Below are 144,179 nucleotides of genomic sequence, written 5' to 3'. Positions count from 1 at the left end.
CCCCTGAAATACACGTACCCTGCTGAAATCGCGTGTGGAACTTCCCACGCACCCCTGAAATACACGTACCCTGCTGAAATCGCGTGTGGAACTTCCCGCGCACCCCTGAAATACACGTACCCTGCTGAAATCGCGTGTGGAACTTCCCGCGCACCCCTGAAATACACTACCCTGCTCGCACTGGGCCAATCGCGTGTGGAACTTCCCGCGCACCCCTGAAATCCACGTACCCTGCTGAAATTGCGTGTGGTACTTCCCGCGCACCCCTGAAATGCACGTACCCTGCTGAAATCGCGTGTGGGACTTCCTGCGCACCCCTGAAATGCACGTACCCTGCTCTAATCGCGTGTGGTACTTCCCGCGCACCCCTGAAATACACGTACCCTGCTGAAATCGCGTGTGGAACTTCCCACGCACCCCTGAAATACACGTACCCTGCTCGCACTGGGCCAATCGTGTGTGGAACTTCCCGCGCACCCCTGAAATCCACGTACCCTGCTGAAATCGCGTGTGGAACTTCCCGCGCACCCCTGGAATTCACATACCCTGCTGAAATCGCGTGTGGTACTTCCCGCGCACCCCTGAAATGCACGTACCCTGCTGAAATCGCGTGTGGAACTTCCCGCACACCCCTAAAATACACGTACCCTGCTGAAATCGCGTGTGGAACTTCCCACGCACCCCTGAAATACACGTACCCTGCTCGCACTGGGCCAATCGCGTGTGGAACTTCCCGCACACCCCTGAAATCCACGTACCCTGCTGAAATCGTGTGGAACTTCCCGCGCACCCCTGGAATTCACATACCCTGCTGAAATCACGTGTGGTACTTCCCGCGCACCCCTGAAATGCACGTACCCTGCTGAAATCGCGTGTGGAACTTCCCGCGCACCCCTGAAATACACGTACCCTGCTGAAATCGCGTGTGGAACTTCCCGCGCACCCCTGAAATCCACTTACCCTGCTGAAATCGCGTGTGGAATTTCCCGCGCACCCCTGGAATTCACATACCCTGCTGAAATCGCGTGTGGTACTTCCCGCGCACCCCTGAAATGCACGTACCCTGCTGAAATCGCGTGTGGAACTTCCCGCGCACCCATGTAATACACGTACCCTGCCGAAATCGCGTGTGAGACTTCCCGCGCACCCTGGTATACACGCACACGTAATTTTTTGTCAGCGGCTGTCCGTGTTTGTGGGTACCTCTTTGCAAGTCATTTGTCCTGGAGGGCCACAGTATAGGACATTCTTCATGGCTGTATATAGGTGCTATTTGTTTGCGCACCTTTTGGCGCACATTTCTTCCAGGCGCAGAGACGCTACCGCCTGCTTTCTTGTGGCGGTCGTGTTTGTGCCTGTGCGCTGGTTTGAGCGTGCGCTTTTTTGCCCTATTCTATTCCATGAATTCGTGTTGTAGGCGAGCGTGTGGGCGTTCCGCGCACTTGTACCCTGTACTTCCCCCGTGACGCCCACGTTTTGGCAAGTTGTTCCCCATTCCGAGTGTTACGGCCCGTGTTCCGCCTACTTTTGTTGCGTGCGCCACGCTATGTGCGATTTTCGCTGTGGCCTGTGCGATTTTCGCTGTGACCTGGCGCACGCTGTTAGATGGCCTGTGCGCCAACGTGCGCCGCGCACTTTTTTTCGCACATCCGATAGTTTTCTCGCGCACGGCCTTCCATGAATCGATGTGCGCTGCTTTTCGTGCGATTTTCGCACTTGCACTGCGATTTTCGCTATTCCACTGCGATTCGCACGTTTTTGCCCACTTGCGCCGCGCTAATTATTCCATGAATCGGCCTGCAAATCTTTCAAGAAAAGAAAGACAAAAAACACTGCCCATCCAAACCCATTACTCCTTAACTCATAAATCAGTAAACCCAAAAACAAGTCTGGTGGAAGAGGGTGGGCAGAAACTAAGCAGCACCCCTTGACCAAAGTCAACTCTTGTAGTGACACTTAATCATCCAGTGTCATTTTCCCATCAGTGAACCACAGAGGGAGCCTGAAAAGTTCAGTCTCAACCCCCCAGCCCACCAGTGAACTACAGAGGGAGCAGGGCCCATGTAGGATAACAGTGGATACCAAGGCCCACTCATGACTCATGACTCCTGCACATCTACATATCATATTCCAGTATACAGTAACAGCCCCCCAGATTAGAAATTCAGAGGGTGGGCTCTCAGCTTACTTCTACTCCAGGAATGCGTTTGCAGAATCTAATGCTGTAAATATGTATGTCTTGCCTCCATGATGACCTCCACAGTTCGTAGATTGCCACGCCGTAGATTGAATGTAAAGGTCAAGCAGCACTGTCCTGATTGCTTCTAGCTCCCTACTCTTACCCTTGCTTGCAGGGCTGAGGTTGGAAATGAGAAGGTTCAAGGATTCCTGTCTGCTAGCTTGTGCAGAGTCATCAACACAGTTTCACCTACACTTATGCCCACTGGATTGCTTGAAAAATGCAAGGAATGAGGAGTTATGGAAATGCTTTGCCAGCCAAGCCTTATGCCAGGAAGGGGACTGGTTTCAATAGGCCTGCAACTTTAAGGGTAGACACAAAGTAGTTTCGGAACATTCCGAGTTCTTGTCATCACTACTAAGCATCTCTTCAGTAGAACTTAGGTCGTACACTTCCTTGATTACAAAATCATGTAACCTGTGCAAATATGCATTACGCAATCAAGGAAGTGAAGGGCAGTGGAGGAGGAGGAGTAAGTGGGGAGAGTTGTATCAAGGAGGGGGGCAAAAAAGACAGTGGAGTTTAAGCCTGTGGAGTGTACGAGGTGGGGGTAGTAGCTGGGGCTTCGGGGTGTCCCCTGGTTAAAGACAGAGGAGAGAGAGGGCAGGGTTGAGAATTAGTGATGGGGAAGGAACAGATTCCCATTCCCGGTGGTGTCTCCTAGAAAGTGAGGAGAGGGAAGTGGAAGTAGGCAGGATACAGGGAGTGAGAGAGATCATTTTCAGAAATCCTGTTGCACGTGCAATGGGAAATTAGAAAATGATCTCTACAAAATAAATGCATACAGCCCTTAAGTCATTGGCAAGGTCAGAAAAGGACATACCAGTCCCAATCAAGTCCCTCAACGAAGTTGGCATCGTATCCATTGTAACGGGATCCGTGGGTGGCGTGGCTGAGTAAGTGTCTTTGTGATGATGCAGTCTTGACGGTTTCAGAATCCCTGGAGCAGCACTGATACTTCTTTTGAAGATAACTGTTTGTTTGCCAACAGGAATGGTCTGGTAAAACTGGGATAAAAAGTAATCACTGAGATTTAACAGGTCTCATGAATGAGCTGGTTCCTTTGTGAACAATGCACCCGCAAGTTACTGTGTTTTAAAATATTTCTATTCAGTGATAGTTGTCATCAATTGTCGGAGGGTTCCTGATTCCAGCAAGGGCTGAAATAGTCATTAGCAGACACTGGGTAGTTAGGTGGGAAGAACATGGTTTTATTGGCAGGACTTGGTTCTGAGCAGAATACGTTAAGGACTGGATTACATAACGTTAATCCCCATTACCCTGAGTACTACTCTTCCTTGCCCCAGTCCACAACATTTGAGGGGATCACACCTCCCAGAGAGGCCTACCAACATAAAATACGGAGTGTTAATACTCATCCCATCCAATAGGAGGAAGCCTCCCACCCCTGAACACTAGATTGGATAAGAGGAGCCATCTCTACCAGAACATCCTGTTATCTCCCCAACCCATCGGCCATGCCCTCCTACTGTAGGTGGGATCGGAAGTTCCAGTCCATAATAGTTGAGGACATAATGATCAGGGCCTGGTCAGAAGAAAGAAAGACACACATGCAAGCAGGGATACTGCACACCAGTGAATTTATTCCGAGTAGACAAATCACAAATAATCATGCACATTCAGTACTGCAGAGCCAGGGGTTGACAGACTTTAGTGCCACAAAAAAGTGGAGGTAGAAGCCCAAGTGGCTGCCTGACAACTGTCACTGATGGAAAAGACCTGCAAGGCCGCCCATGAAGTAGCCACACCCCAGGTGGATCCACTGAAAACCCCCCATGGAGGGTAAATCCCACAGAAATCATAGCACAACATTATTTGTTAATTTGATCCAGCCCCTGATAGTGGTCACAGATGTTTTATAGTCCGTGTTGCCCGCCCCAAAGGTTACAAGGAGAAAGTCATATGTCCAGGAGGAGGCTGTTCTATCTGGACAGCGACAGCCCAACCCACATCAAGAAGGCTAAGGGTCAGATTCACCTCTATAGAACCCTCCTCCTGAAGAGAAGCAAGAACAAGCTTCTCATTCAGGTGAAAGGAGATGATTTACTTGAGACAAAACTCAGGGGAGGGACGCATCATCAGACACTCTGGAAGGAAACAAAGGTAGAGAGGAACACAAAGTAAGACCTAAGTGTCTAGCAGATGTAATGGCCAATGATAAAACTATTAAAGTGAAGGAATTTCAATTCCACTGTCCCCAAGGGTTCAAAGGGATGCAAGGGAAGGCTGCAGAGGACTAGGGGGAGATCCCAGGTAGGGAATGGGGGTCTAATAGGAGGCCTTGCCCAGGCAAACTTCTTTCAGAGACAGGCAGAAAATCCCTCAGCTTCTCCAATAGCACCCCGTGGTTCCAGGAAAGCCCTAATGGCTGCCAACTGGGCTCTAAGAGAGGAAACTATCAAACCCCTCTTTCAGGAATTCCAAAATCAGAAAGGAGGGCATTACAAAGGTAGTAAACCCCAAGGCAAGTGCCAGTCTGAAAAAGGCTGCCTATGCTTGTCATAAGCCTTTAGGTTGTAGGGCTTACAGCAACCTTGGATTTCGACAGATACGGCATGGAACATACGCTTTTTCACAAGCCCCTCTAGTTCAACCTCCACATTCTTAGGTGAAGGATGTGTAGGGAAAACTGAGAAGTTAAAGGGGGCCTCAGTGGACAGGAGAAAAGAACATGGAGGCTCTGATGCCAGCTCCTGAATCAGAGGAAACCACCCTCTGCTGTGCCTGGATGGGTCTACCAAGATGACAGATGCGTCCTCCCTCCTTACCCTGAAATATAAACATGGGTAGAAGGGGAATGGGAAGGAAAGCAGATCTTGCACCCCAGGAACAATAAGTAGGAAGGAGGCTAGGGAGGCGAGAGACAAATAGTTCTATGACTGGGACCCCAAACATTCTGCACAGGGATTGGAATGTGCCCTGAGTCGGGAACATAGCCCCCAATGACAGGAAGATCCTGCTTAGGGTATTGTGGGGTACATTTACCAGCCCCAATAGAAGTCCCCTACAACAAAATCTACATATTAGCAGTTACCATAAATAAATGGTTATGCTTTTGTCTGCTGAGTACATCTGGGGCGAGGATTGAACACAGCCACCCCAAGAATGGGTGCATTTCGTTTTTCTGCATGTGAATCCGGCGAAAATAACTTAAAAGGCAGAATGGCTCTGCCTTTCTCTTCTGTCACTTAAAAACTCTAGGCTGTACCAGAAAAGGACCTGCATTCCGGACAGCATTGCACGGGCGTCTCTTTCCATTTGAAACAGCACACAATTTGTTCCATTCAAAACAGCCTTGCCTATTATGGTATTTGAATGCCATGAAATCAAACAAGCCCTGTAAAACGGCATTGTTTTCAGCAAAGAAAGTCCATGAAGAGCAGAGACTCTGCATCAACTTCGAAGGAATCGAGTTTACTTTTGCAACAAGCTAACACGCACAAATTACCCCTTCCCGTGTGTCAATTACCAAGAAAACTATTCCCAGCAACTTTCTGTGCTCATAAACGGACCTAATCTGTGTCAGAAAATGAATTCCCAAGAAACCGCATTTGTGAAATGAGTAGGAGATAAAAAGAACACGTTTAAACCCGCTTTTGCAAAGCAGGGAAATAACATCTTAGAAATTAAATGTAAAATAACACTGTAGTTCGCACAGAAACACAATTTTACATGGGGGGAGAGGGGCTTCAAAAATATGCATATGTGCTCTGTTTTTTCCCCCCAATAGACAAATCATCCTAGTTAGGCCCAGGAATTTCTGTCAAACCAGTTTTTGGCAGCAAGGAGAATTTCACACCTACCCATGACTCAGGCTGCAAGAACATGTGGACCTGATAAGTGTGATAATTACACTTTCCCCCAGAATGCTTGGCAGAACTGCATCAAAAGACAAAGGAGGGGTCAAGCCCTGTATTTTGCCTCGTAAGTATGATTTCCTGATTTCATTTACAGTATCCACTGGAGGACTTTAAAGGGGGAGTCATGGCAACCCTTGTGAAAGCTGACATGGGGAAAGACAGTTGGGCTGGGGGGTGGAAAGACCGCCCACATTTGGGACAAATCCAGCCCATTTGATTTGAAGACCTTTTCATATTAAGAAATGTTTCTCTGCAAGCGGAATAAGCAACAATATGATGTTATGACAGTTTCAATGTGATTTTTGTGACAAGCACAGCAAGCCTATGTGCAACTCTCTGGCACGTGGGGAAATTAAATGGCAGAAGAAAATGTATTTCAGTGTGAATCATAAATGGCGCAGACATGAAACTTGAGATAAATATGCCAAATGCTGGTATGCAGATATGTAGCCATTTGTAGAATTTTAGGTGTTTTGATTCTTCTGAAAACAGCAAAATTGTGCTGAGGGCGAAGCAACATCGCACAGAACTGGCGTTTGAACCGGCATACTCCTTGTGAAAAATGGGATCTGCCTATCTGATTTTCATAATGGTCCAATGTTCCCTCTAAGCTGTGTGCATGTGTGCTTGCCCAGCTTCCTTCTGGGTGTCGCTCAGAACATTTTTAGCAGCGCACACAGACAATTCTCACCTATTCAAAAAGATTTAATAAGGCACAAACCACAGCAATTACCTGAAATTTTCTTTCTTTTAAATTAAGCAGCTAGTTTTGATATTCTGCTCATTTGCATTACACTACTAAGAAGGGTGACCGTAAACACCTAACAGCAAAATACACACACAAGAGGTTAAAAATGAATATGAAAAACTGGCTCCATGAACAGAATCTAACCAAGATATGCCTGCACACATTAACCAAATAATGTTCCTTCCCATCCAAGACTCCTAAACCTGACTCTACCACACTTTTACCTTAGGACACTAACTTCGGCCACAGAACACATTAAGATACTACCAGACAACCCTGACTCTTTCGTTCTTGGCTCTGCGAAATGTTAGCAGACTTGTACCTACATCCACTTGTTTTATGTTTGTTGTAAAATGAATAATGCTCACGCGCCAACATTTCTGTTACTCATTGCGCCTTACCAAAAGCGTCACCCACACTAAATAATCGAACTACCAGCTCAAATAACGGATACCAACTGTAAGCAAGCAGGGTACTTGGATTTGTAACATTATCCCATACCTCTATTTTTACATATGTGACCCAAGTGCTTTGAGGCGGTCCCCTTGCAAGTTAACGCATTATAAAATTCAAAAATTAATTAGTCCTCTAAAGAATTTGAGAAGACAAATGTGAGGCTCAGCGTCTCCTACTTTAGCATTACTAACATTACCCTACAAGTAGAGAGCAACATTGCAATATCATTTACTTGGCCTACAGGGGATAATGCATATGCACTATGCTTGGGAGTACTCGTCCATAGTATCAGGGCACCAGATATTCAGACAGGAGGATGCTTTTCACACAATCTGCCTTGTTTCCAAGTGTCCAGAGTTCTTTTGGGCATAGACCTCCACACATTGGACCTCATCACGAGTCTGGCGGTAACCCTTAAATGTAGCGGTAACGCTATTACCGCCGCATTTAAGGGTCTGCCAGATCATGGCTTTGACGGATTTCCCCCAGCTCTGAGCTGGGGGGAAATCCACGGAAAATGTGCAATTTTCGGTGCGTTGACCGCCGGCGGGAAATCCGCCGGCAGTAATAGCGCAAATTTTCCCCATTGGGCCCAATGGGGAATGAGGAATTGCCGAATGGGCCCAATGGGGAATGGGCAATAACCCTTCTGCCAAACCCGTGATCCTGCGCTAATAGCGCTGGGGGGTTTGGCAGTAGGGCTATTAGCACTGGCGCTAATAGCGCCGGCGTTACCGTCCAACTCGTGATGAAGCCCATTATATGGTAACTCGATTCTGTACAAAAACGGTTTCACCTTGCACATGTGTAATCCTACACAATGATATAAGGGTGGGTCATGTTGACAACAATGTTGCATGCACTGCAAAATAAATGTGTACATGCAGAGTCATGACATTCTTAAAATGCACATAATATGTTGAGGCATTAAATATGCCTTGCTTGCAAAGTATTGTGGGGCTACAAATATCCCAGTGAGTGTTTACTGCTTCAATCCCTCACTTTTTACAGTGCTTTATCAACTAGTATTGGAAGCTAGCAGAGGGGTCGGGGAAGGGTATTGGTAGAAGAGCAAAGGTCATCACGTCTTGCAGGTGATGAACAAAGCCGCACATTTCAAAAACCAAGTCAGATGTTTCAGCAGTACACTGAAGAAAATGTGTTGCTTGTTTGCTAAAGAATAGGACATTCTAGTACCTGTCTAGACAATAACACCTTTGGTTTCTTTCTATGCTCAGCTGCTGAGGGCTTTTCAATAGAACCCTTTGTTCTGTGCGTATTGTCTCTAGCAGCTCCCTGCATCTTATTTAACTGATCACAAAGAATTACAGAAGAGGTATCCATAGTTACAGAAGAATACACTCAATCAATTGTATCTCTGATGAATTTATGCTATTAACTTAAAAGGCATATATATGTGATTTTCTTCAGTTCGGCTCTTGTTAAATTGTATCTAGGCTGTGGTGAGGAAGGGTGGCCAAAACTATACACTTTGTTATGTACCCTGTCATTTCACTTCCTATGTAGGGGTACTAGCAGCACTCTAATCAGATTCTGCTCCCTACTTGGAGTCAAATGATTTTTCAGGGAGTACAAAAGTAATTAGCTTTGCTAATAGGGATACTTTTTGCTCATTAAAAGATGTTCTGTCCCCTTACAATTCCTCTTGAGATCGGGCATTAATATTATTAGAGTTCCTTCCTATGCCACTGCTCTGCTGGTCACTAACTCGAAAAGATATCAGTGGAGCTTTGTGGGTTTAAGCAATTATATGTTCATTGTTTTTCATTTATGTTAGGCACATTTTCCTTTTTTTTGGAGTAAAAATTGATGGTGCATATGTCTCTTACCTGTAAGGCTAGTGTTATCACTACCCATTGGAGAACGTAATGTGGATAATAAGCAGAGGCACAGGAATATTTCATCCTCATATTCTGATGGACAGTTATTCTGATGCAATTATCATCCTTACACAAATTATTAAAAGCATGTTCTCTTGGCCCTTTAATTACTTCATTAAAGTTGACCTTGGACTCCTATCAGCATGTTTTGAACACATTGCTTTTAGTTGTCATTAATCCATCGGCAAATATTGTATTCTGTCTGAATTTCTTGACAGCCACATCAGTTATGCCAACAGATATTTGTGTTTTGTAATACACATGAGTGATTTTCCAGTGGCATAAAACATACATTTTTCTCTGCACAGAAGTACGTTTGCAAGGTACTGTGGCAGATGTTGAAGTCTTGTACTGGTTGATGAGTTTTCTCTATAATCACATATGACAGATTTTATTTCAGCCTATCTGTTAGGAAAAAGTGTTGTAAGATTTATAAAGAATTGCAGTGGCTGGGAAGAGGAAATTCCGTTCCAAACTCTTCTGCCACGGTAGCTCACAAAGTGTATTACCTCATTAGTCAGTTGCCCACATGGAAAATAATGTGTGCACAACAGCCAACCAGTTCCACATATAGAGAAAAATAATTAGAGGGAACATTGATGGTGACTAGTGTAAATATGGAGTGTTGCTTCATAACTCATCTTTGTGAAAAATAGGCTTGTGAGACAATGGGAGTCATAAAATTACACACTCATAAACTAAGGGCACTTCCCCTAAACCAATCAGCTTGGAGGGAGGTGGAGGCATCAGTAGTCTGACCTATCCCAGGCAAGGAGTAAGTCAAAGGTACTTCTGCCCATATTGTAAAAATCCTATGATGTCACGCTGCCTACTTAAGGGGGTAGACAGGGAGGCACAGGATATTCAACATTCAAAATCCACCCTGCAAGATTCCAAGACTCCAGAACCAGGTCCAGAGTTAGCTGATCCAGATCCAGGTGGAACCACCTATCCAGAAACACCTATCCAGATCCACCTATCCAGAACCACCTTCATCCCAATAATTTAGTGAGAAAGGAGGAAAGGCTGCTGATTTCTTTGGGAGAATCCAGCCACCAGACCCTTTGCCCAGCTGATGCATCCCGCTGTCCACAGTGACCAGACCCCTATTGCCCAGGCGTTCCCATAAAGGAGAGACCTGCCACTGCCCAGTGACCAGATACTTGCCCCGCTGTCCAGAGACCCATTTGGCTGTCCAAATTACTCAACTCAAGTACATTTTGTAAGTATCACCCTCCCCACTACCTAAAAACCACATATCCCGCTCTGTTACCTTGCATTTTGTCCAAATCCTATTAAAATCTCATAATAACCCTAATCATATCCCAGAGTGTCAGTATCCTCCGTTTATCCTGTCCTTAGAAGAACCTGTGTTAGTCTATATGTGTAAGTGTAATTCTTTTCAAATCATTTCAGTTATCTGTGTAAGTCCTTAGAACTGTTTTTGAGATAAATTAATTAATTCCCCTATAAGGAGGTACGCTGCACGAGTTGGTTAAAATTGCAAATTAACACCCTGGCTTGTAGTGTCTTTCTTTAATAATCTAGCCATTAAAATATAGTCTCAGTAGAACCTGTCATTGTACAACCAGAACCGAATTTTCATGTGACATGGCTTTCCTTAAAAAAAAATCTGATTATCATTTCCTATAGAGAAACCCATGCTGTCACCCCAAAAAGAGTCATCCTTTCACTTCACTATCCTATCTACAATGTGCCTTGTCTTCATCATAGGAACCGGTTTCCGATTTTGATTGTTAGCCTATTTCCTTAGCTGTGTGCTTGTTTAAAATCTGTGTAGAAAAATAAATTGCAATTCTGATTTTGGCTGCATTGTTTTCCTTCCTAAAGTCGATTTAATAACCTGTGTTCCTGTTGCTTTAATACCCTGCTCAGTAGCTTGTAAGCTTCCTTGCCTCTTTAGTACAGCCACACAAATTCTTGTCCTATCTCTTCTACCAGAAATGTAAACTGACCTCGAAGTATTCAGTGAACTGCGAGTATACCATTTTGCTCCTTTTTTGGTTTTTCAATTTTTGTTTAGGCCTCTCATTCTGGGGTGGTAGGTTGAGTTTAAGAACCGATTTTTCCCTCTCATTTCTGAATCCTTGCCACTGCTTTCCATCCACACAGAATTCGTTAGCAGGTATTTGGGAGAGTATTGCAGGGGGAGTGCATCACAGAAGTGCCATCAATAAGTGTGACAAACAGTGATCTTGCTTTCATCTCCATTAAAAACTTATGTATCTGATGTTAGAAAGTCAAGTTAATTGTAATATAATATTTTTCTGTATATTATCACCCCAATGGTGATTGCTGCTCTAAATTTGATTTGTTTGATTTTGCATTTGAATTTTAAAAATAAATAAATATTTGATTATTACACACCAGCCTGGTTCATGGTCCATTGTGACACGGGGTGTCTGTTAACGGGGGTGTGAGACGCATTGGGTGCCTTCTCAAAGTAGACTCCGAAATCAATAAGAATAAAAACATTTTTATTGTGTCCCACATTCCTTGTCAGTGGAAAGAGTCCTTGTCGGGAGTGTGCCATGTCACAAAATCCGTTACAGTATCTGTCTCCAAATTCCCCTCCCCAGGCAGAAAGGAAGCTTCCAGAGACTGAAGATGCACCTCTTCACATGACATGACCCTGGGTGTGAGGAAGGCAAGTGAGGCACACCTGGTCCCCCCGGTGAGTGAGAAACAATTTGGTTACCATATTGTCTGTCCTGCCCAGCACTGCCTGTCCCTCCAGCTGATGATAGAAGTGAAGTGTTGACTGCTAAAAGCTCCCTTCAGTTGGAGAAGGTCCGGGATTCTACTGATGACCATAGTCACTGTACTGAAGCAGCATTCAACATCACCCCCCATCCTTTCCCACTGCCATCTGTCAGAAGCTGAGGGGAGGTCTGAAGCAGAGGAAGGCCATTGAGCAGTTTCTTGAGGGACAGCCACCAATGGATATCTGTTATGATGGAGTTGTTCAGGGGGATCAGCAGAGAATAATCCTGGGAGGCTGAATTCCAGGACCTCAAGAGGTGAGCTACCAAAGCATGAAGATGAGCTGTGATCCAAGGGACAAAGAAGATTGCTCTGCCATATCTTATTGGCTCTGCAGACAGGTCCAGGCTGGAGCTGATGACCTGGAAGGGGGGCTTGATTGCTCTGTGTAGAGTAAGCAATGCATGACCCTGGAGGGTGTCGAAATCTGCCCCATGAACTCCAGGCGGGAGAAGGGACTTAGGTGACTCTTGTACAAGTTCAACTTCCATGCAAACCTGACTAAATCCTCCCTGGTGGGGGCATGGATAAGCCAATTGTTAAGGACTCGAATGCCCTGAGCATGAAGTAACCCCACCGGGAGTGCCATGATTTTGGTGAAGACCCTCAGTATGCATGTTAATCCGAAAGGGAGCACACAGAACTGGAAGTGCCCCTATGAGGTGGAAAACCTCCGAAATTGCTGACCTAGACTCCTGAAGGAAATGTGATAATACAGCACACAGAAAATCTTCTGGAGCAATTCACCGAATAATGATCTGATGTCTACATTCGGAATTTCTTCTTTGTGACAAAGAGATTCACCCCTTGAAGATTGATAATGGGGAGAAAATGTCCTGAAGGACTTGGCACCAAAAACAGAATGGAATAAACTCTGAGACACTGCTGCATCAAGGATACCATCTGGAAAGCCGTCTTTGCTGGAAGAGACAAGATGCAGTGCTGGAGAGCTGTCCTCTGCAAGGGGTCTCTGGGACAAGAATGATCCTGATTCCAGAATCTGGGGGACAGTAGATGAAGACTATAGATGGTTTTTAACGGACCACCATTCACACCCAGGTGTCTGATCCAAGACATGAGAAAAAAACACAGGCGACCTCCGACAGGAGGACTGGGCGAGAAACAGGAGCAAAGCATAGTCGGGCCGAATGCATGGCCAGGGTGATAGTCATAGACTGCCAGGTTTTGATTGCTGAGGGGTCCCCTTTGCCCATGCCTCTACCCCTGAAGCCACCTCAGTGGGCAACAGAGGTAGGGCGGGAGGGCTGGTATCTGTAAAGCCTTCGAGGAGGAACAGTCTTTGATTTAATAGGGAGAGTAAGGCCAGAATCCTTGCAGGCCCACATGACAAGCTCTCCCATTCTCTGCCCAGTTTTTGACCAAGGAAGGGGAGAAGGGTCATGATTGCTCTCGCTGAATCCTCCCTATTCCAAACCCTTAGCCAGAATTGTTTCCCGCTGGCAACGTACAACAATACCTCCAAGGCAAAGACACATAGAACATCACACATTGTGTCGGGGCAAGTATAAGTTATTTTTCTAGAATATCAATCAGTGTGGATAGATCAGATCCCTTTTCTATGGCAGCCAGAATGGCTTGGAAATCCTTGAGGATGGACTACAACGGGTAGGCGTCATCGATTCGTGCATGCAGACTAAAGGTGGACACCACATGTGTTTTTCGGAGGGATCCCTCCATTCTTCTATCGACCTGGTCAGGAGAGGAAGCCTCCTTCAATGATACTGACGTCTTGGTGGTTGCACAAGACAAGAGTGAATTGATCTTAAGGTGTTCCAGCAACTCAGTTTTAAATCCCTGAAGAGGGTACATTTTAAGCCAATGCATGGGGATCGCTGTTTTCTCTGGTTCCATCCATTCCCTGTAAATGATGGTGCATACACTGAGGAGACTGGGCAAACCTAAAACCTCAGTAGGCACGCAATGTCAGTATCTGGTATCTCTGGGGGAAGAAGAGATAGAGCCTTGACATCCACCAACTCAAAATAATTGGCCAGTAAATTATCAGTGACCTCTTTAATGATGTCATGTTAAAAGTATTTGCCTAATGTATCCCAGCATTCCTGATCATATGTGCCAAAATCAGGCTCTGCAAAGGACCACTGGGAAGCAACAGGATCTAAAGCAGCTTTGAGCACTGTGGGCGCTGTCTGGGGCATCTGGGGAGCAGGAGGAAATGCCTTGTCTATGGCCTCCTCCATAGTAGAAAAAAGTTCTCCACTGGCATGCCAACGTGAGATGGCTGAGGTGATGAAAGCTGGCCCTGATGGTGCTGGGGCGACCTCAACCCCCACCAGTCATCCTGGCAGGAGGGTCACCTGCTATTGCTCCTGCGGTCCTCGCATCCTGGTGACCCACTGCGCTAAGAGCGCAAGTGAAAGATGGACCTGTATAAGGAGCGCATATGCTGAATCCGGCTGTGCATCATCTCCAAAAGCAGCAGAGACAGAAACAGAAAGGTTGAAACAATGCTACCTGGAGACTCCCTTTGCCACCGTTTAAGTACTAGACTTGTCGAGGCACCTGCCTGATCCGCAAGGACTTCTGTTTTATAGAGGTGGAAGGGGTGGTGTTGGACTACTTCTGTTTTGTAAATGGGTGCTTCGGACACTGCATCCCGCTGGCTGTGCCCATGCATGCCAATACAGGCTGTATCAGAATATGCCATTATTACCATATAACAATTTACTTCTGTTGGCTTTGCCCATAAAAAATGTTGTGCCACAGCAGGAAAATACACCCAGACTGGCGGCACTAATGAAGGCCATTTTAGCGATGTAACAACACTTATCATGTTTCCTTCAACCTTGATGCCTAGTAAAAAAATACCATGCCCCAGTAACCAAGTATATCCAAACTGGCTGCACCAGTGAAGGCCAGTCTAGCAACGTAATAATGCTCATCATGCTTGTTTTCCTCTTTTTCCAGTATAAAAGATCACACCACAATAAGAAAGAATTCCATAGACTGCCTGCACCAAAGTTAGCCAGCCTAGCAATTGTGATGAATCCTGTGGAGTCATCACTGATCGCTAGCCTAAAATCTCCTCCCGTGTGGCCAGGGGGCAGCAGTCGCTGCCTGATCCTGACCCTGGGTGTGGTATTATGAGGAAGGCTGCAATATATATTACCTAGAGCACACCTATTCAGTATTAAGTAACTGTGTTAAGATATTTAGTAGGGTGCGGGGGAGAATATCAACCCTGACACTGGGCTGTACCAAACTATGTGAGAACAGCAGATGTCCACAAACTTGTGCAACACTCCCGTCCCCTGCACACCCTAATGTTGCAAAGACAACCAAATACTCATGAAATGTTTAAAATAAAGAACTTTTATATGAAGATGAACTTGTCATCACTGAATTTTCTGCCCATAACAAGGGTTTTTTTTAAAAAAAAGAACAGTAATTCAATTATGTATTTTCAACAGTATCATTGAACATAAATCACATTTGTCAAGTGTAATTCACAATTCAGATAATGGCTATTAATTTATAGTCTCAGTAAACCAATCTATATACAACAATTCATATGTCAAAAAGTAGACAATTTGCATTTTGTACCAACACTTAGTCAAATTTTCACAGTGACTTGTGTTGTTCTGAGTGTCATTTACAGTGCCCAATCCATTGGCGTGCAAAAAATTTACGCGTTTCGGGGAGAATATAACCCCTTCTTCAGAAGATGTCTACTCGACTTTTCTTTATTCATATGTCTATGTGAAACAATAGATAAATGAAGAGTATTACCATATTGATAATATTAATAATATTAATGTAAATCAATCCTTGTCTGTCATGACTGGATAATACCTTATATATAATCACCTGTTCGTGTCTTGGTCTGTTCACAATTTAATATTCATATGCCATCTTGATTTGCATTTTGTATCCTAAAAAGGGGATGAGAGAGATTGTGAGTCCCAGCCCTAATGGGGAGTGTTTATCCAAAAACAACCAACTATATGGTCTTTATAATACAATTAGAAAGTCTGTATCAGTAATTACCTGAACCATCAGATGTTCAAGGCCGAAGGAAAAGTATAGGCTCTAGTCAATTGCTCATGTTCAGTCTTCCAGTATGTAGCCAAAACGGCCCATTCCAAAGTGTAAGCGCTCCTGTGGGTTGAAAAAAATCCTCTAAGGATACCCTTATCTCATATACTTAACGTTAGGATATAAACAGCTATTGTTGATGCCGTTAAAAACATTCTGTGGGTATAGAGCTGGTAACTACCAGCTTACCTGTGTGGTCAACTTTTGTCCTTCCACGTGTAATGAAGTCGGAACGTACAAGATTTCCAAAAGCAGTTCCTTTTTAAATGTTGGAAAAATGTCTAACTCTGGCATCCACAACCATAACGGGGCGTGCCTGCAGAAATATAAGAACAATATATTTCCCCCCCCACCCCACTAAATATCTTAACACAGTTACTTAATACTAAATAGGTATTATATATTGCAGTTTTTGACAGTTCCTCTAGTTGTAGAGTGTGACACAAAAGCCATTGTAGAACCCATACGAACTATTGCCATATAGTAATGTCATTTTCTAAAATTAACACACTAACAGAGAAACATGCAGTTACATTTGCATTCGATGAAGACGAAGCAAATCGCATATTAGGTCTTATTAAAGACATAGAAAGTAGTACACCAGTTACGACCAGTCCTGACAAATTAATATCTCAATTAGAAAAGGTGATAAGACGTGAAATATCTCAAAAGCTACACGCTACTACCTTGGCCCAATACTATCGGGCCCAACGCATACCGAGAGGCTTAAGGGTCTACCTAAGACCAACATTGTGTAAGGATAATCTGGATTTTGTAAAGAAGTGGGAACAAATATTGAATAAATGTTCTCCAGACCTGATCTTGTTGACCATAGAGGAGTTATCCAAATCAGTGAATAGACTAGATGTAGAAATAGAAGAATTATCAGAGCAACTAGCAACCTTTAAAACAAAAGAAGAATTAACAAACTTGATTGAAGAAGTGAACCAAACTTTGGAGACTTACAAGAAAGACATAGAACAAAGGAAAGTTCGCAAATTTTGACGCAATACTTTAGATTACCAACAAGATATAGTTTATACCTGCCAAGAACACTATTTCCCAAACAGATTTGATCCAAATAAAAGACAATCCCATAAACCCAGAACCCAAGAACCAGGAGCAAGTGACCCCAGCAGCGAGGCCCCCACTAGCGGAGAGGAAACATCAAATACGGGAGCCAATCAGCCTTTTATTTCTACATTACATACATCACAAGTAGCCTCTACATCAAATGCACAACCGATTCCTTTTTTAGAAAAAAGGCCAAGAGAAGAGGCATCAAGAAATCTAAGACCAAGACAGAAACCGAACAGTTAATTGTTTATATCTGAAAGAAACATCTGACAAGCGACCAAATTGATACTTTAAATCTTGGTTTATCATTTGTACCTACCCAGAATTCGAATTTGCTTGAAGAAAAAATTAACTTACACAGATTGGCACGCAAAATGAGACTTATGGTGTTTTTCGATACTCAGACAGAAGTGGATTACACACGAGATGAACATAAATACTTGGAAATTAAACCGAAGAGTAAATTTGACCCACAAATTAATAACTTAACTATTAAGATATTTGAAGAACAAGTTATTAAGGATTTGAAAAGGGTGAACATCACAAAATCCAAATATTACAACATTAGAAGAAGACAAAGTGCAATTATCAAGGAAATAGCAGATGATCGGAGTTTAACTCTGAAACCCGCTGACAAGGGTGGAGCAATTGTACTAATGGATACTACTTACTACGACACCAAAATCAATTAACTTTTTGAAGATGGAGATACGTATATTAAGATTGATCAAGATCCCATTAGAGAAATCACGGATATGTTAAAAATTGTATTGGACCAAGCATTAGAAAATGAGTGGATTTCTGAGAAAACAAGAGCATTTCTCATTAATGAACACCCCATTACTCCTGTCTTTTATGGACTCCCGAAAATGCATAAAGAACTACAAACTCCACCTATGAGACCCATAGTAGCAGGCACCAACAGCGTCTTTAATCCTCTTGCAATTTATGTGGACAAAGCCCTGCAACCTATAGTCCAGGGCACTAGCACCTATTTGAAAGACACCAGAGATTTCCTTATCCACCTTGACGCACTAACAAACATCCAGGAGAACGACATACTTGTTTCTTTTGACGTACAAAGTCTCTATACATAAATTCCGCATCAGGATGGATTAGAGGCCCTACAGTGGGCACTTTTGAATAACAACTGTGAAGCCAACAAAACTTTCATATTGGAATTGAGTAAAATCATATTGGTTAACAATTACTTCAGGAATAAATCACAATTCTACCTCCAAGCATCAGGAACATTGATGGGCTCATCGATGGCCCCAGCCTACGCTAACTTATTTATGTTTTACCTAGAGAGCAAACACATATTGAACGAACAAAGATGGCAACAAAACTTGATAACATGGAAGAGATACATCGATGATATTTTTGTCATCTGGAGAGGATCAAAAGAAGACCTGGGAACCTTTTTTGATTACATCAATAACCTGCACAATCGGATTAAGTTTACAAAAGAGGTGGGAGAACCTGAATTACACTTCTTATATGTTGAACTAAGGATTGGACCTGAAGGAAAGGTAATTACGAGTATTTACCACAAACCTACAGATGTGAACAACGCATTAACCTATCTGAGTCATCATCCAGATCATTTGAAAAATAATTTACCTTATAGCCAATTTCTACAGCTCAAAAGGATAACGTCAGATACAACAAAATTACAATCAGAGAATCAAGCACTATCAGACAAATACAACAAAAGAGGTTATCCTAGTGACATTATTGCAAAGGCTAAAAACAAAGTGGATGAACTGGAAAGAAAGGATCCATACATTGAGATACTCTTCCCAAAGTCACCATATCACCAGGATCATCAAGAGAAATTGGAACATCATTAAAATGGATCCATAACTAGATAGGTTGTTCCCAAAACCACCCCTCATTGCATACAAAACAGGTAGAAATTTTAAAGATGAATTGGTGAAAGCAGAAAAAACAAAACAAGATAAACAACAGACCTTGCAGAATAGAAAGACAGGCACATTCCCGTGCCTAAATTGTTGCACTTGCAACAATGTGATGAGAGGGAATAATGTGAGACACCCCAATAGTGGACATAAAATCCGTCTGTATGATTACACCACTTGTGATACGAAATCAGTGATTTATGGCCTGAGTTGCCCCTGTGGCATCTTTTACGTGGGACAAACGATCAGAAAGGCGAAAGAAAGGTGGAACGAACATAAAAGTAACATCCGTACCAACAGTGTAAAATCTCCTGTTGCTAGGCATTTTGCCCAAAATAAACATACCGTAGCCCAACTCAAAGTAATTATCCTCGAAGAGGTAAAAAAATCACCAAGAGGGGGTGATCACGGCAGACATATGAGTCAGACAGAATTATACTGGATTCAGAAACTGAATAGCCTCTCCCCCAATGGAATGAATGAAGAGTATAATGTGGGTGTTTTCTTATAACGGTGATAACCAGTTAAACAGTACAAGTTACCAAATGCCTAACAATGTGGGACAATTAAGGTGCTCAAAGCTGTTTAAACCATGGTTGATAAGTATGGGCATTGCAAATAGAATGGAGAAGGTTGATGAATTGGGAGTAAATTGAAATGCATTGAGTAATGAAGAGATACATTAGTTTGAATAACTAGGTGGACACTTGTATGTCAATTTTAAGTAAAAACATTATGCATTTAATAATGTAAGTACATGCAATATTTTGTAAACAATTAGTATGTATATCTCTGGGAACAGTAGATAGATTGTGAGCATGCTGGACTTCAATATAATCATCATATGTGAAACAGATGCTGATACCTGTTAACTAATACCACTGTTGAATACAGCTCCTTTATACATTTGTTTACTATTTCGGGACGTAGCCACGCCCATTTACTATCAGGTGACTGTGGCATTAAAATTTAGAACCTAAAGTTAAAGTCTAACATTCAGTCTTAATTTGGATCTATGTTTTTTCAAAAATACATTTCATATACATTTAAGAAGATGCGTTTCGAATGTATTACCCTAGGTCCAAACAGAGGGGCGATAAATAACCAATGCAGTGTTACAGAAAAAGAGAAAAATGTAAATAGCGTGACGTCTTCGCACGCTGACGCGATGACATCGTCGCGCACTTACGCGATTAAGTCATTACTTCACGTAAATATAATGGCGGCCATCTTGGTGATACCGCTCTTACAAGCTAGAGGAAATGCAGTTCAAACAAGAGCATCTCTTTTGAGGTACGATAAAGAGGCCCTTAGTCATAATGGACTTGAGCACACTTAATGTAGAGAATAGCATGGTGAATGGCCTACTGACCTATTTAAACAGGAATTGGATTTGTTCTTATATTTCTGCAGGAACGCCCCGTTATGGTTGTGGATGCCAGAGTTAGACATTTTTCCAACATTTAAAAAGGAACTGCTTTTGGAAATCGTGTACGTTCCGACTTCATTACATGTGGAAGGACAAAAGTTGACCACACAGGTAAACTGGTAGTTACCAGCTCTATACCCACAGAATGTTTTAACGGCATCAACAATAGCTGTTTATATCCTAACGTTAAGTATATGAGATAAGGGTATCCTTAGATTATCTTTTTTCAACCCACAGGTGCGCTTACACTTTGGAATGGGCCGTTTTGGCTACATACTGGAAGACTGAACATGCGCAATTGGCTAGAGCCCATACTTTTCCTTCGGCCTTGAACATCTGATGGTTCAGGTAATTACTGGTACAGACTTTCTATTGTATTATAAAGACCATATAGTTGGTTGTTTTTAGATAAACACTCCCCATTAGGGCTGGGACTTACAATCTCTCTCATCCCCCTTTTAGGATAGAAAATGCAAATCAAGATGGCATATGAATATTAAATTTTGAAAAGACCAAGACACAAACAGGTGATTATATATAAGGTATTATCCAGTCATGACAGACAGGGATTGATTTACATTAATATTATTAATATTATCAATATGGTAATACTCTTCATTTATCTATTGTTTCACATAGACATATGAATAAAGAAAAGTCGAGTAGACATCTTCTGAAGAAGGGGATATATTCTCCCCGAAACGCGTAAAGGGTTTTTGCACGCCAATGGATTGGGCACCGTAAATAACACTCAGAACAACACAAGTCACTGTGAAAATTTGACTAAGTGTTGGTACAAAATGCAAACTGTCTACTTTTTGACATATGAATTGTTGTATATAGATTGGTTTACTGAGACTATGAATTAATAGCCATTATCTGAATTGTGAATTACTCTTGACAAATTTGATTTATGTTCAATGATACTGTTGAAAATACATAATTGAATTACTGTTCTTTTTTTAAAAAAAAACCCTTGTATGGGCAGAAAATTCAGTGATGACAAGTTCATCTTTATATAAAAGTTCTTTATTTTAAACATTTCATGAGTATTTGGTTGTCTTTGCAACATTAGGGTGTGCAGGGGACGGGAGTATTATGAGGAAGGATCACATGGGAGCAGATGCTTGTCGGGGAGATGTGGTGACCCCATTAGGAGGGATGTGGTATGCTTCTCTTCCATGTGAATTCCTGATATCTTTAAGGCATATTTTCAGCATACCAATCCTGTTAATAATAAAGCTCAGAGTCCCCTTGGTGCCAGACACCTTAAGCAGGGTGACATTCATCCTTTATGTGCTCATAATATTCATATAACATCTTCTATGTCAAACCATCTTGACTTGATTAAAAATCCACAGCGTTATAGATTACATAGTCTCAATCTCCAATTGACTCCAAGTCCCATAACATCTATAGTACTGGGGTGAGGAAGAGGGGAAAGTGTTAATGTGGAGCGGAAAGCACACTAAGCTGAATGTGCAGACTAGTGGTTGGGATACCAGTCATCTGTGTGGGACATTTCAGAATAGTGAGCCTTTGAAAATGCAAAGCGGATCAGAAGGAGAAGAGAGATGCAGAGCGGGTCGTGAGGGGACAGCAATGTGAGGTGTAGAACTGCTTGTAGATTTCTCAAAATATGTCATTTTATTAAAGCAATTAAATAAATAAAATGCCTTGCTTGCCCTATTCTAAAGAGGAATTCCCTACCTAGTCTAAACACTAAGGGTAAATTATCTAGCATGGGAAACTGGCCCTCACACTAAACAACAAATATACAAAGAAAATGAGATACCAAAACAATATAATAAACAATATTATCACAATGTCGGAATGGTCTTCTCCTGTTCTGGGTAAGATCCCTTCCCCAGGATTCAATGTTAACTCCAAAATGTTCAGCAAATGTTTCTGAATGAAGTTGAAAGTCAAAAAAAAGTTCATCAAACAAAAAATCCACTAGTAACAAATCTTTGTTTCTGGATGAAAAGATCCCCTTCGAACTTCCAGAAAAAGAAATAGCACCAATGGTAATTCTGGTTTTGATAGATTGTCTCTTCCTTTAGATAAATAGTCAGAGGTCAAAATGAAGGTGCACTAGTCCCCAATGTCAATAATACACAGTTCTTTAGGACCTCTTCAGTTACAACTTTACATTTGGTATATTTGTTAGGATGCTTTCTCTGTGCTGCTGATTCTATTTTCAAAAACCACACTTTTACTGTTGGTACTATGAGAACAGCCACCTTGGTCCTACAGGTGGTTACTGCTTCAAATCACTTCAATGTGGCATCTGCTGACAACTTATTATACCACCCAAGTTCAAGTATTACTACTACAGCTCAGTACTCAGTAAAATGTTAGTTGGGCTTTGACAAGACACTTCACCTTCGTCAGATGGGCAAGGCACTCATCCCTTTAACAACTTTATCAAAAGGGGCAGCCTCTTTGCATCTTCCGTCTATCTGACTGTCACAAGAACAATCTGCTGCTGCCCATACAACTCACTTCTTTCTATCTTCATCAGTCTTTAGCACCACACGTTGTATATTACTTCTGAATATTCTTCACAAGCAATTAGCGCCCCTTACCCAGCTTTACTCACACCTTTCTGCCAGTTATCAGCCCAAGTAATTACCCAGAAGCCTTGGGGACACTCTCTCAGCTTCAGATTACAATGGTATACCTGTTTCTTAGGCCACTTGACTATTAACAACTTCACAGTGTAGTTGGATGTCTCTTTAAATATTGGCAAGACTGGTTTCACTATGAAAAGGGGGTGCCTTTTGGCTTGGGTAAAGTGTGTTCTTCTTTTCAACACTTTAGACTCTTTACTTCTTCAAAGTGAAATAAATTTTACTTCTGGATACAGTATAGAGTTCAGTCTTTCAATTAGATGCACGTGAACTCTCTTTAAAGTACATTTCAAGGTTTAAAGTTGAATAAAGAATTGTATTCCCATTTAACGGCAAAGGATGAACTTCTGTCTTCCTTTGGGAATTACAATTAGGCATAGGTGACCCCCTTTTAATGTAGTTTTCACTCTTTGTAACTTGCAACTCATAAATAGGCAATGTTAGGTATTCAGCAATGGTTTAGGGAGCGTTCCCTCTTGTTAATTAGGGACACACAGCCACTCTGTTAGGCATGAACAGTCTTCGAATAGTTCAACAATGGTTTTCAATTATTTTAGCTCCTCACACGAGTGTTGATCTTTAACGTTATACGCAAGTGTAACAAATCCATTGTTAATATGACTTCAGATATAACTAACAGCTTTCACTTGCATTAAACAATGCACTAGTCACTTAGGAGCTGGGTTCAGTTACTTGGCAAGGCTTGTGCAATGTATTTGAATGTGTGCTTCACTCACCTGCTTCATAGACACTGGTTTTGTGGGTTGTACTGCTTCCCTGACTTCCTCTACCACTCTAATGTTTCAGGCTTGCTGGAGGTCCACACCCCTCTCCAGCATGGGTGTTTTTGGTCTGGCCACTTGATTTGTGAGTTCCTTTTCCTCAGTTTGCCTTCTGCTTCTGGCCTTAGTCTCCTACACATTCACAACTCTGCAATCACAGAAATCAGGCTCACAGGGAGAAAACTTAGTCTCCTCCACGTCTTCTGTTGCGCAGCCTCTGCACTTAAGATTTTGGGAGAACAGGTCTCTCTCGGAACCTGCAGGTGAAATCTGCTGTCTCAATGTTCCAGCATCCCTTCTGTTCTTCCACTTTCTTGTGATTTGTCTGCCTCGTGCTTCTCCTCTGCTTCTGTTGCTACAGCCATCTTTACAGCTCTCATTCCAGCTCCTTCTACTCCTCCTTTCCTGATGGGGCCTTTTATGCCTCACAGGTTCATTGATTATCTTCAGGCATGGGCTTAGCCTTAATACCCTGACTACTGCAATGGCTACTAGGCTTAATTGTCTTAATACTTCCTTGTCTCAGTAACACTAGGATTCTGTGACTTGTAGTTTCGTCCAACAAAGTTAGATTTTTCAACTTCTGAATTATTTGTAAGGGTAGATTTAATTCCCTTAAGACTTATAACAAAGAGGTTATGAGAATTAGCTATCACAGAGGAAGATGGTTTAGTGAATACATTTCCATAATCTTTCAGATGGTACCCTTGTGATTGAGGAAGGTATTTAGTTTGGGATACCAAAAAGTATCTTTCTTTCAGTATAGTTTGTTCTACCTTTATAACCTTGGGGTTCACAACCTTAGATCTAATATGAGGTTGAGAGATATTAAAATGACAATAAGCCATAGCCTTGTTAGGTACAGTGGTAAGAATCTTCCTGTCAGAGGAAAAATACTGTTCTCATCCTACGGAATCTCGTCACCACCCTGGGATCTGTCTCCTCCGAAGTAATCCTCCCTCAGTACACCACCTCCAGGGATCAGGAAGCATCTGCCTTCCCCTGGCCACCTGCGAGGAGACTTTAGGCAGGGTTTCAGTGAGGGATTGTAGGATTCTTCACAGGGCGCAGCGGGCAGCAGAACCGGAGACAGACACATGCGAGCAAGCTATGCAGCTAAGCTATGCTGAAGGAGGCAGCAACAAGCCAATGACATTAGAAAGCAAAACTTGAGCAAGCTGCATATAAGGAATGCGAGTATGGGTGAAGTTGGAACAAGTAATAATTGAAGCCAATGGAGTATAAAACAGTGGAGGAGTAGTAACTTTGTTATACTCAAAAGAGAAAGGGAATTGAAAGCTTGTAAGAAGACCTGCTGAAGGTATTGCATCAGGCGGTGAGCCTTTGGGGCAGTTGGAGATACCTGTCAACAACGTACACCAGGTGATTTTCAGAACCCAGAGCACCTTTTGGGCAAAGTACCTGAAAAGAGAGTATTCTGGTGTACCGAAATATGTTTGTGGGGTCTGCAAATAATCATGCTGCCCTGGGAAAATTTGGATATCTTAAGGGGGGTTAAGCATGCTCTGTGCATTACATACAGTAGTATCAATTGCAGCCGTGCATTTCGGGACACCTTCTTATGGTAAAGTAATATCCTTGCCCACAGCGTGTCTGAAACGGAGTACCCAGGTCCTCCTCCCACCTGACCCTTATAGATGCATCTGGAGGGGGTCTACTTGTCAAGAGAAAACCATATAGCCTAGAAATTGTCTGTGCATCTTCAGCAACGTCGTACAGGTTGTCGATTATGGAGTGTGCCTCCACCATCTCCCCGTACATTGGCCACCTGTGTACTAACAGGTTTTTGTTTATGCAGTATAACAAGCATTGACCCTGATGTAGCCCTGTGTTATTGGCGAGCTCTGGGAAGGGTGTGAAGGAGGTATCAGTAAGCAGGTCCCCTTTTGTGGCAACACCCTTAGGTTCCCAGTGTGTCCGGATCCCCAAATGTACTTGTGTTGCCTCATCGGCCAAAGAGGCTAAGGGAATCTACACCGAGAACAGGTCTTTCAGCTTAATTAGTGCTAGTGCTCTATCCCACAGTTGAATGCCCAGAGCTATTAAGTATGGATAACGACTAATTTCTGTTCATTTGCGTCCCAACATTGCTTTCAAGAAGACGTGTGGCGCTGCCGGCTGCAGTAGCCTAGTATCTGAGATAGGTTAATCCGCCAACCATGGCACCACAAATTGCAGCTGCCCCACAATGTGGTACAGCTCGAAGTTGGGGACACTTATGCCCCCCTCTTCATAGGGTCTGTGTAATGATGCTAACGCAATCCTGATTCTGCCATTGTACCACAGGAATCCTCCACACAAGTAGTTAATAGCGTTAAAGAAGGCCTTGGGTATATTATATGGGACGTTTGTGAAGTAATGTAGGAGTCACAGTAGAATAATAATTTTTAGCAGTGCTGCTCGACCCATTAACGATTGGGGCAATTTGGTTGAGAACCTCATGGAGCTCTTTATTCCCTCAAGGGCCTATTGTGTATTATTCACATGTTCATTGGCAGGGTCGTGGAAGATGTCAACCCCTAAGTAGCTAAATGTGGTGGCGCTCCATTTGAGGGCCAGGACTTGTAATTTGTTAGGGCGTATCTTGGCGAGTCCTGCCAGTGGGAACAAAGATGAATTTTCCATACTGACTGTAATACCCGAAATCTGAGAGAAGCTAACAAGGACCTTCGATTATCAATTCCAAATCATCTTCCGGTTTTGCACATATATGAGCATGTCATCAGCGTACATGGAGATCAGGTGATGTGTACCCAGGATAGGTATGCCCGCTATTATGTATTATGCTCGTAGATATGCGGCAACTGGCTCCATTGCAAAAATGTACAGCCACAGGCACAATTGACATCCCTGTCTAATACCCTTCTCTAGCACCCAGGGTTCTGAGAATTGCCTACCCATCCTGACTCTTTACTGTCCTGGACCTGGTCAAGCAAAGACAAAGGTCTACATGAACCACAATCTTAGGGCAATTTATGTGGTTTCAAGAGAGGTACTTTTGTAGATTCTCTCACACTAAGCAGGAGAATTCCAGAGTCATATGCCTCCGTCAAGGCATTCAGTAAATGTGTGTCCAATTCTGCTGCAAATTCTTTATAAAACTCACCGGGTAGACCATCTGTGCCCAGGGTTTTTCCTGTAGGTAGCCCCTTTATAGTGTTTATCAACTCATCAGAAAAGACTGTATACCTTCTTGAGTGTTACATGTAGTGCCCTGTTGCGTTTGTATAGAATATATGGGTGTGCATCGCTCCTCTTTCTTACATACCCATGCTAGCAGTCTACCTTGTTTGTCGCCATCCGCATGCTGCCTCTCTACATATCTAGTATAGCTGTGCCTCCCCAATCATTCCCAGCAGCTCGGGCACTTTTGCTGCAAAGCCATCTCTTCCGCTCCCCTGTTTTCCATGGTATTATGTGATTGTGTCAGTGCCTGCAAAGCCCCTTCCATTGTGGACAATTCCCTGCAAAGCATAACCTGGATGCCCCCTGATTTAGCTATAGCTGTACCTCTAATAACTACCTTTAGAGCCTCCCATAGGGTTCCCGCACCTGGCACACTCCTATCATTGTGTTGGAAGTATTCTGTGACCCTTATATGATCTTGGAAAGTGACGTCCGATAGGGCCTTACTGCTCAATTTCCATGTTGGGATTGGGGGTCTTGGAGGTGCTTATCACCACTGCAACACCAAGGAAACATGGTCCGACAGAACCTTCCTCTTGTAGTCTGCTAACGTTGATTCTCCCATTAGATCTTTCCATACAAAAAAGTAATCCAGCCTGGTGTGGACCACGTGTGCAACGGAGGTGAGAGAGTAATGTCCAGAGTGCGGGTGGAGTGTTCTCCAAACATCTACCACTTTGAATGACGTTAGAAGCGTCTGTAGAGCTCTGGCGAGCAGGAAGCTTTTTAGAAACTTAGAGTCCGACCTATCCAAGCAAGGGTTCAAGACACAATTAAAGTCCCCCCATATGACTCCTCCATTTCTGTAAGGACCAAGCCTAGGGTACATTGTCTGGAAGAAAGCTGCTTTGTTGTGGTTAGGTGCATATGTATTTATTAGGCAATTATCCACGTTCTCTAGGAGCCCTTGTACTAGAACCATTCTGCCCTCATTGTCTGCCTTACATTGGGTCACTTTAAAGGGTACTGTTGGTGCTATCCATGTCAGTACTCCTCGAGTGTACGCTGAGTACACAGAGCCTATAATTCTCCCTCCCCATTTCTTGGCCAGCAGCGCCTGCTTCTCTTTCGTAAGGTGGCTCTCCTGCAATAGGGCCACGTCAATTTTGTTTCTGCAAAGGTAAGAGTACACCATGTTCCTTTTCAGGAAATTATTTAGGCCACGGACATTCCAGGTTAACATTTTAACTCACTAACCATCTTCGATCATCTGTAGCCAAGGTGGCATTCCCTCCAAACCTCTCAACTTTCTACTCTATTGGCTGTGTAGAAAAGGACATGACTCCGCCAAAGTAGTTTGTAGTATAATGACTGACAACCCGTATTACCTTATAACTTCCCCAACTTCCCCAATTAACAACGATCGCCCAGCATTGTTTCCCATGCTCGGGTGTTTCCAATCTTCACCATGACCTGCAGGGGGTTGCCCTGTGGTGTGTGCACAGCCGTTGGGCGCAAAAACAAGCATCCAAAAAAGGAAAAAACAGAACTCTGTGGGCAGGCTGGTGGTCACCATGGGACCGATCTCCTGGTTCGGGGTTGCTTACTGTGTCGCTGTTCCTGCCATTCAAGCCGTCTAGGCAACGCTCTGTAGATCCGGTAAAATGTCCAGCTCTGTTCTCCTAGCCTGTCCAAAGGGCGCTAGCTGGGCTCCAATGGCCTGCTCACTACTAGCCAAGGTGCTCCCTTCCCACGTCCGGCCATCAGGTTCTGGCCACCTCCATGTTCTCTGTGTCCTTGTGCTTGGGTGGGGAGTCGTTGGCCTCCATCCGTGGATTGATCTTCTCCCTGTCCATCCACTCCTGTGCTTCCTCCGGGTGGTCAAAGAATTAGGCACGGTTTCTGTACAGGACCTTTAGTCGAGCGGGATACATTAACATGTATTTCAAACCGGCATTGTGGAGCCTGGCTTTGGCCAATGAAAACTTCGCTCTGCTTTTCTGGACCTGTAAAGTGTAGTCGGGATACACCGCAAAATTTGCAGATGCCCTCTGCAGCGTGCCTCCCTCTCTTGAGTACGACAGAATCTAATCTCAGTCCCTGCAATTCAGTTCCTTTGCAATTATAGGTCGTGGAGGGACGCCTGGCGGCGGTTCTCCTAGTGAGAGCCCTATGCGCTCTCTCTATCATGAAGCCTTGGGAAAGGTTTCCAGGCCCAATGTCTTGCAAGAATAAGTTCTCAATGTACATTGTGGGATCTGCACCTTCTTCTCCCTCTGGAAGGCCAACAATGCGGATATTGTTTCTGAATGCTCTCCCTTCTGCATCCTCTGCCCTGCACTCTAGTAGGTTGACTCTGTTGCAAGATGTGAATTTTGTGACTTTCTCCTTCAATTGCATTTCCAAGGCGGTAGTCCTCTCAGAAAGTTTCATCACGTCTTGATGTAACAAACCCACATTGACTATCACTTCTTTGATTTTATAACTTAATGATGCCTTCAGCTCTGCAATCGGCAGTAGGATTTGGCAAATTGCGTCCCCTGCCTCCTTTGATGTGTCACTCTTCATTGTCATGTTGTCCAGAGAGGTTTGTGGAGGGATTATGTCATAGTTATCAAGTGTTTTCTGGTTGCCCTGTGCTTTAGCTAGCTTGGGAGGCATTCAGCACGTTTAAGGATTGATGATGCTGTTCTTGTAGTGGTAAGTATGCCTGTAGTGTTGTCGCCACTAGCTCTTCAGAGTAAGTATGCAGCTCTGCTTCTACCGCTTATTGCCAAGTCAAAGGGTAGCTTTAACTTGTGCCACACAGATTTTCCACAATCTGGGGGTGCACACACTGAGTCCTCCTCAATAATAAAGGCTGTAGTTGAAAGTAGAAAATGCTCCAGAATTCCAAGGACGTTTCGGGCGGGTTGTGCTTGAATCGTAAACCGTAGCAGGACATCCCTTCATATAGGAGGTTGGTGGGTCACAGAGTATTAAATGCTGAGCCTTCCTTGCAATACCATCCTGGTGTTCCTGAAGTAGAGACCATATTAAAGGTCTAGCTTCCACCAAAGTAGGAGGAGGACAAAGGAGTTTAAGCACAAGAGGAGACACCAAAGAGAAGGAACCAAAGAATTCTTGAGGACGTTTTCTGCAACTGTGCCTTAGAATCCCCTTTACTTCTGCAGCAACGTTCCTTAAACCATGATTGTGGGGTTTGAGTGTCTTATCCACAGCTTGTTGTTGTACCCAGTTAGCAATGTCTAAGAGCAATGGAAAGATCAGGTGATAAGCAAGTTCTTACGTGTAACACGTGCTCGGATGTCCTTGTCCATGCTAGTTTGCTAACTGATTGTTGAGTGCCTGTGCTGCACTGAAGTCTGTGTGAGGGGAAGATAAGCCCAACTATTGGCGGCCGTTGTTTTATTTTTAGTGGCAGCCCCACGTGACGTCCCGTATGTCGCTGCTCCCTTTGAACAGCAGGCCCCTGCGAGTTTGAGGACTCTGCGGCTGTGTGCTGGGCCAAGTTTGAGCCCTCTGCTTCTCTTTCTGCCATGAGGGGGCTTGTGCTCCTTAACTTGGCTAGTGGTGGGCTGTGGGGGGGGTGCGCTGCCTCCTCCGGCGAGCATTTCCCCAGCCGTATAAATGGAACCACTGAAAGCGCACCACTTATGCTCCTGCCCCCCGGTGGCTCACCTTAGTGCTCTGCTCTCCTCCCTTCAGTGCGCGGCGTCTGGTGTCTTACCCCGGGACGCTCTCCCTCACCACGGGATCCTCCAGCTGTGTGCCGCTCTGTTCTTCTCCGGATGCCGTGCTTCCCCTCCACACCCTCCTGAAATGTTTCGGTTCCGCTACGCCCCTTCTGTCAGCCTCTGAGTCAGAGCCGCCACTCTGCTATGATGATCCATCTCTGCTGTAGGGAGTCTGTCCTGGCAAGGTGGGTGCTGCGAGTCGATTGTGCTTCCATTGATGCCTCCGACGCTGCGCCTCCTCAATCGGACGCCATGTTGCCTCCTTTGTCCTTCAGCCGTCGCTCCTTCGCAGAGGGGGTCCTTGACAGTCCTGCTTTTTTGCACAGTTTCCCTACAGTAAACTTGTGCTGCTAGCCCTCCAGCAGTTGTTTCATCGTCCTTGGGCTAAGAGACTCGTGTTGTCTGCCTCATTTTAAGCGAAGTTTGCAGGATCAGGCAGGAGCTCCTCCACAAGCAGCCCTACACCTTGGCTGCCTAGCCACGCCTGCCAGACCTCACAGACTTATTAAGAAATTGTTTAAAAGTTAACTGTTTGCTTAAAAAGGGGGAGGTTGTGGTTTCGTGAAACACGACCCACATCACGGTAGGCAGAGGCAGGGGGGCAGAAAGGTAGGAGTTAGTAAAGTGGCATAAGTTGAGGAATAAAGATTTGCATTTTTATCCTGCTGTGCCTGCGCTTTAATTGTGGCGCCGTGTGGTAGCCGGAGAATAGGCCCAGCGTGTGCTGTCTGCCCAGGGCCAAGAAAGACACCAAATTAGGGTGTAAAGAATAGGATGAGATTCGAGATGCTAACCAAACATTAATAAATGCAGACTGCACTGGCCACTTTGAGTCCAGCAGAGGGCATACTGGCACAGGGACTAACGCTGGAACAGCCGCTCTGATCTCATAGAGGAGGCACTCTGTGAATGCGGAAATGCATGAGTGGGCTGAGCAGGTGGCAGCATGCTCGTGCAGAAAAACACACACACTAGGAACCTTTTTGGGTGTAAAACTGGCCACCTTTATTTCACAGCATAAAACTTTAACGTGACTCGAAGTAACAGGATTCTCAACAGGAAGCAAACATTATATACATCACACAAGTGGAAACACAACAATTGGCATGAATTTACCTTTATGACACGTGGTCCACTCCGCCCCCATGGAGGTACATGACGCCCAAGCCGACACACCATGCCCTTTTAGGAGCAATACAAGGAGGCCCCAGGCTCTGGGTCTATACCCACTGGCTCCTGATCCCGCACCCCACCCCAACCCTGGTAGCCCCTACTGGCCTGAAGTCCTCCAGCAAGAGGAAGACAACCTACACCACCGACCAACCCTGGACACCAGGGTCCCGAGAAGAGGCAAATCACTGCCTAACGGACCACGACCACCACCTGTAAAAGGAACCAGGACCTACCAGTAGGGGTACCTCACCCATCCAAAGAGCTACTTATGAAAGCCAGTTCTGTTCCCTGCTCAAACAGGTGCACCCCATCCTGATGAAAATAAGCCATTCCTCTCCACATTCCATTGGCCACAAGTCTGAATCCCCATTGGCATGAGGCCAGCCAGGCCAGTCCATTGTTTAATTTATGGACAAAAATGTTCAAAGGGCGAGCCAGCACACTCGGCCCCCATGTTGGTCCTGGAATGATTTGTGACCAGGCGAGGATAGCACAAGGGCACCTCCTTCCCATCCATGAAAGGAGAGACACCAGTCCTTTGTCAAATACCTCCTACCGAAGGGAACCAGGTTGTTACCCCCTATGTGAGGGATGACCAATCCCAGGTCTGGAATTCGCCTCCTGGCACTCTCCTTCATCACGACATCCTGCAATTGATGGAGACGGAGGCCCCCGAAACCAATCCAACAATTGAGACGTCAGAACCCTTCAACAGACCTTGCTTTGCTTGGACCCTTCACTCCATCCTCCTGATGAAAGAGTGACCATTGATCCATACCACGCACTTTGCCACCATCCTCTAAAGTAAGGAGAGAAACTAAACAGGTGCGTTACACAATGAATGGGACCCCCAAGACAGTTTCAGACCTGAGACAGACACAGAAACCTCCCCTCTTCTGCATCACCCCCAAAATCCCCTGTCCTGACCCCGAACTATTTAGCACAGCAGCTGAGGTCAGATGTATCTCTTGAATACATTGGATTTTCATCTCCCCAATTTCATTATTTGGCCAGGTTACAACCAAAACTAGGTGGTCGCCCCAATCCTGAAGGTGTGAGGAGCAAAACCCAACCTCTCGAGTCCTGCCCTGGCTAACACCCTTTTAAAAACCTTCCAGAAATGGAAGCGAGACAAGCTGGAGCTATCCAGGTGCCGGAATAAAGGACCCGTACAATCTCTTCATGCCAATAGAAAGGCAGGTATGAGGACATAGCAGGGCTTTGCTGTATGTGCCCAAGGATATCCTCACCTCTTTCCCCTTCTGATCAGTTTTGGACTACCTGACCCATATTTGTTTGTCATACCGGCATAGACTTCAATGTTGCTGAGTGCAAGCCCCGCAGCTCTGTCATAAATAGATGAACCTACTAATTCACTGATGTGGAGGGCCCCGAAAAAGGCATTAACAAATGCTGCCCTAAAGAGCGAGTATTCATAGCTGTCCCTGAAAATCCACTTCAAGGTCTGAACAACAATATCCTGTAACTTAATCGGCTCCAAAGGCCCCTTGCTGTTGCTTTGTGACCCCAGCAAGCTGCCCTACTCAGGACGTAAGTATGGCAAAACCAGCGGTCGGGTTGTCCACCCCTAGCAAACCCACAAAGGAACGTACCACAGCTATGTGTCTCCAGGTTAGAGCACTGGACCTCCCCTCCCCTCAACTATGCAGATACTCCAGATAATGTAACAGAGATGCCCTGCCAAATAAGGACTCAAAACACTGAACCCTGCCAAAAACTCGCAACTCTTCGGGCCCCCTAATAGGTTGTTTTAATTTTTGCTGCTAAGGAACCAGCGATCAATGAGGAGAGAGCTGGGCACCAAGTTTCCAGAGCATTTCTGGAAATGGGGTCATCCTCTCCTCTGCATTCGGGGGGCATCACCAGAACTCCTGCATCTTGAAACGAGATAAAGCATCAGCAGCATTACGGTTTATACCAGGGACATGTTTTGCACGAAAAAGTGTGATATATTGCATTTATAACGTGCCTATACACAAGTGTTTCAAGGTTTAAAAATTGGTAAGTCAGGCGCTCTGTTGCCAGTCAAGTTTAGCTTCTCCTCCAAACGCTCGTTTTCATGACTCCATCAATCTTCAGGGAGGTTGTGTTAGTTTGCTTTTTCAGGCGTGTCTTCATTTCCTTTTCAGGTGTGGCAGGTTAATTGACTCTAAAGATTCTGGTACTTGTATTTTTTGCACTTTATTTTTCTTGCACGTGACTGGAAACAACTCCCTCCATAGCACAAATCTTCCCCTTGATGGGGGGTGGGGGAAAGCCATGGTTGTGGCTCTCCATTGTAAGGCATAATGGCCCTGGTGCTGCTGCTTTTGAGCCTGAGCTCCTGGACCAATGTTTAACAAATGGTAAGGCAGGCGCTCTGTTGCCAGTCAAGTTTAGCTTCTCCTCCAAATGCACATTTTCATGACTCCATCAATCTTCAGGGAGGCTGTGTTACTTTGCTTTTTCAGGCGTGCCTTCATTTCCTTTTCAGGTGTGGCAGGTGAATTGACAAAGGATTCTGGTACTTGTATTTTTCGCACTTTATTTTTCTTGCAGGTGACTGGAAACAACTCCCTCCATAGCACAAATCTCCCCCTTGATGGGGCGAGGGGGAAAGCCATGGTTGTGGCTCTCCATTGTAAGGCATAATGGCCCTGCTGCTGCTGCTTTTGAGCCTGAGCTCCTGGACCAATGTTTAACAATTGGTGAGGCAGGCGCTCTGTTGCCAGTCAAGTTTAGCTTCTCCTCCAAACGCACGTTTTCATGACTCCATCAATCTTCAGGGAGGCTGTGTTACTTTGCTTTTTCAGGAGTGTCTTCATTTCCTTTTCAGGTGTGGCAGGTTAATGGACTCTAAGAAGTGTTTCAAGGTGCAATGAGGAAAGGGAGGGGAAACAGAGGGAGGACAAAAGACAAGGATCTTTCTAGGCCTAGTGAAATTGAGATTGCACAGGTGCAGGGTGGGGGGGGAAAGGGCCAGGGGAGGGGGAGGAGGGAGCGTTCAGTACAAAGAAAAAAACAACAAGTAGCGCAGCCAAGCAGGTGGCAAGTGCGAGGGTTAAGTGCAGACAGCGGACATTCCCTCCATGGCCTCTTCACTCCTCCCAGGCAGTGCTTGTTACCCCTCATCGCTGGTCGTGTCCCTCAATTGAGGCATTATCTTATCCATCCCCTTTCCAGCACAATGGCGAAAGCACCCCAAACTGGGCTGCATTCATAATTCAGCTATAACGTGAAACTGTGCATTATGTAGTGGTTATCTGACTAGTTCTCCACAACAGTAGCCAAAGTATGCTACCCTAAAGTCTTCCAAAAGCTAACACCAGAGAATAAAGGCACAGCTGACATCAAACCCAGGATCTCCTTTTCACCAAATAAGCGGCAGTGCCACCATGAAAGTATCCCACCAGCGATCCCTCTGCCCTCACCACAAACAGTCAGACTCCAGATAATGATGCTTCGCTGCCTGCCAGCACCAACCCTGGCCTCAACAGCCCCAGCCGATCTCACAGTGACCAAAACTGATCAAACAGCAGGCATCCACCTGGTCAGGATCCCCAAGCCGGGATCCATTTGCAGAAAACAGCTTCCTTGGTTCCTGGCCCAGCAAGTGCATCATCAGCAGCAGTGAGAGGAAGGCATGGGCACCAGACACAAGATTGGGGCAGCGGCAATGGCAGTGGCAACACAATGCTGAGTAGAGGCTGCAGCCTGGGAGGTGGGGAGCAGGACAGGGGTGGGATTACCAAGGAGGAGGCGATTCTGCTTCCCCTCCTCGGCCGGCCCTTAAATGGCTGTTTTGCGCTGCTCGACCACTCCCTGGAACCCTGCGAATGGTGTCCACATGCCACTGGCCTCGCCCCTGGCATACCCTTATGCTTCTGGCCTGGTGTTACGTGTCATCACTGTGTGCCCAGAGTGGGAGAGGCAGGGGGACGATGGCCACTGCCTGCCCAAACCAGTCGCTTCTCCATTCAGAGAGGACTTACTTCCGGTAGCAACACCGGGTGGGCATTGGCAGAGGCCGAACTGTGCCCGCCATATGGTGCTGCGAATTGATATACATTTCAATTTGAAACTGTTCGTAATATGTGAAAAGGATACTACAATTGTGCGTTCTGTCAGTGGTTTCTATTTGCTTTGCCACTTGCCCTATTACAGGGCCCTTTTAAGCACTTTTGGGGCCCAGGGCACAGACTCCAAATAAAATCCTGAATAACTGCCCCCATCGTGATCACCACCCATAGCTTGATATCAGAATAGCCAAGGGAACTAACTTCCAGTCCCATTACCAGCTTCATTCTTGCTGTAATCAGAATATAAAACAAGTAGCATTTCAAGGCCAACGTTAGCTGACCACAAGTGTACTTGTGTGCTAGCATAGGTACAGGACACTTATCAATAGCAGCCACGAGGAAGGTATACAGGCTGTAGTACAAATGCAGGGCACAGACCATATGAAAAGGTGCACATAATCCAGAACAGACAGATGACTCTGATTAGCTGCCTCACAGAATGCAAAAGTGCTCAAGCATAAATACATTAGAACAATTGCAAGCAAGGACAAACCTGCACATGCCATAGCATAGATAGTGGATTTGGATTAGAAGCACCCGGGAAGTTGTCTTTATCCAGAAAGACTGAGATTAGAAGAGGGTCATCGTTTTTTCCAATAGTGTTGCCATTAGAGAGCAAAAGGACGGGTGGCTGTGGTGTGCAATCTATCAATGCTCACTATTATTATAGTGGAAGCAACACTAAAGCCTGTGAAACCATGAGTGTCTTTTTTAAAGATCATACCCTGAAAATGAAATCACTCTGAAGGGTGACCATTTTGAAAGGTTCAGGGACTGGGAATTTTGACAGGTTAGGCAATACAAGATTAAATAAAATGAGGATCACACATTTGTCAAGAGGAGTCACTGGGATCTTCACCCACTTTGCAGTTTATGCACTTTACCACATTCCCAGGTCTTACCATGAACTAAAATAATCCTATTTTATAACACTGCCTTGCAAAGTACATAAATCACATAACCCAACATGACAATGTTTTAAAACAAAATGTTATCAAAGCGTATTGTGCAGAATGGGGAATGGGGATGATTGTAGCTTATTTCCATCATGAAGGGAAGTATATTGTACCAGCATTATAATCAATGTGAACTTAAAAGATTTTATCTGGGTTTCTCATTTGAATTTTCAATCTTTAAATACGGCAAAACACAAGCTCGTGAAATAGTTATTTATAGACGTGCCAAAAAAACGGTGATTTGTACAACAAAGCAAACCATGTTTGTGTCAAATGAGCAGACTTTAAAATATGCTTGCCAGAGGCCTACAATATCTGGTCCACTTTCTTCTGTCTAGGACCCCTTCGGCTCAAATGTCCTATAAAACGAAAGATCAGGTAATGGGCTGAACAATGCGACAAGCATGTGAGAAGGCAGGCCTTTTCAAAGACTGCATAATACTGTCAGTGATGTACGATGATTTGTCCAGGATCACTGTAGCATCTACTGACAAAGCCAGGATAAGAGAAGGAATGCTTTGGTTCCAGTCTTGACTTTGATTGCCTGATTACCTCTCCAAACTCACACTTTATGCGCATCATTTGGGGAGGCTGTCTAGGTTTTACAATCACTTGTCTAAAGAAACTTATTTTCAGACCTTCACCGTACTGATGCTATGTTTGTTTTTATAGAAATGTCTATGTGGAACCGATACATAGTTTTATTTGTTGACGAATTCCAGCCTCAGCGGGACCGGGTTTCGAACCTGTGCTGCTCATCGTTGTCTTGTTTCCAAGACAAGCGAGTTTCCTCATAGCTATGTACTTCTGTGTGTTACAAAAGAAGTACATATACATGCAGGTTTATCAACTTCAGACATAGGAAAGGCTGAATCGGCTTTGCTGGAATTTGGTTTTGTAATCTTGCATATGAACACAGATATCTGCAATGAGTGCTGAACACACTAAGCTATCTTCTGAAGCATTGCAACACTCAAATTAATCAATATGCATTTCAACTTTGGCTGTTGCACATGATTAATATCATCCCCACAGAAAGGTGAGGATGCTACAGAAGTTGTGCAGTAGTGAATGTGCAAACTATGTATACCACAGTGAACACAAAAATCATTTCAGGGTGAATTAATCAGAGCAGAATCTACTCAATAACAGACAAGCAATTGGTTTACAGTCTCAGCAGCACGCTATAAATGTGTTATTTAAGTTTGGTGACCAATGGGATTTGAATCTTTGAATTTGGCAGCCTTGGGGGAGGGGCCCAGGCCAAGTGCCCCTTTGGCCCTCCCATAAAGACGTCTCACATTCCACAACCTACCCGACAGAAGACATGTCTGTCTTTAGGGCCCCTTAGCTTTGTTTCTCCTCTCTTGAATTTCCATGTCTCTTGCTGATTGTCTGGTTTGTTTTGTGTTTTTTGTGTGCGCCTTGAGGCCTCCGGGCGATGTGGCACGTTATGAAAAATTAAAATAAATCAAATATAAAATAAATACATTTGTAACTTGCCACTTGGAACTTTCGCATGGGCTCAAAACATCAAGTCCGGGCACACAACGGGATATGGACAGAAGGTAAGCTGGGGAAGAAAGGGGTTAAGGTCGCAACCCGGCCAGGAAAGGGAAAGAGAAGAAACAGAGGAACACGTCAGTACCATGGCAGACGTGACTCCCTTCCTTGTTATGCTGAACCAAAATGAAGACACTAGGCACAAGAACAATAAGGACAGAGCAAAACTTAGGGTATGAAGAATAGGATGAGATTTGAGATGCTAACCAAGCATTCATAAATGCTGACTGCACTGCTCGCTTGCAGTCCAGTAGAGAGCACCCTGGCACAAGTACAGGTGCTGTGATCTCATAGAGGGACAAGTAACCAAACAGATTCAAAACACAGGTCTTTTGTTTTGGGTTTTTCCGATACTCGGCGCCAGCTCCTTATCGCTGTGAGAGGACGCAGAAGGGCAAGATAGGCGTGAAGGAGTCAGCTCTAAATAAAGGGCCCAGCCACAACATCTCACCAGAAGCCGAGAGATCCGCTGCAGGTGAGTGTGTTTTACTATGGTCGCCAAATTTTGCTACATCTTAGCAGTTATTGAGATCAGCTGCTTTCACCTGCGGACACTGGGGGAAATGTCAATGCCCTGGTCCGAAGCTGTCAGTGCGCTCCCCTGCCATTACAGTTAAACTCTGCAGTCACTTGGGGTGTCCACTCTCTCCAGGCTCCCTCTCTGATAAGCCTGGAAGTGTTTTAGTGTGGGGGAAGAGGCATGCAGGCGAAACAGTGACATTGATGGCAAGTATGACAGTAATGACAGTAATGACAAGGTCCGCAAGGAGGAGGCCAAACGAGATATGAGGTGGAAAAACTTTGGCCACAAGCTTTATTGTAACAATAGCTATGGTGCAAAAGAAAACCAACCATAAAACATCATAAGAAAACTAACACAAATATTTTGGGGAACAGGGGATCAGGTGAGCAGGGACCCTACTCCCACGTAGGGCCAACTCGAGGCTGATCCCTGCCGCCCTTAATGAAAAAAGCTTGTGATTTTTGGTGGACCCAGCGTGTGAGCTGTGTCTGTTATCTCCTTTTTGATTTTGTAGCTTACTTTCCTCTTCATACATTTTGTCTTTTCCAAGTGAATTCTGGCGCATTGGGTTGCCTTCAATAGTCTTCAGTTTGGAGGTAGTGCCCTTCCCTTGGCTTCTTTGTGGTGAGGCACTATTACTTTTCTGACTCAGAGCTGGGTTCTTGAGCTGAGCTGGGTTCTTGTGTTTCCACCTGCAGCCAACCTGATTCCTCAGCGGTGGGTTCTTGTGTTTCCACATGCAGCCAACCTGATTCCTCAGCGGTGGGTTCTTGTGTTTCCTCATGCAGCCAACTTGATTCCTCAGAGGTGGGTTCTTGTGTTTCCACTTGCGGCCAACCTGATTCCTCAGAGGTGGGTTCTTGTGTTTCCACTTGCAGCCAGGGTTTGGGGCTTGTGCCCTTGCATGCTCACATGGTGAAGTATTGCCATTCTCTTGGCTCATGATCCACTTGTATTTGAAACCCCCTGTGCATTCTTATTGCATTGTTTCTCCTCTGGGGTGGGTTCTTTGAGCCATTGAATTTGTATATTATTATAATTTGACAATTGTTTGCGGGCGTTTTTAGCCTTTGTGTATACAACTTTGGTGTTTTAATTGGTGTTTTCTCAGCTCATGAAACCCCCTATGCGTTGTTGTTGCATTGTTTCTCCTCGGGTGGGCTCCTTGAGCCTGTGTATTAATAACTGACCATTTTGAAGGCTTTTTAGCCTTTTGGCATTCACTTAGCTCGTGATCCACTTGTGTTTGAAACCCCCTATGCGTTGTTATTGCATTGTTATTCGTTGGGGTGGATTCTTTGAGCCTGTGTATCAATAACTGACCATTTTGAAGGCTTTGTAGCCTTTCTGCATTCAGTTAGCATGTGATCCACTTGTGCTTGAAACTCCCTATGCGTTGTTATTGCATTGTTTCTCCTCAGGGGTGGGTTCTTTGAGCCATTGAATTTGTTAATGATTATAATTTGACACTTTTTTGCAGGCGTTTTAGCCTTTGTCTATACCAATTTGGTCTTTTAATTGGCGTTTTCTCAGCTCATGATCCACTTGAGTTTGAAACCCCTATGCATTGTTATTCCATTGTTTCTCCTTGGGGGTGGGTTCCTTGAGCCTGTGCATGAATAACTGAGCATTTCTAAGGTGTTTTAGTCTTTCAGGGTTCACTTAACTCATGATCCACTTGTGTTTCAAACCTCCTATGCGTTGCTATTGAATTGTTTCTCCTCGGGGGTGGGTTCTTGAGCACCGGCTTTCATCAACTTACTGTCCTTTGTTTTTGGTTATTTACTTGATTTGCTTTATGAGGTGTTTGCCTTCTAGATAATCTGATTTATATATTTATTTAGATTTATTGAGTTCTATGATAACTTCTTTATTTTGCCTATTCCTGTGACCCTATGTCCTTTCATATGGTGCCTGTTCTATCTTGGGGGTTTTTCAATTTTACTATTAGTGCCTGTCCCATTTGATCCCTGATTATATGTCGATATTACCCTTATCTAGCGGGAGGGAGGGTGGGTTTTTTAATCGCTGTCCTGCAACTCCAGATTTCTGCCAGGACAGGGGAAGAGATGACTGGGGGCTACCTTGCCCGCCCTAGTTTTAGGCCAAAACTGGCCTGAGGGCAAGGTAGCCCCCTTTGATGTATCAAAGGCCCCTTGTCTCTGCATCCGTCTGGATGGGAGGGGGGCCTTTGATGTGGGGTGTCAGGGTCAGGGACTACCTGTTGTCACCTGCCCCTGCCACCTCCCTGCCATATGGGGTGCCCAGATGTCTGGGTCCCCATTGTGGCTGGGGCTTGGAGGCCCGCCCTATCACTGGCATGCTAATGGGGCAAACACCTGGGAGGTGCTGCACCGGCCAACCCACAACAACACCACCTCCCAGCTTATGCCCTCGAGCCTCCCATGCGGGAGGGCCCATGTTTACCAGACTCCTCTGCTGTCACTGGGACACAGGCCTATCCAGAGAGGCCCTTACCCCAAAGGGAACCCCACAGGCCATTGAGACCGCCTGCTGTCACACAGGTGCCCGGCTTCTCCTGAGACCCGATTGCTGTCAAATGGCTCATTTGCTGCCACTGGGACTCCCTACTCTTTCCGAGGTCGCCTGTGAAGTCATTGTCACTGTGAACTACTGCGGAACACGAGATCCCATCTTCAGACCACATGATCTCACCATAACTAACCCCCTACACTGGCTGAAGGGTCACCCACTGTCTGTCCACACTGCAGTTCCTCTGATCCACTGCTGTATCTCAAATCCTCCCTCTTACGCCCACTCACAAAACACACTTCCCTGGTGTCATTCTGGCCTCCTGCTGCATGTGGTAACACCAGCCAATGAATGTATAGTCTGTTGTGCTTTTACCTCATTCACCGCCGCCTCCTCTTTCCCCCTTAAGACTGTTTTCACCCCGTCACTTATATCACCAGTGATGCCATTACGCCTGCTCTGTTCCCTGGCACGCTTAAATTAATTCCGCCACATGCTCCTGTCACTCTAACCCACGCTCCTATCACTGTGAGCCCCATACTGTCTTATTCATTACCCATGCTGTTCTTACTGTCACTGCCACCCCCTACTGCCTCTGCACTCTCCCTTGCCCCCACCCGCATGCCTCTACTGTCACTCATGATGTTATGAGTGACCCGCAGTCCAGCACGTTCCCTCTCAGCTTTCTTTTCTCTTTTTTCTGAAGCTGTCCCGATTAATACCGCTTTAATGGTATCATGTTCAGCTTAATGGGTGTTTGCCCTTAGTTTGATTTCCCGGTCGCTTACTGTCTCTCTGAATGTACTAGTCACTCTGGTACCATTGTGTGGGGATGTCTCGTTGTCTGTGAGAGTCGTCCGTAGCATTTCACGTTACGCTGTGTCTGGGTTTCTCAGTGGGTTTGCATATCATTGCTCACTTTCTTTGAATATCAGATCTCCGTGGCGTGTTTACCGAGTGGCTGGCTGTCGTTTCTCTGCTAAGGTTGGGTCTCTGCTTCAGCCTCTAAACATGGGCCCACCAGCATGGGTGGCCCAGGGAGGTGGGCTTGTGTGGTGTCTGGTCATGGCAGCACCTTTTAGGTGCTCGCCCCAATTAGCATGCCAGTGTCTGGGCAGGCTTCTGGGTCCACAAGACAATGGGGACCCAGACTGAGGGGTGCCCCCTGGGGAAGGGAGGTGGAAGGGGAAGGTGACATCAGGTAGTCCCTGCCCCTGACATCCTACATCAAAGGCACCCCCTCCCATTGAGACAGATGTGGAGCAGGGGGCCTTTGATGTTCAAAGAGGGGCTGCCTTTCCCTCAGGCCAATTTTGGCCTATAACCAGGGAGGGCAAGGTAGCCCCACTCATTCTTGGCCTCCACTTGCCAGGCACCTACAGAGCTGGACCCCTGACCCCACCTACTGTTTTTGAACGTGGAACGAAGACACCCGCAAGAACAGCAACGCAGAAACTTGCTTTGTGTTGGCACAGCTAGGTTTCCACTTCTGGCGCCGGAGCAACAGGCCGCATGGAGCATCGGCAGCGGCTGAGGCATTTATCAGAGCAGCGGGGGGGGGGGGGGGGGGGGGGGGAAGTCAAAGGATCTTGGAGGGCAGGGCCGTCACGAGGGGGTGTAGGGGGGCAAACTGCCCCAGGCCTCGCTCTCAGGGGGCGCCTCGCGGCCGCCTGGATGAGATTTCATCTCTGGAGCTGCGAGGTGTCATTAGGATTGAAAAAAAAAGGATTAAAAAAAAGTTACACGAGCACACAGCATGTGGGGTGGGGCGGGGAGGTCCATGGCCCACGGGGGATATAGAGGGCACCATACAATGTAACAGTTTGCCGGCGTCCGGTCACAGCATCATTCCACGTGGTTTGCAAACCTCGCATTTTGCAGACGACGCAGGCGTTGGAGTCGAAGATGAAGTAGTTAAGTGAAATTACTTCAGTGCCTGGACTCCAGCGCTTTGCCAGCACGTGTGTTGGATTTTGTTGTGGCCTGGTCCAGGGGTCCGTGGATGATCACAGCAGCGCCTGCAGGGGTATATAGACTGCAGCATCAGGTAAGGTGTCCAAATTTGGTGAATCCAGCGGTCAAGTCCTAAAAATTAAAGTGGGGGGACTTATCAACAAACGCAATAGGATGTGACTTCGCCAAAAATTAACATGTAAAGGTGAACTATGCACATGTCATTAAATTGGCTTTGCATAACCACGCAAATCAACACACACAACAAAAAAAGAGAGGATATTTTCATCTAATAGTGTTTTTGAAAATGTTAAAAGGTGTGCACGTTTTAAACTCCAAAACCAATACAAATGTTTTCCCTGGAATTTGCAGGACTGAAATGGGACATTTCACCTTTAGTTGTTAGTTATTTTTCATCAGGTTATAGAGTGCAGTAGTGAAGTGTCCGGCCTGCAAACCTGGTGACATAAATTCAAAGAGGACATTCAATGTTTCTCCTTTTAGATGGGGGGGACCGAGTCCACCCTCTTAAAAAAGTGGGTGGACTCTGTCCACCTACGTGTACCCTCAACTTGAGCCCTAGGTGAATCAATGGCAACCCGTGTTTGTGGTCAGCACCATCAGCGTGTAAACTAAGTCCCAGAATGCAACACAAAGATGCATATTCGTTGTCCCAAACTTCCAGCTGATAGTTACATAGCACTCAACCTTACCAAGGTGGGTGAAAACACCAGATTTCTTTTTTTTGGACGGGGTGAGAGCCCAATGAAGTGAATGGGCCTATAGGGGGCGTGGCTAGTGAGGCAGAATACTGTAAGTAGTGTGACACCCTGCAAAAGCGTGCAAGTTGAGAGCTATGATAATGCTAATGCGGCCTTCTGTTTTTCAAATACATTGGGTTGGTATCTATTAGATGTTGCTTGCGTTTAACACCTCTTTCAGTTTTTCAACTGTAAGATCATTAGATTCACTTTTCTCATAATATGTACAATTATGTGAATCCGCCACATGTACCGATGGTTCGATGCCAGCTGGAAACCACCACTCAGAGCCTAGAAGGCTCACTTTTAGGCATTCCTATGGTGGAAATGAAACAAACAGCATATCTAGGTGTGCTCCATCAAGCTGCAATTGATGGACCTCTTCCGGCCTTCACTTCCCTGGGGTACAGAAGTGTTATCACCTTGTTGCCTTTTGACACCAGTTCCTCCTCATCACCCACTTGCTGACAAAGTAGGATTTAAAGATTTTCAGTGGGCATTTAGTGTTTCAGCTCCCTGCTAGCTGGCTGTCTCGCCAGGCCTTTCAGCTCTTTCAGTTAGAAAGTTGCTCCGGGGGACCCCAGTAAATGCCCCCATGTTGCCAGTCAGTAGTTTTCTAACATTGCAATATATTCCTTTCTATATTCCTTTCGTTCTGGGTCTTAAAATGAGTGCTTTTTAAATGCTCGTCTTACAGCTGCGTTTGCTGGCGCCCTTTCAGCGGTCACTTCCCTGAGGTACACAGAATTGTTATCTCCACATTGCCTTTTAACACTGGTTCCCCCACATCAGCCAACTTCTGACAAAGGGGGATTTTAAGATTTTCAGTGGGCATTTAGTGTTTCAGCTCTCTGCTGGCTGGCCGTCTTGTGATAATTAGTGGCTATTAACTCCTGGCTGTTTTTCTTTGTCTCCATTATAATGTATGCACCAAACAGTGGCCTAAGACTGTTTTCCGCTCTAAGCAATGAGGGCCCCCAACCGTCATGTTGAAATGGGCCCCAACTCATCTTCAGCCAGGCCTAGGTAAAGACAACATAAATGTTATCAGCTGGATAGACTGGCCTACATTGAATATAGTCCAGTCTAGCCAGCAATAACACTCATGGTGCACAGCTGGTCTGTATATACGTTCAGTGGCATGTTTTCTTTTTTTTTTTTTACTGGGTGTGAGACCTTATATGGTAATGCTGGCCCAGATGCCTTTGGGTTCGGCGTGCTTTACAAATGCCAAATAAATAAATAAATAAATAAATAAAATATATTGATTTAGCCTGCATGGACATGTATGCGAACACCCAGCATAAACATGTTTTCATACTGGCACATGATGTGGGCAAAGGCAGCATTAAATGCAATGGAAAATGCTCCTGTGCATGTTTCGTGACTTACATCTACTAGGTTTTTACGTGGGCTACCATACAAAACCAATTGCAAACTCTATGGCTTTTCACCCTAATTTATAAACAATTTTAATTTGGTTCAAAACAATTTTGGGGGCAGGAAACCTTCTCAAGCACCCCTTGTTTGGGCTCCCTCACTGTGCTCTGTCAGTCCCACATAATTGGTGCACACATTTAAGCTTCTCCAGTTCAAATATTTATCAGCTGCCACTGAACATCATCAACCTGTCACTGTGTATGATGTGTGTTTTAATGCACACAAAGGGGCAGGGCGCTCCTCCCTAAAGCTGGCGTCACGCACCACCCGCCGTCATGCCATCCTATATATATTTATGCATGTGGCAAATTGTTATTCTGGAGGGAACTTGTCTTCAGTACAGAAACATAACTTTGCTGTAGTTGATTTGCTGTCATAATAATGAACCATATTTGGGTTGCTCCACACAAACTCAATGGGAGATTTCTTTCATCTCCTGTTTGCGGTGGCAACGCTGGCCCAGTGCAAAAAATTATAAGGGGGCCTCACCAAAGGTTTTACCCGGGCCTCACCACACGTTGTGACAGCTCTGTTGGAGGGCACCAGTGTTAACAAAGCACTGCGCTCCTTGTGGCTACAACGACCGACGCCGCCCCAATCCTGCTGGACCGTCTCAAGCTGCCAGAGCTCCAGTGAACAAAAGGAGCAAAGAAAGGGATCAGAAGCATCCAGAAACCGGCTCGGTGAAAACAAGAGGTAACCCATCATTGGAAGCACAACGACACAGAGCAGCTGCGCTCATACACAACCAGGTGGCAATATTTCATGAATTTTGCAGCAACTGAAAGGTGAGAGCTTGGTCGCGGTGGGCTGGTTAGTAGAAGCCCGTCCATGCAGCGCAACTGTGCTCGCACAGAAGAGACAGCAATAATGCACTATATTGCTGAAAGGGAAGGCTGCAAACTTGTGTTTTTTCAGCAACATTCTTGGGCGAAAGCAAACACTGTGAACAGCACTGGCCAAGCCACCGTCAGTGCCGCAGCCCTTCCAGCACGTCTGCTGGCTTGACACTGAACAGCTGAGCGCGCACGGAACAGGGCAGCAATATTTTGGTAACATTGCTAAACAGAGCGCAGGGAACTTGCCTCCAACCCACTCGGGAGAATTTTAACACCTCGAGTGACACTGGCCAAGCGACCGTCAGTGCCCCAACCTTTCCGGCACGTCTGCTGGCTCACAAAGCTCGCGAGAAGAGAGGGAGCAAGGAAGGCAGTGCAAAACATCGCCTAAAAGCGCAGGACAAACCAAGGGAACCATTGGAAGCAGGACAACGCAAAGCAACCGACCACGACGAAGCCGAGCTGCTACATCTGTTGCAAAAGTGCAATAGCAGCCAATGTGAGTCTTTCCTTATTGCGGCGGAGCAGCAGATGGTGGACAGCGCACAGTAACTAAGTACTGCATGAAAAGGCAGAGAGACCTTTGCCAAAGAAGGCGGCCAACACCAGTGGTAAGTACACTGTGCCCTGAGTTTGCGGGGTAAACACAGCCATAGCTGTTCAAAAACTGCCACCCCCACACAGCCAGCTGCCACCAGCAACAAGTTAGTTTTTTTTTCCCTATGCAGCACAGAGGCGCAAGGACCACAGGCCTCAGTGTGAATCCCAAATAAAAAGCAGCACCAACCAATTAAGCAGAGAAGCTGCTTTTGGAGTGGGCCAAGGAAGCCGAGACAGTCCACGGCATGGATTTCGTCCAAAAGAAGATGGAGGAACTAGAAGCCGCCAGCAATGATGGAGTAGCAGATGAAGCATCTGAAGAAGGAGAGGACAATGCAGATAAACCAGCTGAACAGGTGCAGCTGGCGAAGAAGAAACAGAGCATGGACGTCTGCAGCATACCTGCCTCAGCAGATGTCCCCCCCCCCGACAGTAAGAGAAAAGCCAAATCAGGTAATGTAAAAAATTATTTGGGGCCAATGTTAGAGCAAATTGACAGCTCTGACACAGAGTCTGATTCAGGGAGTGAGGATGAACAAGGCCACCTTAAGGCTTGGGTCAGTCCTAATAACAATATTGAATCCTGAAGCCCGCAGATGACTAAATATGGGAGGCGCACAGCTGGGAAAAATGTGATTATGAGCGTAAAAAAGACCATTGCATGGCACATTGAGCGCAAAATTAATAAAAAGATTTGGCAAAAGCGATTCATAGAAATGTTCTCCCTTTTGGAATATGAGGAATTAGGCTTTGGCATTCCTAAAAAAGACAAGAGAGAAGAAGAAAAAGAGAGAGCAAAGAAGCCTAGTTTGGAAAAGAATATACAAAATTGGGAAGCATCTTTTCAAATCCTGTCCACAATTATGTTACCGAAATTCCCTGAGGAAGGCACAGCACTGATTGCCTACCACCACAGGATCTTGGAAATCCATAATACATTCGGGGGAGTATTAAATTATGACAGGGAATTCAGGAAGGAAAAGCAAAGATTCCCTGACCTGGGGTGGGAAGAAGAAGATCCAAAATTGTATATGTTTCATGTTTTAAAAGAAAATGCAGCTCGCAATACGCAAAACAATAAAGGACATGCGTATCAGAATAATAGGAGAGGGAACAACAGGCAGCGCACCCCGCGCAAGTACCACAGAGATAGTTCCTCTGCCAATAAATCTAAGCCCCCCTTTCGGAGGCCTGCCCCAGGGGGGCAGAAATCTGGAAGACAAACCCAGTGTCAACAAAACACCTGCAACGCAGGCGGGCCCAAAGGGTACACCACAGCTGTTGGTATTTTGACAAAGGGTCATGCAAAAGGGCTGACTAGTGCAGATACAAACGCCAATGCAGCACATGTGGTGGGGGACACAGCAGCAGGAAATGCACCAAACCTTCCCCTGCCAGGCCAAGCCCCAAAGTCGCTGAAGTAAACAACAGCCACTAAATTTAAAATAGGGGCCTCCCCAATTAAAATAGACAAACTCTTGCAAATGCTGCAAGCCTACCCTGCAAGAGATTTTGTTGGGGCAGAGCTTTAGAGAAGGATTTCAAATCCCATTGCAGGGACATGGATCCCACCGCATCCCCAACAACCTAAAATCTGCCTCCTCCCATGCCCCTATAATCAAGGCGAAAATAGACAAAGAATTATACCTGAGAAGGATAGAGGGCCCCTTTTCCAGCCCCCCATTCACATAATTCCTATTCTCCCCCCTGGGCTTAGTGCCAAATAAGGAACAGGGGGAGCTCAGGATGATTCACCACCTATCCCACCCTCCAGAGAGCTCTTTGAACGATGACATCCCACCCATAGAGTCATCTGTGTCCTACAGCAGCTTCCAAGATGCTGTGGACTTAGTGAGATTGTCAGGAAGGCACGCTCTCATGGCAAAAGCAGAAATCAAGTCAGCATGTAGGTTCTTACCTGTCCATGAGAGCGCGTACCAGTGGCTTTGCTTCAACTTTGAGAATAAATTCTATTTTGATAAATGCCTCCCCATGGGCTGTGCCATTGCTTGCACATACTTCGAACAATTCAGTTCATTTTTACAATGGGCACTGCAGAAAGCCATGCCCAGGGCAAGAATAGTGCATTACTTGGACAATTTCTTTTTTACTGGCACAGAAGGGTCCGCATTGTGTGGCTCCTCTATCCAAAAATGTAGCGAAATCATGCAAACTTTAGGGGTCCCACTGGCACCAGAGAAGTTGGTGGCGGCCACCACCACCCTTTCTTTCCTTGGGATTGAGATTGACTCTTCCAAGGGAGAATGCTGGATACCCAGAGATAAAATAGAAGACCTACGAAAGGAAATGAAGATGACAGGCAAAGACAAGGCAACCCTAAAAGAAATGCAGTCCTTGCTGGGTAGCTCAATTTTGCAACTAGAATCATGCCACAGGGCCGGGTCTTCCATGGAAGCCTAGAGCTTAGGATGAGGGGGTCAACCAAGCCACACCACCACATCAAAGTGGGCAAAGAGATAGCACAAGACCTAGCAATAAGGGAGTCATTCCTTAGCAGCTTTAATGGGAAAGTGATATGGCGAAAGCCCATAAATGATGCAGGGAAAAGGGCCCTATTCACTGACGCAGCAGGCAGCATAGGCTTTGGAATATATTTTGTAAACAAATGGTGCGCTGGCCACTGGACCCACAGTTGGCATGAGTGGGGGTAGACCAGAAAGATTACCTTTCTAGAGATAGTTCCCATATGGATGGCACTCTGCTTATGGGGGGACTTGCTGAGTAATACAGAACTGGTCACATGGTCAGACAATATGGCAGTGGTACAAGTGCTGAACAAAGGTGCAGCATCTTGCTCTCTGGTGTTGAAAGTGTTAAGAGAAATTACAAAAGTTAGTCTGAAGCACAACATTGTAATCATTGGATGGCACATTGCAGGCAAGGAAAACAAGGCCGCTGACGCACTGTCCTCCGTTTTCAGTTCTCCACTTTCAGGGCGCTAAACCCACAGGCAGAAGAAAAGATGACAGCTATTCCAGAGGAGATTTGGGCCATCTTGGAACAACACAAGGCAGACCTCACCACTTCCCCAAACAAGCCTCCCCTCTGAAAACCCATGCTCACACCTGCCCCAAGCCAAAAGTAAAGGGGAGACCAAATTCCGCCACCACACATCAACAGGTGAGCCCAGGGGGATCTGAGGGGACTTGGCCCAAAAAACAGCTAAATTATACAATAAGTGCCTGACAGATTTTGGAAACATTACAAAAGTCACCAACATCCGAGACATCCAGGAGAGCCATGGGCCATGGACACTAGGCGCCTCCTTAATTTTGCTAAATTGAAAATCCTGTTAGACAGCCTGCATAAAGTATGCAATAATTCATACGAAACTACATTGCTTAAAGCAGCATTACTTTGGGGCTTTCAGGATTAGCGAGATTGCATCCAAGAACACAGGTTCTGAGGAAGGGCTGGATGTAGTCGACATCAACCTGGGTAAGGAGTCAATGGCAGTTAAACTCAGCAGATCCAAAACTGACCAAATGGGCAAAAGCAGGATCATCAATCTATACTGTATAGAAGAGATAGAGTACTGCCCCATCTGCAATACTAGGGCTTTCCTTAGCAAACGCCTGAGCCTGGGGGCCCAACTGTCCACACACAAAAATGGGTCCGCACTCAGCAGATTTCAATTGAGGTCAGTGCTCAAAAAGACCATCAAGGCAATAGAATGGAACCCAACAGAATTTGGGTCCCACTCATTTAGGATAGGTGTAGCAACATCCGCCTGGATGGGAGGGCTTCAAGAAAAAGCAATAAAGGGGATGGGAGGCTGGAAATCAGGAGCATATAAAAGATATATTAGAAAAGACCCGATCTAACAGTGTCCTCTTCCCCTCCCCTTTTTTGTTCCTGCTTCTTGCCCAGAGGGAAATCCCCTGCTAAAATTACATGGATCGTGGGACACTCTTTCATCACCAGGGCCAGTAGATGTCTGGAGGAAACCCAGGAAGGCATGCACTTTCAGGACACTATTACTTAATGGTGGGGCAAACCTGGCATCCACTGGGGGGACCTCCATTTCAAGCTGGCTGGCCTGCTGGGGGACAGCTCCCCTCCCCCTGATTTCCTTATCATCCACTTTGGGGGCAATGGTTTGACCCACCTGTGCAGGAAGCCCTTCCCGGCCGAAATCTGCACCTCCCAAAGATCCATTTCACACATGTTAAGACTAAGAACAGAAGTCATGATGTCAGAAATCATCACGCGCCAACATTGGCAAGGTGCTGAGTCCAAAAAAGCGATGGAAATATCAAGGCGCAAACTAAACAAAGCAGTGGCCAACTTTTGCCTATTTTCAGGTCCGAAATTCATAAAGCACAGGATCACAGTGCACAATCAGGCGTGTAATGAGCGGACGTTACTGATGTTTCACCTACTGATTTTTTAACTTTAGGTGTATATGCTGATCACCTGATATTTTGGACTAGGAGACTCTCAGCCTGTGGTCCCGAACTGTGATTACATTGATTTGGCACCTACATGCTGGAAACCTGAGTTGTGCCTCAAGAATACTGAGGTGACTTGGCGTGCCTCTTTTGAAAATTATATGTGTCTAATAATTGGAATAATTGGCGATTGCTATTTTGGAAGACGCCCATTAGAAAATACCATTTAAAGGTATATTGGCATTCTATTCATGATACTATTTAAGACCCTCTCAACACGGTGTTGAAGAAATCTACACATTTTTTAAGTATTCCCCTGAAGAATGTTCTCCCAGTGTGGGGCTTTAAGAACAGAAACATGTCGGGAATGATGATATTTTTATGACACACTTAGAATCTTGGATGTTGTTATGTAATATCATTTGTGTCCTATAATTTATTTGTTAGGTTGTTTTAGATTTACTTTTATGTACTATTTTTGTTCACTGTGTGTGCTGTTTAGGGTCTATACATGTTTTAGTGATATTAATTGGTTTTGAATAAATATATGTGATGAATTCTTCTTTGAATATCTGCATACAGCCTATTTTTTCAGGACTTAGTGTGCCGGAAAATCAGTGATTCTTGGTATCTGGGTGATGAGATAATTATTTAGAAAAATAGTCTAGCTCCTTCTTTATATACACATGCAGCAACGGGGTCCACCTGTCCATAGAAGGCATGGACATCTTGACCAGGAACATATTCTGGTCCCAGGCAGCCAGGGGCTGTACTTAAATTTGTCATAAATTTTGGGGGGATCTGAGGGGCCGCCGGGCAGCACCTACTCAGGGTGGTGGCAGGGATCAGCCTCGAGCGGGCCCTACGTGGAAGTAGGGCCCCCGCTCACCTGATACCTCTGTTACCCAAAATATATATTTGTGTTATTTTCTTATGATGTTGTTTATGATTGGTTTTCTTTCCCATGGCTGTTATGACAATAAAGCTAGTGGCCAAAGTTTTTCCACCTCACAACTCGCTTGGCCTCCCTTCCCCCGCATTAAACCACTTCCAGGCTTATGGCTCTGGACATTGTTCTTTGATCACCAGGGCACGTGTCGTCTTTTTGTGCCGAGTCTGAGTCAAGTTTTCAGCTGTATCCAAAATGTTGTGGCTTGTTTCTCAACCGAGCAGCACTGGGTGTTTCTCGAGCTGCAGCTGGGATTCATGTATTCCTGCGGTCTGTCATGCAACATGCGTGTGCTTTCTGACAGACTGGAATCCTCATCACATGTTCTCATTGGCAAGGTCCGATTGGGGCATACAATTGGCTTGAGCACCGATTTAAAAATGTCCCACAGTCGCAAATGACAATTCGCTCCTTTTGTTGCAGACTGTTTGATTAGTAACCACATGGACGTTTTTTTCTAAAAATGTGTTCCAAATTGTGCAACTTAAAGAATACTAGAAAAAGTACCTGTACTCCGTATGGGTTCTGTAAACAGACATGATAACACTCATCAGTTGTTGAAAATTAATGATCCTGTAGGTCGGTTGTTCCGAGTTGCTTATCGATTGATGTGGTTTTGGGCATGTGTGGCTGGCTGACACACTGTGCACATATCTCGGAAACGGTGCATCCTAGGGCCTTGGAATGTGGTTTTCAAGGTGGGGGAGCTTTGAGTTTTGTTCCTCACGCCGAGACGCTTAAAATGAGCTTTGTCCAGTCCTCCTACAACTGCATTGATGTTTCGCCAATTTCAGGCAACCCTCTCATATGTAAAGGGGATGAAATATGGGGAAAGGGGTGGGGTGTCCAAATGTTATGTAGCCAGCAATGTCCAGAGGGTCCTAACGGGTAACTATCCACAATTTGGTGCAGATTGGTGGAACGGTGTGGAATTGTATAGGGAACAAACTAACACATTCTCTGTCTCTATCTCTCTATCCCATATATATATTATATAGATGTATTCAGTATATATATATATATATATTATATAGATGTATTCAGTAACACTGGTGAAAACGAATTGCTGCACTGTGAAGCAAATCATGAGTCTAAAAAGTAGACGCCTTGGCCAAAAAACAGACCCACTTTGAAAAGAAAATGGCCCGCCCTAGCACCTTGGCTTTGCACTTCGGCATTGCTCTGTTTCACTATGGGAAGGCCTGGCTGATGATATGTATGGCCCATTTCAACATGGTGGTTGGGGGTCACACTTGCTTAGAGCGAAAACAGCCCGAGGTACCCGTGGGGTACATACATTGCAATGGTGACAAAGATAAAGTTAATAGCTGCCGAACATCACGAGCCAGCTGTGTTACAATTCATTTCAGAATAAAATAATTTAAAAGCCTGGCGTTGCAGAACATTACTTGCAAAATCTATATATATATATATATGTTTCACTGGGTAATTTACCTGTTGTGAAGGTGTTTTATGTTTAGACATGACTGAAACACTAAATGGCCAGTCAAAAGCTACAAAGCATTCTTTGTCAGCAAGGGGCTGATGTGGAGGAACCAGTGTTAAAGAGTTGATAACATGTCTGTATAGCCCAAAGTGACGGCCGGCAGGGCTGCAGCAAACGCAGCGTGTAAGGCGAGCGCTGAAAAGTGCAAATTTAAAGTCCACCCCTCCACCCCCCAACGAAGTACATAAAGGAATGCTGGGGGACCCTTTCATTTGAAAAGGTTGAAAGGCCACGACACTGTCCCTGCCTATGGTCCAGTCCAAGCCAGTGACCGTGGGGCCTCCTAGCAACACATTCACGACCTCGGATACGGGGCTTCTCAGCAAGGCCATGCCTTGCAGGCTGGTCGCGCTTTTATAGCATATCGAACATAACGTTTTCATGGAGACACTTTATGGATTCAAACCCTCCCACCCCCTTGGTGTTCAACTGTTATTGAGTGGGACATAGTCTGAGCTGTTGTTATCTGGTGTCTGCTGTATTTTCAAGATCAATATGTATGATTACTTTCACGGTGTGTTTATGTGCGCTTTGTGGGTGAGAGAAGCGGGTTACCTGTCTGGAGAAGGCTCTCTAACCCTGGTCTCCCAGCACTCACTCCAGAGCTAACCCTTCCCACCACCCAAAGCATGGGTGTGTGCGGAAGGCATTCATTTTCCGTGGGGGTGTGGGGAGGGGTAGGGACTGACAAGCCTCCCACCAGCGTTCCCATCACCACGCGATCTCGTGACCGCCTCTGGTCCCTTTAAATGAGACCAGAGTAGATAAGAGGGGGCACCTGGGCGGAGATGTAGATATCAATCCGCAGGATCATTGCCCATGTACCGTGTGTCAGTGCACAGCAGTGTATACCCGCAAACACCCCTTCCCGCTCTCTCATGGTTATAAAACATCTTACGCAGCGCAGCAATAACGCAACACACGTTGTCACTGCACATAATATTGTTTTAATAACATGGCTTATTTACAATGTGCACTGTTAGTGCTAAATTCTCCCACCTTATCTTGACCTGTCGAACTGGCCTCCACTAAATGAAATGGACCCACAACTGTTTGAAGAAGCCTGGGGGTCATAGCATCAGATGCTAACTATTGCCCCCCACATGTGCTCATGACTGTCAACCAGAGCCCGGGTGAACACTGCGAGTCATACGATATGACATACAATAACAAGACACAACATAGCATATTACATTGCATAACAATGGGACGCGCAGCATAGCATCTCTGTGAGGCACCATCACGTGACATTTCACTGGATTTTACAAACCACGTGAAACCTCTTACACAATCAACGCGTGCCCCGTCTCTGGCCCCACACAGAACACGACACCGCCTGACCTAGCGCCTCGTTATTACCCGCCTGCGCCGTTTCTGCACAGCTCAAGGACTGGCTCTTATTGTTGCAATGCCTCTGTCATTGTTTATATATATATTTTTATTGTTTAATTGTGGTTCTTAGTTACATTTGTGAACTTTTACACACTTTTATTCACATAAAAGAAAGAAAAAAATAGAGAAAATCTCAGCCAATGCCGATAACAAACATGAAATAAAAATGACAAAAAGTACACGGTTTATATTTCAGATTACAACCTACCAGAAGCCCACGCAGGTGCTGCGACACACTGCAGAACAGCACATAGTGCTAGGAGGCCACACTTGGTGCAGTTCAGCACTTTACAAATAACATAAGATACCAAAAACAGCCCTATTAATAGTGTCCATAGCAGTATCCACTCCCCTCCCTTGTCTTTCTATAGGACCACCTCCACCCCCCACTCACTGTACTAAGTCCTGCATGCGTGCAGAGTTGGTGTGAGTGCTGTCCCAGGCAGCGCCATGCACACTTTCAGGACGTGAGACCTTGTGCGATGCCCGCCTCCCCCCCCCCACACTAGAACAAGCCCCGGAAAGCCAATCCACTGCCACTGGATGCCTCCCATGTCCAGGTAAATCCAGCACATGCACGGAGACAACCTTATGCACCCCGTTACTGGTGTTTTTGTGCTTTGAGAGCAAAACACTGGTGAGGTGGTGCAGTACAAAACGCCTTTGGGCTGACTGCACAAAATACCCAGACTCCTCATTAGTGAAAAGGTTGCTTTAATGTGAAAGGCCGTGGCTTACAAAAACACACCAACCTGGCACCCTGGCCTTACAGAATAACAGATCAATTAACAGTCGCCAAAACCAACTAAATAAAGAAACAATTCAAATGTATCACTTCTTGTCCCTTGATCCTTCCTCTCTACTTTCATTCCCGCTTTCTACCATCTTCTCCCCGAGGCCAGGTCCCTCCTTCTTCAATACCTTGGGGTAGCCTGTTTGTGCAAACAGCACTACCCACCCTCCTTACCGCGATAATATTCCCTTGGCTTCAACCAACCATCATTTAACCAACCATGTCCCCGGCACCAGAAAAACCCTACCCAGAGGTTTTCCTTCTGCCCCACCGCCCATAACCTTCCTATTTAATTTTAGTTTAATAGTTCCCTCTTCTTCCTTCCCTTTCTCTCTTTCATTTATTTATTTTTAACATTCTCCACAACAACCTTGCTCCTAGACAAAAAAAAAAAACAACTGAGAACCGTTCTTTATTTCCTCTTCTTTGTAATTCACCCTACTTCCTTGGCTCCAACATTACCCCTTCACGTTGCTCGCCATGACACATCGCTTTTTTTCTTCTTTCTTCCAATGATAGCAACTCTTCATAAACACCTCAAAGCCAGCTAACCCCTTCCATAAATTATAACTAAAACTCCCTCCAGCTGCCATGGCCAACTTTCTTCTCTACCTAATCCTAATAGCCCTCATGCCCTTAATCCCCGCCATCGAAACATTTAAGAAAACACTATACGCAACTGCCCTAAAACCTTTATACTCCTACATCAACAGACACCCTGCATACATTGACAGGTCCCTTATAATCGTCTTCAAGACACCACTTCCTGCGCATCTGTGAAAGAAAAGATACATTAAGCACCACACATAATCCACCTTACTGCACTCCACTACTCCTCTATTAATACTAAAACCTGTTCTCATTCTTTACGTGCTTGCCCATGTTATGTTTCCTAAACAGGGCATTACGGACCTTCCCTTTCCCTAGCAGCCAAATATTTTCCTTGCCCTCCTTGTTTATTGAGTTTATTCATTAATTATTTATTATATTCATGACCACTTCTTTGCCCAAACCTCCCACAATTAAACAATCGTCAATCTGCACCAGCACCCTAATTATGCACCCTCCCTTTTGGACCCTATGCCCCCAAACCTTGTTCATCCCACCTTGTCCAAACTCTCCCCCCTTAACTTGCTACACCCACCCCCATTTTTACAAAAGACCTTCGAACCCTCTAACACATGTACAACCCACCAACACCTCCTCAGAGCCCTAACATGTCCTTGTCCACACCGAGGCCCCTTCGACCATCTTTCCTGTTTCCCCCATTTTTTAAATTTTTTTAAAAAATAATTATTTATTTACTCATTTCTTTTTTTTGATATTCTTTTCCTTTTGAACACCATTTTGCCCTTATACCCCATGCCCATCTACTCACTGCACTCCAACACCAAGCTCATGAACAAAAGTACACAGGAACATCCATTTAACACCAAAAAGCTTTTATAATGGACATAGCACTTCAGATGCATTAGCCTTGAACATTCCATCCATTAAGCAGCCCCAAGTGTATTCTTGGGTGTGGCTGCTAATGGATTGCCTTCGCACGTGCTCACTCTCTAGGAGTGGCAGGGTGTGGCTGGTAAACCGGCCCTAATGGGCATCCCCACGATCTCAGCTATATAAGCTGCCCCGATCCTCAAGACAGACGCTTTGTGTTATTCTGCACTTGCACTATGTTATTGAGAAATACCCGAGCCAGGGCCTGAGCAGATGGAATGCCTTTTAAAGTGATGAAATGGGCCATCTTGGTGAACAAATCGACCACCACAAGGATGGTGTTAAATCCCGAACTGGGAGGTAGGTCTGTGTCAAAGTCCATAGAGACGGTGTGCCAGGGTGTGGGTGGTATCGCCAGTGGTTGTAATAAGCCGGTGGGCCTTTTTCTTGAGGCCTTGTTTTGAGCACATGTTCCACATGAGTTGACAAAGTCGTGGGTGTCTTGTTGCCAAGTTGGCCACCAGTAAGATCTTTCAATCTTTTCAGCAGTCTTTGCCCTTCAATTAGTGAATTATGGTAGTTACTGAGTATTTCTTCCTGCAAGGTACGCGTTGGAAGGTAAAGATGATCTCTGTAATATGGTAGGTCGTTCTTGATGGAAAAGTTAACTCCCTTGTTTTCCCATGTTCGTAATTCTCTGACGGACAGACTATCCTTTACCTTCTGCTTGAATGCTTCCCATGAAGAATCATCTCCACACAGACCCAGGATTTTGTCACCAGGGATGATGTCCACCGGATCAGGAATGCTGTAAGCTTGTTCCCCTTTGCTGATGCGTGATAAAGCATCTGCCTTCCCATTTTTTACTCCGGGCTGGTAAGTTATCACAAAATCATATTCTGATAGGAACAGAGCCCAGCGAAGCTGTCGGGATGATTGTGCTTTAGCCGAGCGCAAGTACTGGAGATTTCGATGATTAGTTATTATGGTGATGGTATGCTTGGCTCTGAGTAAATAATGCCTCCATTCCTTGAGGGCCTCCTTAATCGCAAGCAGTTCCTTATCTGTGACTGCGTAATTCAATTCGGCTGGAGAAAACATCTTCGACCAGAAAGCCACGGGGTGAAGATGACCTGTGTCGGGATTCCGTTGGGATAAGACCGCTCCCATGGCTACACTTGAAGCGTCGGTTTCAACGATGTAAGGGAGGTCTGGTTGTGGATGTTGTAATACGGGGGGTGACGTAACCTGCTCTTTAGAGCTCGGAATGCCTCATCAGCCGTGGGAGTCCATTCAAATCTTTGGTGCTTGTGTAGAAGGGTAGTAATAGGATGTACCATGTGCGAAAATCCTGGTATAAAACGTTGGTAGAAGTTCGCAAAACCAAGAAAGCTCTGCACTCCCTTTAGAGATGAGGGTGATGGCCAAGTGAGGATCGCCTCTACTTTTCTATTGTCCATTCGGATCCCTTGTGGTGACAACACGAATCCTAGAAACTCGACTTCGGTGACATGGAAGGAGCATTTTTCAAGCTTGGCATATATGTGGTTTTCGCGCAACTTGTGGATTACTGCCCGCACATGTGCTACATGTTCTTGTACAGAAGCCGAGTAAATGAGGATGTCATCTATGTACACTACGGCACATACGTCTACCAGTTCTCGCAGGACATCATTCATGAAGTGTTGGAATGCCACCGGAGCATTACATAGCCTGAACGGCATTACCTGATACTCGTAGAGACCGTACCTGGTGCGGAATGCGGTCTTCCATTCATCACCCTCCTTTACGCGCACCAGGTGATTGGCCCCTCGAAGATCCAGCTTCGTAAACACTTGCGCTTGTCGTACTTGGTCAAGCAATACAAGTATTAGCAGTAACGGGTACCGGTTCTTTACCGTGACCTGCTTTAACGCGCGATAATCGATGCATGTTCTTAGTTCCCCCTCCTTCTTTGGGACGAAGAAGAGGGGAGAAGCCGCAGGAGATTTGGAAGGGCGGATAAAACCATTTGCGAGATACTGGGCCAACTAGGTCTTTAGATGGGCGTTTTCCCCTTCCGTCAGGGCGTATATGCGGCTGCATGGGACCTTTGCCCCTGGTACCAGGTCTATCTGGCAGTCATAAGAACGATGCAGGGGCAGTGTATTGGCTTGTTCTTTGGCAAATACGTCTTGAAAGTCCTGGTATTCTTTCGGTAAGGCCCCTAGTATTCCAAATACTGGGAACGTCTTCTGAGATGCAGATATCGGATTTTCTGGTGCCTGACCTGTCTCATAACAGTGTCTGCAGTCCCTGGGAAAGTTTAACAACCTTCTACGCCAATCTATGAGCGGGTTGTGTTTCTCGAGCCAAGGTATGCCAAGGATCATCTGGAATTGTGGGGCCGAAATCAGATCAAATGAGATTTCTTCCTTATGTCCGTCTTGACAGAGCATAATGACCTTTGCAGTACAACGGGTAACCGGGCCTGATAGTAGCTGAGTTCCATCGACAGCGGTTACATTGTCTACGACTTCCTTTGCACAGACTGGTAAACAGATTTTGTCTGCCGTCTCCAGGTCAAAAAAAATTCCCAATAGCTCTGCTATCCTCGAATGCTTCAAGTGTGTGTAACCTGGAGGGCTGGCGTTGGTCCACGATGGTCACCGGGATGGTAAAGTGGGAGGTCGCGGGATTCTTAGTTGCGCTCGACAAACCGCCCTCTGTTTATCGGGCATTGGAGTTTTCCACCTCGGTTGCTTCCTTTGCTCCGTCCATAGCTCCAACAGTCTTTCGAGGGGGTTTTGCCGGGCAATTACGAAGAAAATGGACGGATTGTCCACAGTACAAGCATAACTGCTCCTGCCGCCTTCTGTCTCATTCTGCCTTGGTGAGTGGACCTCGAACTCCACCCAATTGCTTGGGTTCAGGATGTGCTTCCACAGGCTGGCGAACCGGCGTCTCTTTGGGCCGCATGTAGAACGGCCTGCTCTCAGAGCATGAGCGGTCAGCCTTCCGGGTTTGTAAACGGTGATCAAGCTGAATTGCTAGGTCAATGTATTCGGTGCACCCATCAGGTGGGTTGACTACTTGTGCCAGGACGTCTTTGAGCTCCCCTCGTAGACCTTGGTAAAATAGAGTTGTATGTTTTTCTTCGGGCCAGTTTGTTTCGGCTACCAGACGATTAAAAGTTGCTACATAAGCCAAAAGATCCTGATTTCCTTGCCGAAGAGATAACAATTCGTCATCCAAGGCCTGTCCTTGTGGGCTACGAGCGAAGAGCTTTATCAACTCACGCTGGAAACCGTCAAAATTCAGGAGCAAAGGGTCGTCCCTATTGACTAACGGTACAGACCAGTCTGCGGCATGTCCCCCCAAGTATGACAACACAAAGACCACTCTGATTGGTCAGTGGGGAACAACCCTGGTTTGCACAGGAAATGTAGACGACACTGGTTCATGAAAGTCCCAAACCTTTTGGGCTCTCCTAAGAACCTCTCCGGGGGTGCCAGTGGTATGTTGCCTGGAAGGACTACTTGTACTGGTGGTGCTATGGGTTGAGGTGGTGACCTCGTCTGTCTTGTCCCTATTCACTATCAGTTCACACCTCAAGGCGCTTGTCTCAGAACGGGCTGCATGCACCTCAGCCCACAGTTCCCCCAGTAACTGTGACAACTGATCTATCTCCGAGGTCTCCATCGCTCAGGCGGAGGTGTTTTAGGGTAGGCTTCGTGTTCCGTCAAACTCACCTGAATCTCCGCAGGAGCGATGGAGTTTGCCGACCTCGGCCCTGCCCTCTTCTCAACCGGAATACTGGGAGTTTAACCTGGAAGGAGAATGACGGGTTAGTGAGTGGTGCTACCCAAACCCAGGGAAACCCCTCTCCCCTCTGTGTGCTGCAATATAGTATCTGGGGGCTCACCTCATAGTTTGGGATGGTGGGCTCTCCGTCCTGCCTCTGGGGGGGGGTTCGGTGTGGGACCAGCAGGCTGCTGCGCTGACTTGGTGCTGATTTTGCTGGTTGCTGCGCTGGTTCGGCGATGTAAACTCCACTGTTTATTTTGGATAGTGGCGTTCTGGAGCTCCAAAAGAGTGTCCCAAGGCCAGTTACCGCACTGGAAACTTCGTACTGCGGGAATAGCAGATGTGCACAAAAGGAGTCCTTTTCGGAATAAGGTAAGTGCTATATGTCCTTGGAATCCCAGTTGCTTCACTGGGTTAGCTCGTGTGAAAGAGTCCAGGTTCGTATTGTCTATGAAGGTCTTTGCCAACAAAGTGTCTTTAAGTCCTAACCTGCTTTTCCTTTGTTTTTTCTCTTTGCAGGTTGCCGGAGTCACTCGGGGACGGAAAATCTGTATGAGCTTGCAGAGAAGATGAGCGGGAGTGACTTGTCGGTCCTCAAGTGGAAAAGGAGTCACGAAAACTCTGGAGGGGCGCTGAAAAAAGAAAGGTGAGTAGAAAACCACTTGTCAGCTTAAGTCTCTGTTCTTCTCTTTTCAGGAGAGGTGATCGCAGTGAAGAAGACTGATCTGCCAGTCACAAGGGCTGAAGAAAGCTGTAGAAGTCTCAGGAACCAGGTAAGGGTGTGCTCGAACTTACAGAAAACACACGAAGCATGGGTTACTCATTGGGCGTGGCTTTTATAGAGAGCCACGCCCGAAGACTAGAGTGTTCAACTTAGTTCCAGGTTGGCAAAAAAAGGTTCCATAATAGTGGAAACAGGAAGTCTCATTTTATTCTATGGGAGTAGGGAGTACCAATGGATGAAATGGATATTAACCTTATCCTTGCTCGCCATGCTCTCACCCACAGTGCTCCTATCTGTTTTCCCCTCTTGCCATGAATTGAATATGAAGGTGACTTGGAAGTGCTAGCGACGCTAGTGCCCATGACAGACGAGGGTAAACAATATAAAACTCAGTAGGGGATGCAATCTTCCAGCGTACATGTATAACTTTTTTTTGTTTTGTTTATTTTTGTGACCTGCGTGCGAGCACGTTTTTTTGTATTTTCTCTTTATATGGATTTCTGTTTGCCTCTCCTCACATTTTTACCACATTCTGGTCAATGCATCTTGCACTGTGTAAAAGAAAACGGCATTGCGAATGGCACTAAAATAAATGCCATTTCTATGGAACCATTGCATATTTTGCGACCTCATGATCTCATAGTGGGTGGAGAACATGCCAGCATAAACTCATGCATAATTCTGTTTATAGCATACCTTCCGATCTCTGGCTGGGACAAATTACACCGTCATGGACCCATACTCCTCTTGGCATTATACATGAGAAAAGGACCTTGGCAGTACGAAAAATACACATCACTGTGGTCAGCAACCTCTTCAGATGACGGATTAATCATCCACACGACATGTAACCCAAATGTATACTTCCATAGTGCAGCACGACAAAGTCAACGTTCATGATGGACGCAACATATCTGCAAAGGCGAACCATCCCGCTGAAACTTCACCCTGACATGCCCAGAAGCGTCCACTCCTTCCAACCCAAAACTACCAGCAACGTCACTTTGCACACAACGCCTGTGCAGATGGCGCACAAAGGTATCACCGAAGATAAACACTGTGCGACTCTCCATCTCGACCATCCTCATGGCACAGTAATGGGACGAAATGGTACCGCCTCTTCCTGTCAAGCACGCCCTAAACTCCTATTGGCCTATTTCCCACAATTCCATTTGCCTTTCCACCCTGCTCATAATGGCAGGATGTGCATGTGTACTTTGCCATCTACAATGAGGGCCACGGGCCAGTACAACTCACACAATACTTCTTCCCATTGCACAGTCACTTTTTGCAGTACTCCCCCATTGGTGCTGTCAAATTTTCAAACACGCATCCACCAATCACATACAAAACCTCTGCATTGCACACTGTCATTTCTGTACACCACCCCATATTTACTGTTAAGCACTCTCAGTACACGTTCCATTTGATTGGAAAGCCCCTCCATCAGAAACCTCTGCTAAATAAAGCATGATTGCAGCAGTATCCACAAAGATCCTAAGATGCGCCCAGCAGACCTTTGGCCAAGCACACACCATTGCAGCCCTTTCCACACCCACCACAACACTATACATCCAAGCAATCAACTATATGGGCACTTAACATTATGCACAAACATAACATACATAGCAGCACTTCTACCCAACTCCCCTACACCATAAAACACCCATTCACAAAACCGTGTCTCACTTAGCAGAATCCACAAACATACAACAGCCTGCACCACCCCTACACATTGACATTCACAACGTATTGTGTCACTCGCAACCTATGCACAACAGCTGCACAACATTGGGCCTCCTTCAATAAATCTGCACACAGCAGAGTAACCAACCACATATAAGCTGTACTTCAACCATACCCACTTCCATACTCACATTACGTACACACTACACCATGTGTTCACACTACACAACTTCTCACTGTACCATCTCCTGCCGCACATCAAATACTGTAGCATGTTGCAACTATCACCACAACCTTGGAATGCACAATACATGCTTTGCAACTCACTTGTGGTGCTGTAGCATGTCCACAATGTCCTCCACATCCATTCTCCAAAAATCACCACCCTATGCCTCATGCACTGTCAAACCTGCATTGCTCCACTGGATGCACTACTTGCACACATTCCCTGCACCATAATGTAACCATACATGTCACCAACTACCACTATACACATACGCACCACTGCCACCAGCACTCCTAACCAACCTCCACACAGCAAGGGACATGCACAGCGTTACATGCAACAGTTACCATAATGTATAAACATTACACTGTCCCCAGCACCCCTAGGCCCTTTCATTCACAAACTATTGTCTTACCCACTTCCACTCACAAAGTATTGTGTCACTGCCAACGTAACCACAAAATGTTTACAACATTGCCCATACTGCAAGCATTGTGCACACAGCACACTATCCAAGCACATAAAAGCTGCCCTTCAACCATGTCCTCTACCATAATGATAGTATGCAAACACTACACCCAGTGTCCACACTGCATGGCTTTTCACTGCAGCATCTCCAACCACAACGCACCCCCACGGCGCTATGCAGCAACAAATTGCAACAGTTACTGTTAATGTTAAAGGACATTTGTACCGCACACTATCACCACCGGAGTGGTCCCCTGGCGCTCTGGCAGCTCTGAAAGAGGAAGGGAGAGGGGGTTAGTGGGAAGAAGCTGTAAGAGTGTAAGAGAGCAGTGATGTGCTGTTGACGGCCTCAGCCCGGTGGGTCCATTGGCTGGGCCTGGGGTGTATTCGGCCGGTAGTCGTCGTGAACTGTTGTGCGGGTCTATGTGAGTTTTTTTGTTTTGTTGTTGCAGCTTAGTGAAGTTTGCGCAGTTTGTTGAGCTGAAGGTTTGTGGGTGTGTTTGGATTGGGGTTAGAGAGGTGTATGCAGAGGGGGGATTGTTAGTGCAGTTGGTTAATTGGCATCTTTATCCTTAATTTGAGGTGCTGGGCTTACGTAGTCTCCCCAGGTGGGGTTCGGGAGCACCCTTCTGCCTCTGTTCTGATCTGGATCCGTCCGGCCTTCAAGGTCCCTTTCACATCTGGTCCCCTCCTACCCCAGCCTCCCTTGCAGCGCTACCTGTCTTCCCTTCCCACTCGTAGGGCTAGTGCCCCTGTCAGTGTCCACAGCTCTGATAGTGTGGTGATTTCCAATATCCCAGTAATTCCACTGCACTGTGGTACCTGGTGGCAACTAAGGTGCGTGTGTGGGTATTGGGTGGGAATAAGTGTGGGTTGTTGACTCTGTGTCTGTGTGTCTCTCCTGTGTTCCACTCTGACGGCCGTCCATCGTCCAGGTGCTGTGGGAGTTTCTTCACATAGGAAGTTGTTCACAGTCTGTGTTGGGGGTTGTCCGTGTCCACTCCAGTTTAGTCATCCCTTTTCCTTCCTGTTTCAGTTTTCAGTTTGAGTCTTTGGTGTTGAAGAGCCAGGTTTTTAGTAATTTTCAAAATTTTAGGTGATTTTTGGTGTTTCTTATTTCTTTTGGGATGTTGTTCCAGGTTTTTACGGCTAAGTGGTAGAAAGAGGGGCCTCCAAGCTTCTTCTTGAGGTACGGTTTTGGTTCCAGGCGGATTTCGTTGCTTGACCCGAGGAGTCTTGTTGGTTTGTAGATTGTTATTTTCTTTTGTAGAAATTCTGCTCCTTGTCTGCTGATTGCCCTGTGCGTTAGGCACATTGTTTTGAATGTGATGCAGTGTTTTACTGGGAGCCAGTGTAGTGTTTTTTAGGGCATGAGTGATGTGTTCTCTTCTTGATAGTTTGAGGAGTAGTCTTGCTGCTGCATTTTGAATCTGTTGTAGTTTCTTCAGGAGATATTCTGCTATTCCGAGGTAGAAGCTGTTTGCATAGTCGATTTTTGACATGATAAGGGTGACGATAGCGAATGTATTGTGCGCAAAGGCGAGGAAAGGTAGGATTCTTCTTGCTGTGTGGAGGAGTTAAAAACATTTCTTGACTGTTGCATTTACTTGTGGTTCTAGGGTTAGGGTGTTGTCCATCAAGACTCCCAGATGTTTTACTACCTTAGATGATGACGGTGCGGTTCCCATTTCTGTTGGCCACGGGATGGTTGTTTCGTTCTCTAGGTCTTTGGATATGATCATGATTTCCGTCTTTCCTGTGTTGATTTTCAGGTTGTTGGCAGTCATCCAGTTGAAGACTTCTTTTAGACATTCGATTAGGGTTGAGTGATCAGCTTGGGTGTCTTTGATTTTGTAGATGATTTGGGTATCATCTGCGTAGTTGTAGCATGTAATGTTGTATTTTTGAAAGATTCTGATAACCGGGGTCTGGTTGATGTTGAAGTACAGTGGTGATAGTGAGGATCCTTGTGGCACTCCACAGTCATTAACTCTTGGAGTGGATTTGAAGGGCTTAATCCATATGGTTTCTGCTCTTTCTGCTAGGAATGATTTGGTCCAGAGTAGTGCTGTGTCTGTTATGCCTATGTCTTCTAGTCTTTTGGTTAGGGTGTCATGACTAACTGTGTCGAACGCTGCAGAGAGGTTGAGTAGAATGAGAGCTGAGGTAATGTACAAAAAAAACACTCTCTCCTGCCTCCCTGTGCACTTTCAATCACATACTATGGGCGTACTCACTTCCATTCACAAAGTATTGTGCCACTGTCACCCTACCCACATTCTGTTTGCAACACTGGCCTATAACGACTTAAATGTGCTCCACAACCATTCCTTACATGGCACCACCCTCTAACTCATTCACAATAGAAATTGCATTACTGCTACGGGGGTATTCAAGGCCTAGGCTCTTGAGTGCATGGCCTACGGCCTATGGCCTGTGGCCATGCACCCAATAGCCTAGTCCTACCACAGACCCACCGCACCTTCATTCACCCATGCATACCACCATGATCCCAACTACCACATTCCATCCGCAGCGCACAGCCACCTGTGCTCCCACCCAACCTATGTCATGTGCAATTCATTCCCCTCCTGCAATTAACCTGCCAGCACTCACCACGAAAAGAGGTTGCTGCAAATGGCTTGCGACAGAAGCTATGGGGCCGTTATGACAGCTGCCTCCAATCACTGCCTCCAATCACTGCACAAAGTACTCGCCTACGTATCTCAGATGAACCACTTCTCACTCCCCCACCCCTTCCCTCCCTTATTGCTGCAAACATATACTGTATGGTACATTTTCCATACCCTTCCGCTGCCGCACTGTCCTCTGATACACAATGGCGTCTTTCCCAAAAAATGTTGATGCATATCACCCTTCCCTCCAGCCAACCACCAGCCGCGTCCAAACTTCTCCGACAGCACGCCATACCGCGAGCCAATGATACTTCTGTCCATGGAGCGAACCCAGATATCACTAATTTTTTGGGACGTGCATTTCCATTCTTTGAAACAAAAGTACTGGTCGGATTTCCACCAAACACACAAAAGCACGCTTTCTGACCCAAGCCCCCACTCCTGCCACAAATTTGGTGAAACCCCGTTCAGCCGTTCGGCCTGTAACCATGCGCAAAGGTTTTCCCCATTCAGTCCATGGAAAAAAAAAATGTGGCGCCCCCCTATAACTTTGCCCGAAGAAATTCAGCGCCGGCCATATACTTTTTTTGCAAAGTTTGGTGATGATTCGTCCCGGGGGAGCGAAGTTATAAGCCACTGAAAAAGTGATCTTCCTATGAGTTTAGCAACTTAACCATAACTACATGCCTGCTACTGCAGGCCGTCTAATATGTATTATATATATAATATATATATATATATATATATATGTATATTTTACATGTTTTGGCGCCGGGATACCCCCGTCCCCTCCTTACCCTCTGCTCCAACCCGGTTTGCCTCCGAGGGCCCCCACACCACCACAGCAGCAGGTGCCGGTGAAGGTCTAGGCAACACAGAACCATGAGAATTACATCATTGATCCTTGACATGTGCAGCTTTTCAATTCAAATGGCATTGTTTTGTCCACCAGTGGCAATGCTACTTTGTTTTATAATCTACAGGCTGCACTGAAGACATTATTGTAATAATGTGAGGAGGACTACTAAACAAAAACCCTACAAACACCGATATTTCTTTGCAAGCACCTTAAAAAAAAGCATTGAAGAGGATCCTGTAACAATGTAAGAAAGCAAACAAAACATAGTTCCAGGAGTGCATGCGTCATATCCGGGGCTTTTGCAGATGGCGGGCATGGAAATGGGACTGTGGAGGCTAAGGGATTGCTCAATAAGGTTTCTGGATGTGGTTTTAACGCACAGACTGTGGTACACAGTGTATTTGTAGAGAGAAATGCAGAAGGTACGGTTATGGCTGTGTGTTTCACAAGCCAGAATGTACCTGTTTTTGGGAGTTCTGAATACATTGATTAAAAGTGAATGCAAAACACTGTACAGTGTCTGCTAATTTTGGATTCTATCATGTGGATGTGTACTCGTATGGAGTACCTGCAATGAAGTGGCTGATTTTGGTTCGCCTTTGTCCCACTTTGGTGACACGCGATCATGCAGACATTATTATTCTTCATTGTGGAGGGAAAAGTTTACAACAGTTACCGGTATTTCTGTGCCGTTTGCAATGAAGGAGGCACTTGCTCAGGTCATGCGTATGTTTCCGAACACATGCATAATTTTTTATCGCATTACATTGACTCTGATGTGGCTGTGTTATTTGTTATTTGTCTGGCAAATGGAGAAAGCCAGGTACATTGTGAAGAAGTCTGTTTGTGCCTTTTTACGACATGTGGCCATGTCTTAATTCCGAAATGGAAATATTATGTTTCACAGAAAAAACATTTTTTCCCACAAATGCCATCCTTCTTACTGACCCTGCCATTCTGATTTTTGTACGATGTATCCAAAATGCCTTGCTGCGCTTCTTGGAAGTACAACAAGCATGTTTGTAATAGGTGTTGCGCACTTCAACGCTTCGAAACGCAAAGCAACCCAATTTTTTTTTTTTACAGCCAGCCCTTTCTACCCGATTCAATATTTTCCACAGAGTCACGACTCCTATTCTAACCCATGACACAGAAGGGAAGGGCTGGTATGGAAGGGGCACCACATACAGGGATAGGATAGGGCACATGCAGAGAGAGGAACATGGTGGGTGGCCCTCACTTAAGTAGGCGACAGTCATGTTCATGCTCCCGGACTGACCCTTCCCAAGCACTTTGAAGTTTTCCCCCCTGCAGAGTTGCACATCGCAGTACGTGTACAATACAATGCCCTTTGCAAATAAGGGTCTGCAGCGCAACATATGGTCTGCAAGGATTTTTAGGGGATCCACAGGCCTACAAGATGTCCCTGTTGTTGGCAGGACCAGATGTGGAGAATGTTGTAGAGGAAAGTAACCTACTGCATTGTTGGAAGGGCAGTACCGTGCCCACTGGTGCCTTGTGTTTTGATTTCATGTGTCGTCACATGGAGTACGGACACTTCATGGTATGGCATTAGCCGTATGACCAGCATTCATGGAGATGAGTAAATTCTGCAATACAAGAATGCTTTCAACAAGGAGAAATGCAGCTTTATTACGTGGAGCAAGAACATAATTATTCACGCAGCCCCCTGCTGTCACATCACTTTTTAAACCACCACTAATATTCTTTGCGATCCGAAAAATATGCTGTTCACTAAATTGTTTTTAAATTTACTTGCAGGTGAGTAACTAAGCAGCACCAGCTTTGCCATTTTGCAGACTCACTAGAGACTGTCACACCTGCAGTTAAATCTTTTCTGTAGCTCTACGACCCGCAGGCGAATCCTTGACACTTTCCATCATGGTGCCCAGTGCAGAGATGGTGAGTCTGTTTCATGGGTCATGGAAAGGCAAGCAGCTCATCAATCAAATTAATGGGACATTTAACATGCCCACCGTACAATGGAGGATGGTGTTCCTTGTTTGCACTGGGAGCAAGGCCGGCTGCAGCCATAAATTGGTAGTTTTGCACAGCAAAATACATAGGCGGTACGACTTCTTGAAATGCGGTAGCCTTTCGTATGAATCTGTAGAGTTGCCGACAGGGACAGTGCGACCCAGAGGATGCCCTACGCATGCGCATAGCTGTGGAATGGACAGATGTCTGTTCCCACAACCAATTAAAAGTGCATGAGAAGATGCGGCCATGCAGCTACTACTGGAGTCCTACGAATACCTGCATTGTGATTGCACATACGCCGGCCAGGTGTAGTCTGGCTAGCAAACCTCCACATTGCTTACCTGCAACCATCTCGGACAGTACCTTGCGCCACACACTCACCATGCAATGTTAACACAAAAAGAAAAACCACTCATAAACTCACCAGCACTTAACATGTACATCTTTAATTTCTTTAAGATACACAGACACTATTAGGAAAGGGAAGGGGTAGCACAAATGGATACATACACAGGGCAATTTGGGCTTCCAACAAGTTCGTCATGAGGGCAGCCAAGGATTCCATGAATAAAGGTGGTTGAAGCCTGCTATGGTAAAGTTGCATTCCTAAAAACCTATCAAATTTAGTGAAAAAATGTTGTTAAAGGGACGTTATGGTTAAGTTGCGCTACTAAAAACCTAGCACCTTTACAGAAAAAAACAATGGTAAAGGAACGTTATGGTTAAAGTGCCCTACTAAAAACCTATGAAATTCATTGTAAAAAAACATTGTTAAACGGATGGTATGGTTAAGTTGCCCTAAAAAAAATCTACCAAATTCAATGCAACAACTATTTCAAAGGGACACCATAGTTACTTTGCACTAATAACCTATCTATATTATGCTTACAAGTAAAATCGAAAATCGAAAAACACCAGAAATTCGCCAGTTATGGTAAGCTAAGTAACCATATCTCGCACCACCACTCTGCACTGCTAAGACTATCAACATTACATGAAAGATGACATCACAAATGTCATTGATGACATCACTGATTACATCACATGTGCAGTTGTCGTGAAAAGCCTCCACAAGGGATTGTCATTATAATGTTGACAAAAAATATCATAGGTCATTGGGAGAACTGTCATGAGAAACATAGTTCATTAAGCAATGCATTGCTATAAACACCATTGCATTACAGAGTTCTTTCCAGTACATGAACCTACTCATGTAAAAACGTAGGCATTGTCTGCAGCATACACCTTAGAGGTGAAATATTCTTGCCATGTTGGATAGTAAAATGATGAATGCTTTCTTTTCAGAGTTTTGAGTACTGTGCAACATGTAAAAAGTAGCTAGTAATGCCTCACTTACTACCTGATTGTACTACTGCATACCAAACATGATGAGACCACAACGCATACAAATATGAGCATAACAGGGAAATTAAAGTAAGCAAAAAAGCAGCAGTATTACCAGAAAGTGTTTATAACCTAACAGATTACCTTCGCGCACAGAAATGATTGCTGTGTTTCAGGCTTTCTTCTTCCCATATGTATATGTATCATATGATGTGACTGAACCCTAAGGAAAGAAGTGTAAGAACATATGAGAATGGTAAGGGCTACAAATATAATACTGTGTGAATTTTTAATTCCTGCCTGTCAGTGAAGTAGACCACCTGGCCTAGATATGTCAGTGAACAGAAAAAGAGGGAGGCAGACAGTGATGTCATCAATGACATTTGTGATGTCATCTTTCATGTCATGGGTGTTAGTCTTAGTAGTGCACAGTGGTGGTGCGAGTTATGGTTGCTTATCTTACCATAATTGGTATGTTTCCGGGGGGTTTTGGTTTTACTTGTAACCATAACATGGATAGGTTGTTATTAGTGCAAAGTAACTATAATGTCCCTTTGAAATAGATATTGCATTGAATGTGGTAGTTTTTTCTTAGGGCAACTTAACCATAACATCCCTTTAACAACGTTTTTTGTCAGTGAATATGTATATATATAGATAGATGTGGATCTAAGCATGTAAATGGAGGCCTTAAAGCTATCTTTAGAATTTGTTCTAATTAAGCAGTCAACACAGGACCCGTCAATCAGTATAGGAAAGATAGAAGTAAATTACCTCAGTAATTCAGTAATCCTTGAACAGACTTCAACTCCACGTATAGAATAAATGCATCCCATCATTACGGTAATACACCACTGCAATGATATAATAACAGTAGATGTATCAATCCATTATTTAATGCGATGGTAATGCATTTTCCTAAAGGTAAACAAATATGTGTAGGCACGACCTCTGATAAAGAATTGCCCGTATCCCAACACACGGTGTGGTAATTTACTTCTCTCTTTTCCTTCAGTTATAAAAGGTGTTTTTGAATTCATTGTTCAGATGACATAATAGAGTTGATGGATGGCTTTTCTTTTTCTGCAGTTACTTTGAAGGTGGTTTTCATGCTATTCAAAAGCATATAGTGTATTTGAAGAAATTTGAAATTTCAAGTTGGAAGCAACGAATGTATAGAAGAGAGTTGCAGAAACTTTACTACCAGTGAAAGGTACATAGTTTCATGTTTATTGCCTTACGGTGCATGTGTGGACCGTGAAGGTAGCATTGCCTATCAGATGTTGCTAAGTGATAAGCTCTGCCTTTCTATTTGGGAGTTATAGTCTTATGGCCATTAATATATAGGTGTTCTATTTGTTTTATAGGTACACAAACCCCGATTTTGGGAGTGCTTTTGCCTTGTTCCTTGAACTGTTGCTGTTGAGGGAATCTACGTGTTCAAATAAAAATTCCCCTGATGAATGTTCTGTCATTGAAGACATTGTGAACAGAAACATGTTGGGATTTTATTTGCTGAGACATTTGTTGAAATATATATTTTATATGTTAGGACCTGGTCTTATAGTGTAATGTCTGTGATGTGATGTATTTATGATTTGTTTATTAGATGTCCTTCAATGTATGGTGTTCAAGGGATTCAATTGGGTGATTGTTTTTACAAACTGTATGTATTTTTCTCTATAGTTTTTAGATATGAATATTTATATATTGTTTCGAATAAAATGGAATGAAATTTGTGAGAATGGATTGAGGTTGTACGGAACATTAATTTTTTTCAGTTTGTTCTGTATTATATGTACTTACCTATGATATTGGACCAATAAGACAATGCTGTTTTGAGCATTATCCCTATCTCCTTGATTTATGTTATATACAAGGAATAATCAGCCAGCACATCACAAGTAACCAGCAGGACTTGTTGCGGTTCAATTATGCATGGCTTCAAAGTATGCAGTGCCTGGGAAGCGTAAGAGGCAATTGGGTCACTGATCAAGGGAGCTGTTGTTAAGAACCAAAGAGTGCTCCTGCTATGAACATTCTAAATGTAGCTTCCAGAGATTAAAATGAAGCATTTAGCCTTCCAAACTTAAACCGTATCCCCCAGTCTTGACAATCCAACAAGCAACCTTCAAAACCATTGTAGTAAGCATTACAACTCCATCTTCAGGTTCTAGAAGACCAGCATCATGGATTGTGGGTTGTGTAGTGCTGAAAGATGCATTTGCCTGTTACAGGACATTAATGGGGGTGCAAGTTACGGTTCCGCAGCCTACCATAACTGGCGAATTGCTATGGTTTTCAGATCTTGAGCTGCAACCATAACGTTCTTTCAAATAACGTTTTTTTCCCTGATGGTGTTTCATAATGTTACTGCACTAAAGGTCACTTATTAAAAACCCCTCTTACAAACATAACCTAACCGTAAAGTCTACTTAGCAAAGTTTTGTCACTGACTTTCAATGGTTTTGAAAGATATACCTTCATGATTTCCACACCACTGGACAAAAGTGAATCCTAAGAGAGATTTCCATCTGAGCTATAACTTCATCAATTCCAGACCACCACACGAAAGTGAATCTTAAGAGATTTCCATCTGAATTTTCTGACACCGCTTACACACACAGTTGTCTCTACTATTAGTGATTTTACACAGTCAAAAATCAGCTTTTTTTCAAATAAATACATACCCTATGCCTCTCAGGCACTGAATGGGCCCTCTGAACATTTTCGAACACTCTCGTTGTAAGGACCCACAGCTCTTCAGAAGGGCTGCAGATACCACCAGGTAAGGCACTCCAGTTGGCCCATATGCCATCTTCTTGAAAAGATTAGGTGAACATCTCTCCACTGTTTTATTTAGTAGGTGACAGCAAAACATCCCAATGGGGATTTGAATGAGAGGTGCAACTTTTGGTCCATACATTTAATTTTGCCACACTGGTTGGACATTCACGAGACGTTGGCAAATAATTCAGAGGATGGTGTATACTCTTTTTTGTAGTTTTGAACAGATCCGTCGAACAATGCATTTTTGTGACTGTGATTGACAAGAAACCTTTTGTGCCATGCGTGTAGGATCACCTTGCCGCCCCTAATGTGTGCCGGGATTCTTCTGTTCTCTTTTCGCAGGCACAAGATCTCGGCTCTTCAGCAGACATGATGGCCAGTGGCTCTAGCCTCCACCTAGCTCTCTGTGTGATGCTTCTGAGCATCCCAGCGCTGCACACCTACGTGATCCTGGATGCAAGACAAGCATCATCCTGGAGGCTCGACCAGGTAGGGTGCTTTACTGATTAGAAGTTGAGAAGATATTGCACGGCAGCTTCCCCTATATATCACCTCCCCGACTGTGACTTCCCTGAGCGCGCAATGTTTCCCACCGTTTATACAGAGCTCTTTTCCTCTCCCTCTGGTACATTGCTGAGCTCACAGGATCTCCTCCTGTGGCAGGGCTGCGTTTGCTGTGTCTGTCTCTCTCTCTCTCTCGCTCTCTCTCTCTCTGTTTCTCTTTCTCTCTTTTTCTCACTCTCTTTCTCACTCTGTTTCTCTTTCTCTCTCACTCTCACTTCGCAGATCTATTTGCACCTCACTCAGTTACTGCACTGACCTCTCTGTATCTCTCGCTGTGGCTACACTGAGCCCTGTACGTGTGCGACCCACTCTGTGCTGAGGACTTGACACTTTCGATTGTTAAGGACTGCGTTTGCTGCATCTCTGTGGCTGCACTGAGCCCCTTCTTATCTCCAATGACTCCATTTCTCACCATGCATTTTGTTTCCTCTGACTGCATTGTCCTACTGACATTTCTATTGCTTACGGTGTGCTAAACTCTGAATCTGCTTCTCTGGCTCCACAGATCTTCATTTGGCACCCCTAAAGTCATGCTGAGAAACCAGCATTACTCTCAGTGGCTTTATTGCGCTCCCTGTGTCTGGTTCTCTCTCTCTCTCTCTCTCTCTCTCTCTCTCTCTCTCTCTCTCTCTATAAAGATCTCCCTTTCAATAACATTGGCAGTTGGGTACCGCTCACCCCCCTCCCAACCGGTAAGGTACCTACCATCCCGTTGTAGCCCACTCTGTCTAAATAACTGAGGCCAGACCAACTTCTCCATTTGTGGCATAACAAGGCTGGAGGTTTACTATCAGACATTTCACACTGTCACTGTAAACCAGACAACCTATTCAATACATTATCACTACCCCAGATGATGGGACGCACCTTTTTGTTTACACATTTCTTTGCACCCCCCTTTCACCTTCCTCTGTTCCTTTATTTATTTCCAGCCAGCTCTCTTTTACTTGACCATTGCTTTCCAGCATACTTAGGCCACCATTTCCAGAGCCTCCCAGAGCCTTTTGGTCTGGGCAAAACACATTTGCAGACGCTGCTGATGGGCTGCTGGGAGTGCCGTTATGCTTTTCTTTTTCCACCAGCCCAAGATGGAAGCTGACGACCATGGGGGGTGCTCCTCCTCTTTATACCGTACAGGCCCCCCACCATGTTAGGCTACCAGGAAGGAGGTTAGTTTAGGCACTGCTCGATCGCCTGAGTTCCCGCCACAGCAAAAAAGAGTTTCCGACCCTTTGCCGCCCACTTCCTGCCGAAACTGGCCTCCTCTCACACCCTCGCCATCTAAGGACATCCTCCAAGTTCAGCAAAAAAAGGTACCAGCCCATACCTGAAAGGTGCACCCCATCCTCCTGGTAATAAGCGGGCACTCCTAGATTTATGAGCCTGTGCCTGATTGTTAGGAAGCCAGCCCACTTGCAAAATTTTGACATTACCACATTCAGCTTTTTCTGGACTTTTCAACTGCTGCAATTGACTTGGCCTCACTCCATATAAACATTGGAATAATTTCTGACCACATCAGTTTGCACACCCACAAGGTCTTACTTAACGCCCTCCTAGTGCATCACATTTTGTGACCAGGACCCCTGTCTCCAATTGGGCCAGGTCATTCCCTCCTAAGTGGATAATCAATATGTTGGGAGGGTCCCTCCCCTCCAACAATGCTGGCAATGTTTCCTCCAGCTCCTCCCATCCCATTCCTTTCTTACCAAACCATAGGATGTCCGTATTGCTCAAGGCCCTGTCTCTTCCATGCCTCCTGGTGTCCGACCACTCTGCTGCTCTCGTTATGAACAAGTGGCCAATCACCCATACTACCTAGCATGGGGTAAGAGAAATATATACAGGCCATCAGTGGCTAGCTCTACATTCTGTCGGTTCTGATGTACGTTTTGTAAGCCCCTGATTTCCAAAGCCCAATCTCTTTAATCCCCTGGATGCTGGCCCCTGCCCCCGCTGTCATGGAGGCTGCTCCTATTCTGAAAGAGTGGATGCCGTACTGCCTCGGGTCCCTGTCCACTCTGCTATGAACTGAAAAACTGTCAGCAGCAGACTGTCCTTGTGTACAAATAAATTTGTTGTGACCCGGGAAAATTCGCAACAGACATAACGGGCAGCAGCTGACCTCACTTAAGCAGTGTAGCCGACGCATTGACCTTTTCCCATCCTGGTCTGTCTTTGATCTCCTCAGCAACATGGCCACTTCTTGCTCCTGCAGCACCACATCAGCCTCCCTGAGGCCGTCCTGGCCATCCCCTGCTTTGTTCGTCACTGCCAGTTTGCTAACCCTAAAAGAATGCCCAGCTGAAAGCCGCCCTGAAGAGGCTGGTCTCATAAGCTCTTAAGCATTTGACCATGGCAACCCTCATAATGCATGCCTAATCCAGGAAGGTGATGGGCCGCCTCTTATCCGGCTCCCTTCCTCCCATCCTTCCCCAGCCCTTCATGGCTGCCTTTATGACCTTGGTCTTAGTGGCATTGGCCTCCCTGTGGTCCTGGTGAAGAAAGCCACTGCCGCTAGGATGGTGGCTGCCCATGCCCTGCTTTTGTTGGCAAAGCGGACTCTTGTTACGAACTTCAGCACATCCTGCTCTCCAATCCAGAAAGCTCCTCCAAAACCCCTTGTACTGTTGCAATGTATCTGGGGCCACCGAATTGTCCACAAGTGTCCTTAGAACCTCCTCGCTATCCCCCAGAGCCTCTCTGGTGATATCTCCTCTTCTGCTCCTGGCGCAAGCTGCCTGAATCTCTGCCACTGTAAACAAGACAAAGCATCAGCTATGCTGTTATGCACACCCAGGATATGCATCACCCTCACATCTGTGTTCAGTCTCAGCCATGCCAGTGTTAAAAACCTTACCAGGGCAAGAACTAACGAGCATCTAGCAGTGCCATTATTCACTACCTGCACCACTGCCTGTTTGTCACACCACAATGCGATATTATTGACGACCAACCTCTCCTGCCATATGGTGAAGCTGACTGCGATGGGGAACAGCTTGAGGAACGTTATGTTCCCTGTTAGTCCTTCCTCAATCCATGCCCCTGGCCATGGTCTCACGCACCAGCTCCCTGCCAAAAATGCTCCAAACCCAACGCCACCTTAGGCATCGGTGAACAACTGAATTTCTTGGCTGTACCGCCATGGCTCCCTCCATACTGACACCCTGTTGTAAGATTCCAGTAAACGCTCCCACACTTGGTGGTCTCTCTTCACCCCACCCCAAGCCGCACACAGTGGATAGCCTGCACCAGCCTTATTGTCTTAATGGCCAGTCTTCTTGCAAAAACCCTGCCCGCTGTGATCACCCTGCCAGCAAAGTTGAGCTGGCCCATCAGCTCCTGCAACTTCATGCAAATTCTCGGACAGCCTCCTTGAACTGTTTTACTTTTGCTGCTGGTAATCTGCAGAGTCCCTCAATGGTGTTGATCTCAATACCCAGGAAAGTGAGGTTCGTGGTTGGCCTAACAGTTTTCTCCCAGGCAAGCGGGACACCCAATTCCTCGGTCAGTTGCTCGAAAGCCCTTAGCACATGGGTGCACAACATACGGCCCGCGGGCCAGTTGCGGCCCGCCATGTCGTTTTGTCCGGCCCGCGAGGCACAAAGACTTTCCTAATGGAGGGCGGCCCGCAAGCAGCATCGGCCGCCCTCCATTAGGAAAGTCTTTGTTGTCTTTCGGGCCAGACAAAACACTGGCCCTCATTGGTTCAGTGCACACGAACCACGCAGCTCCTACGAACCACGTAGTGCGTGTGTGGTGCACCAATGGAGTGCCAGCACTACGGCTGGCATGGCCAGTAAGGCTTGATGCCGGAAGGCATTTCAGCCTTGCTTGCCACGCCAGCCGTAGTGCCAGAAGCCTCGCCAGCGTTCCAGCACGTCTGGGTAAGTACATTTGGGGGGGGGGGCTGTATGTTTGTGTGTGTGTCTGTCTCGGGTCCGTCCTGACTGTGTTTTTTGTTTTTGTATGTATGTTGAGATGCGGGGGTGGGGGGTGTGTCGGGTCTGCTTGAATGTGTTTGTGTGCAAGTGCATTGTGTGTTGAGATGCGGAGGGTTGTGGGGGTCGGGTCTGCCTGAATGTGTTTGTGTGCAAGTTCAGTGTATGTTGAGATGCGGGGGTGGGGTGTGTGTCGGGTCTGCCTGAATGTGTTTGTGTGCAAGTGGATTGTATGTTGAGATGCGGAGGGGGACGGGGGGGGTCAGGTCTGCCTGAATGTGTTTGTGTGCAAGTTCAGTGTATGTTGAGATGCGGGGGTGGGGTGTGTGTCGGGTCTGCTTGAATGTGTTTGTGTGCAAGTGCAGTGTGTGTTGAGATGCGGAGGGGGTGTGGGGGTCGGGTCTGCCTGAATGTGTTGGTGTGCAAGTGCAGTGTGTGTTGAGATGTGGGGGTGGGGTGTGTGTCGGGTCTGCCTGAATGTGTTTGTGTGCAAGTGAAGTGTATGTTGAGATGTGGGGGTGGGGGGTCCGGGTCTGTATGGGTGCATGCTTGTGAGTTTGTTTGGTGTGTTGGGGGGTGGGGGGTTCAGGTCTGTATGGATGCATGGTGTATGCATGTGAGTTTGTATGGTGAGTTGGGGTGGGGTCTGTATGGGTGCATGGTGTATGCTTGTGAGTTTGTGTGCTGAGTTGGGGGTGAGGGGGGTTCGGGTCTGTATGGGTGCATGGTGTATGCTTGTGGGTTTGTGTGCTGAGTTGGGGTGGGGGTTCGGGTCTGTATGGGTGCATGGTGTATGCTTGTGGGTTTGTGTGCTGAGTTGGGGGTGGGGGGTTTGGGTCTGTATGGGTGCATGGTGTATGCTTGTGGGTTTGTGTGCTGAGTTGGGGGGGGTTCGGGTCTGTATGGGTGCATGGTGTATACTTGTGAGTTTGTATGGTGAGTTGGGGGTGGGGTCTTTATGGGTGCATGGTGTATGCTTGTGAGTTTGTGTGCTGAGTTGGGGGTGGGGGGGTTCGGGTCTGTATGGGTGCATGGTGTATAATTGAGTTTGTATGGTGAGTTGGGGGTGGGGGGGGTTTGGGGAACCTGTATGGGTGCATGGTGTATTCTTGTGGGATTGTGTGCTGAGTTGGGGGTGGGGGTTCGGGTCTGTATGGGTGCATGGTGCATGCTTGTGGTTTGTGTGCTGAGTTGGGGGTGGGGGGTTCGGGTCTGTATGGGTGCATGGTGTATGCTTGTTAGTTTGTATGCAGGGGTGGGGGGTTGGGGTCTGTATGAGTATGTATGCATGGTGCATGCTTGGTGGCATGGGGCATAGTGTTTGCTTGAGGGGTGGGTGTCTTGGGGCATAGTGTTTGCATGAGGGGTGGGTGTCTTGGGGCATAGTGTTTGCATGAGGGGTGGGTGTCATGGGGCATAGTGTTTGGTTGGGGAGTGGGGGCCATGGGCATAGTGTTTGCTTGAGGGGTGGGGGCCTTGGGGCATAGTGTTTGCATGAGGGGGGTGTCTTGGGGCATAGTGTTTGCATGAGGGGTGGGGGCCATGGGGCATAGTGTTTGGTTGGGGAGTGGGGGCCATGGGGCATAGTGTTTGCTTGAGGGGTGGGGGCCTTGGGGCATAGTGTTTGCATGAGGGGGGTGTCATGGGGCATAGTGTTTGCTTGAGGGGGTGTCTTGGGGCATAGTGTTTGCTTGAGGGGGGGTGTCTTGGGGCATAGTGTTTGCGTGAGGGGTGGGGACCATGGGGCATAGTGTTTGGTTGGGGAGTGGGGGCCATGGGCATAGTGTTTGCTTGAGGGGTGGGGGCCTTGGGGCATAGTGTTTGCATGAGGGGGGTGTCTTGGGGCATAGTGTTTGCATGAGGGGTGGGGGCCATGGGGCATAGTGTTTGGTTGGGGAGTGGGGGCCATGGGGCATAGTGTTTGCTTGAGGGGTGGGGGCCTTGGGGCATAGTGTTTGCATGAGGGGGGTGTCATGGGGCATAGTGTTTGCTTGAGGGGGTGTCTTGGGGCATAGTGTTTGCTTGAGGGGGGGTGTCTTGGGGCATAGTGTTTGCGTGAGGGGTGGGGACCATGGGGCATAGTGTTTGGTTGGGGAGTGGGGGCATTGGGGCATAGTGTTTGCTTGAGGGGTGGGAGCCATGGGGCATAGTGTTTGCTTGAGGGGTGGGGGCTATGGGGCATAGTGTTTAATAAAAATTAGGGGTTGAAAAAGCCTCCTGCCACGCCACGCCACGCCTACTCCCCACCCACATTTACTTTTCGGCCCACTATAGCCATCATGTAGGGTACTTTCGGTCCTCTCTCAAAATCAGTTGTGCACCCCTGCCTTAGCACAACCCCACAACCTTCCTCGCCTCTCCTTCCTACAAATAGGAGGTCATCCAGGTAGTGCACCACTCTTGCCCCTGCGCACCTTCTTCTAACTGCTCACACGAAGAAAGTGCTGAATAGCTCGAAATAGTGGTACAAGATAGCGCAGCCCATTGACATGCACTTGTCGAAGTAGAGCTTGTCCTGGAACTGGAGCCCCAGCAACCTAAAGCTATCCGGGTGGACTGGCAACAGCCGGAATGCTGACTCATTGTCCGCCTTTGCCAGCAGAGCCCCTGTTCCTGCCTCCTTCACCAGGTCTAGTGCCTCATGGAAGGAGGTATAACGCACCGAACACTGGTCCGGATCAAGCCCAATGTTTCTGGACACCCCCTTTGGGTAGGGGAGATGGTGTATCAACCTGAATTTCCCCTCTTCTTTTTTAGGGACCACTCCTAGTGGGGACACCACAAATTCTTTGAATCGGGACTCATTGAATGCCCCCTCTATCCTCCCTAGCTTTATCTCCTTGCTAAGTTTCAACTCCACTATCTCCGGTTTGACAGATCCTGACTTCAGTTATTTTGGGACCACTCCACTGTGCACATTGATACTAGGTATCCTGAAACCCTCTGAGAAACCCCCCAAAAGCACTGCCATGGTTACCCTGTCATGACAGGAATTCAGCAGCCGTCGCAGTGTCTCAAGCTTGATAGGGGTTGGGGCTATTACCCCCTTGCTAGGTACCCCATCCTTCTGCTTAGCTTGTTCCCTCGGCTTGGGCACCTGTTGCTCCTTATTTCTGCGTCAGGCGGCCGTGTGGTGTCTGCCACATTTGCTGCACGCATGCCTGAACTTGCAGTTTGCCCCGCACGTGCAGTTCCCTTTCTCAAACTTGCAGCAGGTGGTGTCCCTTCCTGATCCGCTGCCCTTGGACCAGACACCACTCCCGCCCAAAAGGGCCGCCATCCTCTATCGTTACCCTGGTAGGACCTGCCCCACCAGCTCTGGCATTTCCTCTCCCCCGGTTGCTGCTGCTCCCCCACTGGCAAGACCTTTTGCTGGTTGATAGCTATCATCTTATGGATGTACCCTGACACATCCTCATCATCCCAGTTCATGCTTGGAAACATCTGCATTTTCAACCTGAACCCCTTCGAGCCATGCGTCACCCCCATACTCCTCATGAGCCTCATGGATGCGCTGCTCGTATGTGAAGAGCGCAGCAGCGTCCCCTGGGAACTTCTCTACCATGATGGAGGTGTACCTCCTGAAGGCATATAGCCAATTCATGATGTTGCTTTCTTTCCTCACTCTCTTCCTGCTATCCCTCTTGGCATCCTCTTTCTTGGCCTCCTTTACTATGTCAGCCCCACCTGCTCAAGCTCAAGCAGAGTGAATATGTCTATGAAAACCTTGATCCAATTTCTTTCCTTGATTTCCGATGGCATGTGCCACACTAAGCCTGCAACCCTAGTGGTCAATGGTGTGCACCCTGGGCCCATCCTCACCCCCACCACTGATGTACAAATGTCTGCTATCCTTACCGCACCTTGGAGGCCCCTCTTTTTGAGCCCCCACGCTTCCCCAGGAAAGTCCACTGGGAGGGGACCAGCTCCTTCCCTTCCTGCTATCTCTTGCCCGCTTAGCTAGGGAGCTGCGCCCCTCCCCTGTGGGGACTGATCGGGTGCTGCTGCGCCCCCTCCCGCCAGCGCTCCCCCACCCACAATGGCTACATCATTTTCCCTCTGTTGTGGGCCTGCTTCTCTCCCCCAGTGCTGTGCTCGTGCCACCTCCCACATTTGCCCCAGCCTGCAACCCATAGTTATTGCTGCAAGCATTCACATTCTCGACCGCCTGCTGTCATGCAAACCTTTCAGTACTCCCTCTATATGCATCTCTACAATCATTTTGATCCTCTCACCCAATACGGCCTGGTCTGCTGCTTATGCTTAGGCGTGTCCGTCTCCCATCTAGCTTCAACCACCTTCCACAATGCCTTCCTGGCTCTTTGTGGTCTTTTGGCTGCTGGTGGGTCATTCTCTTCTTCCATTGCTTTCCTTTTCAGAGCTGCGTCCATTCTCTCTGGTGCTTCGGAATAACTCTTCAATGCCTTTCTCTCCTTTGGCTCTGTTTGCCCACTCTACGGGGGAGGGGGAATGTAGTCCTCACCCTTGGTATCTTCCAGCACTACCAATGTCTCTTGCTCGTTCTCCTCCTTTACCGGTGCCTGCGCTATGAGCCAGTCCACCCCTCTGTCCTTTGTGGCTGCTCTGATTCTTCTCACAAGGTCCGCCATCTCCTCTAGAGCTTCCGTTCCCTGTCCTCTTCTTCGATATTTAACACTTTTTAAAAAAAATTTCTACTAAAATTGTATGTATGGTCCTGCTTTTCGTTCTGCTGCCACTGAATGCTGGGGCCTTTGTGCCTGTTGCTTGCCGCTCCACTCAGACTATAAGCATGCACTTATACATTGCTTATTTAATCTTTTCCCCAAAGCACTGCGACGAGGAAGATGAACACTGCATGTCAAATCCTTTTGTTTTGTTCCTCATCCAAGATGGCCACCGCTCAATCCCCTCACTGTCAGACCGTTCTTTTCTTTCAGCAGCACCTGTATGGTGGGCCAGCTCATCAGCCACTCCAAGATGGCCACCACACTTTTTGTCCTTCTTTTATTTCGGGGGCCCTTGAAGGAAGACCAGCTCTGCTGCGCTGATCCAAAATGGCCACTACGTTATTGGGTCCTTTCTTCTAGGTTCATGTGTTTGCTCTGCTCAATCACCCTCCCATAATTCTTAGCTGTGTTGCAATACTTTATCCCTCGGAACGGAGTCCGCCGGCTAAAACGTCCAGTGTTGCTAGGTCTGCTTATTATAAGCGACTTTGGGCTTCTTTTTGCTCGAAGTCGCTTATAATTTTTGCTGGTCGCTTGTTGTGGTTTTTGTCTGCTTATTTCCCCTATTAACCGCTTATTGTTGCGCTTATTCAGTTCACTGATTCAGTGAACTGAATAAGTGGTTAAGAGGGGTAAGCGGGCAAAAACCGTAACAAGCAGAATCACTTCCCCGGCAGTCAGCACTCTTCAATCTAATTCCCGTTGCGGCGCAGCGACCCCTGCTGCTAAGTTTCATTAGCAGCAGGGGTCACTGTCTGTGCCGCAGCAGGGATGTGAAAGCACTACAATAAGCCACAGAGATGTTAACTCTTATTTAAATCATGGTCTAAGAGTTAACATCCACGTGGCTTACAGTGGTGCCTTCACTTTTCCAGATGCAGTGCTTTCAAGGGAAATCCTGCTTTTTTGTATGAACCCGTGACTTTCGCTATACTGTAAAGGTTGACACTCTCCGATAACAGCGTTAGACCGCCTACCCTGCCCTCCCTTTTGTGCCACTTTTTCCCACAGCTCCGGACACACTGATATGCTTTCTTGTGCTGCCGAATTCGTCACGTCATAACACAAATGATAGAAATGTTTGAAACGATGGAGTAATTTAGGCGAAGGCTGGGCACAGGATGGGGTGGGTCATGTGGACATGCTTGTGTTTGGCAAGTGCTAGCCAGCCTTCTTTCGCATTCCATGGAGGAGGTTGATGTTGAGAGGTGTTATGTTTTTAGGCGAAGGCCGGGCACAGGATGGAATGGGTCATGTGGACATGCTTGTGTTTGACAAGTGCTAGCCAGGCTTCTTTCATATTGCATGGAGAAGGTTGATGTTGAGAGTTGTTATGTTTTTAGGCAGAAGGCTGGGCACAGGCTGGAATGGGTCATGTGGACATGCTTGTGTTTGACAAGTTCTAGCCAGGCTTCTTTCATATTCCATGGAGGAGGTTGATGTTTAGAGTTGTTATGTTTTTAGGCGAAGGCTGGGCACAGGATGGAATGGGTCATGTGGACATGCTTGTGTTTGACAAGTGCTAGCCAGGCTTCTTTCATATTGCATGGAGAAGGTTGATGTTGAGAGTTGTTATGTTTTTAGGCAGAAGGCTGGGCACAGGATGGAATGGGTCATGTGGACATGCTTGTGTTTGACAAGTGCTAGCCAGGCTTCTTTCATATTGCATGGAGAAGGTTGATGTTGAGAGTGTTATGTTTTTAGGCGAAGGCTGGGCACAGGATGGGGTGGGTCATGTGGACATGCTTGTGTTTGGCATGTGCTAGCCAGGCTTCTTTCATATTCGATGGAGGAGGCTGATATTGAGAGGAATTATGTTTTTAGGCGGAAAGCTGGGGACCACAGCAGTTGAAGGTCTCTGTGTGGCAAGCACACATAATAACGACTTAAAAATAAAATACTTTTTTTAATAAATGCTTTGTTCTAACATTTTTTGTTTATGTTTTTCTCTATGTATATTTGCATTATTGTTATATTTCTTACTTTTGAGACCTATCCACAGTGTTTTAGAGGTGCGCTTGTTTTTTCAGCTTATTTGGTTGGGAGTCAGCTTGTTTTGGGCTTGTTTTGAGGGGGCATTCAGCTATTTTTTCCTTTTGACCTGGTAACTCTTTCTCCCCTCATGGATTATTTCTTGATCCTTACCTATTTTCTTTCTTGGGGGGCGCTGGCATCCACAGCTGCATGCTACGCCTGCTTAGCGGAGCTTGGCCCACATGAATCTCTGGCCTCGCTCCCCATCCCCGCTCTGAACTGCTGCCACTGGAGCCTAATCTCAGAGCCGACCGCAATCCCCTCGCACCTTTGCTGTGCCTGGATGCACATGTACCAAAGTGTGTGCTTAGATTGCCCGACCATGCTTCGCCACCACTGGGCAGTAGGCTCCTCCATCACTACACGGCGCAAAGCCATGACTGCTCCTTGATGTTTGTCTGCCGGTCCACGCTGCCACGGATCAGGTACAATGCTGACTTGCTGCAGGGGAAGCGTGTATGCACATAGGCCGCTCCGCCTACGTGGGCTCTATTTAAAGGGTCCATATTTATGGCCTCATTTCCTGCCTGCGCCTTGCATTTGAGGCGGCAGGCGGAGTGGGGGGGTGCTCGCCCCCCTCCGCCCTGTTATCCCTCAGCGCTGCAAGCCCCTGCAATCGGGCAGTGACAGAGCTTTGGGGGGGGTTTCCTCCTCCTCACCCCCTTATCCCAGGTCTCTTCAGATCCTGATTCCCCCCCACCACTATCCCCACCGATTGCATGCAACGTAGTGATTATATGGTTGTCCCCCATAAGGATACTGTTGCCTCCTCTGGCAGCCAGCACTGGCGCTGGGAGGCCCCCCGTTCCCCTCTGTAGCTGCATTGGGCTTCATGTGTTTCCTGCAGTGACTGTCTTGAGCTGGCTCTGCCTTCCTCTTTGTCTGTGCTGATCTTCATACGTCTCTCTAGATGACCGCGCTTAGATGTCTACAGCACCAGTTATATTTGTTTATGTAATTGGGAAGCATGTAAAGCGTATGTTCGTTTTGTACACACGTAAGTGCGCTCCCTGCCAAAACAGGGTTGGAAACTAAACAAATTAATTTGAGCAGTGGAGACATGCTTGCCGAGACAGTGCTAACAGTGTGATCTCGGAACAGGATTCTGTACTGTGCATAGTTTAGTTTAGTTTTTTTATTTATAAAGCGCGGCCAAACCCTCAGGTAGCTGGGCGCATTAATCTTGGGAGCAGCATAGTTACATAAAGGGTTGCACTTGATGGGTGCATAAGGTACATACAGTAAGTAGCACATAGGTGAATACAGTGGGTGGCACGAAGGCAGGTACAATGGGTAACGTAAGGACCGGGTTGCATAGCGGGGGCAGCCCACTTCGATACTCCAACCTTTAGTAATTCTGTCCCTCGGTCCTCCCCTCACTGTACCTTCTCTCTGCATCACCAGGAGCTACTCAGTAATTGGCAGCCAAGCCTATTTAGTGGGCGTAGCTGCTTTATTGGTGAGAGTTGACTTACAGGTGATCCGTAATTGACTACCCAGCAGCAGGAACTACACTGGGCCGGCGTCTGACTGTGCCACATGAAGACAACCTGGATACTCTCCAAGCACACACGTTGCACAGTTTCTTAATTTTCTTGCTTACTTTTCGTGCAATGGCTAGTCTTCCTCGTTGCTTTGTCTCACACCCAAGGGTTCCCCAAGGATTTACACCCTGGGGTGCCATACGCATACATCACCAGCCCCCCTCCTGACTGCTGAACCCCTATGGTCATGACGGTGGATTACCTTTTGGACACACCAGGTAACTCTGCCGGGCGCCTCTGTAAGATAAATCACATTTCAATACATCACAATGGTTGCGACTGACAGCGCATCAAATCTAATATTTCCAGTCCTAGGAAGGGGAGTCAAACCTCTCCTACTGATGCCAAACAAAGAGGGCTTCTACCCCTGTTGGCCCCGCCCCCATGCCGCCTACTACTTGATGAGATTTCCTGCACCTCCCCGTCCTCTCTTTCCTGTCCCCCCTTATTAGGGCATGGGAGGGATGGTCACGAGTGTCTGGTGAGCATGCCCAATATGTGAGGGGGCCTGGCGCCAAGGCCTTCCTGTGGGTTGTGCGGCCCCCTTGGCTGTTTCTTCTTAGTGTGTGCAAATAGCACTGCCCCGTGTTCGCTACTGGTACTGGGTAAAGGCAATGTGTATTGAGGCCGCGAGGTGAATAAACGTTTCAAGAACTCACTTTGCAGTAGATGTTCTATGCTAAATTGGGGTTAGTAAATGGGTTCCGACAACAAAAGATGAAAACATTATGACCAAGCCAGAGAAAAAAGGGAGACCCTCAATTAAAATGAGTGAAAAGCCTTCAATTAAACTGAGTGAAATGCCTTTGTTCCCATGCACTGAGATGTAAGGTGTTTGTTTTGATTCTTCATGCTATTAGCACCCAGGGATATGTGCTGCGTCTCCTCCAGCTCTGCCATCTTGTTTTCTCTTGGCTGCTGGCCCAGGCACCTTTCCGTCCGCCCTCCAAATGAACCCTCACTCATCTCTACACTGCTCTGCCCCGCAGCGTCCTCCTGGCTCTCCCGTATGCTCCTCGCCACACCATGGAAATAGCAAAGCGACTTATGCCCTTTTCTATTTCATTTATGGGTCATAGTCGTTTGTAATTTTTTTAAGAGAAATTGGGCCCGCCCGTAAGTCTCTGCTACAATTTTCCATTAAATACCATTATCAGCCTTGCAAATGCCCCGAGTTGCTAATAGCTATTACCCTCTCGTCTGGGGCTGGCCAGGTCCCAGAACAGGACTCTCAGAGGCCCTCACTTGGCTGAAGCCTACCTTACGCTGATGGTCCGTTCCTAGCACTGTCTGCTCCTGATTGTGGGTGTGAGAGCTATGTTGCTTCATAGACATTACATTAAACGCCACTTTCCATCTTCTTACTTGGAGCAATCATTCCAGGTTCCTGAGTTTACCTCTTTTCCTAGAATATGCTCTGGCCCAAATGAAGAAGACAACACGGTACCCACCCACCCCAACCGCTTCCCCACAAGGTTTAACCCTTTACCCCACCCCCACATCCCATATATTTTCGTTATTTTTTTCGTTATTTATTTTTCGTTCTCAAGACTGTATACCCACTGGAAGGTCATATACGTACTATAAATAGAGCTTCCAAGTCCTCGCTTCAACTGGTGCTGGAATATGAAAACACAAGAGAATAGAGAGCTTTCAAAAGATGCAGACATGATGTAAGAGAACACTATACCATCCACGCAAATGCAATTATTAAAGCAAGACATCTAAATCGTCTAAGTACTATAAATAGAACTGAAATTAAATGGTAGCACAGACGGAAAGGGGAAAAGAGAAAAATGGTTGAGTTCCTCATTTCTAAAATATTTGAGGCATTCCGGTTTATTTGTTCTCCTCATGCTCCTTTTATTTACTGAATTGTATTTTTACCTTGGGTTTGTACTTTTAGCACGTCACTTTTTACTCTTGCGGTTACCCCCTTGACCAGTTATACTTCCTGAGCTAACACCCACCACCTTCACCAGGCCTGTTACACTGGCTACCACTAGTTGACAAATCGAGGTTGACCCTCATCACATCTTCCCCCTACTCGGTGGAATGTAGTTGATCATACTTCATCTTATAATTATCTGAACCCTCTTCAAATCTGTCACCGGGATCTAGGCCTCTCACCACGAACAATAGCACTACACTGGTTACTGAGTGAGGCGTCAAATTGTAAGACACCAAAGATTTACACAAGGCTTGAATCCAGTCCAAGTTACTAGAGAGTGACAATTGAATACAAGCTTTTCTAAAAATAAAAATAAAAGTGGTCTCTTTCCACCAGCCCATTGGCACGTGGGAGAGGAAGCATGCTGTGCACCTGAGCTCTGCAGGAACTGATGCATCTTCTCAGGGACAAATCTCTCCCAACTTCTTGTGACAATGTGTTCGATCATCCCCTCATTGTTAACTGTAGTGTAAACCTGAGGACTTTGATTGTGGTAACCACTGACATGGTTTCCCACTCAATCCACTTCATGGTATCGTCCTCCAAAACAATGAGACGAGTCGAAGAAGAGCCTAACATCTGGAAGGGACCTAGTGCATCCTAGGCCAAGTAGGTCCATATATGTGGCTTGATTGGGCGGTTAACTGACTTGTTTTTTATACTTCTCACTGTACTCGCATGGAGCACTGTCCATGGTTGGCAACTCATAGTGTTCCCAAACACTTTTTTGAATGAGACTAGGGCCTAGAGGTCCTCCAGGGCTACATCAACAAATCTACTTCTCAGAGCTATTGGTGGTAGGACGTGATTCCCTTTAACAGTTCCATTCTGAAAACAGGGGAGGTAATTGACTACGCCCTTCCATTCTTCCCTCAAACCTTTGTGAATAAGCGCAGCTTTTCGACTAGTCTTGCTGCACTCTTTCCATTCACTCTTGCCTTCTTCCAAGACAGTAGTGGCACACGCCGGCTCTGGTGTCCATCTCAACAGCCATCTGCCACCACATTGCATTCTCCTGGTCAATATTCCTTGCTGATGTTGTATTCCACCATCAATTATCCACCTACGGATCCTGGGTGAGTTGGTGCTCATGTTCTGGGATGAACACATGTGCAGTAAGGGTGTGTGGCCCATGCAAATTAGTAAAGGGATTCTTCTTTTTGGTCAGTTTACCCACAGATTAATAATAATAATAATAATAATAATTAACAATAATAAAGAGTCGGACACCATGCATCGGTATCACACACCAAACCTCTGCCATGCCTAGCACTGTGTCCCAAAGCACACGCCGGATTGCTCCTTCAATAGCCGCTGGAGAAAACATTTGATATATGGCTAGTTTCATCTTTTTTTCTTTTTGGAAGGAGCCGATTTCCTCGCAGACCAGTTTGTTGCAGACCCATTTGTATGTACGTTTTATTTACCACATTTCATTGCAAATGTAGAGCGGGGGGGGGGGGGTTGGTTTTAAGTATTCAGAAAGGTGGGGGGAAGGGGGAACCGAACTCCCCCCCCACATTTTTTTCAGTGAAATGTGGTAAAAATACAATTTGATACTGAGAAAATGGGCCTCAAGCAAAAGGCTGTGAGGAAACATCACAGAGCCTCCTTTTTTAATAGCTCCTTTGAACGCTTGGGCTTTAAAGCGCTACTCGTTGCAGAGATCCAGTCACAAACACTTCAGAGACAGTTCACGGATAAGAAGACGGGTGCAGCTCTTGGCCTCCAAGCACTGAGCACTTCAAAGAGCAAACGCTGAGCACTCATGTGCTTACCAGGGATGGGAAAATCCGCACGTGGAACCCAAATTCCAACTCGGGTTTCCTCCGGAGCAAATACAGATACCATCCCACTTAACGCACTCCATAAGCTACAAGGTGCTGTGCTCCTGAACCTGCAAGTAGTTGCACAAAAGGGTGCACACCCTCACAGGCAGTCACTGTATGAAACCCGTCTCAGAGGCGGCCTCCAAGAAGGCCACGTGCTTTCAGGCAGTAGCAGTCATAAACGATCGGACCTGGAGTCCAAAGCCCAGCCCACCCCCGCACGCACATGCACTCGCCTTTCATAACACGTGAATGATGGTCATAATTCTGTTTTTGTGCCAATAGACTTGTTTAGGAAATAGCTTATCAGCTAACAGTCGGCCTCATTATAGGTTTGGTGGTATCTCAGGTAAATCTGCTGAAATGCCACCAAACTGTATTACCGTTACTGTCACTTGGTCTTTCGGTATTACCGCCGATTACAAGTGGTGGTAGGCAGTGTTAGTCCCCCATTAATTGGAGTCCATAGGCCTACATTGGGTGTTTCAGCGATATTTACGCTGGCGGTAATAGCGCAGAATTGGCTGGGTTTGGGGGGTGGAGTGGCGGAATTACCTCTGGCTTCTTGCTGGAGGGTATTCTTCCACCTTACCCCAAACACGTAGTTGGGAGGTGCAGTGATGTGGCAGTAATGGGTTTCTGCTGCATTTTTACGGAACCACCCAACTTGTAATGACGCCCATGTTTTCGTTGTCTCGCACATCTACAACAATAACATTTCAGTGGGTAGTTCAGGTGCTGATGGTGGGGGAAATATTCCAGCTGATCCTTATTGCCCTTTTCTTGGGAGTTCTGTTCGGTATTCGAGTGTGAAATGCGCAGGAACTGCCTGAGGAATCTTTTGAGTGTTAATATCCAGATGACTCAAACCGCAGACCCTTGTTAATTCTGGCTATGCATATGTCTCTGAAACCTGCCAACGTTGTCCTCTAGTCGGCACTTCACAATATTGTACCGACCCACTTAGCTCTGTTTGCTCCTCAAATTCTTGTTCTTCTTTTCCCGCCAGGTCCGTGGATTCTCCTGGTCCACGTGCGATGACCTCCCACACCCAGTGACTATCGAGAGCTTGTCCATCAGCCCGGACCCCATCCATATTCCAGGGGACGTGACTGTGGCCGTTGTGATTTCCACCAGTATAGATCTCGAGCGCCCGCTGATGGTAATGTCATGTCATTTGCATATAAATATTGATCTTTGCGTTTGCTTCATTTCAGTAAGGGCAGGTAAGCGCCCCCACAGAGGTAAGACCATACACACACTGGCACATGCCCACTAGCAACACTGGTGGCAAAACATGTGTATAGAATTCCTAAAGTGCAAACCTACCTGGCCAGCAGTGGAGAGCGGCACAAGAGGGGGGATTGTTACAGAGTTATAGAAAGGGGGCGTAATGGGTAGTATGTGGGCAAGAGTTCAGACACATGTATACTGAACCAAATCGATGCAAACGCTGTCATGTGACCAGAGGACAATGGGAATAAAGGAGGAAAATGTATACAGTGGTCTCAATGACCTTTAATTGGAAGCCTGCACTCCTGAAAACTTAAACAGTGCAGAGTATAGGCAGAAGTGCAAAACGTCTAGTGTCAGGATCCAGAGCTGCTGCACTCGGCTTAGCAAGGCCTGGTCCAGTAGTACAATGCCCCAAACCGCCCATTCTCTCGTAATGGAGGGTTGTTAATAGTTTCAATTGTTTCCCGAGGTTCATCTTAGAATTTCGCTCTGGGGTGGGGTGAGTGACCTCTTCAGAAGTGGGCCTTGGAAGGACAGTCCTCTTGCAACAAAGCAATGCAAACAGTCATGTGACTGCTGCAATAATTAGGGGAGGGGGTCATTTTCCTTTGAATAGTAAATTGCCCGGAGGGGGCCACTTCTTTTTGAACCTCCGTGCAAAATGTCCCCTGCATGCAATGTTTAAACTTTCCAACACATAATGGTAAACTGTAAAACACAGGCGAAGTCCCCTTTACACCTTCCGTTTCCAGTCCTCTTGCTATTTGGCAGACCACACACTACCACACATAGGTTGATCATTTCTCCTGCCAAGCTCTGAAGGCCGTAAAGACCACCTTGTATTTCACATAGACACCCATGGGCTGTCAGAGCTCATTGTGCGTGAAACACATTGCAGAATTCGGGCAGCTGCTCTCTGCACCAGCTGGAGTTTCTGTGTTAGACACACCATTTCTATAGGCCAAGCAAAGGAGCATGGATTAGTGACAAGTGCCTTGAAGGTTCTCAGCTAGAATCCTCCATCTCTCCTTATCTCCCTGAAGGGCCAACACGTGCACACGTTCTTTCGGCAGGTAAGTTGCTGTTGACATGCATAGGTCTACATGGGTGTAAGAGTGAGGCTCCTTTACTGAGGTTAATGCCTGGAACCTGGTCACCAGCCAGCAGTCGACTTCTGGTAGCACATTTGGTCCGTGAAATGCCCTGAAATCAGAAACCCTGTTCTATGACTTATGAATAATGTAAACCTTTGCCAGGCCTTTGGAAGTAGCGCTCACCAGCTGTGCCAGTCTCGCCACGTTGATCCGCTGCCCAGATGTTCAAAGAAGCCAAAAAGGTTCTGCACCTGTCCCCGACTGTGACCTGAATGGGCGCACAGCACACCCTCTGTGAGCAGTTTCCCATAACATGATGAGTTGTGAAGTAGACCTGGTTCTCCACTAATCCTGCCAACAATCGTGTGTAAGGTATAGTTTCGTAGTTGATTACTCAGAGAAGATCAAGTTACAGATCTTCAACCATCATTGACAAAACCAATATGCCTGGGTTTTTGTGTAGGATGCAAAGCTTTTGTGACAAACGCAATGATGTCGTGTTTGTCTAAAGTTATGATTGTGTACGGTATTTGCAAACAAAAATAATGTTTAAGAGGTGGTGTGCCTAACACAGAAGGAATGGGAGCATGTGACTTTTTGAATATCTATCTTTATTGAGTTTTATAAACATAAACGCTACCAAAATATAAGACATACACTGTGATATCCAGAACCTGAAGCCATTGAGCGTGTAATCAGCAATGAGAAATTCGGCCCAATATAGAGATACAGTGAAGTCTTCGAACATACATGCTTTCCGATGATCATAATTAATTTCCCTAGTTGTCCCATATCAGGGCAAGTTACGGGGGCAAGCCTGATTATGTACACGTTCCTCAGCCGCAATACAGCCATCCAGGTCACTCTCCCATTTAGAAACCATTAGCAGGCCCTCAGCTCCCTCACTTCAAAGCAATGCCTCTTCTTGCCACTATTATGGCGTGTGCTATAAAAGGTTTAGTGTATCTGGTGTAAGCTGTTTCGCCCCATATCACCGATAATAACTTCGGGTCGTTCCGGAACAGTCTGGTTGACTGCGGCAGAGATCCGTCTTTGAACCTCGAGCCAGAATCGACGAATCACAGGTGCGAAGCCAAATCATATGAAATTGCCAACCACATTCTGACAGTGAAAGCAAATGGGTTTTGTCGCTCGGCCATAGTTAAACATCAAGTGACAGGTGCAATAGACCCGATGTAGATCTTTCAGCTGGATTAGCTAAAATCCTGCAGAGAGAGCCATTTTACGTGGGGCCGTCAAGGCTTCCTGACAATCTTCAGCGTCAATGGGGCCAACATCCAACTCCCGTTTTCTATTGAGATCTGCCGAGGAACTTTAGGAGAAGTTAAGTACCACTTGGTAGAAGAATCAATTCTGGGTTTAGGTCATCGTCTAAGGGGTTCTGTTTCCGGCAAAGTCTCCCTGGAGCTGTATTTGTAAGGCAGTATGCATGAAACATGTGGAATCTGACATAAGAGAACCCATCCGATGTTCCAAAAGGGTTAATAGTCATCCCTCGGCCAGAACGTCGGTCAGAATTTGTTCATTTTTCCCCAGCCATTGCTTTGTGAAATCCAGTGTATGGAGTTCAGGTAGTTCTATATTATCCCAGAGGGGAGTGCATTTAGTCCTTACACCTTCCCAACACATCACTTTGGTGGCTGCCCGGATACTGAGAATGATCTGTTGAGAAGCTAAAGGCATCTTCCCAATATTAATTTTGGAGTGTAGCGTCAAGAGAGGATGAGCGCGTGTCAGTCATTGCAGCTCTATTCTGACTTGCAGGTAAAGAGGATGGCCATGCAGCCATTTATTGGCTACCGCCGACTGAGAGGCCGAGTAATGTTGTTTAGCTCAGGGAGACCGATGCTACCCTACCACACTGAGTTGTACATGGTGTGTAGCCCGATCCAAGACGGAGAGTCACGCCATAGAAGTAATCTCAATGCTCTCTCTGCCCCAACAACTTCACTATTGGGGATCCTTACTGGGGTGTTTTAGAGAACATACAGATACGTGGAAAGAGCCATCATCTTAGAGGGCAGCTCGTCCCAACATTGAAAGAGGGAGGGCTGACCAAGGACCCTCTCAGTAATCTGAGTGAGATTACATTTAAGAAAAGTCCCAGGATTTCGTCATGCATAAATGCAGAGGTATTTCAAGGAGTCCATGGCGAGTTGAAATCTGGAATCTACGGGCATGGCCTCAGGACTGCCATGGACCAGGAAAAGCATAGATTTATCTCAGGTGACACAGAGTCCTATATGTGTCATATGTTTGTAAAAGTGTTATGGCTATTGGTATAGATTACGGGGTCCCCCCAAGTACAGCAGCAGATAGTCTGCATAAAGCGATACCCGCTCTTCCTGGTCTGTCAGCCATTCAGACCCCTTCAATAGGGGATCACCTCGCAGCCAGATTGCTAGCGGTTCCATGGCAAGGGTTAAAAGTAACAGGAGAGCGGGCAGCCTTGGCGTGTCCCACATTCCAAAGGTAAGTACTAGGAGGTTACAATATTTGCTCAGACCCCTGCAGTACGTTGTTTATATAATAGTTGTACCACTGAATGAAAGTCGGTCCAAGAACCATTTTAGCCAACACCACCCAAGCTCCCACTCAATGGAATCAAACACTTTTTCTAAATCGGTTGCCACAATGGTGAGATGGTCACTTCTGAGTTTAACCCTGTCCAGAGCTACATGAAGTTGACAGATGTTCATACACATGACCGTGTCTGGCAGGGAGCCACATTGGTCTGGGTGTATCAGCTCGGGCAGCACCTATAACAGCTGTTGAGCTAGAATTTTGGCCAGTATCTTTGACTCAATATTAATGAGCGAGATAGGCCTATAAGAGACACATTGCTCGGGCGGCTTGCCTTTTTTGGGGATAACAACTATGATAGCCTGTCTCAGGTCAGCGGGAAGTTCACCTTTGTCTCAGGGACATCATTTAGGGGTCGCCAGAGATTGCAACCTCTAAAAAAAACGTTACAAAAAAATGTTTTTTTTTTAATGCATTCTCCTGGGCTGTGGCCAGCACCGTGTAGCTTTTCACTTCTGGAGTGGCTGGCTTCTTTGTTCAGGCCCCTTAAAAAAAACAAAAAAAATAAGAACAGGAGTGCCAAAAGTCTAACACTTTCAGCACCGACCCTAAATAAGAAAGAATAGGAATACCAAATAATGTGTCTTTCTGGAATTCTATACAATAATTGCTAGACTCATTAAAGGTTTATTTCGGGCACACTTCAGGGGGTGAGTCTCTGATTTAGTCTGTTCTTAACGCCTCGACTCAGCCTTTCATCCTTCTGAGGTCGATAAATGAGTACCAACACAGGTTGGGTGATATTGGGTGTATATTTTATCTATATAAAGTGCTTAAGCGTAAGTGCTATATAATAACACATCATTATCATTTGGTCATGGACGTCTACTTGCATTCACAGTAATTTGGTAATATGGACCTATATACACTGATCTTAAGGATACATATGGCGATCCATTCTTGTATGAAATTTACATCACATTATAGTGATATCCTAACCATATTTTTCGTAATGTACAATGCTATGTGGTGTCACTTCCTGTTTTGTCAATGGGTGAAAGGTCGTGTTCCATCACTTCCCGCGATATCACTTTGGGGTAGGGTCAAATGACATCACTTCCTGTGATGTCATCAGAGGGTCAAGGGTCATGTGATGTCACTTCCGCTACCCCTGGCATTTTGGTGAAATGACGTCCCTGTTTTGTATGTGCTACGTAGGAAAATTTTAAGCATGGGCTTGGAAACCTTATTGTGCATATGTTTCCAGAATTCAGCTGGAAATCTATCAGGGGCAGGGGATTTGCCCGACTGGAACGACAACATAGCCATTAGCACTTCCTTCTCTGTAATGTCCATCTCTAGGGCGTCTTTCTGGTGTGTAGTAACAGTGAGGAGAAAGATCTTATCTGCATATGTTGGTTCGGGGGAGTCAGAAAGGGCCGCATAGAGTTGTTTGTAGTTGCCTGCAAGGATGTCAACATCCCGCACGACAGTGTTTTCCATGTCTGTGTGGATTTCCCTCACATTGCACAAGTCGGCGTCCTGTCGCTCTAACCAGGCCAGCATTTCCCCAGCCTTGCCGCTCGCTTCATGCACCCTAGGTCGGGACGCTAGTTATGATTGTCAAGCCAGATCAGTGGCACAGGTGCAGTAAGAATTACGGGAGTACAGGGACCTCCTCGAATTCTCTGGGGAGCGGTCCCCAATAAAGTATTGTTCTAATTCCTCGAGTTCTATCTCTAGCCTGGTGAGGGTAGCTCGTCTCTCCTTTTCTCTTGCCATGAGTGTGGAAGTGGACTCCTCTCGGAGCACTGCCTTGTTACTTTCCAGAGAGGAATGGGATCATGAACCAAGGGGCAGTTCCTTTAAAAATATTCCCTAGATTTCTTAACCAGTTTCTCGGTCACTTCTGGGAACACTAAATAGTATGGGTTCCGTTGGCAGGAAAATAGCCCAGGAGATCACAACTGGCCCACGTAGATCCTGGGTTGGTCAGGGTCTCGGGCACACACATTAGGAAATGTATTCCAGGCCATGTCCATGATGTCATCAAAATACCCTCGCACAATCCATAAATCGGCAGTATATCGAACAAATAATCTTTGTAATTCTTGTAGAAAGTCAGTCCCAGGTAGGGGTTGCATAAACATTGAGAAGCCCAACCAGTTCACCACGAGCATGCCAGCCACAAGTAAATAACTCCCTCTGACATCTCGGACCATGGACTTCAGCTCAAACGTAATATGCTTACGACTCATAATCATGACTCCTCTAGAGCCCCCTGCAAGCCCTTCATGAACGACTCTGTTGTAATTCGTTTTACTACAAAATGTACATCATCCAAACAGACTCATCTCTTGAAGTAGCACAAATGCAGGCCTATGTCTGTTGAGCAATTGCAGCACCATGTCCCTCTTGATACTATGACGAAGACAGTTGAAATTCCATAACATAGAGAGGAATTTGCGACCTACATCAGTACCCATTGAATCAAGTCGCAGCCAGCAAGTACAATAATATCCATGCAAGTTAAAGTTCATAGTGTCTCAAATAGACAAAAGAGCAGGCATACACAGATCGTAAACTAACATCCATAAAAAACCCAAAACAACCCCCTCCCTATACATCAACGAGCACAGTGTATCTGTCGCCTAACTTTAAACTGATTACTGGGTCTGACCATGGTGGGGCTGGCAAGAAATTGGGAAAGACACATCACACCCTGTAACATACCCAACTGCATTAAGACGACAAGCAAAAAACAACACTATCCAATAAACTCCCTGGGGCACAGGCAAAAGGAAGCTGATGCAAGGATAGCATGTGTGTTGCTATAGACTTCTATTGATATAAACTAAACCCTCACTATCCCTATCTCTAAGAGGGGTTTCCCTGCCGCAAATGAATACTAAAGGATCTACCAGAATGTCCGTCCAAATGAAAGTCTGTTGTCCTGTGTCACAACCTACTTCTGTCCTTCACACTACCACTAAAGCCTAATATAAACCAACAGAAAGGTACTTCTCCAGGAGAATGACTCCTTTCTCCTGGTATACCGGTAGTGTTCCCAAAATGTCCTCTTGTAAACAAATGCCAGGGGAAATGACTCCCTTCCCCTGGCTGGTACTTCGAGCCCTTTGCACAGCCAATCTTCTGGATCAGGAGAATGGCTCCCTTCGTCTGTTACTGGTCTGCACTTTCCAATACAGTTCGCAACAAGGCCAGGGGGGAATGATTCCCTTCCTCTAGCATCTCCTCAGTGTACTGCAAAGAATTCCGTTTTCTCACCAGAATAATGACTCCCTTCTCATGTTGTTTGAGAGTTCTTTTACAACTTGGATTTTATCTCTGTATTCTTTCATTGGATCTATAAAGTCCCATGACCCTGGACCCTCTCTTCTCTTATGTTGGGGTTCCAGACCCCTCTCTGGTGGTTAGTGGACTTATCCCTGCTGGTGGTACGAGGAAGATCTCCTAGGATGGCTCGCATGTCGCTGCATGGCGCCGGTTTCTCCAGGGACGGGGGTCGGTCTCTTTACCACTTCCTGCAGCCGTCTGCTTTGCCACTGCCTCAGCAGTGGCTCCCCATGTTTTGACTTCTTGCAGTCTCGGCACTTTTCAGGGACCACACAGTCCACCTCCTCCTGTAGGTCATGCCTCTGCCTCGCCTGCCTCCTGCCGGGCTCGGTCTTGTTGACGCAGGTCCCATCATAGACTCCCTCAGCCACTTGCCACTGTCCTCTGCAGAGCCCTCAGCTCTGTCGAGTGCAGACTTTGAAACTCCTAGGTTCTCCGACACGGAGGGAAGGCAAAGCCGAAGACCTCAAGTCCTTCTTCTCTTGTAATTTTGTGGGTCTTACTCCGCCCCAGCGTAACGCCAAAACCTGTTGTCAATGACTCCTGGGCATTCCTCATGCCTCATGCAAGTCACCTCATCATAGTACTAGGACAGTCAGTAATCCTCATGTTTTCTGTGCTCTTTCTGGTCCTAGTTGTACACCTAGCACTAAAGAAATATATCGATTTTACTTTCAATATAGTGGTTTGAAGTGCAATGGGGGCTAGGGAATGTGGTGGCATAGTGTTATATAATGGATGGTACCCAATGTGGTTGTCCTTATCCCCAGAGGTGGCGGTCCTCCTGCATTAAACCACCCCTAAGGGGACTATTGGGTAGTGGCCGCACCTCTCTAGCCTCATGGGAAAGGGCTCCCCCTTGTGGAGAAGTGACAATACGTGGCAAATCTTCACACTTGTTTTGTCATACAAAGAAATATTTTACAATTCCAACACAATTCTTTTAAAAGATATTAACAGTACTTATAATGCAAATCCCAGGAAATGTAGACCTGGTGATCCTTTCTCCCAAAAATGTCTACGTAGCTATTTATCACAAAAAATACAGCTGCTGTTTGTTAGGTAATTGTTGTTGTTGATAAGAAACTCCTGTACTTGGACCTATCTATCCTAATCCTTTCACTTATCAATAGTGGGGAGTTTGGCATGTATACCTTTCAGATGCAGGCCCTAGCGACCTGTACCACAATTTAAACATGCATATGTGATTACTAAAAGGAATCTACTGCCATAAACGTGAATCTATTCACATTGGAAAAGATTGAATAGGAATTTTCAACATCCCAAAAATGATAAACAAAAAGTGTATTTTAAGATATACAAATTTATCCACCAATATTATATTTAAGAGTTGTCAAGTCAGAACTGTTGCATTAGAAGGAAAAAACATACAGTTTTCATGATATTCAAAAAGAGTTTGTCTAATACTGTCTATTCTTGTGTATTCTTATCAAATGTTGCCTATCACTCTGTGTTTCGCCCTCTGGGCGTTTTCAAGGTGTAACAGTAGTATTTTTAGTATAGCAAAGTCATCCTGTGAAAAACACGATATTTTAAAGATAATTATTTCTGCATGTTAAGGCAATCGTCTTAATGTTTTAGTCCGTTTCAGATTCCTAAGTATTGCACACTTCTAATTAACTGTAGATGCCCGTGATCTATTTGCCGACTTCTGTTCCCATAAAGTTCATAAGAAGGAAGAAAAGTGACATGTATGTATTTTGCATTTGCCGCTCGTTACTGGTTTCATTGAAATGGTTTAGATTGACAGTTTTTTAGATTTCTGTCTATTCCAGTGGCCCATTCTTCGTTATTAGATCCCAGAAATATATTGAGATTTGATATCACTCTGCCATGATCGGCTTTTCCGGTGCTCCACTTGCAAAGCAGCTGGTGTCTGCTTTATTTCCATTCACTACCTTATTCTTTTGAAGTTAGCTGCCAACTGCCCGTATTTTAATGAAAAATGTCTTTTGCATTCAAAACCTGCCCACCAAACCATATACTTTCTGATGCCTCATAAAGAGCTAAAGGTCCAGGATCTCTCCAGTGGTGATGCCCCCCTGCTCCTCTCACACATAACTGAAGTGGTGATGCCCCCCTGCTCCTCTCACACATACCTGAAGTGGTGATGCCCCCCTGCTCCTCTCACACATAACTGAAGTGGTGATGCCCCCCTGCTCCTCTCACACATAACTGAAGTGGTAATGCCCCCCTGCTCCTCTCACACATAACTGAAGTGGTAATGCCCCCCTGCTCCTCTCACACATAACTGAAGTGGTAATGCCCCCCTGCTACTCTCACACATAACTGAAGTGGTGATGCCCCCCTGCTCCTCTCACACATAACTGAAGTGGTGATGCCCCCCTGCTCCTCTCACACATAACTGAAGTGGTGATGCCCCCTGCTCCTCTCACACATAACTGAAGTGGTGATGCCCCCCTGCTCCTCTCACACATAACTGAAGTGGTGATGCCCCCCTGCTCCTCTCACACATAACTGAAGTGGTGATGCCCCCCTGCTCCTCTCACACATAACTGAAGTGGTAATGCCCCCCTGCTCCTCTCACACATAACTGAAGTGGTGATGCCCCCCTGCTCCTCTCACACATAACTGAAGTGGTGATGCCCCCCTGCTCCTCTCACACATAACTGAAGTGGTAATGCCCCCCTGCTCCTCTCACACATAACTGAAGTGGTGATGCCCCCCTGCTCCTCTCACACATAACTGAAGTGGTAATGCCCCCCTGCTCAGGGCTTATTGCTTATATAATTCTTTAATGCCATTTAGTTCATGCTTTAGCTCTCCACACTTAAGCTCACAACAAGAGAACTTTGACAGAAGGAAATAACATTTGGTGATTGGGGATAGCTCAGGGGCAACGCGTTTGTCTTGGAAGCAAGACCATGCAGCGCAACACAAGTTTAAATCCCAATCCCGCCCTTAGGAACCAATCTCTGGTTTTAAGAACGTTATGAAAGAATAATGATAACATTAGTTGCATAGGAATGGACTTGATGAATAAACTGATACGCTCTGTCTTTTAATAATAAACATTTTATGCAATTGGATTACAATGCTCCAATAATCTCCCCACACATGATTTGACGATCTGGAATTTTTCAAGGTATAGCAAACATTATTGCATCGTAAATTCTAGTTTTACATCATCAATAGTATCTACAATGTACATTTTTATTTCTGTATCGTCCAATATATAGAGATATGTTCAAAATAAATATCATAGATTGCATATAATAGGAGAAAAAAGGAAAGCAAATATGTTACATTAGTTTAGCTACATCAATGAAGTTATGTATTAAATAATAATTGATCATTTATTCCTATTTAGAGGGACAGCAAACATTCTATTCAGAGTCTGTAGTCTATAAAATATGTTACATGTGTTTGAGTCACCCTGGACTAATATATTTAATGTACTCAATATTTTTCTCTAATTTCAATTATGTTGTTCTACTCTTAAGGTTTTCATGTCCCTTCATATTGCTACTGTATATTGACATACAAATTGCACCATCTTAAACATTCCCAATACTAAATCTTAAGTGACTATTGTCCATTCTGTAGCATACCATAAATAATACTATCAAAAACTCCATGCTCACCGATGCAGTTGGCCTACTTTTCAGATCTCCTTATATAAATGTTTTTTCAGATCTCAAATCGTTCATTTAAAGTAGCTCACATTTTTTCTGTATGAAAAACCATTAGATTTGTTAATATAAATCCGCTTGATCCATATGCTTTTAAGATGTACATTAAAATGTTTTAAAATGTAGGATTTGAATCCAATATTGATTATAGTATCCCTTAAACCATTTGTACGCACTTATTGCGCTTGCTCTTTCAAATTTTATTCATTGGATTAAGCATCCATTGCACATTTCTGATCCCTTTAAAAAGAGAAACAAATATGTGCCCCTGCATTATTACTAACTATGTGTCACATAATAAAATTCATATGATAAATACCAAAAAAGTGAATGTTACTTTATTATCGGAATATTATTCATCCCAGCGGTGTTCGGCTTGCAATTTGTTGGCAACCATGTGCTACATGGTCGCCATCTTCAACTAATTTTCCATACAGAGCGCAGGTGAGTGGTTGATCCCTTCCCTTGTGTCTCCTCACTCCGCCCCCCTTTAGTTTTCATATCTGCCTTGGTTTCTCATTCTTTTTTCACCGCTCTCCCCGTGCTCTTTCTCCCCCTCTTGTCCCCACTTCCTTGTTGTGTTGGTTGCCCGCCCTTAGCCCTCCATTGGCTTCAGACCTCCTCTTAGTACAGCCAATCAGGTCAGCCCCACTGCCCGTGCATCCCCCTACGACTAACGGCACAGAGACAAAGGGTAGCTCCTGCAGTAGCTGCTCTAGAATGTGTTTGCCTGTGTTCGCCGGTGGACCATGCAGTGCAGCCATCAACCAGCAATGACTGACAAGGTAAGAAAGGTGTGGGCAAGGCGGAACAGCCATTACTCTTAGTACTCCTTTACCAATGCTTTAATCTGCCGAACGTCACCCACAATTTGTATGTCGTCCATATCAGGCATCCAGGAATCTCGCATTTAGGTGTTTTTTACTTTTACTGCTGTTTGTTGAAACCTAGGCTTTTCCCTTTTTCCTAGACACTTGAACCTAGATGGTTGCATTGCTGTTGTGTTGAAGTTAGCATTGTGCTTCTCCCTCTCCCTCTCCGCTCTCAGTCCTTCCTTGGCCCCCTTTTCCCCTTGCCTCCTACTCTCTTCTATTCTCCCATATCACCTGGTGAGGTCTCTGGACAACTCTGCTCTATGAGCGTCTCATCCAAACAGGTGTTCCCCTGCTCCTATGAACTGTCAAGCACAACATTGCCTCCGCTGCTCCAGCCTTCGCAGAGTCTGCAATCACTCCTTGCAATGGGCTCCTTCCCGCTTCTCTTCTAGCACTCCCTTGTGCACCCTCTGCTCAAAAGTGCAAGTGAACCTGTTTCACTTGCACTTAATATACCCTTCTCCTCCCTGCCGCCTGAGCCTTACCCTTTCTCACGCCCTGCACTTCTCCTCCTCCCCTTCGCCACTCTTTTCTGTTACTGCACTTGCACACTCTGAATGATCTCACGGCCTAGTAGGAACGCTATTGTCTGTCTTCGTCCCTATTCATCCCAACCTTCACTTCCCCTCCTACCCTCTCCCCTCATTTCTGTTACTGCACTTGCACGCGATGAATTGCCTCACAACTTAGTAGGAATGGTATTGTTTGTCTTCTTCCGTGTACATCTCCTCATACACTTCCCTCCTCTCCCCTCTTTCTGTTACTGCACTTGCATGGTCCGAATTGTCTCATGGCTTAGTAGGAGCATCATTATTTTTGTTTTCTCCCCTGTACCTCCCCCTCCCTTGTCTTGATGCGCCTTGAAACACCATTTGGTTGTATAAGTGCATTATAAATACCCGATAAATAAATATAATAAATGTATACATCGCTTCTTGTCAGCATATGACATCATCACTTCAGCTGTGACATATTTGTCAAGTGCAGTGGGCATAATTGTTTACTTATTGCTCTGTTTTTCTCTCTATCGTGAATGTCATGTGCATGCCTTGCTTTCTACACCTAATGTAAAGCCATTTTTACTTGCTAACGTACATTTTACGCGAGATCATCCCTCATCCAGCACTTGATTTACTTCATTCATACATTTTTTACTCAAGTGACACCTCATCTGAAGCTAATAGCCGGGTCTGTGGCTCAGTGGACCAATGCATCCACTACATGATCTTGTGTTTGACCTCAGGGTCACTGGTTAAAATCCTGGCAGGTCCACTCATCTGCTCATTCTTCCGAGGTCTATAAAATAAGTACTGTTAAGTTGGGTAACAATATACATCTGCTGTCTGTCAATAGCCAAAATGCCACTTTGGGGGTGACTGTGCACTCTACAAATACACCTGTTATGTTAATATAAGCATCAATTTCTTGTTACAAATTATTGCATCTTATTATTTATACTCAGCCCAATTAAGACAAATTATTACTATTCAGATGGATTAATTCCTCTAAATTTAATAAACGTACTGTATTTTATTATTTAAAACCAATGATAATCCCCTTTGATAGAGCTCCGCATCGCGTAAAGAACTAAGCCATATCACATCACTCACTTTTACATGCGTCTCTAAACTCTATTTGTATTAGTTTGGTTGGAATCCATTTGTCTCTTAATGTAAGTCTCTCTATACTTTCCTTAGATGAGCTGCATTGCCATTATAGAATGTGTTCAATTATAATCCCAAATTCCCTTCAATCCCCACTGATACACTTACTGCAGTAACCCTTGTAAGCTCTTACTCACCATATACACATATACCTGTAAACCTCAGATAATGTATTAATACAGTAAAGCCAATTCCATTAATCAATTGATCAGGGAAAAACTCTCAACTCGTGCTGGGTGAAAAGTCCCAGATATGCTCTGTATAGTTCACATATATATATCTTGCCTCCATTTGTATTAATCCCAGCTCTCTATTACCACGTCTTGCAGTCCATCTCAGGCTTTGTGTGCCAAATAACTCGGTTTCTTCTTTATTATTGTACTGATGCTCCATTTGCCAGTGTTAAACCAGAGGTAGTCTCAGGTCTTGACATCGAATCGTTCTAATACGTTCCATTGTCCTTGACCTCAGTTCTCTAATAGTGCTCCCAATATAAATGTTATTGCTTAAACATACTGTTACATAAGTCACACATTTTGTTCTAGAATGTATGAATTGTGTGATCTGCACTTCATATTCATTGGCTGACACAAATAGTTTGACATTATTCATAAGAAACAGGCACATATTACATGATCATCCTTTGGCAGGACATGTGGCCTGTTGACCTGGGTTCAGCCTCATGACCATTACATTTGTCTTGCTCTTCATAAAACATGGACATGACCGTGTACGCAATGCACATGCTCCTGCATACCCTATAGATGGCTTAGTAATGATGTATTAGTACTGCTGTCTTTGGTATAGTGAATGATGATACTCATTCTATACCCTCTTTGGAGAAATCGACTCTTAATCAATTGACATTCCTTGGTAAGTGCTATTTCCTCATTGCAGTTTGCATGCTCTTATGAAGTCTCTGGTGAGACTGTTGCTTTTGTGACGGCAACTGTCAGCTTGCAGAATTAACTTCAATGGGTTTACTGAATGTCAAGCCAAGTCATCTAGGCCCAGGGCCATCAATTAAGACACTACACTAAATCTCTTCTCGTGAAGTAGCAGCTTGGTGGTTGCTTAAAAAAAGCACATTTTCCAACAGACCGTTATCTTGGAGAGGCTGGTAGGTCAGGTTAAGACCCAGCCTGCCTTCCTGCCTCCCTGACTGACATCTCTCACACCTCAGACTTTTCATATGGTCCAATCAGCCACTGCATAAAAGATTTGAAGACAGTGGGTAATGCCCGGTCAGACATGCTCCTTAGGTTTTAGTGGTAGCAATGAGGCGAATATGCAGGCAGACCCGCAGGCTGTTTCACATCAAACCGCAACGGACAATACAGGCTATATTCATTCCTGATGTTGGGTTTTTAGCCAGTTATAAATGATAAGGAAACTGGGGGGCAGGAAGGTAAAGAGATTTGCCTTGGGTCCCAAAATGTTAATCTGAGAGCCAGAATTCTTAGCAAGCTTATTTCGGGACCTTGGTCATCAACTTAGTAACTGGAACACATCTCGCTCCACCTGGAGGCTGACTGTCCTATATGGAGTTCTGGAGATTCAAGAACATGCCAATACCTCTAAAAGACACATAGGTTGGGGGCAAATGGAGTGGCAGGCTGAGGCTTGATATCCTGTTGTCTACAGCAGGGTGGACAGGTGAGAGTACTGAGGGCTCTTCCTAGAAGCAACTAGAAAGGGCTGGTGCCTCCTGATGCCTTTTTGTTGTCCTCTGACAAGTGAAAAGAATCGACGTTGTGGCCTGAAGAGGAATGCCAAAGAAAGAGTGGAAAAAAAACAATACAACCAAAAAATAAACCTCAAAACAGGTGTTGGCAACACAAGTCACAAAAGGCATGCACTAGAATGAAGCACAAGGGACAAGACAAAAAAAAATAGCCAAAAACTGCAAAAGAGAATCAAAGTCCAGAAAACAAAGCTAGGCATACAAAGAACACAGCAACAACAGATCATGGGCGTGTTGAGACGTGAAGTTCCTTCTGATAATTAAAATGGCTTGCGGGTGAAGGCTGTGGGACAAGGCCTTTGATTCTCCCTGCAGCTCCGCTGCGAGAGGCTTTACGAAATATGAAGGAAGCGGCTGCCCTGAAGATTCCAGGGACACCGGAGTGCTCCCTTTCCTCCTCGCCATCTGCTCCACGCAGCCCTTCCAATCCACAAAATGGAAGGCTTGGTTGCAGGGGGAACCGACAACAACATGCTCGATGACCAAAGCATAACCGCCGCTGGCCCATTTCCTGATTGGCCTCCCAGGACTGCCGGCCCACCCTCTCCCACCTTAAAGGGAGAGGAGGGAGACCGGCAGGCAAAGCCGTCTGGTGAAGGCCGTGGGACAATTGGCCTTTGATTCTCCCTGCAGCTCCGTTGCGAGAGAGGCTTTACAAAATATGATGGAAGCGGCTGCCATGAAGATTCCAGAGACACCCGAGTTCTCCCTTTCCTCCTCGCCATCTGGTCCGATCCACGTGGCCCATCTAATCCACAAAATGGAAGGCTTGGTTGCCGGGGCAACCGAGAACAACATACTCGATGACCAAAGCATCACTGCCACTGGCCCGTTTCCTGAATGGCCTCCCAGGCCTGCTGGCCCACCCTCTCCCGCCTTAAAGGGAGAGGAGGGAGGCAGGCAGGCGAAGCCGTCGGGTGAAGGCCGTGGGACAAGGCCTTTGATTCTCCCTGCAGCTCCTCGCTGCTCGGACATGGTGCATGCTGCGAACACGGCCCAGCTCCCCGCATCACAAGGTAAGCACACCCCTGCCAGCTCCTCACACGTTCCCCTCCCCGGGCGTCGCATTCAGAGGCACTCGACACGTCCCTGATTGCCAACGCCCCTAGATGTTAGGGCCACATGCCTAAGAGCGTGCACAAACCTGCCTCCTTTCGCCTCCGCTGCCCCGTCCACATCCAGTAGGAACCTACGCGTACGCGCCAGGTTATTTTACCCACTGGGCGCCCTCCTCAACTTGCCGCATTGCGTCCCCCACAGTAAAAGTTCTACCCTTTCGGGCGGCCATGCGAGTCTTCTCTCAGCACCACGAACTGCAGATAATTACCAATATGACAAATACACACCTCTGCAAGTCTGGAGGCATCGAAGTCATGGCTTCCACAAGACATAGGTCTAAAAAGACCTCCCAACACCTCATAAAAGCACAGCATTCGAATGCACTGCTAACACCTGTAATTACCCCATCAGGCATTAGGTACCAATCCCATTGTAAATTTGCATATTGTCGCTGCCAGTTTTCTTGCTCCCATTACAGTGGTCCCCACTAATGGGCCTGTTCTTAGCCAAACTCATGCCACCAGACTGATTGTAGATGGCATTACCAGTTCTGTTGCCCCCATTACAGTAGTCCCCACTAAAGTAACTATTCTTGGCCAAACTGATACGACCAGCCAGATTGAATGTGACATTACCAGTCCTGCTGCTCCCACTGCATGCTTCCCGGGACTTGCACATTATCCGTCTGTCAGGCGGGAACTGTCTGCTGTTTTCTTTGGCTTCCCTGTCCCTGCTTTCCCTGACCCTCCTCGCACTCTGACCTCCAGCGCCTGAGGACTGCATGCAGAGGAGAGTCAATAAAATAGACACAGGACATGACTTTCCCCAGAAAATTAAACATACGAGTTCACATCCAGTCCATTTCTTAAACAAGCCTAATTGGTCACTGGACATCACTTTCACTCCTCTGAGATCAGGTTGAGGGCTCATCGGGAATACCAATCACATAGTGGATAAAGGGACATCCTCGCCATCTTCTCAAAACCTTGAAATAATTTCAGTAATCTCTCAGATGTGTTCTTCATCATCGGCAAATTTCCTGAAGTGCGAGGAATCCCAATTCATTGTCTTGTCAGTTTGGTGAGGGTTAGCCATGGGCCTTAAGTGCCAGGCTATTATGCAAGTCTATGCAAAAAGGACGAGCATACTCGTCATTGGCACTTGTGTGAGATGGTCAGTGGTTTTGGATCGTAGGGTGGCATGTTTGCCTTTGTGGAAGGAATTGTGACATACCCGGACAACATCTACAATGCTGAGTTATGTTTATCTGGTTTATCTGTGAGAATCCACATGTTGGAGACATGTTAGGATGGTGCAGCCAAGCATCAGTTCAGAGGGACACTGATTGGTAGTGCGCAAGGAGAGTTCCTGTAGTCTCAGCATTTGGCACAGTGCCTGAGCAAGTGACCTCTGACTCTGTTTGCATGCTTGTGTTACTTTAATTATGTTCCCCATGAATCGCTCTACTAAAACAATTGTTTGACCCATAAAGGGGTTACTTTCCCATGGTAAACCCCCAAGTATTCTGCAACTGCCTTAATATCTACCCTATTGAGTGGGAGACCATTGCAAGACTTGACTACTTTCGGGATCCCACATGCTGAGAAAACGTCATCCAAAGTGAGGATCACAGATGATGTATATGGGACTTAATCAAAACGAATTCCAGACGACTTCCAGCAACAGTCAGAAATAGAGAACAGCACCTGCAGCCCAGTCAGCAAAAAGAATATTCTGGGAAAAAGTTCAAGATGGTGCCAGGCCCATTTTAAAATGCCCTCCCAAAACTAAAGACAATAGGGTGTCTCAGGGAGTGAGTATACTTAGATGGATCCTGTGACCCCTCAAGCCAATTAGCGTAAAGTCATTCACTCCAGCCTTCTATAACAAACACCTTCCCATACAGCAATAAGAGAGATCCTTAGTTTCTGGGTGAGGGGATGGAAATGGAAAAGGAGCATGCGAGGAAGCCGGAAGTGCGAGCAGGACGAAGTTGCTGCATACGGCCATCCAGGGGGCAGGAAAGGAGGCTGAAAGTAGTCTGGAAAAAGGAGGAAGTGAGGAGGGAAATCGGTAAAGGGGAGTAGAAGGCGTGATGGAGTGTTGAGGAGCATAGCGGAAAGATGACTAAGAGAGAGTAAGAGAGTGAAAGAAGTGGCAAGGAGTAGATGTGGAAAACCATTAAAAGAGAGTTGGAGCATGATATGGTGGGGAGGAGAGGTGGAAGACCATTAAAGGGAAGTAGGATGACAGGAGTGTTCAGGAGGAGAGGAGGAACATAAGGTGGAGGAAGGTAGCAGGAGGGAAGAAGAGGCTGTTTGACATCCTTGTAGAGGAGAGGTGGAACAGTGTGTTGATGGAATAGCACGTTCAGGAAGAGGTTGGAGTTGACACTGAAAGAGGCGAGAAGGAGGGTGATGCAGTCTGTGGAAGGGAGAGTGAAGAAAAAGGGGAATGTGGAAGGGAGGTGAAGAAGGCAAGGCAGGAGCTTGAAGGTGGTGAAGCAAGGGTAAGTGAATCAACCCTGAGCTATGGGCAAATGACAGGAGGGTGGACGGGGGTGCAAGCACCAGGTGAAGCATTGAGGCCGTGGACAGAAGTGAGAGAAAAGTGAGGAAGCAGCGGAAAGGAACATGACATCATTGTGGCTCACTGAAGAGGTAGATGGTGAAGGGATGTTGGGGGCTAGTGTCAAGTGCCCACGTCTTGGAGAGGAAGAAGGCATGCAGATGTATCATGAAGAAGAGCTCAAGTAGCCAGCCTTTAGGCAGAAGCTCTGGGGTGGGAGCTCATTTTCAACTTACCCTGCCACTGCCCAGAGCTAATGTGCAGGGGCATGCAGGGCCCTGAGTCTCAGCCAAAGGGATCGTCCAAGAGACTAGGACCAAAATCAGTCTACAGAAGGAGAAACCTGGGGTATATCTCGGGCAAAGGTTCTATGGATTGAGAGTACTGAGACACATTTTAGTCCACAGAATAATCCTTTTGTGGAACCCAGACATGTTGTGTTGGATCTTCTGGGGTTTGTCTACACCTAGAGTCTTGTATTTGTACCCACACACTTTTGTTTGATTTGAACCCAAGGAGAAGCTATCCTGTACAGTGTTGGTGAGGATACTAGAAACCTTCCGCTCACACCGACAAAGAGAATAAACCAATTGAAAAGCATGACTTGAATTGTGCTATGTATTGGGTTTGTTAGATATGGTGTCATCATGAGATTTGAGAACCCAATAAGTGTTCAAATCATCATGGCTACTAATCACCCAGAGATAGCATGAACCCAGGCTATGAATTCTGTGAAGCTACTGAAGAAGTAATCTGCCAGATCCTTGGTCTGCAGTGTCCCTGTCTGACTCCTGAAGTACAGACCCCCACCCTGCACTCCTTCCACTTTAGAACCAAGGCTTACGTTGGATTTGTGCTTTGGTCCTTATTGAAGACAGTGGAAACTTAGTGGCTTTATTAATGAACATTTTGAAACAACCCTTCCAGATGAACAAATGGGATGGCATAGCTCGAGACTTGTGAGACTTGTGCACAGAAGAGGTGGCTGAACCCAGATGTTCCTGTTCCCCAGTCTGGAGAGGTCTAGAGAGGATTAACAAAGGATTCAGAGAGGAATAGGAGGCCCATCCTCATCCAATGGAGTGAGTGGTTGCCTCAGAACCTCACTCGATGCAGAGCACCAAGTCCAGCGTTCCCTTTTGCAGGCATCAATCACCGGGACACCTGCAAGCTGGAGAAACTAAGACCAACGAGGGTTCAGTGGGAGCCTCCACTTGCAACCCTTTGAGGAAACCCTCATGCCTCAATCCCAGCTGCATTGTTCAGCTCAAAATGTGTAGAGGAAGCCGGTCTGCTTATCTTCAAGTCATAGTGGAGCCCAATCCACTGGAAAACATACAAGGAGCTAGTGGAAGAGAAGTCACTAGTCGACGAGGAGTTTCGGGAGCATCCGTGGTGCAGGACCTATACTTTGGGACAGTAGCTCAGGGAGCCATTAAGAAGATTCACTACCTGGATGTGAAGGACTTGGATCCATCCACCCGCAGAGTCCTCCCAGATTTGTGCTGGGAGACCCAACAGAGACCCTGAGAAAGCCATCCATAGATAATGTGTTGGAATACTGACCATCAGAATCCCAATCATGAGAAACCACCTAGGGAAGTCCCCATGGTAAGATCCTGGTGGAGAACATGGATATTCTTTTTTCCAACTTTAACTAAGAAACCACCCAGGAGTTAACAGTATTACTAAGTGGAAGCACCAGAGGAGAGCTGTGCAAGTTTTCACCACCTAGCCTGCAAGGTTTGGATGGAGCTGCAGGGGAGAAATCACACAGGCACGGAAGGTGTCTGGTTTAATAGAGCTAACTCTGCACCTTTGCAAACCCCTAAGGATTTAAAAAAACATTTACATAGTGCACTCTGCAGCTGGAGGCACCTACAATAAAAGGCCTTTTAGTCACTTTCTTTTTAATATGTGTTGTCATTGTCATATGGAGAATCTGCAAATGCCTAACAGTGGAATTGATAGCAATAGTTCAATTTCTTCACACAAAATGATGGGAAGAGCAGGTAACTAACTATTCTTTATAATTTTGAGTGCTCCAATTAGCTCCAGCGATAGAAGAAATATGAATAGAGAGTAATTGGTGACATGTATTTTGAAACACATTTTGTGGCTCAACAGGACCAACACAACCTCTTTCCGATGGTCTGTAGACTAGAACATGGAAAGAAGTGTAGTTGGTCCTGGATCATACTGCAGTATAGTGGTATACTGCAGTATAAACCAGGCTGGTTGGAGCCCAAGTAGGTTATAATGGTCAAGGAGAGGGTAAATTTGGCTGACAACCACTTTTTCAATGTTTTTTAACATGACTAGCAAGCAGGAAACGTGCAAAAAATAAGGCCACAGAATCCAAAGAGGGATTTGTTTCGGAATCAGTAACCTTGATCCAACAGCAAGAAGCCCAAAGGTGAAAGCTCTCCATGCCTATGAGCTTAGTAGATGGATACATGGTGAGAAGAGAGCTGTACAGTGCACCCCAAAATACCTTTAAATACTTGGCCCTCTAAATAGCCTGTCCATCCCAGGGAAGATAGCCTGCATATGACAGGTGTACAGAGTCCAACCAGCCTGTCAGCCTAGACATGCAGCAATGCAGATACAGCCAATATAGGATCAGTCAGCCTGTCCCTCAGAAACCGAATGAACCACTCACATAAGCAGCCTTTTCTGCTTGGCATTCTAGCATAGACATACAGAAAATCCAGGAAGTGGGCAACATGTTCTTTCCAGATATGTAGAAATAGTACATGCTAAAGAGCACTGCCTGCTCTACTACTCGGACAGTGTTTGGACAGTGCCCGATGCTCAGCTGCAGTAAAGTTTGGGATAGGACAGAGGGGGAATGTAGGAGCTGCTGCTTCCAGCGCTGCTATGCTGCAAACATCTGTGCCAGGTGCATAATGAGACTGTGTGGAGTGTAAGGTCCCCCCTCCCAGCCACATCTGGAGCCAAGACGGCATGAGATAGCAGTTGACGTAAACCTTGTAGGACATTCAAGAATGAGACCAGCACTCCAATGTTACTGCTGGCATTTTGGCACATTCTAGCTTCCTGGAACATTGAATTGCATCCCTGAAAAAGGAAACATGACACTGGATACATTGATCAGCACCTTGGAATACTTGGTATCCTGCGGTACAGTTGATATGACCCCTGGCACATTGAGCCCTTGTTTCTTTAAGCAGAATCCCTGTCTCATTGTCCAGCGCTGCTGCCGGTGCGAGCGTTATCCTTAGCACATTGAGCGGCACTGCTAAGACCTGAAGCAGTCCCCTGGAATGGAGAGCAACATCTCCAGTGCATTGAGCAATCTCCCCTTAACAGCCAATCAAAGTGCTAGCGTGTTGAGCAGCAGTGTGGCATATTGAGCACCTGCCTTGCCTTAAGGAGCAGCATCCCAGTCCCAGTGTTACTGATAGAACCCGGGCATGTTGAGCAGCAGTGTGGCATATTGAGCACCTGCCTTGCCTTAAGGAGCAGCATCCCAGTCCCAGTGTTACTGATAGAACCCGGGCATGTTGAGCAGCAGTGTGGCATATTGAGCACCTGCCATGCCCTACAGAATTATTTTTTTTTAACAATTATAAAAGTAGATCGATTCATCAACAGTTCAACAGTAATCGTACTCTAATTCACATCACATTTATTTATAAACAATGCATAAAAACAACATTAAACCATGACAAATTTATGTATAAACACATATAAAAACTATAAAAATAGTCTGTGACAAATGACAGGTACACTGGAAAAAGCCAAAGAATTTTTGATCTGGTTAAACCAACTAAATCGTCATTTAAATTTCACCATAATGATAAACAAAGAAACAACACATTTTCTAGACTTAACCATTTATCACGAAGAAGGGAAATTATTGGTAAAATCTTACCATAAAACTACCGACAAAAAATTCTCTGTTACATTATCATAGTCGCCACATCAAACATCTCAAAGATAATCTGCTATTTGGCCAATTTTTAAGGCTTAAAAGAAACAGCATCAAAAAATCTTTGTATGAAGAAGAAGCAGCTAACAGCCTGATTGCCAAACTGAGAAATAGGGGCTATCAAAAATAATTGGTGAAAAAGGCAGCAAAAAGAGCCTATAAAAATAATACAGAATCGCTATTAGAAGACCACAGAAAAACGCCTAAAGACAATAGAATAGTATGCGTGAATACTTTTACCAATCACAGTCTAGCAATACGTAATACCATTCAAAAACATTGGAACATTTTCAACACTGTGCCACCTAACTGCAGACACAAATCTTTGCCTATAAAAAGTCTACAGCAATAGGCAATCTCGTTAGTAACAGCAAGTTAAAAATTACAAAATGGCAAACAGAAAACATCATGGCACTCTGGCGACACTATCCGTGCGGACACCACAGAGTGTGTAAAATGACAACACATACCAAAGAAGTAGACATTGGCACTAGTAAAAAGCGGCTGCAAAAGAATTTCTCCAGCTGTAACACTGATCATGTTATTTGCATGATTAAATGTCCCTGTGGACTTATATACAAAGGAAAAAGAAACAGAAAGATTAAAACGCGTATATTAGAACACAGGAGTTGTTTAAAAAATGAAGTACTCTAAGCACCCGTGGTTAAGCATTTCATAGAAAAAAATCATGGGCATGAAGAATTCAGCTGGACAGTACTTCTAGTGGTAAAAGAAGAAAACCAAAATGCTAGAAACAACAAACTTTTTGAAAAGGAACAGCAGTTTATATACAGAATACAAAGCGACAAGAAAAGGCTGAATGAGGCCGTAGAGTGGCGTAAGATAAAATCTAACTGAAATTACTCTTAAGTTTCTATACTATTTGTGCAACCACTCTAGAAGATAAAAGTGAACTAACTAGTGTGCCACTGTGAATATACCATTTAGGATTATTATCTCCAGGTAGACATGGAGATAACTATCCCAAAAGTACAATGCTGTACCTAGATTATTCCGTCTTACTTAAAGAAGTCAGCAATTGACCTAATGTTTTACAACCAGAGTTGCAAGTTATGCTATACAGGAAGTGACAACTAAGCCCTAGTTGTACACTGGAATTATAGTCATAATAATGTGGGACATACTTAACAATATACATTTTCGAGTCCAAAGAAATTGAAATTGGATTTATAACAACATCGTAAAGAATTACAGAATGATGTGGATTATTCCTATTCATGCTATATACGATTGAATCATTGAGTATGTAGAACAATACATTAGGGGGCCAGACGTTCAATATAAAACATCAGACGCCAGAAGTAACAAAATAAGATGCTGGTTAACATGAAGAAAATTACCAGCATCATTATGCGTTACAGCGAGATTTATGCTCCCACATGATTGTAAACACACCATTCAACAATGGCGGATCTACTTGCACTAAACTGCAGGATACTTGCGGCAATCGACATGAACAAATTCCTCTACTAAGATCATAGAGTGCAACCGGTGCAAGAGGAAAGTTATCATCCACCCGCGCTTTATCCAGTTGCACACTGGTCAAGACGTAAATCTTACCGTGCACGAAACATTCGATTTCTTTGAGGAAAAAAGAAAACGGAGGGTTTATTACTACATTACAGAGCTTTACAGAGCGAGGTGGATTATTTCTACTGAATCTTATATATCTCAAATATCGAATGTACTGAACGATACATCAAGGGGCCTGATGTTTTATTAAAAAAAATCAAAGGCCTTAAGAAACAATATAAGATGATGGTCAATCTGAGTGAATTACTACATCATGATTTGTTATAGTGAGATCTATGCTTGCGTACGATCGAAAATGCACCATTTCAAAATGGCTGTTTAATCCTGCATTAAACTGCAGGATACGCACGGCCATTGACATAAAAAAGTCCTCTACTAATACCATACAGTACAACCGGCGAGATATGAACGCTACCATTTAGCCGCATTTTACACAGTTGCATACTGATCTAGATGCTAACTGTTCCGCATGCTGAGACGCATTAAGAATTCGATTCCTTCTAGGACAAAAGAGCATTATGAGCACCTGCTATGCCCTAAGGAACAACATCCCAACCCCAATGTTACTGGTAGAGCCCCGGCAGATTGAGCAACAGCGTGGCATATTGAACACCTGCCATGCCATCAGGGAACAGCATCCCAATCCCCATGTTACTGATAGAACCTGGTTATGTTGAGCAGCACACTGATTTTGGTGGCGGCCCTTGAAATATTTAAGCATCCCCTTGATATTGCTGGCATTAATGTGATGCAATTGGCTATATCCCAGACCATAAAGGATATTAAAAGTCACAGAGAGTTCCGTGGCCAAAGAGAGCAACAAAGCCAAAGGTCACTTTCTTTTTTATTCATGGAACTCAGAGGTGACTTGCAATGTCCTTTTTACATACAGCAGGGGGTATTATATTCCTTATACGAGTGGGTAGAGCGGATGACTGCGTAGAGGGAATGTCTGCGTAAAACAGGTGAATGCATAGTACATGTGAGGGCATAAAGCGAACGAGTGCCTGGAGCGAACGAGTGCCCAGAGTGAACGGATGTGTTGCGTAGAGCGGGCAAGAATGCAGAACGAAGGAGCACAGATTGCATCCAGTACTGATGAGTGCGTAGAATAGATGAGTACGTAGAACTGCTGAATGCGTAGAGCATGGGGCAGACTGGAGTCCATGAGTGGGGCAGACTGGAGTGCATGCGTGGGGCAGACTGGAGTGCGTGGGGCGGACTGGAGCGCGCGGGCCAGACTCGAGCGCACGGGGCGGACTGGAGCGCACAGGGCGGGCTGGAATGCATGAGTGCGTGGAGCGGGCCGGAGTGTATGGAGCAGACTGGTGAGCATGGAGTGGATAGGAGTGCATGGAACGGACTGCAGCGCATAGAATTGCGTGACGTATATACTATGGTTTGGAATGCAGAGAACGTTTGAAAGAGCATATAACGCATCATATCACAAGACCACGCTTACTCTCTCCTTTACATCACCACTCAACTAGAACACAGAGATACTATGACACCATTCGGTATAACTGTTCTCATACCAACATCCGCCACTCACTCCACATCATTCTAAGTAAACACTGCTGGTTACACACCCCCCAGCCAGGCGTTCATCTCAGGCCTAACGCAGCCACATCGGGTCTGGATAAATCCTGCCAGAACGAACACATACTCCTGATCTCTCAACCACCACACCTACCGCTAAGAAGCAGCTATTAAACGAATACCGCATGAGCTGCACACATACCCGGTGCTCACACGCACCTTTTGACTCCCTCTACTCTCTCTACTGATCTGAACTTGGGTTCCCAAGGGCGTTCAACCTACCAGCGCCTTCAGACCATACCAATGGTATATAAGGCGCTATATAAATGCAAAATAACATAACATAACATAACATAATGCATGGGTATTCCTTATAACACATGGACACACACCGTCGTTCCCTTTAAAAACTAGGATGTTGCCTAATCTAGTGTAATGGAGCTTCAAGTTGTTGATCTAAATAAATGAGTTTAAAAAAATGCAACTTTTAATTTGCTGCAGAAAAACGGTTGGAGTTTAATATAATGCATCTAAAATACTTTTCTGTCTTAACATACGCAATAATGTGCCGAAGGATTCTTGCATCCATGTGTTAAACTCCAGGCAGCAGTGCACAAAATAAACACACTACCATAAACAGTTATTACAAATTAATGTCTGTAAAGTGTCACATAAAACTAGTTACGAGAAAGGAATTTGAAAAGCTTTTCACAGTTTAGATTAAGTGCCTCAGTAACAGCTGCAATTCTGCTGGATGCTGGCTCAAGCAGCTGGCATTGTGGCAGAACAGGTGAACTGTAATGACTGATTAGAGAGCAGTAGTGATGTCATTTTCTTATTACTGTAATAACTGATTAGTGAGAATCAGTGGTGTCATATTATTATTATAGGTCAGTGGTGATGTCACAACTTTACGGTAAGAAGAACACTATTTAGAGGCTATTATATGGGTATTGCAGGCTGCTATGTATTGTAGTATCATAACATAACATGGTGGAGACTGGAGAGCTTATACTTGTCTGTATGTGGACCTGGACAGATGCCTAGGAAAATGGTAAAAGGATAGGTCTAGCCTGACATTACTTCACCCGTTAATTAGAGGATGTTAATTCTCTGGATTGATAACTCTGGTGAAAAATAGCAAACAATACAGAACGAGGAAGAGGACTGGCAGAAATAATACAGATTTAGTGCTGGAATGGAAAGAGCACAATGGAACAGTTTGGTCCCAGAAAGCATTCAGGCTGAGGTGGATTTGAGAAGTTTTGATGAAATCGGAGTGCACCCTTTGGTTTTAGCAGCAGCGTCTGCTGGATATATAGCTCATTTATGTTGCATCAAGCAATGTTTATCGGAGTGCAACGTTTAAAGCCCACATCATTTCTCAACATGTGTCCGATGTCCTTAAAGGGCAGGATTTGTAGGGGGTGCCTTTCGCTGAAAGCCACTATTCCTGTTATCACAGACCTCCATGTATTGATCCAAATGTGGCTACATAATGGTTGCTCTTTACAACATAGCATTTAGTTCAGTTGTAGAGGGGCACAGAAAATAAACATTGACAATGTCAATAGTTTGGGCTTTCGTGTAGGTATGGGCTAGATATTTTCCAAGCACTGCCATAATGGTAGTAATCATCTATAGGAAGACAAAAGCTGGACACTGGTGTGATTATCTGGACATATGATAGCAAAGCCAGACCAATGCCCATCTAATACCTATTCACAAGCCAGCCTTTTAGCTTTGTCAGAGTTTTTATTTCAACAGGACTCAGTGTAAGGAACAGATGCAAATCAAGTGGTTGTTACTGACCAGTAGCACATTTAAAGCTGCAATTACGTCATTAACTCTCAGCAGATGGCTTAGAAATAACACGTGCAGGACAACGTTTGATGTTACTGCTTGTTAGAGCATTATGTTAAACGGTCACACCAGGGGAGACAACCCTGCTGCTTACACTTGGCACAGAAACCAGAGCCACAAAACTCTGGACTATATCTGGTCTTCTCGAAATCTGATTCACTGAATAGTCCAGCTGACAACCATAAAACTAATCAGTAGTGATCATGACGCTGTCAAGTGAACATGGCGAATGCATAACAAGCAGCCAGCTGTCCGTTACACTGCGAATTTAGAAATATATCAAGGCTCTAACAGATTACAGATTAACAAGCATGCCATAGCAGTGTTAATTGCAAATACAGCTTCAAATTATATCTCCCTGTCCAGTCAAGTAATTTATGCCCCGTTGCTTACACAATTTAAAACCGGTAAATGTGGATTCAAATTCAATTCTCAATCCAATAAATACCCTTTCAGTCTGAAAGTCAGAGAAGCGAAAAATATTATGCACAAAGTTATAAAATCTTTTAAAAATCTCCCTCTAGCAACATACCTGGAGCAATCAATAGAAGGCGACAGAAATATCGCAATTGGTTGAAATCCTTCTCCTTAATTCGTGATCAAGAAAGGGCAGAAGAGATTCTTAGATTAACTGCAAATCATGACAGTAGACATATTTGGACAATATTAAATGAAGGGTCACTAAGTCAAGATGCGATGATGATCAACAGAGTAAATTCCAATGTCTCGGTGACTCATTTTTCCAACGTCTTTAAAAGCTTGGTGGCCAACCAATACCCTGTGAAGCAGTAAGCTCGAGCCCAAAGAACATCTGCAAGTCATCAGATGATATCCTACAAGCAAGTGAACATTTAAAAAACTCAAGACCTGCTGGGCCAGATGGCCTTACAAACATCATGCTAAAGATGAACAAAAGCCTTTGGACATCCTTCAAAGAAGTGTTATTTCGTAAGATTTCAATAATAAAAGAACTCCCTGTGCCATGGTCATCAGCAGTGGTAGTACCCATTTTTATAAAATGCAATTTGGGACGATCCTTCCAACTATCGGCCGATTGCCATACTTGACATCAATGCAAAAATCTTTGCATCATTTCTTTAAAAAAACTTGCTTTGTGGGCCACCAGCGCTGGAATTCTAGATTGCCGTCAAACAGAGTTTACACAAGGTGTTGGCACTGAATTAAACTTAATTTTGCTCAATCTATTGAAATTAGAAGCCTTTAAAGTGGGTACAAATCTATTTCTTGCCTTTGTAGACCTTTGGCAAGCTTTTGATGGTATCATAGAGATTTAATGTAGCAAAAATGTAAAACATGGTCATGCCTTGTAGACCTTTTGCATCCATTGATGGCCTTCCACGCTAACACTACGATTCAAGTGCATTCCAACACTCAAGGTGACCTCACAGATGAAATCTCAACAGAAAAAGGTGTGAAGCAAGGGTTCCCTTTAGCGGCTTTACTTTTTAAATTGTTGATCTCCGACCTATCGATTACTCTAAACTATACTAACTCATTTCCACCTTGAGTAAATGGGCATTAATTTTGTTGGGCTATTTATGCTGACGACCTTGTGCTGATGGATACAACACAAATTGGGCTGCAACGCCTCTTAACCAATCTCCAAAAATATCTACATCCAAATGATCTTGAAATAAATGTAAAAAAATCGTATCACTCGTATCGAGCCTTGGGAAAAAGGGTAAGAACTTTAAACGGAGTGTCGCATGTGAATACCTTGAGACCACTAAATGCATACGTTATCTAGGAGTCCTTTTCAATAAATCGATCCGTGAATGGGACTGGACTCATGACTTAATAATTTGAATGTGAAAATTGTCACTCCAAGGTGTCAAATTACATGCAGCATATGGGAAATAAAGTTGTAGCAACTATCACCTTCGGGAGTGAAGCTGGCTTGAATATAGGCAATGAATTATGGGATTATTTAGAGGGTTTATTCCGCCGGAAACGGAAACTTCTCACTAATGTTTCCATGACAGCAATCCGATATGAATTGTGCCTAGAATCTTTATATGGCACTGTTATCTGGAAATCTGTTGCGGCACTAAGGAAAATGTGTTTAACTCCAACACCTCTTCCTTACCGCATTCTAGCTCTGACAATAAAGAAACCCTCACACTGGTCTGTTAAGAGTCTGGTCAGTTAAATTGATAAAATATTGAACTGTGCAGCTGTTGCAATGGAGTCAGTTTTGACAAACCCTCAGGCCGCAAAGAAAAAGCTAAGGAGGTGGAATTGGATTCATAACAGTGACAAACGTAATAAACCTGTGTTGTCACTGTACAAGGGTCCTGTCATTCCATTCGAGGAATTGATTATATACCAACATACATGCAAAGTTTCCTTCACGTTATCATAGAGATCAGTTTTTGAGGTTGCGACTCAATCTATATAAAACAAAAGAGATGCTGTTCTTGAAACACAACAAAGATACTCAGAATAACCCATGCAGGTTTTGCTCTACTTCTGTTGAATCATCGAAACACTTGATTGCAGAATGGCTTGAGCCAAACAGTCAAAGAAATAATTTCCTAAGCAAATGTGTCCCCCTAAACGGGAACATGGAAGAGTGGTGGTTTATGATATTAGCAGGCAATAACGTTAAGTTAATATGTGCAGTAATTGACTTCCTAGATGCAATTTTGACCACTGTTTAAGGAAACTGGTTTCAAGAAATCTGTACTTACGGGAAACTGTGTTCTTTTAGAATTTTGTTAAATTGGGGGGTTGGCATAGGTTTTAAGGTGTCGTGAAAGATGATAATTGGTTGAATTGAGAGGAGTGTAATGTAATAAAAGTGTGTTCTAAACTAAATGTTACAATAAAAAAATAGAGCTAACTGAAAGAGATCCTGGGTGGAAGTGTTTTTGGCAGGTAGGGGAAGTTAGTGGGTGGGAATGGCCACAGGGATTTTCGTGGTCATAGGCAGTCAATGGGTGGGTAAATAACTGAGTAACACCCACAAGATGTGTGTGTCCCTTCTCAAGTGCCATTTCCTGTCTAGCTGTACTGCAATGCAATAGTTTAGGCTTAGAAGTGCTGCTCAAGCCGCACTTAATATGCACAACTAAAACTGGAAGGGCTCTCTGATGCTCAAGCTGGTGCCAGAGGGGTGCACAGAGGGCTCCCCAGTCCAAGTGCATGAGAGGGAGCTCGTTGGCCGCTATGGCCATCAGACTCATTTAAATGAGGACCAATTGTCAAAGTCAAAGTTCAAAGTGTAACTGCGGGCATGGGCACTCTATACCATTAGTCATCTTGTTTCCCTCCAAATCATACCATTAGCTTTTGAAAAATATTTTCAAGCATCCTTCACGTTTTTTTCAATTTCAGCTCCATAATAGTGCAGCATGCCCTTGCTTGTGCCAATTATTCTTTGACGAGCGTGAACCGGAGAGGCCCTGATCCAACACAGCTATGAATTACTCGAGGTTGCACACAAAACTTCCCACTACTCCCCCTCCAACCAGCATCTCTTGTGTGCTCATCTGTAGGGCAAAAGAAGCGCATAACCTCATTTAGCCCTGGAATCAATGTAACAAGCTGTTGACAAGGTTTAATTATTTTTTGGGGGGGCTAGGGGTAATGTCCCAAGAAAAGTTCTTAGTTCTTATTTTCATGAGAGGTTTTTGGTGGGTGTGGCGGGTGCCACAGCCTAACCTTCACGCCCTTTGCCACTCGGGCACCATAGTCCTTTTGTGTTACATGTTTCTGTGAAAAGCTGGTTAAATAACTGAGTGGGTGAGGGCTTACTGCAGAGACTGATGTGTGACATGCAGGTCACAGCTTAAACTCCTAATAACGAGGAGGCTTAACCGTTAATACTTTCCCGTCAAAAAAGTTGCCAGTGGAAAGTGGCATTTGCATTTGGTTGAAGAACAGGGATGTCAATTGGCAATAGAAATGACTTGCAGCAACACATTTACAGATGGCGGAGGCATTCCCCAGAAGGGCGCTTACACAATAGCATAACGTTAGAAACAGGTAACGAGTCATTTTATGAGGATTTGCACATAGACCAAGGACAAAACAAAATAAAAATGCATTGACATAGGGGGAAAATCCTGCAAACTACAGTGGAGTTACTGTACAAATATACCGAATTCCATTACTTTTTAAAAACGTTTTATTTATTTATTTGGTTTAGTTGAAATAAAACTGTTTCAAATATATTTTCATTTTCATTTTTTTTCTTTTTCCTTCCAAGATTTCCATTCATATGCAACATAAGCCAATTTTAACTTGTATGCTTTGGCGTTGTTACACACATACGTCAGACACATTACTCAGACACTTTAACATAGTCATAGTTATCACTTATGTTTACAGAAGGAAAAGGATAAATCGAAAAAACAGAAAGCAATAAAACACACTAATGAAAATGACAGGGGGTAGACAATACACACTAAGAAACAACTAGTTATACAACCTATACACAATTGTCACTTAAAATAGAATTAAACCACTTTATATCGCCTCACCAATAGTTTGACTTTCCATTCTGCGCTATACTGCTTATAGGTCTCACTTCCTGAAAAATATTATGGTTGCTAAATTCACAGCTATTCTCTTCTCATTGAACACCACAACCCACATATTCATTTTTGAAAATGTTCGGTATTTGCCAAAAAACTTATAAAAGTGTTCACGTCTCAGATTGGCCAAATTATTACATTCTACAACAAGGTGTGTCAATGTTTCTGGATACCTAGAATTCTTGCAAAAGCGACACATAGGATCTATAATAGTGTTATTTCTTCTCATACTTACGGTTTTGGTGGGCCACACATCAAATCTCATGCGCATGATGTCTGCTCTATACTGAGGATCGGGAAACTTTGGGATTGTATTAAGGTTTATCTCTATGAACATACCTCGAGTAAAGCTTTTATATTTCTTGCAGTCTTACATAGTAGAACATCAAGCCATCAACCATCATTTTTGTTTCGCTCTCACAGGATTAGTCGTTAAATCCAGGGCCGGTCTTACAACAGATTGCACCCCAGGCGGGAAGCATCGTTCGCCCCCCCCTACCCCGACCTGTGATCTCATGCATGTGTCAAGGGCTGAGCAGCGGGAGTGGGGACTATGAAAATTGTCAATGCTGGCATCTGCTGAATTTCATGAACCTCAGAAAACAGCAGTAAGAGGGTCAAACCCGAACAGACCTAGTTATGTTAGTCTGCTTTTGCTCTTCATTTTTAGTAACAATGACCAGTTTGCTGCTGTGACTCAGGTCAGAGAATCGACAATTTCAGATCTACACTAATGTCATTCGTATGACCTCAAACATTTAGCCACTCTTAAAAGACGATGAACTGGTCTTGAACAGTGTTACTCAAACCTCCAAGAACAAGCCCCAGCAACATACCCACCGATAGCTGTACAAGCCCGTCTATCTCAGCATTAAAATGCATGCATTTATGCAATATGTATTGCATCAAATATTTCACGGGAAGTTAAATATATTTAGGAGGGACACACGTAAACAATATCACTACTCCATGTGAGTGGTAAAGTCTACTTTAAACATATGCAGAGAGTTGACATGCACGTACAATCAACATAGGTCCCAATGTTAATGTTGGAGAGGTGGCGTTCTAAAATTATGACATTACAATGTGGACTTTAAATTGAAACACACTGCAGTGCATTGCCACGGCAGAGAAATGGCAGTTCGAGTATTGGGGTTTGTTTCACTCATGCTCGTGAACTCTCAAAATTCTTAAATGTTTCCTTCGTGATCACTCATTTTGGCTCCCGACAGCACCATGAAACTGTAAGATCGCAAAGAAAAACGATGTCTACCATCCCAACATAAAAACAAAAACAATACAATTGTTAAAGGGTGGAAAGCAACCTTTTCTTGGGACTCGTTAAGTTTACTTTTTGCAAATGACTACTCGCGTGCTGCTTGAATAACAGCGGCCCTTGCACATTGTGCAGTGTATAGACAAATTTCATTTCAAGGGACTTGGAGTACTGCCGGTATCAGGGGAAGCATCTCCAGTGTACCCCAAGCGTAGTGCGCTTTGCCCTCCACCCTCACCCCCCAGCCTTGCAGCCCTGCGCTTTTTTCACATTCTCCATTATGGTAAAGAACATTGTCACGAGCTTGGGAGAGAAAGGGACTATGCAGAAGGAGCTGCCTCCCCAGGGTGTGTTTACTGCTGGTGTATCAAATGCAGAAATGGGTGGCCCCACGCTCTGAAACACCTTTTGCGCACTGGTTGGTCACATGACAGAAAGTGTGAGCAGGTGATTCCCCAACACTTGAACCATTCTTTAGAGATCTGGCTTTGATTAATGTGGCGATTTCCCAGCGTTTGTGTTAAATTAGATCGGAAGCTGCACCGTGCAGGGTATTTTAAAGGCCACGAATTGATGCTACAGCATGTCGCCACAATGAAACAAAGAAAGTGAAGCATTCATCCTGCAAGTCTGGGTATTTGCATTATACGGAAGACGGGCCAACCGTCCACGGTGACGGTTTCTACTTCCCAAGCCAGCTGCTGTGCAGACTTCACTCAGCTTTTGGTCCAACCCCTGCATCCATCCTTCACACCATCATTCACACGGCGCGTTTGTGTAGGTGTTTGTTTATCTCGTTAGATTAGCGTGATTGCTATTCCAAACAAAAGAAGCACAATGACAAAGAAGAGTATAAGACAAGTCTCAGCACTAAAATAAAGTCAGCAGTGCATGCCCGGGAAAGAGGGAACGACGAACAATATGCTTGGGAGCGGGAACTAGGGGGGGCTTAGTAACCCCCAAACGGGCCCAAGCGTGGTACCGGCCCCCAGTGCCTCGCTCTCAAAGTGATTTTGGCCCGGCCACAGGCCGAATGGCCGACGGACAGACCAATCCAACCCGCTGGAATGTGCAACTGTCTAAGATCTGCTGACGGTGACATGCTGCCCATGTCTTCCGAGAACCTGCCGTTTGATCTCCTGAGGAGAGTCCACCACCAGTGCTCGCTTCCTTTTTCATGACTACTTGAGCCTTGACAAAAGTGTCTAGCTTTGTGGACTCCAGAGGCTGTTCTTGGATGGCCCAGTCATCTCTGCAATACCATTTTAATACCATTTTAAAATAAATAAAAAGCCTATGCAGCAATAGGCCTCACCTGCGAGGACGGGAGCAGGAGGAAAGAAGTGTGCTTGCCTCGGCAGGCTGTAGTTACTGCCGAATTTCCTGAAACAAGGCCCAATCAGCGAGGGCAGGATGCGGCAACTGTTTGTATTTGCTGATTCTGCTGCTGCTTGGCAGTGTGTGCTTGTGATGGGAACAACTTCAGGATTTAGTGACCCAATCGCTCCTCTTTTCTGTAATGGCCGGGGCCGACAACACCAGCCAGCACCAATCGATCCACACTTCAGTGTCAGTGCGCGCCCATAGCCTGGAGGAGGGCACACCGCACGTGTGCCTATGGGCCTGGCTGGCGCCAGCAGCGCCGGCGCCACCCTGGGCCGGGGGAAGGTAATAAAGCAACACATGTTGCTAATTTATATGCCAATTGCCCTGCCCTGCCTGAGGGCCGAGGCCAGGCCCTTTTCCTGGCCCAGGGAGGCGAGCAACTGCCCGGGGCGCAATAGCCCCGGGAACACAATTGCCCCGGGGGCGCAATTGCCCCAGTCCCTGGAGCCTCTGGAGGGGATGGAATTCCCCAGTTTGTGGGGCGGTGCATTGATGTGGGAAAAGTTCCACAGGTCAGGTGCTGGTGCTGCTCGTTCACAAAAGTACTACGTGACATTACAGAAGTCAGAGGCTCCCCCTGATCACGTTCGCGCCACTTGGGGTGAGGGGCATAAGCACACCAATAAAAACACTTTATGTCCCCCTGCAGCTAAAACCAGCCCCTTTCTTCACAATGCCGGCAGGAAACAGCTAATGGTGGCCCACTAGTCACTAAATGGTTTCGTACTGGCATTGAGATAGGAGGGGAGGTGCTGTGGGGAGTGGGCATGCCTTGCAGGGACGCACCGTGGGCCCCGACACGGTACAAACGGAGACCCGTTTGGGCCCATGGTGCATCCCTGCAAGCCCAGAAAATGGCCAAAATAATAGTTTAAAGCAGCGCTATTTCTTTCATGCCGCTTCTTTTCCAAACTATATATCAATTACACTTTAAACCACTTGCATGGCACTGGTGATGAGTTACTTCACTATGCAGATAATAGTTTTGACAAGTGTTGCTGAGTAAATATTCTTTAAGCCACAAACCGGCTTATTTATTTATTTATTTATTTATTTATTTATACAATGTTTGTCAGGTAAATGGAGACGGATAATTTATTTACGCAATGTTTGTCGGATACCTGTATCCGACACACACATTGCTTAAATAAATAAATATGCAGGTACCCGACAAACATTGCATGAATAAATAAATAATCCTGGTCCATGTATCCTTACAACAGTCAAGACTTTACTGTATCAAAGCATACACTTGATTCCCATTCAAAGAATGTTAAAGTGATTGTTTATTGGGTTCAGGTGTCTCCTTGTCATTGCCCTTTAGGTTTAGGTTGCCTCCAAACCCCCTCCAGCTCTTGTGTTCTTTGTTGGTTGGATATACTGCATCCTATGCCATATTCAAGGTCTCTTGGTGTGCCCAGTCCTCATTATCTGCAGCCTAAGTGGGTCTGGGGCATAAAATTGTTTTGGGCATCAGTGAAAAAGTGGCCCACCGTTGCAAATGGCAATTCATTCCTTGTGTGATGGACTGTTTGATTTGGGTAGGAGTTCCTTAATGTTGTAGTTTGGGAATGGCGCGCAGGGTGCGGTGGGTATGGTGCACGGGGTGTGGTGGGAGTGGTGCGGCGGGAGTGGAGCATGGGGTGCAGTGGGAGTGGCGCATGGGATGCGGTGCGGAGGGGGGCGCATTCCTAGTGTTCGCCCTGGGCACCAACATTTTTCTAGAAACTGCCCTGGCCGAGGCCACAGCCTGCAGCAGTGCCAGTGGTAGAATACACGTGTAACACATTTGTTTCCTAACATTATAAAAATGAACAGGCATATTCATTTTTATAATGTTAGGAAACAAACGTGTTACACGTTTATTCTAGCACTGGCACTGTGGACTGCTGGGGCAGTGCCCCCTAGAGCCTGACTTATGTCAGGCAGCCACCTGGGCTGCCTGACGCAAAGACCGGCCCTGGTTAGATCTTAATCAATGCCAGCACTGGACATTATAGTATGACAAGCATTCTTCTAAGATGCAAGTGACCCAGAACCTTCCATAAGTTTAACGATGACAATAATGAAGGGGTAAATGCATTCGCTGTTTTGCATTTTGCATAAAGCAACAGTCTATTCCACTTGACAACAGGACTGAGCCATGTTAGGCTCAGTTCAAATCGCACAATCTGGACTAGGTAAGATTTTGGAATCAGCAACAATGCCTTCCAGAATAAATCCTCCAATAACTTCCAATCTATTTGGGTTTCAGGCACTTTGGTATGTCCTCCATAAGTGATTGTAGGTACCACCTTGAAACACTTGTGTATAGGCGCGTTATAAATGCCATATCATATCATATATCACCCTGCCACTATCGAATGTTAGCACAGGTGCTATGGAGAATTTCCCATATTTGGCTTGAATGACCTTGGCTTGGGATGTCAAAGCATTGATTTAACTTTTCAGGACAAGCTTATACAGAGCTTCGTTCTTTGTGTCATTTATGACCACACCCAAATATTTATAGTGGTTTGTTACATCAATTACTTGGTTATCCACCACCCATTTGAATGCTTGTTATGATTTTTTTTTGACATAGTTGAATCTCATGCTGTATGACTTAGTAACATTAACTGATACCATATTTTCTTTTGCATATATTTTCAGCTTGTTCAATTGCCTTTGCAGACCTATTTGAGTCCTGTCAATTATTACCAAATCATCTGCACAGAACAGATGCAGAATTGGTTTGGCTCCTAGTTTTGGTGGGAACGATGCAGTGTTATGGAATACTGAGTGCATGTCTTTTATGTAAAAAGTTAACAAGGTTGCAGCAAAGATGCAACCTTGTTTAAGGCCTCGTCCAGTAGGTATTACATCCGATAACAGCCAATTTTGGGTCAATTTTACCTGTACGTAAGTGTTCATATAAAATTGTTGCAGAGCATGTCAGATGTAATTTGGGCAACCTGCTTTTGAGTAGCTTTGGCCATAGAATATTTCTTGAAATTGAGTGGAACGCGACTCTGAAATCTATGTAGGCAAGAAAAATAGGATTTTTTTTAAACTCAGCTTGTTTTTTGAGGGCTGTTAATAATGTAAAGTTAATGGATGTACCGAGTCCAGCTATTAATCCAGATTGATGTGGATCTAGCAATTTAGAGGTGACCAGGTGGTTAAGTCCCTTAAAATTAACCAGGCATACAGTTTGCCAGGAATATCTAATAAGGCCAATGGCCAGTAGTTTTCAGGGAGCTTCCTGTCACCTTTTTTAAAAAATAGGGACTATAATTGATTTTTTCCAAGTCATTGGTATGAGCCCAGTCTTTGCAATTCTTGTAAACAGGAAGTACATCATTTCTGTCCATACACTCACATTTGCCTTGAGTACCGCGTTGGAGAGACCGTCGGGTCCTGGAGCCTGCGAGGTACTCAGTCTTTTAATCAAAGTCATTATATCATGATGATCGAATTGAAGCTATTTATGATCTTGCAGAATGGAAGGCATTATTATTTGGTCAGGATCACCATAGATGCGTGTATAATATGCAATCCTGTCTGCTTCCGGTATTGAATTTAATAACAGTGGCTCTGTGTTTTTGTAAGGCACCTCATTCAATAGTATCCATATCATGGAGCTTGATTTTTTCGTTAATGCAGTTAGCATTTGTTTATTCTGTTCTTGCATTATCTTTAGTCTGTGTTGTGACACAAAATTCTTATGTTTTGCCCAGAGCTGTCTCAATTTCCGTTTGTCATCTTTATTCTTACTAAATTTTAACCTTTGTGTTTCTTTTTTAACTTCTTTTAAGCATTATGAATGACCCTATCAAATGAGTATTTATGGGTGAAGCTTTGCCGCATGCCTTTGACATGCTTTTCTGCAAATAGCATAAGGGCTTGTGTATATTCAGGGACCGTGGATACCTCACTCTGTTCATCTTCACTTTTCAATCTTGCAAGTAACTTGATTATCTTAGGACCATTCCATTTTATCCTATTTTTCTCTTTTGATACTTCAATGTCATGTGTGTAGAACTCGTTGTGTTTAATGTGTGTTCTGCTCCATACGATTTCCATCACTGTCACTGGTCGCTACAACTTGGAAGTTGACAACTTTGTTCAATGCTGATTGTGAGATAAACAAATAATCAATAATAGATGAGGATGAACCTCTCTTCCAAGTAGCTTTTGGGGGATTGTCATTCTTAAAGGGACCATTCAACATGGTTAAATTGCGTGCTTCCATCAATTTAAGCCATCAGTTCGTTTTTACACAGGCTGCCTTCCTCCTTTTCTCAAAGCATGATATATTTAAATCCCCGGCAATCACTGTCAAATGGCTATCTTTATCGCAAGCTATTATTTCAAGCAAAAGGATGACCTTTGAGATGAAATCATCCTCATCATCATCTATCAATGCTGAGTTCCAATAAACATTTAATATAGCAATGCATAGGTCCTCTTCACAACCCTCGTTTTTATACAAAATCTCTCTAACTGCAAACAAGCATGAGGAGATGCCCAAGGGTATAAAATCCCTTTTAGTTTTTCTTTTTACAGCTATGATTAGACCAGGCATTGGTCTACCTTTCTTTTGTTTTAAGGCTGGGATACATTTAACATCGTAGTCAGCAGAAATGGGTTGGTCCGCAAGCCATGTTTCTTGCAATATGAGTATCTGATAAGCTAACAGATGTTTAAATGTATGCTTGTCAAACAAATGTGAATACTGAAACGAAAGCTAACACCCCTGATGTTGACCTAACAAGTTGAGCTGATGAAAATAAAGTACAGATGACAATGATTGCTTAGGAAGAGACCAAGAACACATACATGCCCAGATGAAAGATAGGAAACGTTATGATCCTTACCCTAATAGGACCACGCTCTTAACAATATTTAAACAAATTTCAAAAAAAGGTAGCAGGCGCTCCTCTACAGAAAGAACAAGGCATGATAACCTGTTCTGAGATGAGAGTTTGCAGCACACGCTTTTTGCTCACTGTACCTTTCACAGATGGGAAATACCCATTTGCATATCAGTCATTGTCCCGCCCACATGGGCAGTCCAGCACCGAAATGCTATGGCAATTCCTCTCTGAACAAGAGTACCACCAGCAACCCCATACACTTGTTTCAGCCTTGTTGGACATCATCAGTGAGGTGACGCTTTGCCTCTCTAAGCACAGCGAGCAGGGAGTCCATGTCTGGTTGCCCCCAGGTAACTTAGGGTGACCAACACCAAGTTCCTTGAAAACATTTCAAAAGAAGGTAGCAGGCGCTCCTCTCCAGAAAGAACAAGGCATGATAACCTGTTCTGAGATGAGAGTTTGCAGCACACGCTTTTTGCTCACTGTACCTTTCACAGATGGGAAATATTAATTTGCATATCAGTCTTTGTCCCGCCCACATGGGCAGTCCAGCACCGAAATGCTATGGCAATTCCTCTCTGAACAAGAGTATTAAACAAATACCTAACTTAAAACACATTAGATCAAGTGATATTGATGCAATTCGGTATACTAAAACAGTAAAAAGGGATACTGTATCATTCTTAATCCCATCTAGGATAGTTAGGGACACCATCTGGAAAGAGAGAAGCAATCTAGGAAGAAAGGGCTTATGGTTAACAGCCACTCGCTCTAAAGAGGTGAGAAAAGCGTCTCAACAGAGTCCACACGACAAAGTTGAGAATCTACACAAAGATGAATGAAAGGAAGATAGAACCGTACATTTTAAGGATGAAAGACATTCACACTTGCTCAGTAAAGGCAAGCAAAATGAAAAATTAGCAGATAATCATAGATCTTCAAGTGACCAATCTGGTTAGGTCAAATATAGGGACAATGTTTACAAAAAGTATTCAGCCTGGTTAAGGAATTCCCACAAAGATCAAAATAAGTCTCATATAAATTAGTGCCAATGCCTGTGATATTCCGCCGCTGAAATTTGCGGTTTGGTATACAAGAGGGTATTCACATTTGTTTGACAAGCATACATTTAAACATCTGTTAGCTTATCAGATACTCATATTGCAAGACACATGGCTTGTGGACCAACCCATTTCTGCTGACTATGATGTTGAATGTATCCCATCCTTAAAAAAAAAAAAAGGTAGACCAATGTCTGGTCTAATCATAGCTGTCAAAAAAAAACTAAAAGGGATTTTATACCCTTGGGCATCTCCTCATGCTTGTTTGCAGTTAGAGAGATTTTGTATAAAAACGATGGTTGTGAAGAGGACCTATGCATTGCTATATTAAATGTTTATTGGAACTCGGCATTGATAGATGATGATGATTTGATCTCAAATGTCATCCTTTTGCTTGAAATAATAGCTTGCGATAAGGATAGCAGTAGATTGTAATAGTACTACACAGTTGTCTGAGGGGCAATAAGAGTCAGATTTTCATTGTGTGGTGCCACTCTCCATGATCAGATCCAATTCTTTTTCCAATTTATCTAACGTAGATTGATTTCATTCAGCTTTTTTGTTTAAAGATTCATACAATATAATCAAAGTATAGATGCTATTGTTTAGTGCAGTTAACATAGGCTCATTTCCTGAGATGGGCAATTGTTTCATCCCAAAGGATGGGCGGGGGGCTGGCCTTGCAAAGGAAACATTGGAAATTGCAGATGTATTTACATTTGAGGCAGGACATTCGTGATAAAGTATAGGAGATTGTGACAGGTTAGCTGTGTTCAATGCAGTTATTTCACACGCAGAATTCCATTACTACACATGCTGCAGGAAACGGTGGGAGCAGCACCCACCGAAGTACAGAGAAAGCATTTTGCTTTGTGGTGTGTTTGCTAAATGGACAGTGTTCTTATTAACATTCCATGTTTGACCTGTTTCAGCTCAACCTCACCCTGGAGAAGAAGTTCCTGGGTGCGTGGATTAAGATACCCTGTCTGGACAACCTGGGCAGCTGCACCTACGACGCCTGCGACCTGCTGGATACGTGGTTCCCTGTCGGACAGCCATGCCCGGAACCCTTGCTCACTTATGGTATCCCGTGCCACTGCCCCTTCATAGTGGTGAGAAGCCATGTTCCTGTCTGCAGCAGGATTGTTTGGGCGTCTGAGGGAAGGCCTTGCTCGCTTAGTGGGGGGGAGGTAGGCGGGACTTGTCATATTTGGTTCCATGATGTGCCTAGTCCCTAGTGTGATAATTCAGTCACTCGCAGTTTTCACAAGACTAACGTCCACTCTCTGTCTCGCCTTCTCTCTGCAGGGCACGTCCTCTCTACCAAGCTCCGTGTTCTACATTCCCGCCATTCCTTTGCCATCCTGGCTGGAAAGTGGAACTTACCGCGTGAAGGGGATCTTGAGCAATGCCCAGGGAGAAGTTGGTTGTGTCCACATTCATGTGACCCTCGCCTAGCAGTCTCTCTCCTGGTGGAAATAGGGACTACGGGGTGAACTAAGAACAAGATGTAATGCCCACCTGAATTCAAAAAGGAGCAGGGGGAGGTGCCTCGTAGGTTGCAAAAATGCTTTGTAAAGACCTCTTAAACAATGCTCATAGATATTGCTGTTGACTTTCGGTTATATCCACTTTAGATTCTGGTTTAATATGAAATTGTAGATTGGAAACTATTATTTGCTGAAATCAGATGTCCGATTATAAAACATAGGCGCAGCACATGCGTTTAACGTTTAAACATTCGCAATGCCCTTTTCTTCTCACGTTAAAAATGCCGCTTACCGAGACTTTTACAGGAAGCAAACTATTGGCATTTAAAAATAATAGAGAAGCTGTTCTTGAACATTAGGTCGATCAAAAATGCAATAAGTAAGCAGAAATTACAGTTTTTAAAATGGTGAGGTTTTAGAGAGTTTAGTACTTACATTTCAAATCAAACACTTGAAACAAGGGCGAGGGGTCAGTGGGGTGGTTTTCTGCACTAGCTCAAGACCAAAGAGCCCTTTAGATGGAGCGCAATATCATTTCAAAATCCGCTCTCTGGCTCCATGCGCAACCATGCAGGACTGAGCGAGGTACCAGAAAGAAGTCCCTCTTGGAACCCTGCGTTGGACTGTGTCCAGGTAATGGGTTCTCCATGATGGTTTTCTTCCACCCATAAACCCGCCCTGTCTTTTCTATTTTTACCCCCTTGTTTAGCAATGTTGCACCTGGTGTGGTAGGGCAATAGGCTCCTATTGGACCCCCCTTTCCAATTGGCCTGGTACTGTGTAAGACATTCGGGTAGTGATGAGTGAAGAAGACCATCACTGTGTGACTTCTATGCACCGTACTAAGCAATCTACACTGATGTCCTGAAGTCGGAGTGCATTTTAGCAAAAGGGAAGTCCCTGCATTAGCCGCACAGGGAGTATTTACCAGGATCATGCCCTTCGCTCTTCCATTCCGCAATCCCTTTCAAGTATCGAGATCTTGACCGGCTGCGGATCCACGAAGACAAGAAAAGATGTGCGGTCCCTTCTTGGCTGTCACTGTCTTCCTTTGAAGATCTCATTCTCAGCGACTGTGTTCTAATTAGCATCTTAATTGCAGGTGAAGCAGCATTTGCACACGGGGAAAGGCGCTCAGCCAATCAGGTGGCTGGAACAGTGGGCGAGAACACACAATCCCTGCCTGCTGTCCCTGCCACCTGAGGCCCTTCCCCGTGTGGCGCGTTTTTTTTCATTTTTCTTTCATTGCGGGAGGCAACAGGGAGCCACCACCATAGTCCCTTTTCCATATGGCAGCAGATATCTTTTGTTTTCTTTTTTTTCACTTATTATTGGGATATCAGCTGTGCTAGCAGCTCGGACCTCCCAATGAAAAATTGTGAAAGCCATTTGCACCCCGGGCGACAAACCCCTGGGTGAGAATGGCTTTCATGCCCTGCCTGGAGGGAGGACATGGTCTTTATCGGCCCACAGCCAGAGCTGAGGCCCGAACTTCACTCCAGCCCGACTTAGCTCGGGCTGGCAAGCTGTTAAAGGCCATGTCTGCCCTCCTGGCAGGGCTTGGACGCCATATTTGTGAGGGCAGAAAAAGCGCTTTCGGGTCTAAATGTAGAAAAAAGCACAGCTGTCCATATTCTTTCTTAATCAAAGAAATGTTGAAAAGCCAACCGTAAAGCCGGCAACTAACATAAGAAACCTATTTGATATCAAAACATTAATGCCGGGAAACACCTACTATGCTCAGATTAAAATTCCATCCTATTGTGCACTTAGGCAGAATACTTAATGCAGAACCATCTGTAAAAGTCTGTGTAACAAGGCCACCCTATAAAACCAGCGTACTGCCAGGCTATTATGCAAGTCTATGCAAAAAGGATGAGCATACTCGGCCTTGACACTTAAGGGGTTAAGGACCAGTATGGTTAAATCCCATCAAAAAGAGGCCTGGACTGAGTGGTGCCCTCAGACATATTCGCTGCATTATCACCCGTGCTATGGAACACTGCTAGTTTTCTACTGCTGTTTTCCTGCAGTTTCCCAACGTGTTTTTTGCAATCTCTCTCTCTCTGCCTCTCTCTCTCGCCCTCCCCTCTCTCTGTTTATGACCATTATCAGTCCTCAACTATTAATCCTACCATTCCAGAGATCCAGCCTAACTGCAGCGCACAGTGTGAAGGCCCCACGCTGGGTAGTTGGGGACAGTAGGTACATACTATCTATCATTCACTGTTAGAATTCAGAGGTCTGTAATCATTGGCTCTCCAGATGTTTTGACCACCACTCCTACCAGCCATAGCCAGCATAGTAATTGGAGAGGGATCATGGAAGTTGTAGTCTAAAGCTCCTGGAAAGCAGCAGGTGATAGATTCCAGTGCTCGGCCCTCCACTTAAGAGCTGAGCTGCTCAATGGACGCACAGCCTTTTTAGCACTACCGAAACCTTCATGTACCGTCTTCGCCCCAACCAACAGTTCAGTTTCAGGACTAAGGCTCATGACACCAACAACCCCAAGACCTTGTGGTCTCCTGTGCATCTAAGCATCATACTCTGGTTCATATTAAGGGCTCTATCAGAACCTTGACGGTAACCCAGCGGTAAATCTGCCGGGATACCGCCAATGCATATAGCGTTACCGCAACTCGGCCCGGTGCTATTAGCGCTGGATACCTAGTTGGGGTATGGCTGTAAATCCCCATTTCTTCAGGAGTCCATAGGACTCTATGGGGCATGCTGGGCGCTATTACCGCAGCGCAATTTTAGCTGCGGTAATAGCACAAATGGGGGGAAGTGGAGATTTTTACTTTAAGCAAAAAACTCGTGGTAAACCCACTTTCTGCCCAAACTCGGAATTGGGCAGAGCAGTAATGCGGTGGCAATAGTGTTACCGCTGCATTCTTACCGCTCTGCCCAACCCGTGATGACCCCCTGATAGGCCTTGGTAGCGCTGTTTGGAACTGAGGTGCCACTGCAAAGATATGTGTGGGCCCAATAGCAAAAGGCCCTGCAGGACTAGACTGAGGTGCACTGCAAAGCTCAGGTGAGCCTCGTATCTTTGATTGATCGTGGTGCTGAGGGTCAGGATGTAAGTTTTTGTCAAAGCTGTTTATTAATCTCATGACTGGCCCGGGCTTTGCAGTTAGCAGCATGAGGACGCAGGTTTGCAGCACGATTACTGTTACGAGCATGGCTGCATATATAATGATAGATGCAATCTGACCAGAAATAATAATAGTACCTGAATTCGAATACTTTAATTTCTTTACTTAACACTGATTGGAATCACGTTTTATTAGCAACTATTTAGAAATGTCTTACTGTCGGGTCGTTGGCGGGTACCTGAATTGATTGTCTGAAAAAAACAGTGTTTTTTAATTGTGAGTTTTGAGGTGTAAATGATATGTTCAATGAAGATTAAGCCTCATTGGTGATAGCCCTGCTCTGATGCGAGCATACGGGATCCCGTCCCCCTTGGGAGAGTTGCATAATGTCTTTTGTTTAATAAATACTTCTATGCAAATCTCAGCTGCTGTTGCACGCCTTTTATTTCTCACTGTGTCGTCATAATTTGCTGCTAATCCAATGCGCTAACATAGAGCTGGTCTGTCCTGCACCGTGTAAACAATGCAATGCAAAGAGGGTGCCCCAAAACATGGTCGGATTGCAGAGGGGACGTTTGGGTGCCTCGGTGTTTTCGGGAACCGCATAGGGAAGTAGCAGCTATGAGAAAAACATGATGCTCTAACCAAACGCAACCACTTGATGACACCATTAGTCACAGCGTGTAAATCTTTGATGGATTCACATTTCAAAATTTCAAAATATTTGCAGTTAGTTGGCCCAGTGAAGTTACCGTTTAATTGTATTTATATTTAATTGTATTTATATTGTGCTTTCTCCAAAGGGCTGCACGAGGAAAGAAAAATGATTTTGGAGGGTGGACCAAGTAAACAGGCAATAATTATACAGAATGATCGGGAAGGCAAAATTGAACAGGGTGGGCCAAAGGGAAGAGAGGGGTGAGGAGAGGGAGATCGGATGACCAACTTTAGGAAAGGTGTAGTGTCCTCGCATGTGCTCCCAATGGTGGGTGCGTAGTCTTGTGTAATGTATGGTGCGTGGTGTGGAATGTGTGGTAGTGGTGAGACGGTTGGGAGTGAAGGTGAATGTTGGATGACGGAGAGTGAGGTGGTATATTTGGGCCATGTGGTGAGTGGAAAGGGATATAAACCTAAGGAGGGTGCAAGGAGAGCCATTAGTAGTGCACCTGAACGAAGAATAAGGAGGAGGTCAAATAATTCTTGAGACTGTGTCAATAATGTAATAAATTTGACAGAGCCGATGAGAAGATTGCTCAAGAAGGAGGTGAAATTTGAGTGGAGTGATGAATGTGTGAAATCTACTAAGTGCATAAAGAAGAGTTTGTGTGAATCGCTGAATCTGGGTGGTTTCGTGATTGGTAGGCAGACCACACTCACCATGGAGGCGAGTGGCATTGGACTTGGGGCAGTGTTGTTGCAGGTGATGGAAGACAGACACAAGAACATTATTTGCCATGCTTCTAAAGCCATAACGGAGGTGGAGAGTAGATATTCGGTGATTGAAAGAGAGTTGTTGGCTTGTGTCTGAGCAGTAAACTATTGTGTGGGGCAGTGGGTTTACCATATGCACCGATCAAAAACCCCTAGGCCACACCTAGGCTTGCGAGGCTAAGTTTGAGATTGCAGGATTACCACTTTGAGGTTAAGTACGTACCTGGTAATAGGAATAAGGTGGCAGACTTTCTTTCGAGGTTGCCCTTGAAGTTGGAAGGAGATGTTCAAATTGATGATTCGGAGGTGGTTGCTGTAGTTTGGGATGTTATTCCTAGAGAAAGATGGATCCAAGAGTTGCAGGGCGGTGAGGTGTTATGCAAGGTCATGGATTACACTGTGAGAGGTTGGCCAAATAAAAGTGTGCTGGATGAGGGGTGTCTTCCATTTTGGGAGGTTATAGATGGGTGTTCCATTGAAGATGATTTGTTGGTGAGAGGAGACATGTTGATTCCACCTAAGAGTCTGAGGGAAGGTTTGATCGAGAGGGCGCACCAGGGGCATCCTGGTTCAACAGGCAACAAACTTAATGTCCGGTCCAAGTATTGGTAGCCTGGTCTGGACCTCAAAGTTGAAAGGTTTTTGAGATGTTGCTGGCTTTGTCAAAACTCAGACAAGAGTTGACATTGTAGGCCCGTATGGCAACTTCGGTTGTGAAAAGAGGTTTTTGACTGTCGTGGTCGACTATTATTCCAAATGACTGGAGATCAAAATGGTACGCAGAATAGATGCATCTAATGTCATAAACTTCTTGGAGAATGTGTTCAGGAGAGAAAGTTACCCGAAAACGGTAATTAGTGACAATGGTGTACAATTCAGGAGAAGTGAGATGGCGATGTATGCAAGGACAGTTGGCATTCAATGGAAATGTTCAACTTACTATTACCCACAAACCAATGGGCTTGTGGAGAGGTGCAATACAGTTGTTGAATCTGTGGAACAGGCCATCAGAAACAACATGTTGGTAGAAATGACATTATAAGAAAAATTATGGAGTGTTAGGACATCTGTTTGGGCTGACTCTGGTTAATCTCCATTTTTGTTGATGAGAGGCAGAGAACCCAACACAAGTTTGAATCCCGTATGGGTGAATGTGAGAAAAATGAGGAGCGAAGAGTACCAAGAGTGCCAATATCTGTGAGGAAAGGAGCGGTGGTTTTGTACAGGCTCCAGTAGTACCTGGTGATTTAGTAAGGATAACGAAGGGAAGATCAGTGAGAAAGTATTAAGTATTCCAGGCATGTGGGAGTAAAGGAAGTGTTTCACAATGCTGTCAGGGTACATGATGGTTCCATTTGGAACATAGATCGAGTAAGTAGATGGAGATGGGAAGGTATGTGATAAGATGATATGATAGGTTATTTATAACGCGCTTAATACCCAGAGGTTTCTAAGCACGGACCCGGGGCTCAGACCTGTGGTGCTCCGTGTTGTCTTGCTTCCAATGCGAGCACGTTGCCCCTGAGCTATCCTCCCAAGACCCATGTGTGTGGGTGGTGAAGATTTAGGCGGTGATGTGGATGATAGAAATGGGTTGGGTAATGTGGATGATGCTATGGAGAGTAACAGGAGTGTGGAGGAGAGAGTTGCCCATTCGAGAGATGAGCAAGAGGTTGTTACGACCAACCAAGGTGTTGAAGCGAGAGGAAGAATGAGGAAACCTCTGGTGTGGTCAAAAAACGATGTCATGAACTAAAGAGCCAAGAACTCTTTCTTTAGATTTTGCAGGAACACTTTAAAGTGTTTATTTTAGTGTATTACACTGTTTTTATGTTCTTGTTGTGTGTGTTCTGATTACATTATTATTAGTTGTTTGTTTTATTGGGGAAAGGGGTGTGTGTATTGTCTCAACTGTGCTCCCTCCCGCGTGGTTGGAATGGTGGGTGCGTAGTCATGTGTAATACATGTGCATGGTGTGCAATGCGTGATAGTGGTAAGATGGTTGGGAGTGACAGTGAATGTCAAAGGGGGCACAGGGTTGTTGAAGATAAATAAAGTAGCATTGCTGCTCACCAAGAAGTTCCAGCTTCTCAGATACACGCCACTACAAAAGGGTTTTGTAGTACCCTTTAGACATGGAGGTGCATCAGAAACATCATGTCTTGCGTGCAGTAACGTACTGTGCCGTTTGCGCCCCTCATTTCCCCTGTAGCAACATTTTTGATAACAAGTTAGTGTCAAATGGCATTTTAACACATACACAGCACACAATAATAAAAATCAATGTGATGCTTATGCATACAAAACACTGGCTTGTTAGATTTCTCTGAGGACCAGTCCTGGGATTTTCAAGGCCCTGTGTGGCAAAAGAGATGCAAATGTTATAATTTGCATATGTATTGACATCATCTGAAGTGACATCACAGAAAAAAAGATTACAATGAGTGTCATCAGTCATTCTGGACCAGAACACTGAGCTGGGACTTTGGGTCTTAAAACCGCTCAGTGCTGGAGAAAGACCATGTTGTCCATTAAAGTGAGCTGTTTTCCCAAAGCTATTATGAGTTTGCCGTGTGCAGTAGCACTTTTCAGAATGCTCATGCGCAGAATGGAATTACCATAAAAAATCATCTTGGACCCAAATAACCAGACAGACTCAAAGAATATGGCAACATACTACTTTATTATCAGGGTGATTGCCCATTTGATGGCAAGGGCCTCTAATTCCAACACAGAGTAGTTATTTTCACGTGGCAAGAGTTTTCGACTAGTGAATAGGATAGGGTGTTCTAATCCATCACTAATTTGCGATAAAACTGCTCCTAACCCTATGAGCATCAATTTGTAATACAAATTCTTTTGAAAAGTCTACTACTTTTAAGATTGAGTTCTGACACAAGGCTTGCTTGAAGTTGTTGTAACATGCATCGTCCTCATCAGTTCCGATGAATCTTTTGGGGTTCAGCGTTCTTGTAATTTGTCTGTCAACCTAGCTGTTCTATTTGAGAAATTTGGGATAAACCTATGGTAATAACCGATCAATTTATATGGCCTCATTAGATCTCTCTTCTGCCTTTGGTTGTGTTAATCAAGAGATTCTATGGGACAAAATGTACAAGATTGGCTTTCCCAGGTGAATTATTAATATGATTGCCAAAATGCATACCAATACATCATACTGCTTTAGAATTACATCACATGGTGCTCTGTCTGACCCCATTAAGACCTATGTAGGGGTCAAACAGGGCAGCAATTTAGCAGCCACCCTTCTCAATATCTACCTCTCAGGTCTCGATGAGGTTTTTCAAGACGATATTGCATTTCCTTTGAAACTGGGTAAATTGTGTATCAAATGGATGGCCTTTGCAGATGATGTTATATTATTCGATAAAACACCATATGGACTCCGGTATGCTTGTAATCTTAATCTGCAGTCCAATGCCTCGAAGTCTAAGATAATAGTCTTCAACAACAAGAAAAGGAAAATACATAGATTTCAATGGACTATTAACAACCTTGTTGTCCAGCACACCACAATGATAAGATACCTGGGCTATAATTTGATTGATACTACGTCCAAGCTTATGTGGAAAACAAGTTTGAATCAAAATATTATCCCTTTCATTTCCCAGATGAAGGGAATCTATGTAAATATTCCATGCTCCCTCTAATTATTTACTATATACTAAAGGTTGAAGCTATTATCTTATTTGGCCTGGACATGTGTCTTGAGAATATAGATGACATACTTGATAAACTACAAGGGAAGATTTGGAAGAAAACATATCTACCCAATGCGATCGCTAACTCTATCATAAGGCATGAATTAGGGATTGCCTCTTTATCAACCAAACGTGCATGGAGACTCCTATCAAACTTTGCAAAAATGCTATTGCCTCCACGCAATTCTCTGTACGAGGATTTTGCAAAGCTGATATTAGACCAACATCCAAAATCTATAGTCTCATTCTCTAATCAAATGAGAGTGCTCCTGGCTAAGATTGACACTAACTGCAAAGATGTATGCTTAAGACCAGCCTATGTAAAGCACAAATTATACGAGTATGATTAGTGTCTGACAATAGACTAAATTAATAGCTATAAGAGCTACAAAGAATACTCTAACTTTCTGAGGAAAAAAATCTCCCAGATTGGGATACTTACTATTCTTTCCTTGTCACATTGCACGAGATTTGTATCTACAGTTTAGATTAAACCAATTTCATACTCTAGAAAAAATCAAAACTGGAAAACCAATAAGGGTGTATATATCTTGGGAACATGTCGCTTTTGCTCTAATTCTATGTATACAAAAACACTTAAGCATTTAGTACTGTACTGTTCTTATTTTGCAACAAGTAGAGCGTTGATGCTAAACTACATCAATCTAGGAGATAGTATCAACTCTCGTGAATTGCTATGGACTAGAATAATGTGGGGCTATAGTAGACCTTTAATACTTTCCCATTTTGAAACTAATTAAAGATGAATTGAATATCCAAAACTCTTATACCTGAAGCTGAATTACACCAATAAGATGATGTATGTTTCAATTTATCTAGGCAATGTTAAATTCTTGATTGTCCTGTAGTGCAATGTTGATGCTGTTATTTTATCATTATATGTCTATGTATATTTTTTATTTTTTCGATAGCCATTTTGATACAAATAGATCAAAGATCTAGATTTACTACTACATAACACCTTCTATTCTGGTTAGCATTGAAGAATCTGTCTGATTCTGGAAAGTGAGATTATTTCTTTTTTTTATTTGTTATTTAAATTACGTAACATCAGTCACTTATGTTTTTATTAAGATTACTTTTTATTGGTCTATTTTAACTTATGTGATGTACAACACAATATATATGTTTAGTTTCTCATGTTCAAAATGTATGTATTTGATACATTTTGTAAAACTTTGGTTTGGAAACTAAATACAATAAATAGAAAAATAAAAAAATAACAGATCAATCCTAGAAATGCCCCAAGGTCTCTCTTGGTTTTAGGCGTGGGGGTTTCTAGGACGGCTTTCACTTTTTCTCACTGGGGCTGGAAACTGCCATTCCCTACAAAGAAGCTGAGGTATTTCATGGCCAATTGAGCCAGCTTACATTTGGATGGATTGGCAGCTAAGCCGGCCTCTCTGAGGGGTCTCATAATAGTTGAAAGATGAAAAAGATGGTCTTCCCAGGTCTTACTATAAATGACTATGTCGTCAATATAGGCCCCACAGAAATTGGAATAGGGCTGTAATATCCTGTCCATAAGCCATTGGAAAGTGGCTGGGGTCCCATGCAGGCCAAAAGCGAGGACTTTGAACTGGAATAGTGCCAGGGGCATCAAGAAAGCTGTCCTTTCCTTATAAGGTCCATGTACGGGGACCTGCCAATATCACTTTGTTAACTCTACGGTTGATAGGAATGTAGCATTTCAGAGTTTATCAATTAACTCATCAATGCATGGCATATGATAGGCATCGAATGCGGAGATGGAGTTGACCTGCCTGAAGTCTATA

General features: G+C 45.1%; 1 protein-coding gene across 1 annotated transcript; it reads left to right on the top strand.

Moving 5' to 3' along the window:
* The first annotated feature begins 61,502 nt into the window (after nt 1-61,502).
* On the top strand, nt 61,503-137,654 carry LOC138447979 (ganglioside GM2 activator-like). The gene is made up of 8 exons (XM_069604506.1): nt 61,503-61,509; nt 61,989-62,115; nt 62,166-62,170; nt 86,952-87,067; nt 90,314-90,358; nt 91,785-91,937; nt 133,575-133,754; nt 133,951-137,654. The coding sequence occupies exons 1-8, from the start codon at nt 61,503-61,505 to the stop codon at nt 134,098-134,100; spliced, it is 783 nt and encodes a 260-aa protein (XP_069460607.1). The 3' UTR covers nt 134,101-137,654.
* The last annotated feature ends 6,525 nt before the right edge of the window (nt 137,655-144,179 follow it).

Source organism: Ambystoma mexicanum, chromosome 3q, assembly GCF_040938575.1.
Source record: "Ambystoma mexicanum isolate Mex_15411 chromosome 3q, UKY_AmexF1_1, whole genome shotgun sequence".
NCBI lineage: Eukaryota > Metazoa > Chordata > Amphibia > Caudata > Ambystomatidae > Ambystoma > Ambystoma mexicanum.
The sequence above is the reverse complement of the archived record's forward strand: the minus strand, read 5'-3'. Positions and strand labels throughout refer to the sequence as shown.

Excerpts from the sequence above, each read along its gene's own strand:
- LOC138447979 (XM_069604506.1), top strand. Across the intron at positions 87,068-90,313 it reads TGCTTACTTTTCGTGCAATG|GAGCCGATTTCCTCGCAGAC; the intron begins GCTAGTCTTCCT and ends TCTTTTTGGAAG. Across the intron at positions 91,938-133,574 it reads ATCTCGAGCGCCCGCTGATG|CTCAACCTCACCCTGGAGAA; the intron begins GTAATGTCATGT and ends GACCTGTTTCAG.